General features: G+C 27.6%; 1 protein-coding gene across 1 annotated transcript; it reads left to right on the top strand.

Moving 5' to 3' along the window:
- Positions 1-11,198: 11,198 nt before the first annotated feature.
- Positions 11,199-121,639, top strand: LOC123296902 (BMP-binding endothelial regulator protein). Its single transcript, XM_044878601.1, has 9 exons — positions 11,199-11,311; positions 25,610-25,723; positions 71,765-71,853; positions 110,200-110,296; positions 110,573-110,749; positions 118,574-119,022; positions 119,555-119,717; positions 120,021-121,282; positions 121,544-121,639. The coding sequence occupies exons 2-8, from the start codon at positions 25,657-25,659 to the stop codon at positions 121,187-121,189; spliced, it is 2,211 nt and encodes a 736-aa protein (XP_044734536.1). The 5' UTR covers positions 11,199-11,311; positions 25,610-25,656; the 3' UTR covers positions 121,190-121,282; positions 121,544-121,639.
- Positions 121,640-131,533: the final 9,894 nt, after the last annotated feature.

The raw sequence follows: 131,533 nt of genomic DNA, 5'->3' as shown, positions 1-131,533 counted from the left end.
TGTACTACTATCTCTTGAGCAGGCCTTCGACTTTCGGCCTGGCTGAAATCTTCGGCAGTGGAGCTCTTGTCGAGGCGCTTTCATATACTTCTAATAAATACTTATTAACAATATCTGAATAACAATAAATAATACGTCAATACTATTCAAATACCTGTTCACTATTCTAGATAAATATGGTGGGAGCGCAAATAAATATATAAGTATATTGTAAGGTAATATAAATGCATTGTTTATATGCGTTTCCACCATTTATTGCTTTTAATAGTTTGTCTTAAATTTAATTATGATTTATTTAATGAAAAACTGATGTTATTAACTAAATTAGTTTATAAATTATATATTATCTGAAACGCTGCACAGAGGATATTCAAAAGTATTATAAATGTTTATTATAGTATTAATATATTTATGTAAATGCATTATTTTAATCATTTGTGAACACATGAAATATTTCTTATTTAATAATTCTTATGTAAGTTTGTTTATAATCAGAGTATTGTTTATTTTTAATTGAGAGTCACCTACACCTTATCAAGTCTCTTATATATTATTTCCCTTGCCTGTTTTTCCATTTCCACGTGATATATTCCTTATTCCTTTATCAAATTCCATGATTTATCCCTCTTTTTCAAGCTTATCGGAACTCACAAAGTACAAAGTACACTCACGGTCTAATAATGTATCGCTTAGGAAAAAAAAAGAGACTAAAGAAATAATATTTGGAATTAATTTTGTTCATTATGCAATTTGTAAATCATATCTGTAATAAAATTGCCTATAAATATAACGAAAGTAAATTACTTACTTTTGTATATTATTTATCTAGCCTGTTATTAGCCACCAATACCGCTCTGTGGAATTCCTCACGGTTCGAGCTAGTATAGAATACTCTTTGTAAATTTCCTGAAATATAAATGTAGCTTAATTAAAATAAAAAAGACGTCATACCGCTAGAGAATCAAAGCATTTTACTCTGGACTGTATAAAACAAAACATATTGGTTTAGTTTATACTTACAATATGTTGTGATAGTTTTTATTATATGTAATTTCATTGACGTCAATTTAATATAGAATAAATACACAAAATGATTATTTAAATAAAATACACATATAATTACGTTTATACAAACTTTACAAATCATTTCACAAAAGTTTTTTACTATATCTAACTAAATCTAGATTTTTAATTGCTACAATCCAAATTAATAAATAGGCAACTTGTATTACGTATTTGTTATACATATATATAAGAGTTTTATTATTATTTTACAAACAGCAGCCATGAAAAACAATTATACACATAGGGTGAACCATTTTAGTCTATTTTGGATAATAGTTCGTTTTGAAGTTAATCAATCAAAAAAGAACTTGAACAAAAGTTGTAGAGTTTGGTGGAGGACGTCATGTTCTCACATTAGATTAAACCAACAAGTAACAGTTAACAAATTTATGATATTTGACACCAAAGAAACACATTCCATCAGGTTTTAGCAAAAAATTGAGCGATTTTATTTAATTTTCCTTATTAAACCAATTTTTATTGCATCTTTTACTGTACAATTAATATACAATTATGTTTTTTTTATATTTCACCGGTGCAGGTGTTTAAACTTTAAAGACATATTTAAAGACGTCTATCTGTTTAAAGTCTATAGATAGGGCACTTAAAAAGATACCCTTAACTTTCAATATTACCCTTATTTATATATTTTAATTTAATTATGTTATTTGTAGACGACCCCCTATGTAGTAAAGAAATCTAGTGAATGACAATATAGGCGCCATCCATGCATTCAACAATATCCTGTAAGTAAAGTAAACTATGTATATAAGTTGTATTGATATATTTTCAATTTTATTTTACCGGTTATGATGTCAGTCCCAAAAAAAAAGCCATAACAGAGTAAAACTATTTTTATTTGCTTATTTGCATTGAAATGTATGAATGAAAAAAGTATATCTATTTTTGTCAAATAAATTTCTGAATAAAAAGGTTTAGTTTTGTTCTTTTTTATTTAAATAAATACTAAATAATAAACTTTTGTAACCAAGTTTTTCAAAGGGGTATGAAATAGTTAAAAAAATACCCTTAAAATAATTGCAAAAATATTTTTTTATCTCCAATTTCGATAAAACTCAGTATATAAGGTGAATTTGATCCAAAAAGTTCTAAAATCGGGTGCATTTGTCGACTGGTCGAATAGATTTTGACATAAGGACTAAAATCGATCCAAATATAGCGATATCTCAGAAACTATGCATCCAATCATTAAATTAACCGCATTTTTATAATTTTTTGATCAAAATTACCCCATCCACCGAGTTTTATCAAATTCTAAAGCAAATTTTTTTTCCCGTTTTTCTCGATTTTTTCAAAGGGGTACGTACCCCTTAAAAAAATTGCAAAAAATCGAAAAAATTATGTTATCGCCAATTTCGATAAAACTCAGTATATAAGGTAATTTTGACCCAAAAAGTTCAAAAATCGGGTGCATTTGTTAACTGGTCGAATAGGTTTTGACGTACGGATTAAAATCGATCCAAATTTTGCGATATCTCAGAAACTATGTATCCAATCATTAAATTAACCCGATTTTTATAATTTTTGGATCTAAATTACCCTATCCACCGAGTTTTATCAAATTCTGAAGCAAAATTTTTTTTTCCGATTTTCTCGATTTTTTCTACAGCTTCCATTCTTATATATATACATTTAGACGTAAAAATAGCTTACTCTTAGAAAATGTGTAATTTCGACACTATCTTAGGATACATACTTAGTTGAATGAATATAAAAATAAACTATTGTGTAAATCACTTAAAGTATTTTGTATTTTTGTATGTTATTTGTAGGTATTTTGACTTCTAGAAAAAGTCTCTCTCTACTCAATAAATTCAAAAAAATATATAATAATAATATAATCTAATATATCATTTGTATTTTTTTTTGTGTACAATCATAAAAAAATGTGAAATATTTATGTGCTATTTACTGTAAAAGACGATTTATTTAATTAGAAGTAAAAGACATTATACCGACCACTTAAATACAACAATGATTCGAAGAAAAGGTAAATAAAGAAATGTCATTTTGGTTTGTTCCTTAATCTAGTCACACTAGTGTCTCATTTACTCATTACTGTGATTATTGCTTCTACTTGGAAAGTGTACTAAAAATGCTACATATGTATACAGTAGAGTTTAAAGGTAGACGACGACTCTAAATGATTCATAAATGCAAATTATTTATTGTATTACGCCAGTAAAATCTTATTTACAAAAAATAAAACATCTAAAATCGCAAAACACTTTTTTGGTGTGTTACTTGGACTCCTTAGAGGAGTATGAGACTACATTTTGCAAGCAAAGAAAGTAATAACTCTTCAAAACTTTCTAAAAGATGTTGAAAGATATTAGGTCTTTAAAAACGTTGATTTGAAGGAAAAAATCACAATAAGATTTTTTGACGTAAAATCTCGGGTTAGCTTTATTAGGTTAAAAAAAGACACTTAACTGTTTCAGTGGAGTAGGAGGGATATACAAAAATTGGACCAATTTGATTTCTGACAACATCCGGAATATTAATCTAGAAGCTTTTTTGAACAAGTATCAATTTGGAAATGGGACCCCTCGAATTTTGCACACTCAACCTTAGCTAGCGCCTGCTCTATGCGTTAATTTCTTCTACAAGTGATTTTCTCTAAATCTTTAGGCTCTCAAATTTCAAAAACTGTGGTAAATATGGAAAAACTTTACTCATAATTTCATTATCATCCTCAAAAATTTGAAACAAAGTCTCAAGTACCTATTCTCATACACTCAGTTTTTGTTTTTGTTTTTTGGGGACGTCCCAACCATAATTTAAAGTAACTGGCTCTTCAATATTTCAAAGTAACTAATAATCAAAAGTAAATAATATAATCTAATTAATTTTTGCAATTTAGTCTCTGTTAATTATACTAATAGACTTTAAACTTTCATCCCTCAGAATTAGGTAATTTACATCGAATAATGACAGCAATATGATAATTAATGAATGGTGGCAACCTGTCTGCAATGCAGGGTCACGCATTATCTTTTTGCGTTATCGATAACATTACATTAATTGAATTACTTCTCTAATTAATGCGTAAAAAATCAATTAATTATTATTTATATTATTAAAAAAAAAATGTTATCAATACTTAATATGTTTATTAATCAATTCATGTACAATGTGTTTATTATAAAGTAGAGGAACGATCGAAAAACATCCATACATTATTTTTCCGATATAAGGCAACATCTCCCCTAATTCTTACAGGGAATGTAACGGGATGTAGTGTGTAGAAACTAACATTTATTTAGGTACATTTTACTGAATGAAAATTTTGTTGAGAAACTTTCGATGTAACAATTAATAATAAGCTAACCTCAACTAACATTTGTTCCACATTTGCGCTTCAATTTTGAAGCAATATTTGTCAAATTGTTTAAGAATTTAGAACTGATCAAAAGATTATTTATTTATTTTTGAGATTAATATGAATGACGAATAAAAATTGATTCAATACTTAAATGTAACCGCATGCAGGGCCGGATTTAAATTTCTGCCGCCCTGGGGCACTTTAGAAAATGCCGCCCTATGACTGAAATTTTATTTTAATAGTTTTGATACCTTATTTTTTAAAAATTAGAATAACTAATTAATTGCAGAAAATTTATTATGTATTACATATTATTATTACTGTTCTTTTAAATTAAAATAATTAGTATTATTTGATAATTCTCCAATTTTAGGAAAATTCATTGATCAATTAAAGTTTCTGTTATCAAAAAGACATACATAATTTGAAAATATTTTTAATTCTTCAAAAAAACTCTATTAATTTATCAATTCCAGAAAATAAAAATATCAAATTTTATTTTTGCATACTTTTATGGAAATAAATTAATTAAACTATTTTAATAGTTTTCACTTAAATTTCCTATATTATAATATACAAAATTTTGATTTGATACATAATGCATAAATTATATTTCTTGAAAAATAAAATGTTTATTTAAAAGAATTAGTTAATTATATATTGTATAGAAAATATTTTCTCACATTCCAAATTTTGCCGCCCTAGAAAATTTGCCGCCCTGGGCACTAGCCCCGACTGCCCCTAGTGTAAATCCACCACTGACCGCATGATGATTAAACATTCATTTGTCATTCAAAAAATTGTAATGAAACATGAAAATTTATTATGCGATGGTCTGATGGCAGCTATTCTAACGAATTTTAAATTAATAAGAATACAGTAAATGAGTTCCCAAGAATAGGCCAATTAAGAAAATTAAATAAACCGCTCTCTTTTTGCTAAAACCGTGGTGGAATGTGTTTTCTAGGTGTCAAATATCATCCTAAAAATATGAGTTAGTACGCCAACGAATAATATAATTGAAGATTATAACGCAATAACTTCTGTATTTAAAATTGAAAGCCAACGAAGCGGGTGGTTAACTGCTAGTATTATATATGAAGAATATACAAATGAACAATTCAGTGGTTTACCTTACCGACCAATAAACTACTAACAAACTGTATGAAACAAAACAAAACAAAATAAAATAAACAAACAAACAAACAAACATTGATTGTTTGTTTAAGTATATAATATTATATTAAATTATATACTTTAATGATCTTGTTCGTAAATAAGTTGGCACTATGCCATTTATTGTTTTTATACAGAAATTCCCATACGAATATGTGACACATTCAAATATTACTTCCATTAGAATATGAAGTCTATAAACTTCGTAAGAAGAAGTATATCTACGCTTATTATATATCGTAAATTGAAGCTAGATTAGAGTGCCTTATTTTTTCGCTTTAACATCGGAAGGGATTGAAAACTATATCAGTATTAATTGAAACGAAACGAAATTTATAAGAGTAACTAATGCTTCACTAAAGATCGGTTCTCTTTGGAGATCACGTCCTTATTTCGACACCTTGGCCGCTTGCTTATTGTTTTCCGACACAAATGATTGTTATACCCTTTATATATGAAAAACATACCTATCAAGATTTTCTAATTTTAATCTCAAATTATTAAACGCTTAGAAATATTGATGATACGAACAAAAGTTTGGCATAGGTTCTCATACAATAAGCAAATTAGCCCATTTCCGCCTGTATGTCTATCCATCTATCTGCCTGCCTGTCAATAAAATAACATCAAAACTAAAAGAAATATCATGCTGAAAAAGAAACGAGAAACAGAGACATCATCAATGTCTTACCATAGAAATTTGATCTGGGGTGAGCGAGAAAAATCAAACCGAACACGAATATATAACGCAAAACAAACGTCAATGTATGCGGCAAACCGGACAGACATACGTACCCCAACTCGGAAGACAGGTGGATCCTCAGACGTCGTTTAGATTGATGGACGTAGTAACTATACACAACCGCTACTTAGAGAACTTCTTAAAAGAACGTAAAGCTGCCTTTTCGACTCTGGGGAGCAAATTTTATGACTACAATCTTTCATCTTGACTTTGTCAATTAAACTTAATATTTTTTTCTCAGTAATGAAATATTCTTTCTCTTTTTGCACGTCTTCCCGAAATAAATATTCCGTTTACGCAACAGTTGATGCGAGTGCTGGTGTTTTAAATACATAGAAAATTTTTAATGGTTTCATTTCCCTCAGTCGGAGTGTTTTTGTTATTTATTCTAAGGTATATCAGATCCATGGAAGTTAAAGACTGCTAATCTAGTTAGTAGGTACCTGTACACATTTATATAATTTTAATATACATAAAATGACAAAATAACCTTTTAGTGTTTAGTTTTAGTATTTTACAATGATTTGCTCTGTTCTCATGAATCGTTTTACTTTACTAAAGAGTGAATTATGTTGTTATGTTCTTATATTGTTCATTTTTTATATAATTATGTAAAAAAGAAAATGGACAATGAACTTCAAACCACCTTTGTGTGAAAAATTGCTACACCACTCTGAAAAGAGGCAAATGCTTTATACTTTTCATGATAAGGAACTGGAAGTACTCTTATCATAAGCTACTTCTCATCATTACATGCTAGAGCAGGTTAAGTGGACTTTCATCATTTAACTTCATAACGAGATAACTTCTCTAAATTGAATACAACTCTTTCTGAGTTAATTATTGAAAAACCCTGAATAGAAACTTTTTTTTTTGAGAATCTTTCACAAAACCAGTGCAGCAACAAAAAATTATTTGCTGGGTGTATTGACTTGCAGTTATTTACATTGGCTTTGCAAGGCTATATGGTTCAAAGCGGAAAGCGCCATTGGAGCGAATGGAATTTAAATCGTAAAGTAAATCAGATAGAATAATGTAACTTTTAAAAGATTTTAAGGATAATCAAAATGCTAAAATAATCCGAAATTTAAGATATTTTTATTAACTTTAACTTTTAAGTTTTCATGTATCTCTTAACCTCAGTGTCCGATATTAGAGGGTTTTCCGATTAGAGGGAAATTGTACAATTTTTATAATAATATCGTGTTTGCAATAAAATGTGTGAGTGAATAAATGACATAATCATACAAATTCCCATGACGTGTGTGTTTTTATAGTAAATTATATTTAGTCGTTATATTAACAACGTTATTACCATTTGATTTAACGATATATACCTATTTACATTATTATGAATTTGAATGTGCGTTCAAGTAGTTTTAGTACAAAGTTATATAGATATACTATATCTCTATATACTATATTTCCCTTCGAAAAAATTGTTTGCACATTGTATTGACTTGCGGTTTTTATACCATGTATATATGAAATATACATAGTATATTAAGTTTCGTCCCAAGTTTGTAACGCTTAAAAATATTGATGCTACGAACAAAATTTTGGTATAGGTGTTCATAGAATCACCTAATTAATCCATTTCCGGTTGTCCGTCCGTCCGTCCGTCCGTCCGTCCGTCCGTCTGTGGTCACGATAACTCAAAAACGAAAAAAAATATCGATCTGAAATTTTTACAGCGTACTCAGGACGTTAAAAGTCAGGTCAAGTTCGTAAATGAGCATCATAGGTCAATTGGGTCTTGGGTCCGTAGGACCCATCTTGTAAACCGTTAGAGATAGAACAAAAGTTTAAATGTAAAAAATGTTGCTTATAAAAAAATAAAAAACTTTTGTTTGAAACATTTTTTTGTAAACATCACTGTTTACCCACGAGGGCGTTAATTAGGTGCAAATTTTATAGTATGTATTAATATAAGAATATCAAAGTGAATATCTTTTGGTATTTACGTGACGTCAAAAAAACAAACGATTGCGCATCAACACTTGCGCATTATATGAGAATATCAGTTAAATATGTCAGATATGTATGTATGTGAAATGTGACAGAGTTATCAACACTGCCTATACATGGTATTTCAACAATTAACTCAGTCAATTGTTTGTTTTCACTTGTTTATATTGACTTCAGAAAATTATCCAAAAAAAAGTCTATATGGTTTAAAGCGGAGCTTTTTAGTTTTAACCCATGTGCTATTAAAAACCCACGCGACTCCAACAACCTTCTTATACGTCATTTAAAGTTCAAACTTTATGAAAAATTTCATTTTGAGATTCTTCCAGACCCCTTAGTTAAAATGTGATAAAATAACAGGCTAAAACGCTACGGTACTTTGTTAAGGAAAGTTTGAAGAAAGGCATAATAATCAATCTTATATTTTATTGAGGAAAATTGTTTTAAAGTTTTACGATCAATTTAATGATCGTAAGCCACACAGAGAATCGATTTGAAATTTATATAGATGGCATATAAAATATTCATCAATTGACGCTCGATTTTCAGCTTTTTTGGCTTTGGTATCAAAACGCCTTAAGGGAATGTTTTGTTTTGAAAGATGGAGATGCATGTAATTGTGTATAGGAAACGTATTTTTCCCAACACCCTAAATGATGTATTCATTTATAAATTATGTGCTTAAAGAAATTGAAGTGAATAATTAATTAAATGAAAATCATTTTAAAATTGACGTATGCGTGATAGTTAGCGAGTCTCTATGGAAACTAGCCCATGTTTCTTTGTCGTTTTGGTTTATATTTATTAACAACCACCATAAAAACTATGAATATAAAATTGGTTTATCATAAAATGGCGTGCAAATATTATTCTTTTGCGTTGTCAACTTTAATAAAAATTGACTGAGTGAAAACAAACAATTGACTGAGATAATTGTTGAGTTATCCTGTGTAGATAGTGTTAAATGTAAGTGCTTGCATAATTTTTTGGAAAATCAAGAGTTTAAAACACCAACAAGATTATGGCGAGCTTTCGACCGCCATTAATTTGGTTTTCGCAAATTTCGCTAATTTTCGAAAGTATTTTCTATAATTTTTTGTCAAGAAAGTTTCACGAGACCACTAGTTGAAGCTACCTGCAAATTTTCAACTACTTTACACACCCACATTTTTTATAAGAAACATTTTTTACAGTTAAACTTGAATTCTATCTCTAACAGCTTAAGAGATGGGCCTTACGGTCGCAAGACCCAATTGACCTACGTTGATCATTTATAAACTCAAACTCCCTTTGTACGTTCCAATCACGCTTTACAAATTTCAGCTTGATATCTCTATTTGTTTTTGAGTTATCGTATCAACATACAGACGATGGTCAATCGAAAATGGACTCTTGGTGGTTTTATAATCACCTATATACAAATTTTTAATCGTAGCATCAATATTTTTAAGCGTTACAAATTTGGTACTGAACTTTGTTTACCTTGATATATATTACATATATACAGGGTATAACAAGCGTACGTTCGTAGGATCACTCGTGTTCGTTCGTAATATAGTACACCATAGTGAGCTTTGTTATCGGTGGCGTGCCCAAAGTATTGAGTCGCGTGCAATTGGTTCACCATCCCTGAAGTATACCTCACCTTTTGAAACAAATATGATTCAATATGTCAAGTTGACAGTTATGGAACGTTGCTAAAGCGTAGTGTAAGTTGCCAAATGCTGTACTTCAAACTTTAGTCACATAATGTGTCAGCAACTTTACATATAAGTTAGTTAGTTACTCTCACAATCAGTTAATTATTTTGCGTCCAGTATTGCTAGTATAGTAAGTAGTAGTAGTAGTTACTCATTCTACTCAACGTACTTAATACATCTTTAGAGCGCTGCGACTACATAACATAACTAAGTATTAAGTATTAAGTACGATGAGAGAGATTATTACGCCGTGCCGCGTACGTACACACACTCACACAGTTTAACAGTACTCTCTCTTCATCATCAAAGACAAGGAGTACATTTTTATTATATTTTTATACCATGCATATATGTAATATGCAAGGTATACTAAGTTTAGTCCCAAGTTTGTAACGCTTAAAAATATTTATGCTACCAACAAAATTTTGGTATAGGTGTTCATAAAATCACCTAATTAGTCCATTTCCGGTTGTCCGTCCGTCCGTCTGTGGGTACGATAACTCAAAAACGAAAGAAGATATCAAGCTGATTTTTACAGCGTACTCAGGACGTAAAAAGTGAGGTCGAGATCGTAAATGAGCAACATAGGTCAACTGGGTCCGTAGGACCCTTCTTGTAAACCGTTAGAGATAGAACAAAAGTTTAAAAGTACAAAATGTTCCTTAAATGTTCAAAAAATAAACAACTTTTGTTTGAAACATTTTTTCGTAAACATCACTGTAATAGTATGTATTATATAAATTGTATATGTATGTGCAATGTGATAAGAGTAATCAACACTATTTATGCATGGTATTTCAACAATTAAATCAGTCAATTGTTGGTTTTCACTTGTTTTGTATGATTTGAATGTATGTATTTTATAATATATATTGCTGATATTACTTTTCCACTAACTAGTAGCGAACATAAGTTGCACCGAGCAGAGCAGTTTGAGTTTAATATTATATTTATATAAGTGTTGTTTTTAGTATCATCTCAACTGCGAAACAGTGTATACAGTACTTCTGTTGTGTGTTCTTTCTCTGTCACTCTATGTCACTACTGGTTTGAGTACTTTTCAATAATTTTCTCAAAAAGAAAACTACAAAAATCGCTCCAGCGCTCTAAATAAAAAAAAGAAACTAATCGTGTTTTTTTTTGTTTGTTTTAAAAGTGTCCTTCGTTTGTTATGTTTTTATTTCATGTGTCGTGTTGTTGTATTTGTTGTGATTACAGTGTTTTGTTTTGGTTTTTTAATTGTTAAATAAAACTATTGGATTGATTTTGGTCATCAAACTAACCGCATCAAAACCCGTTCATCATTAAAATTAGGTTTGTTGTATATTTTTTTATTAAGAAAGTTTTTTTTCCCTCATTCAAGTGAAAGTTGATGTTATTATGTTTATTTTTATAAATAAATTATTTGTAATAATTTGAGCAATTATTTCTCCTATTTATTTGATATTTTAATAATTCTTGTAGTATATTCACATGTACTTTATTTATATATATATACAATTGACACTTTTAATTGCGGTTATTAAAATGATATTTAATATTTTATTTATTTTTGTTATTAATATAAATATTATGTATTTTTATTTTTAGTTAATTATTATAATTTTTCATTAATTTTAATTTATGGCAAAAAAAAATTATTATTTGAATGAACACTAGTTTAATTATTTTATGAAATCGAAAACAGGAATTTTTTTGGTCGTATTTTGTAAAATTTTTCTTTCTAAATTATTATAATACAAACTTTTTGGCGCTCTATTTGAAATGGTTCTCTCATAAAGTTTAATTTTAATAATTTCAACCATTTTGTGTGTTTTGAAGGAAAATTACTTAGCCGGCGGCCTTTTCTGAAAAGTATTTATATAATTTATGTTTAGTTTTCGTTCGAAAAACTACGAAAATAAAAAAAACTGCATATGTATTTAATAATTCTTCATGTAAACGCTGCGTTTTGTGAATCTTTTATTAAATTTTCAGATTATCATCTTATTCTTTTAATTTTAGGAAAAGATTTTACTTTTTCTATTGTTTTTATAATTGTTTTTATAATTTCTTATTTCAAGTTAAATTTCACAAATTTTACGCTAAAAAAAGCGTCGGAAAAAATAAAATAATATGTATTAAATCAAATTTTCTTTCTATGAATTTATCTGATTTATCTAATCTATAAATTTTATTTCCCCGCTATTTTCAGCAAAACTATAAAATACTTGAAAAACAAATATTTAGCGCGTCAAGTAATCAAATTTTCACCCTCTCAAGTCAGGGAATAAATATGAAACAAATTTTAAAAAACATTTAGAAAATTTATGTTGATATCGGGAGTCGAGAGAGAGTCGACATGGTTTTGGAAGTCTCTCGATCAAATTTGAGTTGACAACACTCTAGATTTTGATGATCGAGCATCAATTCATCAGATTAATTGAGTGATGATTGTTCTACACTCATTCAAAACTTCTAAAAAGAAAACTTTATCTACAGTGCAAAACTTCTTAAAAGAAAAAAATTTTAATTTTCATTAATTATAGGTGGAAAGAAATGAATTCTTTGAAATCTTTTATTTGTCCAAGCTAATGAAATTTAAGGGCAAAACTTTTTCATTCGCTTCAATTTTGAACAAATAAAAATAAAATGACTGGAAAAATACACTTCGACATAGGAATATGGTGGAAGCGCCTGGAAGAATATGTTAAGATTGAAAACTAAAAATAGTACTAAAAAAAAAAAAAATTAAAACTAACTATCTACGAACTAAAGTAGCATGAACTGCCTATAAACTAAATTTTAAATTAAAAGTTAATTTTCCCTCTGAGTCACATATATCACTAAAAATAAAAAATTTCAGTTGCTCTGAATGAGGAGTACAGAAATGGGTTCTATCTTTTAACAAAGTTGAACACTTGAAGCTAAATTATAAGAATACTACTAATAAATATGATTCAGAGAAAAAAAATTATATTTTCTAATTTTTGTTAGAAGCTGTTTCATTCAAGTTTCCCTTTGAGACTATTATGATAAATGAGTGCTGGCCTTTAAATAGTCTGCTTTACCAAAATAATTTTTTGTCATATATGTGACTCAGAGGAAAAATTAACTTTTTGTTTTAAGTTAATTTAAAATTTAGTTCATTGGTAATCCGTCCATGCCATAATAAATATACATGGTGTTTTCTTTAACATGGCATATACTAGAAACTCTCAAAATAAGTTTTCTGCTACAGTTTAAGCAAAAACGGACTAAAAAGTCTTACCCAAAAATGTATTTTCGTATGCCTTCTGAATCTAGACACTCTTTGAAATAAATTTTCCAATAAAAGTAGTTTGTTTGTCTACAAAGACTATTTTTGTTCAAATTGAATGAAGAAACACGCAAAAAGAGCTATATGTATAGTTTCTTATACGGTCTTATAGGATATTTTTGGTATCACTTACTGTCAAAACTATTCGGTCTACATAAAAATGTTTCAAACAAAGAGTGTTTGCGCTTTTATAAAGACCAACTTTCGAACTTAAACAGTTCGTCTAATGTTTGCTAGTTATGAATTCAAGATTAAAAAATTATTATGGATTCCAAAGTTTGAGAAAACATTTTTTTACACTTATTTGACATTTTCATGAACTTTAAAAAAGGAATTTAACATTAACGAAAGATTTAAAAAAAAGAAAAGATAAAATAAATAAATTTAAAATTTAAATTTGAATGAATAATTAACAAATAAAATATTATTTTATTTCATTTTTTCACCTCTATATACTAATTATGGCATACTATGTGTGTTTGTTTATGTGTGTTGATCCGCAATAAAGCACCTTTTTTTTTAAATGATGAATACATACTTGAAACTTCAATGAAATGAGCATGATAAGGTTATTGTTAAGTTATCGGTCTTAAAAAACGGAAGAAGGCATTTGTCGGACACTGTGCTAATTCAATTCGTTCATGTTTTCCCATGGGAGACTCAGGGCCGCCACAAACAACTTCCACCGTACACGGTTCTGTGCCATTTGCTTCGTTTCACTTTAGCTCTTGCCTTCTTCCTCGATTTCCTCGTTTTTATTGCGGTTTTAGTAAAATTTTAAATTTAAGAGAAAGCAGGTTATTAAGCGGCTACCATCTACGATCTCAGACTACCGGTTTTTCTGTCTGGATACTCTCTCGTAGCGTTTAAGTTCTCTAAGAGATCTTGACTCTTTTGTCTATCCTTCACCGTTGAAGCATTTGCTTTCTTCTGCTGTCAGAACCATTGGCAAGTTTTCTCCTGTAACCCTAGGTCGGGGGCCCTAACTGGATGATACCATCCAAAGCCAGATGAACCCTTGTGTTTTAGCGAAGGCTTTCCACCAGCGGACACTATGCCCACCTGATAACATTAAAATCATCAAGCATAAAATATTTTGGATTTCAAAATCGTGTATTTTAAAAGAAACTTTAGATATTAATAATACAGGACCCAAGATAGGAACTTCAAAACCATTTTAAAGATATAAAAATATACTCTCAAATGCTATTTTTGAGTACAATTAGTTAGAATCAATAAATTACTTATAAAATTTAAAATAATTGTAATTTTTTCGATTTTATAAATATTGAAATTTGAATAAAGACTTAACATTTACGATTAATTAAGATACTGCAAGTTAAAAGTACTGCAGTTTTGGCACCATATTAAAGTATTTTTACTATCCAAAACAGTTTTTTTTTCCCATTCTGGTAAACTTTTTCATGGAATCACCCATATTTAGTTATTTTATTACATAATTATTCTGCATACAGAGGTTGCATGATGACTCTCATTAATATTTTATTTTGGTAGTGTTGAAAGAATTTAAAGTTGGTATATTATTAAATGATTCTTACATGAAATTTTGAACACCTGTAGTAACATAGTAATTAGTAAATTATTACTTTTAACTTTTGCCGAAAAAAAAAAATTATTATCACATTTTTATGAATATTATATGTTATTTGCATTCATTATTTGTGTGAAAACCTTTTTTTTATATTTATTCTTAATTAAAAATTATTTTTTTATTTACTTACCTTATAAATGCACTCAGTGTATTTACAGGTATGATATTTTAAGTAAATATGTATGTACACTGGCATTCATAAAAACTGACCGCATGTATACGTAACGTAAGATAAGTAAAAAAGTCTCAAAATAAGACAAGCCTTCGCCAGTTACGATTATAAGAGACGTATCTCCTGTTCAAAAAGATGACACTTTAATATGAATTAGTATACTACATATATGTCGCATTTTTACCCGACTGCGTGCCTCAAAGGTGTGGTAATGGGTTTATCAGTTTATATATGTATGTGCGATTCTTTCTGACACATGAGAACAAAACGCGTGGGCCGGTCTTGGTGATTCTAGCGTCAATCGATTTGTTTTAATCTTTCGAGTGTTACTGAAGATATGGCAGTAATAGAAATTCAATATGGCTACTACCAAACGCCATATTGAAAAAAGAAAAAAATGAAAATCGCTAGGCCATGTAAATTAGCCTGGCGAAACTACTAAGTTGTTTTAAATATTTTAAATAAACTTAAATTTCCTAATAATAATTAATTGATTTTTGTCGAAGTAACTTAACAAACACTATACTAATACCGTACACATTTTTTTTGTCGAAAATTCCAAAATTATCAAAAGTTAAAAATACTGATTGACTCTTTCTAAAAACTCCTTTTTATGGCAAGTAAATCGTTTTAAGTGTAATTAAATATTAAATTCGTAGAAAAAAAATTAGGTAAACTACCTTGTCAAGTAGGGCATAAGTATCTTTTCTGATATATTTTGTAAAAAGGCGTTTTAATAATCTTGTCTATTTTTAATCCCTTTTAATTACTTTTAATAGAATGACTTTACCCTTTTTACTTTTCATAAAATTGATAATTGATATTGTAAAAGGTAGAATTGTTTAAAACATTTATTTATTTATATTTTGTATGAATTTATTTATGTAAGAGTATTACGAATCCTAAAAACTATTATACTTGAGGAATAAAACCAGCTAGTTGAATCTAATAGCTAACGAGTTAGTGGCTAGTATAAAATACGATACACGATGAGAAATATACAGCAACAACTCGACCCCAAGTCATCCCACAATGAGAAATATACAGCAACAACATAATATCACAAAAAATCAATAAATTTTGTTAACATCTCGATTTTTTGAACTAAAAAAATTCCTCAAATGGGGTGATTCCATGAAAAAGTGTATACTATGAATGGAAAAAAGAATTACTATGATCATAAAAAGTATGGTAAATTTTAGCCTGTTACATAGCCTCAATTTTGTGAAAAACGAGTTTTTCTGAATCATTGGATTTTTACTGTAGATATATATTGTCCTAAAACCGCGTAGAAAAGGTCGTGTAGAACGTTCCGGAACATCCTATTCTATGTTTTTTACAGCGAAGGAAACCTATTTTAAAAAAAGTTTACCTTCTCCCAAAATTTTCCGAACTGAATATCAAAATCCCGTAGATTTATACCTCTAAAATATTGCCAATTTTTTCCAAGACTGTCACAAAAAATTTATTTTAATTTGTTGGCTATTCATTCGGAGTTTTCTTCGTTCGTTCTTCATATATATAAGCTCTTGCTACGGTGTTTAATTAATTGCTACTAAATACTATTGGAATGATTTGACATTAATGTATAACACGTGTTTGAATCACGTCAAGGGAATAAAGCAAGTATTTACGACGTGTACTAGTGCTTTCAAAAGTGATAGGTATATTTTAAAAAAAATTTAAAGTTGATTAATGCCAACTAATTTCGTTTCTCGAGAAAAAGCCACAAATAATTAAAAATTATCCATAACTTTTATTTGGAATATTTCTTCTAAAAAAAATCAACTCGTTTCGGTGAAAATTGTGTGTGTAGTTTTAAAAAAATGTGTACGACTTTTGATCGCGATAGTATTTTATAATAAATAGTAAATGTATGCTATATTATAAGAAGCCAGGTCAGTGCTCTTTACGATAGTCAGATATAATGAGTTATACATCACAATAACTTAATACTGATTAATATACAATATGTTTATTGAACAATAAACCAGCTTACGTATTGGAAAAACTGCCAAAAATATCTCAAGAGAAATGTTATTTTAATATAAGGTAGTGGAACCAATGATAGCTCAATTCCAATGGCTAGTAGTTTCCGTAACCTGTGGCCAAAAATAACAAACAAATTGGACATTATATGGTGGCAGTACCTTATTTCATACGGTATCGTTTTTAAGATAAGTACAATAGGCCCGCAATATTTTTGATACCAAACTCAGTAATTTTTGAGTGCTTATTTTTGAATATTTCAATTTTATAACATAACGTAGGAAATAATAGCAGGTACAGAAACAAAATTAATCTCTTTTATCATTAAGCTCAAATATTATTTGCATTTTGTAACAATTGTGAAGTGACCTAATAAAATAATCAGGTCATAGAAATGATGGTACCTACACAGACCTAGACATTTGAAATACCTATTTAGTTTTACCTGAATGGACAATTTTAAATCTGTGCAAACCTGTGTAACCGAGCAAAAATCTAACTAAAATCGAATAAATTGTTTTATTATTATTCCATATCTACGGAAGCCTGAATGGCTCACAATCAATTTATGAGAAAGTGGCGCTACACTAGCTTATTTTTTAAATGTGTACTACCCACAAGTATAAAACCAACTTTTAAAAAAGTCACTAGTCCACTTTCAACAAGTGTTCTTGTGACTTGTGGCATTATGGAAACGAACCTTTTTGAAGATGTCAGTCGGTGATGATTATCCTTTAATTAGACACTACAGAAACTGTCTGATATTATTTATAATTATATGTCCGGATTTAATAATAATATAATGTTTATAATTTGCCTTATTTAGTTAGTCCAAAGTTTTCTAACCTTTTCTACCACATTTCTAATTTCTAACCTTTAAAAGTATTATTAAATGTTTATTATGACGTTATAATTAGAAATCTGCACATGACAAAATATCGACATCTTCAAAAAGATTCGTATCCATAATACCACAAGTCGCAAGTGCACTTGTTGAAAGTGAACTAGTAGTGGCTTTTTAAAAGTTGGTTTTATACTTGTGGATAGTACACATTTAAAAAATAAGTTAATGTAGCGCCACTTCCTCAGAAATTGATTGTGAGCCATTCAGGCTTCCGTACATATCGACTCAATTATTTGGTTGATTTGATACTAAGCTATTCATGTTATTAAATATAAGTATGTTCAAAGTACGCTTAATGTATTGATGTTTAAAAAAATTTTTAAATCAACACTATCTAAGAGCGTGTTATAGTTAGTTGACTCTTAAATATTTTTGAAATTCTCAAAGTAGTTTTGTTGTTTTTATATAAAATAAACAATAATAATAATAAAATATACAGAGTGTGTACTCTTTGAACAATTTTTAATCGAAAGTATCTTTTAAACACTGAAAAAAAAAATTAAAATAATGACAACCTCATCCCGAAGTTGGCCGTTTCATATTGAAATAAAGTAAAAAAACTTTCAAACAATTTTCTAATGATTAGAACAATTACAGCTAAATATTTGTATTTACAATTGAATGGATATGAATTTAAAATGTAAATTCATTGATACAAAATCACTGAAGTTAAATAAACAAAATCATTACTTACTATGAAAGAAATTGATTTTAGTTTAAAGTCATGCATTTTATTGACGGAAAATATAATTGTACTTATTTGGAATATATAATCGTATAAATAAAGCGAATCGATGACTTAAAAAGAAAATTTCTTTGCGTTTGCTTTAAATAAATGATTTGTTTACTATAATCACATATCTATCATGTCTAGTCTATATGTGATTGGGTCAACTACATGAAGATTGTTGATACTAACTTACAGAAAGTTTGAAATAAACTTATTGATTATTTTTGTAATTTTCCCAAGTTCTAACAGAATCTACCCTCAAATTTTGTAAAGTCCCAAATAAGTTGTGCTTGTGCTTGTGATGTATGTTGTGTGTTTTCAACAGGTTTCATTAAGTTAGTAAAATAATCTTTTAATCTGCTTCTCTTTTTAAAGTTTGATAAATTAAATTGTTGTTTAAAATAATTTATTTATATTTAAACAAAAAAAAAAATTGAAATAAATAAATTTGATAAAATAAATATATAAGTAATTTTTATAATACTAATTATTTTTTTTAAATGTGTAATTTTATATTAATTATTGAAAATTAGGTTGAAAAATAATACATATTTTAATATTTTTATTTAACACTTTTTGTTTGTAAAATTTTATATATTAATAAACATTTTTAATTATTATTTTTCTGCTTAAGTCAAAGTGGAATATGATTAATTACAACTGAAAATAACACGCAAATCAATCTTGTTTAATTAATTTGTTATCTTTTATCACTGTTTCTTCCTTTAAACTTTTTTTTTAAACACATACTTCAATAGTATGGACGGTTTTACATTTCATCTTGTTTGACATGAACTGGTTTTGTAAATCGTTTCGATAATTGGGTGATTCCGAATGTGACTGACACTACATTTGATCCTAATACTAATGGTTTTAGTTTGAGTATAGTTTCATAGTTAATTCTACATTTATCTTTCTGTAGTAAAACGTGACTGACACTACCGCCACTTTCAATTGCAAAATAGGATCTAAAAGAGACTTCAAAACCTTTTTATACCATGTATATGAAATATATCAAGGTATACTCAAATTAGTCCTAAGTTAATAACGCTTAAAAATATTGATACTGCGAACAAAATTTTGGTATAGGTGTTCATAAAATCACCTAATTAGTTCATTTAAGAATCCTCCAATTAATACAGAACACAAAAAAAGATCTAGATATTTTATTTTTTATTGATGCAATGTGATATTATTAAATCTAAATAATTAATAATGATTTGTCATCTTGATAATTAAATAAATTGTCAATCAATTAATTAGTTGAGAATAAAAACTTCAATCCGTTTCATAAATATTTTGTAATCAAATTTCTTGTCCATGTCTTATTTTAAGTATCTGAACTGATACGCATCTTAAATCACCGTTTTATATATAGACAATGTAATAATCTGATACTTTTATCTGAAAAGTGATCCGATAATATTTCGATATGTCGATATACGAATTCTTTATGTTCAAAGTTGTAATAAATCGGTATATAAGGTAGATTTTGAGATATGGACTAAAATCGATCCAAATATTGCGATATCTCAGGAACTCTGCATCCAATCATTAAATTACCCCTTAAAAAAATTGCAAAAAATTAGAAAAAATTTTGTTATCTCCAATTTCGATAAAACTCAGTATATAAGGTAATTTTGACCCAAAAAGTTCAAAAATCGGGTGCTTTTGTTGATTGGTCGAATAGTTTTGGAGATACGGGCTGAAATCGGTCAAAATATAGCGATATCTCAGAAACTATACCCACCCGTTTCGCTGGGCAATTGCAATTTTAATTATAAAGACTATTTCGTTATAAACTTCACTTGTTTTGCCATCACTTATTTCTGACTCTTTATTAGAACTTAGAAGAGTAATGATGTATATTCTATATATGTATGTATTGATCTATATATAGGTAATAATAAAATCAATAAAATACAAATACAGGTACATTAATAAAATAGACAAGGATACAACTATTTTTAAAATCAGATAACAGTAATTCTATCTTTATTTAACCCTTATAGAATTATCTTAAGTACATAAATGAATTTATATTTCATATAACAATTTACGCCCCTTAAAATAAAAATCACCAATTAGAATTTAAGTTTGGTTTTATTATATGACTGGTCTTTTATATCTATCCCCACCATTATTTCTTAAGCCACAGTTTTAGTTTTTCAAAATTTTTTTCCCAAAAAAGAATTATGTTAAAACAACTTCAGTTGACAGTGACCATCGTGTATATGAATATACAGTGCGTTCAATGGAAATTAAGTCGATTTCATTTAAGAAATAAGACGAAAATTTTAAAATTTGTATTTGTGAATATTTAATAAACTGTTTGTGAAGTGCTCTTGTTTGAACCATTAGCCAGAAAACTTTTGTGGAATTTTTTAGAGGTATTGTTTTGGAAAATTCATTTGATTATCAATATGCTTAAATTCATCGTTAAAAGTTAATATGAGACCCAAACTTAGAATATTTTGTTTCCCAATCCTGAGAAATTCATTGCAATCTTACAATTAAGTTTGATGAAAAATGTATTTCTGATTTTCCATTTTCCCGACGCCAAATTTCTAGCTCAGGTAATTTATGAATGACCCAATAGTGAAGCTCTAAATCATACTGCCGAGAAGCAAAAAATTTGGTCATGTAGAAGAATATAATAACGATAGTGTTCCCAATCTTCCCGTTCATACAGAACTGTGTTCATTTTCTCGGGGATTATCCGAGAGATCCGGGGATTATAATGAAATCGTAACTTGCCATTCGATAGGTTTTTTTATTGTCTATACCACTTTTTTTTGGTTTAAACTCGGAGATTAATAAATATTGAATTTGATTTTATCAGAATTATAAATAATTTGTTGTTTGATAATTAAAGGATTCATGAATATTAAGACGTCGTTGTACATAACATGATTACAACATAATTATGATTAATTAATTCATTTCAAAATAAGAATGAATTATTTCAAATAGTTCTATTTTAATCTTTACTTTTTATGTTTATTTTATAAATAAACTTATATATTTGTTATTAATAAAAATATTGAATTTAGAAGAAAAAAAAATTAATAACTTTTATGTATCTATAAATGTGAGCTACATGTATTTATTATTTATTTTTAAGGATTGTTTTATCTGCTCTTTGATAGTTACTTTCGTAGATATTTCAAAAAGGAAACTTATTTTAAATCATTCAATTTCAAATTTATATGAAAACAAATGCACGTGGATACTCATTATATCCGTTGTTTGCTTTCTAGTTAGTAAACTTTGTTCTCATATATTACCTCATAGAACCCTTCACCTAGAAAAGTTTACGGCGCAGATACGAGAGTTTATGCGAGATTTTTTAGGCAACTTTTAGAACGCCAAAATGAAGCTATATATGAGAATTCAGCTTTATCCCATTTCGAAGTTAATCTCTAATTAGACTGGGCTAAGATAGGAAAATTTATTATACGAATTTATAAGTAAATCTTGTAGGAAATGTAGCGCCAAATAATGTAAAACTTTTTGAAGCTAAGAGATAGCTTCTCCTAACAACAGCTCAGAATTAATTACACATATCATTGTAATCGTTGGTTAAACAAACCTCTTGACTAGGTTAAAACAAACCCAATGAATAAAAACATATAATATGAATGTATGTAGCATGAATTGGTTGGTATTTAGCACAAATATTGTATACATGGTATTTTAACTACATTTATCAATGATCTTTATATATATGATACGGTTAAAATCATAAATCGTTACAGATCCCCTAGAATCGTATCCTTTATACAAGCAATTTTTCTGAAACTCCCTCTTCATATACGCTATTCAACATAAAAAATTAAAACAAATCTATCCCACGGGAACCATACATTTTACCGATATAGTGACATTCCAGACTATAAACTATCTCTGTGGCAAATTTCATCCAAATCCGTTGAGCTGTTCTGGCATGATTGAGTAACAAACATCCATCGATCCAAATTTTCACGATTATAATATGTACATATCAGACTATCTTGCTACCCGACCGTTTAGCTGGGTTTAAAAGTAAAGTTTGGTAAAGACCACCGCGTTGAATTTTTTTTCTGTGTTTTCTGTAGAGATTTTGTAAAAAAACATAATCAATTATTGATATTAACCGTAACATATACATTTGTAATGCATACATAATATTGTAAATTGTATTTATAATGAATGCTTATTAATAAAAACTAAATAAAATACAAAACTAAAGCCATGTTCGATTAGTTACCTCTATTGAATATAATCAACAGTCATAGCTTAGTTAAAGTATATTTGTATTATTATTGTACTTAAATATTCTCTAAAATTACGCAATTATTTTTTATTATTACGAAATTTTTATTACTACTAATTAATTTTAAAGAAATATTAATATTATATTCTTTATATGCAAACGTCATATCATTTTAGAAGCCTTAAATTCAATTTATTTATGTTGGAAAAATTATATTATCGAATTAAATAATTTTATATATCGTTTCACATTAACAGTTTTCAGTTAGAAATTACTTTGAGAATGATAGTTTGAATTTGAATTTCTTATTATGGTTTAAGTCGGAGTTAAAAAAAGCAAAACCGCGTACAATAAGGTTTTATTAAGAATTTTATCTTGCCAGTAAAGTTTTATCTTGTTTTATCATGAATCTCAGAGGTCGGAGTTTGAAAAAAGCTAAATATTTTCCTATAACGAAAATTAAATCAAGTTGCATTCGCTTTTCCATAAAATACATTTGAAGTGATGAAATGAATGGCATTTGTGGGTTATTTCTTCTATAAGTGATTTTCCCTAAATTTGTACGCACCAATATTTTAAAAACTCTGTTATACATCGATAAATTTTATTATTAATTTTCGTCTAATTTTCTCAAGTTCTAACAGAATACATTATCAAAAGTTGAAACGCAAGTCTTCGTAAGTTGAAATACTTTCATACACGCATTTTTTTTGTTTTTTGGGAATGTTCTTAAGCGTTCAATAAAAATCTCATATAAGAAAAAGTCAGTGTTTCATAAAACTTCATTAAACTCAAATAACTAATTTTAAGACCAATATTTTTTTAAGATAATGAAATTAGTGATTTGTTGATAAAATAATTTAATGATTATAAAATGAATTAAAATATAAATTTGTTTTTAAAATAATATGCAAATAAGATTTTTTTTATTTTTTGTAGGTACACATAATTTCAATGTTGTATTTACGATAGTATCATACTTGTGTAGTAGTTATAGTAGTATTATTGTAGTAGACAACATTATACGGCCTCGAACGGCCTCCAAAATCATTAAATTACATACCTTTTAAATCTTACACACTACATAATGTATTTACGTGAAACTGTTATATGCTTGCTATACATTTCATATACATAATACAGTGTGTCAATTTAATTAATCGCTCCGTGCATGAGTGCTATTTTATGGAGCTTCCATAGTAACGCAACGACACACTACTTTTTTTTATAAGGAAATGGAGCTATTGATTTTGTACTGATGATGGCGTTTTGAAAAAATTTCTTCAAATGTTCACTGATCTTTGATGTGTCTATATCCTTTCTACCGGTCGCAATTTAAGGTCGATTTGAATTAAATTTGGTATCAAGCAAGATTTTGGTATTTGAAAGGTTAATTTCGTTAATGAGAAGAATCGATCTATAAGCAAGAGATGGGAATGTACGCAAAGTAGAAAATTTTTAATTTAAAAAAAATACTTTTGTATTTTTGATTAGTTTTAAGCAAAAAAGTACTATTGTGATTTTTTCTCCTGACGTTTAGTTTTCGAAATAATAATTACTGAATATTAAAAATTGCATTATTCGATATTAAGAAAAATATGTTATTTTTCTAATCTCTGAGGGAATCTCGGAAAAGGCTCCAACGATTTTCATGAAAATTAACTTTTCGTGGGTTTTTCTGGCAAAAAATCAATCTAGCTAGGTTTCATTTTTAGAAAATTTCATTTTATCCGCGCTTTTAGCAAAAACTGAAACAAACTGCAAAATACGACTCTTCCTGACATCTATTGGTCTTTATCGTAGTTATCGAACTGAAGTACATTAGCGGGACATTCAAATTGCTCGGTCATCCAGGTACTGATGCTTTTAATTGATAGATGAGGTTAGAATTTGAGAATTCTCTTGTATTGATTCCATAATAACAAGTTGTACATTGACACCATGGTGTATTTTGACTCATATATTGTAATAAGTGCGTGCCAAATGAAACCTGTTGTAACCCAGAGTCAGCCGCATTACCTTATTATAATATTCTCACTGAGAGCTGAGAGCTGAGAAAGATGATATTCTCTGCACTCTACAATACAGTGTTTTATAATAATTTTTAAATTCAAAAATTAAATATTATTTTTATAACTTTATGTAGGTATTAAAAACCTAACTATGACAATATACCTTTAAGCTACATTACAGTCAATTTCTCTGTGTTCTTGTACCTATAAGTATTTATTTATATTTTACTTACTATCTTACTTAGGTCAAAATACGTTTTTTTTATATCCATACATAGGTATGATTTATGTAATATTTAGGCACTGTTTTTGGTGTACACTGTAAAGTTTAAATACTAATCCGATGTAAAATTTAATTTTCTACAAATAGTTTGATAAAAAATTTCTTATAAGTTTGCTTCGTTTACGAGACATTTGGTAAAAAACAAAAGAGGTTTTTTCTCACCACTATATTCAATTTCCAAACCCCTCATTTAATAGAACTCTGCGGTTTTTTCTTCTAAAATAACCCATTGATTGATTCCTGCAATAAAAACCCGTTAATTAACGTAAATTAAGTATTGAGGATATGAATTATGGAATGCAAAAAAAATTTGTATAATTTCTAGATTTTTAATTTGTTTTTTTCTTTATCTTGCAGGACTTACGACGGTGTTACGGCAACCAATTGTTGACCGTGTTGCCATAATGCTGCTCTACGTAATTTTAATTATCAGCAGTGTCAGCATTATGCCACACGCAGGAAGTGTTATCAGTAAGTGATTTTTTTTATAAATTATGACTAATTTTAAGTCTTTCAGTATATGGTATTTCTTAGTAGAAAAATTTTGTAGAAGAAATTTTTTTTAAATACCTGTACGTATTTCAAGAAATGCAGAATAAATAATTAAAAATATCCAATATTAATATTTTTTATAAATTTATTTTTATTGTTTATGTTATTAAATTCTAAGGAATTTCATATTTATTCATTTCAATTTTAAAATAGAATCAATCGATCAAAAACAATAAAATTGGGAAGGGTAAACATTGAATTAAATTTTATGTCATATTTTATACGAAGGGGTGTGTTATAAGCTCGTTAATAATATAGCTAGCGTGATTACTTTCGATTAAATGCAATATTGCCATATTATTTAAGTTGCGTTTCCTCTGAAAGCTTATGATTTTTGAAAAAATGTTAGTTTGTTTTATATGAGGATCAACTTTGTAATTCAAAATTATTTTTGATAAATTAAATTGATGGCAATTATTTTTCATTCACACATAAGTAGGTAGTTATTAGTCACAAAAATTATTAGTCACGTAGACATGAGCGAGTCAGCGAGCATTCACTGTGAGTTGTGACTGTATTAGTGATGATCAACGATCAGATAGATCATTGAGTAAATCTGTACTATACCATTGTATTAGAGAGGCGATTATCTACACACATTGCACGTATGAGTAATAAAAAAAAATGAAATAACTTGACGAAAGATTTCTTTAAATTATTCGCAATGTGAGGTCTTATTAATAAAATGTTTGTCGACAAAATATCTTTCATTCTTATATACACCAAAATTTTAATGAATTTCTAATTTCATTTTTTAAACTTTTTTTGGACACATAAAATAACGAAGAAAAATGGTCAATGTCATTGCAGATATTTTTTTTTTAGAATAATGTAGATCTAGCCAAATTTGTTCATTGGCCTCTAATAAAAGTTTTGACTGGTTCGGAGTACCAAATTCTTGTAGTATATGGAGAGCATTGGATACTTACGTTTTGTAGAAACTCATTCAGTTTTAGAAAAATTGGTCAAGAAAAAGATGGCAGGGTAAGCATAAATATTTCCAAAAGCTTATTTTCTTGACAACTACTCTCGATTCTCTGTGGGCTCTTCTTATTGGTAATAATGAGTTATTGTTCATAAAAATTGGCCCTTATATACGCTAAAATTTGTAAAAATATCGAAAGAATATCATATGGTACTACAAAGACGTAACCAAAGTTGCCTACTTAATAAAAAATGAAAAAAAAAAATATTGAAAATCATTACACAACATACAGTAATATTTTGGTATTTCTCTATCAAATTTTCCTGATTTCTAAGCGATAAATTGTCTATTTTTAGCCATTAGCTAGCACGATAAGCTTTAAAATGACGAATAAATAATAGAATTTGCCGTGGATACTTTTACGCAGGATTACACACATTATACAGACACGAGAATTGAAACTGGTATCAAGAAGAAAGATAATTTAATTACGAAAATAATGGTATAAAATGCAAAAAACCATTAAATTCATTAAAATTCTTTGAACAGTTTTCGATAGAAAAACTATGATATGAGCGTTTATGAATCAATAAAATTTTGAAAAAAATGTCTCATCTGGTTATAAAATGGATTAAGATCGATCTTATACCGTTTTTTTAACACTAATAAACTTGAAACACAGCAAGAAAATATCAATATTAGATGAAGTCTTTATATGTTTATTAAATTAGATACGGAATTAATGCAAAATGTTAAATCGTATATGTTTGAATAGGTGGTGGTGGTCGGTCGCATCATAAATATGTCAACAATCATTTAACTACTTAAGTTAATCAAAATATTTTTAAAATAATATTTACATTTAAAAAACATTTTAACAAAAGAGGTAAAATAAATCTTTTAAGAAATATACAAAATGAAATATATAAGTTACGAATAATTAATAATCAAATTTTTCAAAAAACTTTTGCTTTATTTATATTCTAAAAACTTTGTTCACCAAAACTCAAGCAAACGCGGTTTAAAGCTCTCCAAACATTATTCTTAATGTTCAAATTTTTCACAAAACTTTTGCTTTATTTATATTCTAAAAACTTTGCACACCAAAAGTCAAGCAAACGCGGTTTGATTTTACGTTTCATGTTACAAAGGTACGATTTATAGCTCTCCAAACATTATTCAATATCATTCAAGTAATTCATATCTTTACACAAAAATAAAATTAAGAATTTAGGAATGTAAAATCTTAGTAGGTACTTCGGAATTTGGAAAAGAAATCGTAATTTTTCAAAATAAGTTTTCTGTTCGATATACGAATGAATATATATTTCGATATACAAATATAAAAACATTTGTTTCTGTGTGTGTGTGCGTTTGATTATTTTATATCGCATCTAAAACGTGTTGATACTAGAACACAGAAATATAATTTGCTTATTTCTATAATGAAGAAATCTAATGATTGATAGAATCAATCAATAAAATCAATAATTTTGATCTTAAAACGTTTATAATATAAATTTTTTTAACTAATTAAGTTCTATCAACATTAAATAGTTTGTACTCTACGGATAAAAAAAACATGAACAATCATAGATTCATGAAAAATGGTTGAAAATCCTTCTTTTTTATTTCATTTTTTTTTTCTAGATAAAAAAGTAAACAAAAAGATTCGTTCAAGGGCGTTCCCCAAAAATATGTGTGTATGCAAATATTTGAGACTAACGTTTCAAATTTTGAGGGTGGATTCTGTTAAAAGTTGGTTAGTTTTTGAAATATTGATGACTAAAGATTTAGAATAAAATCACTTACAGAAGTAGTAATACACAAATGCCATTCATTTCGTCACTTGAAATGTCTTTAATGGAAAAAACGAGTGTCAATTGCTATAATTTTCCTTACAGAAAAATATTTGTCATGCTTTTAACTAATGAATATTAATTAATTATTCCAAATTAATCTTTTTAAAACTAGTCTTATAACATTTTACATAATAAAATATAGCTTTAAAAACGTAAACTTTAACACAGATTTTATGGAAACATCCTTACGCTTAAGTACTAAATTATTGTGATTGAAATTTTATTCAGTTATTTAAAACAATTAAAACTGTCTTTGAATGACATGACAGTGCATTAATTTTTATCTACGGACCCCAAAAACAAAATTCATTAAACAATAATATGGACGATGAGAATTTCAGAAGAAAAAAAAGGTTGAAACAAGAAAACATATATAATGATTTAAAATACAAACAAAAGGTATAATTATGGGTCTAACAATTCATTATTCCACCTGTGCTATGCTGTGTGTGTGTGTGTGGTGTGTGTGTGTGTGTGTGTGTGTGTGTGTGTGTGTGTGTGTGTGTGTACCTATAATGATTATGGTAGTTCAAGTCATTTTACCTACCACAAAGACCGTGAAAAACATTATGAGAGAATCCACCATCGTTCATCGTTCATGGTCCATCCGTCCGTCCGTTCGTCTATCAGTCTTACTTTAACAACTCGACTTCATATAGTTTATGCATATATATAGGTTTACAAATACCTATATTATCAATTTAGTGAGAGTTCACATGAAAATATTTATTCTTCGAAACCACATCAAATGTAATTACATCATTATTTTAAAAGTATTTGATAAGCTTTATGATAAGGCAGATTATATCGCGTTAGAGACTGACTTATATTTGATATGGTCTTCAAAATTTGAATGGGGTAATTTACATGAGACAATAGTAATCGGGAACAAAAAAAGCCCCGGAAAAAAGAGTCTCTAAAAAAATGGCGACGGATAACTGTAAATTATGAGTTGGTTGGGTTGAGCTTTTCGACAATAGAGGAGTTGATTGGTTTCTCAAGTTTTTAGCACTTGCATTCAAAACTGGTAGCTCTGGAAGAAAATCTGGGTTTTATTGCACAATAATAATACGATAACCTTTACGAAGAAGACACAAAGGATCTTTTGACGTGAAATGACCTAAATTGGTTGAAAAGATTGACATTTGACTGTTTCTGTGAAGAGGGAAGTATATACAAAAATTGAAGCAATAGGGTTTCTAGCAACACCCGGAATATTAATCTATAAGCTTTTCTTTGATAATTAAATGTGACGATAAAGACAGCAAATTGTTTATGTTTTTATTTTGAGATTTTATATAAATTACCAATGGAATGGATGGTTTTTTTTTTCATTCGTCTTGATAAGGACACCCGGTATATGTATATCAAATTGACGAAGGATTTTGTTTCATCGTGTTTTTTTTTAGTAAAAGATTACCAACACGAAACGAAAACTTAAATCATTTTTTTTACCACCCAAAGGAAAAAAGATAATGTATTTATGTATGTTTAAACAAGACATCAAAAATCCTTTAACTTCTGATACGTAGATAAAAAAAACAGATTTTTGTACGTGCTTGTTAAAAATAGCTATATTTTCTTTTTATACTGTTAAAAATTTGTATGAATAACTGATGGACTGCATATATATATGTAATTCGATTCCTAGAGAAAGTTACAAGTTAAAAGCTTCAAAATATAAATATTAGGCTTTGTGATTTTAATTTTTTTCGACTAGACACGGTTAAAGTGATTTCATAAAGAAATTGCCGGTAGAAGAATTTTAATTTTTTGTTCTTAAAACAAGCCCATGAAGAATTGCAATGGAAATAAGGGATAACCCATAAAAATGTAAAACTAGACTTGAATATCATGACAAAATTTGAAAGTGAAATTAAAATTAAATAACAAACTATCAAAGTTATAAGCAATAAAAACAAAACAAAATTTTATATGTAATCTCTATGGCGATATCCATGTATAACGTCACCAGCGGATATTCTTCTTTGTTTAATTTGGGATTTTAAACGATCATACCTTGCATATTACTGAAGATTTTTAAAAACCAACTTCAATTTGCTATTCGTGAAGTGAGAATTCTTCATCTGAAGCGATAAAACAATTAAGTCCGATCACCTTTTCGTATTTTGTAAAATTTACCGTATTGAAATCTCCGGCTTCATGTGTATACAACATCTTTTATGGTATGGTTAATAATATAAACAAACACTTAATTTTCATATATGAGTAACTCTTTTATGATGATAAAAAAAGAACATCTTCTGAAGAAGATGATTTCAAAACCGATAAAAGAAGTTATTGAAACTAACTGTTTATCTTCTTTGTTTGTTTGTAACTTAACTTTTTCATTTCAGTTGATATTTGATATCATTTTTTTAATGTTTTCTTTTCTCATAAAGTCCTTTTGCATTCCAGCAAGTTCAAATAAACAGCTTAACAATTTAATCTCATACCAAAATAAAAATAAAAGAATTATTATGATCGCGTAAAATATGGGTAAACATGTCAAATTAAGACAAGTGAGAAAAAAAATCATGAAAGTTCGCTTTTATTGGTGAGCTTTTTGACAGTTTTCTTAATTTACATTGTGTACCATTTTAATCTTTTATGGCCAATTGCTCGTTTTGTAGTTAACCAATCCAAAAAATTTAAATAAAAGCTCCATTCTGATCAGTCAGAACATGATGTCCCCTATAAAACCCTGTAACTTATGTTTAAGTTATTTTTACAAAACGAAATATTTAAGTGTATAGATTAAAATGGTATATTAAAACAATAAAAATATCTAGACATCGAATCTAAAATTTGAAAGAAACATCCCCGATTACTCTTCTCAATACAATAAAAAAGGAAACAAAAAAAAAGAGTAGAAGTAAACAAAGATTGATGTTAAATATTGTTTAAGAATCACTGATTTCAAAATACGATTATGCTAATATTATTGTATACACGCTTCATCTTATATCATGATACCTACAAACAAACAAAAACAAAAACGATACAATTTATATAAATAAATTCCTTTGAGACAGAGGCCACCTGGGCCTGGGAATCAACTATACAGCTTTAGCTAACTATACCTAGGTACATATCAACCTGAGAGCAGTGGCAATTAGCATCAAAAAAAAATAAAGAAAACGAATCAGATATCATATAATTCTCTAACTCTGTTTGAAGATGACCACACCATAACTATTTTAAAACTTTTTTTTGTTGGATCTTATTATACCCCTTTAAGGCATTTGTTGCTGATAACAAGGGATGTTTAAACAGGGAATATTAACGTATTTTTTTATACTTTTAATTTATTTTTTACACCGTTATTATATAGTAAAAAATATAAATACTGTTTAAAAATGTTGTAAACGCAGTCCTTAAAGAGCGTCCAGACGTATTAAAATATGAGCTGTCACTTGGTGGCAGCTCAATGTACTATTTACTACAGATGTAATACCCACGTATGTAGTAGTTATAGTATATATCCATGGTAATACCATACAAAATATAAGTAATTAATACCATACAGTATGTCAACAAGTCTGACATCACTATGAGCTACATACTATGACATCACGTCCGTTTTAGAAATGTGTAATTTTAAGTAATTTCTATTGTGTAAAGGAGGCTTAAGGGTTATTATAAGATAACGGAAAGAATTTAACGTATATAGCTGTCATCATCTCTCTTATACGCCTACCTTTTCTGCCTTTTTCTACCTTTCTGACTGTGGTCAAGAATTCTCTGATTTTGTTACCTATGTCTATACAGCTCCATAGTATTATCTCTATGATTTTTTTCAAAGAGATTTAGGAATGTGATTTCCGAAATGGCTTATTATATATTGCGAAATGAATATATATTTTGTTCAACCCTATTTCAAAATTTAAAAATACTGAATGAATTTAAAAGTAACTGATAGTTATAGGAGGTATAGGTTACCTCTGTAACTAGGTTACACTATATATATATATATACTAAAATATTTTTTTTATAGGCTCATAATCTAGGTATATGACAAGCAAATAGAATAAACAGCAAAAAATAAAAAATATAGAAAGATACAATCAGTTTTGAAAATTAGTTTCAACTACTTTTTGTTAAAATAATAAAGATATCATATAATGGTTTTAATGGCTTTATCATGTCAAATTATTTTTATTCTTTTTTGTGTGTTGTCCATATATAAAGGTTATTATTAAAACCCTTTTTTTTTTGTTGTTAAGTTTTAAAATGAATTTTTTGTCTTACAGATATCTTTTGAATGTATATAATTTGTTTAAAACTTTTTTTTTTTATTAATTCTGTGTTAATTTGTTAAAAATTTAGAATTATAACTAACCTTTCATTACGGAAGAGATTGTTCTCTTTTCACTCTTCTATCATTCAGCAAATCCTTGAAGAAAGACTTAATGTTTCATCAAACATAAACTAAGAAAATGTGAATTATTTTTCAAATAAAAGTAATTTGTGCTTAATACATATTGGATTTGAAGGACAATAGTTTGTCTCAATTTTCGAGAGTAAAATCAATGACTAAATTTATGCCCATGAATCTTCAAATCACCAAGAAATCCTATATACGATTCAAATGTTTTGAGTTAGAAAGTATAGTCATTTATATTTTTAAAATATAATTTATTTAGATTTTACATAATATAATAAAATTGTAACAATTTATCATTTTAAAATTAAGTTTAAATAATAGTTTCAGTGAATAATAATAATAAATAAAATAAATAAATATAAATATAATAAAATCTAATAAATCATTTCATGTGTTTATATTTATGTATTCATTATAATATTCTTCTTTTTATGTTTATGCGAATTGCACTTTGTATGCAAATTATTACAATTATTATATTTATACCGATATAAATATTACATATATTTATTATATTCTATGCAAAATATAATTACATAACGGGAGTCGATTGGAAAGACTGAACCCATAAAGGTAAATTTGATGACTTTGAACTATTTGAACGATGTGGAGCTGCAATCAGAGGGTGGCGTTTCGTCCTTATCTTGATCGATCTTGAAGAGGTTGTGATTCTTTGGTAGGCCCAACCGTTCAATATTTGTTGCCTTTTAGTATACCTACAATTTATGTTATAAATCTTTGCTAATAGGGAATCAATATTTACCACTCTATAATTTCGATTTTGCTTTATAAAGAAACATTCCTAACATACGGCTTGTGAGAAGAATAATTATAATTGTATTTTCTAAATATTATAAACCGCATGAAGTTAAGAAAATTTTAGTTCCATTGACATTAAGCGTGCATTGATACATATTTGTCCATAAAATTTTTTATATGGGGCTCATACCTACGGAATGTACAAAAAAAATTTCATGAAAGTCGGTTAAATCGTTTCGGAGGAGTTTAAACACAAACACCGTGACACGAGATCTGTATAGGTATATATTAGATTTTTTTTATTTATTTAAAAAAGTAGGTATGTGAAAAATATTTATATAATCAAAACAATTAATTTGAATATGGTAAAATCGTTTCCATGACACCCAGATAAAAAAATTTGTAAGCGATTTTAATAAAATTATTTTATACTTTTCTTAGCAAGTGTAGAAGAAATACTTCTGATATTTGTCCACAACAGCTGCTTTACTATTAACAAATAAAATATGTAGAAATTATTGTTATCTCTGTAGAAATTATTTGTTTCTTGAACACATTTTGATCGTATTTCATAATTTGTGAAGTACATGAATTAAAAAAAAAACTTGTGGAATGTGCGGTGTCTAGTATTTAATCTTAAAAAAAATTATTTTTTTTTTAAATATGGGTCAAAATTATCTCATAATAAATATCATAATAAATTAATTTTAATGAATAAACAAAATTAAATTAATAACATCTTTTAAATAGGTATATTTTTACTCATGCGGGAAATTTTCCATGTTAAAAAATTTACTTTTAATGTGTTTCTTAGGTGTCAAATATCCTTTTTATTTGTTAATAAAAAATAAATTGTTAATTCAATTAAGCTGTCCATATAAAGTTGCCTTAAAAAATTAATAGATAGGCAACTTGTATTACGTATACGTTATACACACAAAAATACTATTCGAATTAAATATATGATTTTATTAAAGTTAAATTATTTTTATTTTAAATAGGTCAACATCGTATTTTATTTGTTTTCAAAAGGTTCAATTTAATAATAATTTACTTACATTACACTCTGGGTCAAGTTAATTCATTTCATTTCAAATTTAGTTTTGATTCATTTGAACATATTCATTAACAGTTTCTGTTTTTATTATTTAACTAACTTTTGTTGGTCAAAATAACACAACTGGTGTTCATTATGATGCAAGTTTAAACTCTTTATAACGTTGAACATTGAATATTGGATTGGCAATTGAGCTTCAAAAAGCATCAACTTAAATAAACTGTCAAATAGTGACAGGAAAACAATTTTTTAAAGTCTGCCAATGATAGGGGACTTATATACACAAAAATGTATAAAATTACATATGTATAACGTATTAATATTTGTTTGTAATAAAAAGAGAAAAATTTTTACAGTCTGCCATACTTTTAAATCAAAGGCAAGGCTGTTCAATTCACCAAAAATTTATTGGCAGACGGTTTTGTCGTGTACAAACTCAATATTAGCAAAAAAAAATATAATGCGATTCTTACAGCTTCTACAACTTTCAGGTCTGTATCTCATCAAACGAATAATAATGAAGCATATATTCAACGTTAAAATATTTGAATAGTACCGATATAAATTAATAATAATATAATATATAGTTGTTAAGTTCATATGTGCATTGCAATAATTCTTTTGATTTTATTATTTTGTTCAATAATTTTTTTGACAGTTCAAATTATTTGATCTTTAATTTAAATAAAATTTATTTCAACGCAAATTTAATTCATAAATGCTTTGCTATTATTTAATGAAACAATTTATTGAATTTGTATAATTATTATCAAAGATAATTTATGAGAAGAACTCTATTTGAAATAAAATCGGGTCGAATTTGAAATTTTCAAAGCCATTTATTGTTATTTATTTCAAAATAACTATCAAGTAAAATATCTAAAATCTCATTATATCATTTTTAAACTTGTACCTACTTTCTTGCTTTGGTATCTATTGCCCAAAAATTTTTATCACCTCCAGTCGCTTACTAAAATAGGGATAATATTTCTCACCCTTTCAACACTAAAAAGTAGTAAGTTTTCAAGTGAGTTTGTACGGTTTCAAATTCGATAAGTTTTAGCAGAGATATAGCTAGAAAATGAAGTAAAACTTTGTTTTTTTTTTTATAATTTTCCTTTAATACCTACCGATAGGATTAGACAAACTGAATACCTACCTTGTATGGCCACCTATTATGTGACATTACTCATTTATTTGTAAAAATCTATTATTTTTTATTAGTGGTATGAATAAAAATTACTTAATTATTAAAAGCTCTTACAAATTAAAAAGGATATTTTCAAATTACCAAAATGCTTACGTTACCTTATTTTTATAAAACCTTCTACATAATCACCTCTATATTTTTTTTTGTGTTCAAATTATTATAAAATTATACGTTAGAGTTGGTATTACTAAAATGTTAAAATTATAGGGTTTTTTTTTTCTACATCCAATCCACTTTGTGACATGAGTAAGGTATTTTTATTTTATTTAAACTCATTAAGATGTAATTATTAACGTTGACACATTCTCACGATGTAATTTATGTGTTTGTTGACTGAACGATTTGGTGCTGATAACGACCGATGATGTCTTTATGTTTAAAAAGTGAGCCACTTAAAACATTGCATCATCATCGTTGTCAGATGGAGATAGAAAAACTATATTTTACTATATGGATTAAATTTTATTCAATCATTTAGTTTTTTTAGTGCCACGACATTAAAAAACCCTTCTTATTAAACTATAATTATATTTAAACCAATTTATTATTCCTAATTAAATATATATATTTGATAATTACTTTTTAATTTCCTTTATTTTGATACCCTACTCGATAGATTTTTTAAATTTTTTAAAATAACTTAATACTATTTCGCGTCAAAAATCCGCCATCTTATTAATTTTTTTCAAACACCTATCTAAGGTTATTTGGGTTTTAATGACGAATTAAAAGCATTCACATTAAAAGTAATTTCTGGGAGGTAATGTACGTTGCATAAAATGTAAAATAATGTGTCTGTACACAAAAAAAAAGTTACCAGGAGAAACGACAATTGTTTTTTCTGTGAGGTTTAAAATATTTATTTTTTATTAGCAATCATTATTTTCACTAAATTGAACGCATACCCATTTTTAGAGAAGCAGTTATTATTAAATTACTAAAAAACAATCAAAGAAACAAGTGATTTCCGGTACTTAAGTACCTACCAAACATTCCATTCCATTTATTGTTCAATAATAATAATAATAATTTTAAGGATTAACTATTATTTACTTAAAACTAGACAGTCACAAAAGATTAACAAGGATAGCTCAAGTTAGACAGGTATGAGGTATACCTGTACCTTTTCTTAACAAGTTCTGTGTTTTGTAACAAATGTAAAAATCATGTTTTGATTTTAAAAGTTTTTAAGTAGTTGTTAAGTTAAACAACACTACTTTATGTTCAAGCGATTAGACCGCACACATAATTATGTTTCTTTTAGGTTGGTTTGTTGAGACCGAAGCAAAAATGAGATGAAATGAAATGATGAAATTTATGAGAAATGTGCCCTTGTTGGGTAGAAATATTGACTTTGATAGCTAATTCTAGATAATCGATATGAATTTTTTACAAAAGACGTATAAAAGGGATGGTAAATTGATAAATAAAATTTTAAATTTTTTGGATAATTTTCAAAAATACAATAAAAAAAACTAACCGACTTCAAAAAACAATTAAATTACACATGAAAATCTTTGGTTAAAAAATATTTCTCCATATAAAATCACAGTGTTGTGAGTAATAAAATAAAAAAAAACTAATAAAACTACATTTGAATGAGCAAAAATGGTTAATATAATGGCGAATTACATAGAAAAAGCTATAAAAAAGACAAATAAACATCCACTAAAAACCATAATTTTGCAATTAAAATTTTACTATACACTCTGTAAAAAATATATACTTAGTTCAGTGCAATTATTATGGCAATTATTTAATCTTCCATTGTGTAAAATATTTTGAGATAACACAGAAATTTTCAGAACCAAGCGGATGGGAATCACCTTCAAAATCGGAAAAGTTCGTTTACAGGAAAAGCTAATCAAAAGAACCATGATAGCCATGACGCTAAAGCAGCTTACGGTAGAGAAACTGTTAGTCTTGGTTAAAATCATAGATGAACATTTTTAATTTCATGATTCCAGTGACGTTTTCTAGTTTTTAAAGTGGTTACCCTTAATTTTAACGTAGAAAATTATTCCATTACCAAAAAAGAATAATTGCTTTATGCACAAAAAATTTAAGATACATTTTTTCGAAATTTTTGTTCGATATATCAAATAACTTAATCTCTTTTTCTGATCCAGAATATTACAGATATTTAAAATTTTCTTTGTAAGACAGTCTCTTGGTAGTCAAAATCGAGCCCGTTTCGAAAAAAAATGAGAATGGATGAAAATACTTTTCTTATGGGTAATTTTATGCGTCGATCCCGAATTTTTGGGTCATTCTGCTCCCCGAAGAGAGAAGAAAATATATGGCCATTTTTAAGCCCGAAATTTGAATTAGAAACATAGAAATTTTGCTTTTTTGAGTATAGCTTTGAACAGAGGGGTCATACAAAAAAAGTTTTCATACAAAAGTTGAAGCTAGAGTACATACGCACAATTTTCCGGTTACTATAGGTCATGGGACCTAGATAGGCCCATTTTTACCGATTTTTTTTCGTTGGAGGTTGACTGTAAAAATAAAATATGTGGGAAAGATAGTGGTTTATATGCTATTTCGCCTCGTTTTTTACTTTTTTAAATAATTTTTGTTTGTTTCCAAATGATAATTCGACAAATGGATTCCGATCAATAAAGTTATACAATAACATTCAGGATTTTTTACAAAATAAAATATAAAATGCATTGTACTAACATATAAGATATAAACTCATTAACACAAACAAATAAATAACCTTGATCATAGTTTTTAAAACCTAAGGTAACCTTCTTCTTCTTCTACTGTTGTTGCTATAAAATACACATAGAGCACTAATTAAACAAATAAATAACATCAAATAATCAAATTAAATGTACCTATCTATCTATATTTTATACTTGACTCTACTCTACCAACAGCAAAAAAATATTAATTCTTTTTTTTGTGCTTTAAAACCATCAACTAAGTAATTTCATATCACATAAACTGTCTACGATTTTACCTTCCAGGCAAATATTATTTTAATGGTGTGTACGCGATGCGATCATGTTGGACAGAAATTTCATTAGAATTTAATATTTACTGTAAAAATTATGCACATCTGTTACTCTAAAAGAACTTTATACGGATAATGAAAATTTATTTTTATTTATGAATCTATAACCACTTCAAGTGTTGATGAATAATTTATTTAATATAAATAATAATAACATTTATAAATTTTATATTATTACACATCTAGGGAGCAAAAGTAAAGAATGTGTCAGATCTCATATTCTCCCCGACGGAGGCGGAAAGCGGCATCTTCGTTTTGCACAGTGGGTAGAACTTGACAATCGTTATGCCTCCTCCACATGCTCGCGAAGTAGCACAAAGTCGAGTGAGAAATGAGAATTTTGAGGTGACACATCGCGGGTTTTTATACACGAGACACCTTGACTTCTCTTGTAATTACTTCTGAAGTTCACGTATTGTGGCGTATATCAAACATTGGTAAGTTTTAGGCTAGGTTAGAGAGACTGTCCTGGGATGGGACACACTTGGACCATAGGGTCCGTTGTGACACCGAAAAAAGGTTGGTCCATCCCCGGCCACTACTCCATCAACCATTTGGAGCTGTTTAGGAACAGCAGGAGTGGTTTGACATCAACGTACTTCAGGTCGGAGAGATCGTCAAAGAAAGGTCGACTCAAGTGAGTTCACCTCTTCGTGGGAAGAGCTGGGTAGTGACAGCGAAGATGAGATATCGTTTCTTCCTCCTTCTCACTGTGGCAGCTCCTGCAGTAATCACGATACACTGTCAGGCCTATTTTATCTATCATATAAACAATAAATGAATCGGTAAAGATGTAACATTTTCAAATAGTTTTGAATGTTGAACCATCTCCGTCAATCTGACAGTCATACTATCATCGATCAATGTTAGCCACATCAATCACAGTATAGGTAAAGGTAAATAATTGATATTTTAATTGATTAATTAGTGTTTGCCTGATATTTTAGTATTTTACTTGAAGATTGTTGTTATAAAACTGTATAAGGTAGAGTCAAGTCAAGTTGACAGTTAGTTAGTTTACAAACAAGTTCTTGAAAAATAAAAACAATTATTTTTAAACATCGCATCGAGAACAGAACAAAGACGGGAAATCATCAATTATTATTATTATTCAATAACTTTTTTTTATATTTTTATCAAAGTTAAGAAATGAGCGTACATTTGATGTAATAAGTGCAGCCTATCAGCTTCATAATTTGTTTGTTGTTATTTTTTATTAAGCCTTTTGTAATATACAGAAACGGGCAGCCTGTTGAAAATTGAACAATTATTGTTGGTTCAACCTTTCTTATTTGAGCTTATCATATCACATGCGATTTTAATAAATATCACTTCTAATTCTGGCTGTCAAAAAGTAACGACAGGATATTTTCTGTGCAAATTTCATTTTATTTAGGTGCATACCTTGGGCAAAATGATTGTCGCCATTGGGAATTGAACAAAGGACATTATCCATTACTTCTGACAGTTTCCAGTTGTATTTTATTTGTACAAGTAATTATTAATTATTACATAGAAATAAAAGTTAATCACACTTGTTTTCAATCCTGAAAGCTTATTAATTGCATTTAATAAAACATCAAAGGCTTCCTTTGTAAATGACGTTCTGCATTTCTGGAAGTTTATATCAATTGTCGTTAAAAAACTATTTTTAATTAAATTTTTTTAATAACAATAATCACCGCATTAAAAAAAAAATTAACTACAGAGAAATGTGAAGGACTTCCGATTAATAAATATTGGATAGCTAACGAACTGAAATGTGTTAAAATTTAAAGTTCCCTCGAAGTATATCAGTGTAATAAGTATTTAGAATATTTTTTAGTTTAATTTCAATTTGTTTTGGGCTATTGTTTTAAAATTGATAGTACATCAAATATGATAATATACAGGTAAACCTTTTATACCATGTATATATGAAATATACATAGTATATTAAGTTTAGTCCCAAGTTTGTAACGATTAAAAATAATGATGCTAGGAAAAAAATTTTGTCATAGGTGTTCGTAAAATCACCTAATTAGTCCATTTCCGGTTGTCCGTCCGTCCGTCCGTCTGTGGACACGATAACTCAAAAACGAAAAAAGATATCGAGCTGAAATTTTTACAGCGTACTCAGGACGTAAAAAGTGAGGTCAAGTTCGTAAATGAGCATCATAGGTCAATTGGGTCTTGGGTCCGTAGGACCCATCTTGTAAACCGTTAGAGATAGAACAAAAGTTTAAATGTAAAAAATGTTCCTTATTAAAAATGAAACAACTTTTGTTTGAAACATTTTTTCGTAAACATCACTGTTAACCCGTGAGGGCGTCAACTAGGCGGAAATTTTATAATATGTACTATACTTGATTATCAGTTATGTATGTGTCACATGTATGTATGTGTAATGTGATAGAGTAATCAACACTGACTATACATGGTATTTCAACAATTAACTCAGTCAACTGTTTGTTTTCACTTGTTTAGTTTAATTTCAATTTGTTTTGGGCTATTGTTTTAAAATTGATAGGACATCAAATATGATAATTTACAGAGTGAACCATTTTAATCTATTTTGGATAATTGTTCGCTAAACATAAAATAACTTAACAAAGTATGATGGGAGGTCATCATGTTCTGACATCCGATTGGAACTAGTTCTTCGGGTTGCTTTATATAAAAACTAACATTTTTTAGGCCCGCGTTAGAATTTGTATTCACGAAAATGATTTGTATTCAGTAATTAGATTTGTATTTTAAACCAAGGATGAAAACACAAGGTTAAAATCGTTACTAAACTCTTGATAAATCTAAAAGAGAATTAACCATAGCTATAGTAAGTAGTATAAGTAAGAATCATTCATAATAATATAACTTGGTACACTTGTATTGTATAAAGTTGTTTGTTATGCACGTTTAGATTCGAACTCAGCAGGTATAGTAAGTTAAAGTATAAGTATTAGTATTAGTATTGTATTATTTACTTAGCGGCTTCAACATAACGCTTACTTACCTATATGTCAATATAATATTTATATTATTTAAATATTAACTAAACAATATTACATTAAAATATTATAAATATGTATATGTATAATGTAGATGTAGACCTCTATATTACCTACCTTTTTATTATTTAAACAACGCAGTAGTTTATTTTACAAACTACAAGCATAGACGGACGTTGTTTTTGGGATAAGGGAAGACAAAACAATATAATTTGTGGGCTCGATGGGGGTATATAAGACATTTTTTGTCTACCAATTTCATAAATTCAGTATAGTAGTTGGGCATATACCTACACATACTTAAGGCATGAAAGCACTTGTCGATATATTTGAGTACTTTTTTTCACAGACTCTCCGAATAATGTTAGCTGAGAGATCCCGAAATTGTTGAAGTTGCAAAGTTCGCGATTTCCATGGTCAAAGCTATTTTCTTACGATATTGAAAAGTTATCTCGATAGAATTGATGAATCGAGATATTAATTATGACGTAAATTGATCCAAATTGGGTACTTAGGCATTAATTTTCTTGTGTTTTAAACGGTCAAAATTTCTAAATTTTCGAATTTAATAATTATATTCCCTATTCTTAGTATGTGAACAAAAATTTGTTAAATTCTGTCGAAAAGTTGGTTTTACCATAGTTTTAGCATATTTTCATTCTTACAAGCGTTTAGGCAAGAAGGCTATCGAGTAAATCACGCTCTTTAAATAACCCTCTAAATATTGAGAATTTTAAGTTTCTCTATTAACTCTAATTCAGAGTTCAGGAGCTTTTAGAAGCCTTTATTTCCTTTTGCAATTTTATATTTTCATCTTGCTTTGAGTTTTTAACTTCGGCACTTAAAACACGTCCACCTTTCTAAAATAATTTAATAGTTCGTAAAGAACAGCTTAAAAATTAGTTAAAATAAGTATGACTATATTTATTTTAAATATTTATCTTAGGTACATAATATTATAAATTAACAAATATTTCTATCTTTATAGTAATTTAAAAAAAAAAATGTTTTTTTGGTTCCAAAACGTAACGAATTTTAAATATCGGAGGCATTAAGAAAGCGATTAGTCACAAAAAATGTAAAAGTTTTTTTTTTTTTGTATTGATTCGTTTAAAAAAACATTTTTACAAGCATTAATTGTGTTGTATTGTTATTTAAATAGAAACATACAAAAAATTCGTCGTTGGTGTTCTAAACGATTACTAAATACTTCCTTATTATTCACATATAATGTCGAATATTGAAGAAAAAAAAACGATTTGAAGCAGGTTATTTCCGAGACTGGCAATAATTAAAGAAGCTGTAAGATTAAGGTAGTTCTTTTAATAAAATTTCTTTAAATCTCTGAGGGAATTCGCTTAGATCACGTAGCTCCTACGCTACGAATTGTTTATACCTATGGTGGAACAAGAAATAATTTACTAAAAAAAAAATTCTATGTCTTCTATTCTATGTCTTGAAGATCAATGAAATTTACCATCGAAGATGTTCTTTTTTGAACTTCTCAACTTCAGTTCACTTTTCTATTAGTGAATTTTTAAAATAAACGGATACAATAAATTTTTATAAAAAATATTGTTGTTAGAGTCGCTATACTTGATTTACTAATAAATATCTTAATTATAAATCAACTTGAAACGTATATTTTTATGTATTTTATATACATAATAATTTAAATAAATTATTAAAAAATGTTTTGAAGAATTAAAAAAAAATATATATATATTCAAAAAAAACTTTCACTTTTGTTGCAGAATAAAAAAAATACTAAACAAATAATAATTTAATGAATAATAACAATTCTCGATGGGAATATAAATAAATTATTTTATATTTAATTTCATGTGTGCCAAGATTCTTATCATACAAAATTATTTTCAAAATATTAATTACTGCTAACTATCAATTAAAAATAACTTCTTAATAAGGCAAAGGCGGATTATTTTAGTTTTACTGATACAGTTATTTGTATTTTCAAATAATTTTTATCTTGTTGTAATTTTTTATTTTTTTGGAATTGTATTTTTTTATAGCAAATTGATTACAAGTCACATTGAATATTTAAAAAAATAGACAGAAGAAAAAAAGCTTCAAATTGAATATGTGCATAATCATTCATTTAAACCAGTAAAAAAATAAGCGAGCTCTACATTTATAATATACGAAGATACGATAGGAACATAGTTCCAATTGGGTGTCCCACGACACCTCAATAAAACATGTATATATACTAAACAGACAAAAAATCAATTCCAAAAATATAAGTTAGAGTTTAAAAATTTAAATTATTTAATGGTTTTAAGATATTTTCTATTTGAATTAGTTGATAATATAAAAGGCTGAACTAAATTATTATTAAATTGTTATGTTAAATATTGTGGACCAAAAAAAAACCCAACCCAAAACAGCTGGTGCATGTTGTTTATATTTTATAAAATACTAGACCACATAAGATGATCTATAAATTATAATTTGAATCGATAAATTAATTTTTTATTTTAGTTTTTTTTTTTTTTTTTTAAATTATATATACTTTAAAACAACTATCATATGAGATAAAAATGTCAATAAATACACTTCTAAATAAATAACTACTCATTTTAATTTTGAAATTTTTATAAATTACTGTATTTTTTGAAAATTTATATATTTTACAGAAAGTTAAATAGTTTCAATTTTATGATATGATCACCTGAGAATTGAAACAACATCTTTACGTCTTAACAAATGACACCTCTACAGTTTGAAGCGTGTTGGATTTCCATAACTCTTCCTAAAAATATCGGTTTTGTAAAAATTAATATTTAAATTATTTTGTTTTTATAATCTATGAAAAAATATTTTGTTTCTCTCAATTGACTTAGGGTATTTCCAAACCAAAAAAATGAAATGATCCAAAAATAATTAATTTTATTAATAGTTGTAATGGGCTGGTGTAGTGCATGATTAATGCATAAAGGAGGTGCATTCTGCCTCTGAAATTGAGGAGCTGATAAATGACATTATCAGCGGAAAGGCGGTAAAACACTTATTTGGTATCAAAATTTGGGCTCTAAAGCTTAAGTGTGTTAAGCCTAACCTAACATATCACCTAACCTATGTGTGCAATCGTATTAAATTTGATGGTAGTGCTCATATAACCTTAACACAATGTTACTCTTTACTATAAGTAATTAAATATTACTCTTAAAAGGATGTGACACATAAAATAACAGAATATATATATTTTTAAATGGACCTTGGCGTAAATTCGAATACACCCTAAAGGATCCATTTGACCTGGAGATTTCTCAGTGAGTATAGTATTGATAAATTAAATACTGTGTATGTTAAACTAATATATCTAACCTGTTATAAAAATGTAATAAACTTGTCAACAGAAATCATTTTTAAAATATATGACTTTGCTTATAAACAAAATTACTTGAGTCTATTTTTATTGCGTAATGCTTTAATTTTAGTTGTGTGTAGAAAAAAATGAAAGTATGAGGTAAATTAATTTTTAAAGGTAATAATAATGATAGATGTTTAACTTTGATAACAAATTCAATAACTTTTTTAAATTATGTACAGATGTAGAGTGTTTCAGGGCCGATGGTTAATATTTAAAGACAGATAAGCCCATGAAACAGTCTTTCCGAAGTCATTCTTTATGCCTTAATGTGCTTGTTTGAAAAGTCCAAAATTATCTCAAAGTCTCAAAAATGTGAGGCAGTGATATCCGCAGTTCAGCATTGTTAGAAGGAGCATGAAAACTAAACTGAGTTTTATTCAGTCTCGATATTTTAAACAAATTTTAAAATGGATCTGAAAAAAAGTTATTTAAATTTTCAGCTTTGACGTTGAAGAAAAAGAAAGAAATCACATTATTTTCAAGAGATAATAATAGAAAAATGTGAAACGATTTTATATTGCACGAGTTTTTGTTTACTCTAACCTTTCTTCCTTCTAACATGATTACCATTCCTCTTGAAACATTCTGTATAATATGTATCACTTGTTATTAATATTAATATTTTAATTAAAAACTTTTATTATCGGTGTTATTAATCAAAATTGTTTATTCAAAAAAAATTAGGGCATCATTTTCACTTCAACTTAACAACTGTCCCTAAAATTGGTTATTTTTTAAATTATGCAAATTTGAGTAATTTAATTTTTTGATGTCAACGTATGACTGCTTCACTTCGGTTAACTTTGGCGAGGATACTTCAGGTATAAAATATCGTATAAAATAGAGAAATATCACACTCATAAACATTCAGAGAAAAAATTCAAAAATTGTGTTTCTTTAAAGAAAAAATTAAAAAAAAAATGTTTTTATTTGAATTAGTTGAATGTTGAATGTTATTATATATAAATAGTTTATGTTATTATATATAACTCTTGTATAAGTTTGATTAACAACAAATGACCTTCAGAAATCTACACATATACCAGGAAGTGATATTTTCGCTTAAATTTGACGAGATATATTAAAATTCTTACTTAAAAATCATTATTTTCAATTCAGAGAATTATTTTTAGATGTACGAAAATATTTATAGAAAAAGAAAACGATTTGTTAATAAAATTATTATTATTATTATTTTTAATGATTTCTGAAATTTAAACAATATATTTTTTCAAAAATAGTCTAACTATACACAAATTAAGTATCCTATTTCTTCATTTCTTCCAAAATGTCTTTATGGAAGTAATATTAAATATTTATTACAAAAATAATAAGACAAAAAAAAACTTGATTGCAAAAATAAAGAAAATATTTTATTAGAAATATCTTAGATATATTTATTATATACATATCTATAATAATTTCAATTAAATTATTATTAAAACGCGACAAAAATATTGAATTAAGTTAAGTGTAGCGTGTAGGTCTGTTTTATACTTATTACAAGAATTTTTTTTTCTTTTGGAAAATGAAGCTTTTGTTTATACCATAAATAAAAGTAAAGTAAAGCTTATTATTCATACTCTGATCAATCGGGATGTTAGAGCTGTATTCTCGATGAGCCCCTCTGATTGTTTTCTCGAACATTGCCACGACACTAACTGGCCCTTGAGAATACTATTTATATTTTAAGATAATATTGTTAAAGCCAATATAGTATTATTAATATTATCCTCGTGATCGTGGTCAGGATACTAGGATATAGTTATTAAGTTATTGTATTGTCATGGGACAGTCGGACGACCAGATAAGTTGAGGAAAATTACGTCGAAAGATTTCGTTACAAACATATAGGTCAAGCTAAAAAAAGTGTGTTAAAAAAATATTTTTAACTAGATAAAAAATACACTATAATACTTAATAATAAATTTTCGATTCCAAAAATTTTATAATCGTCAAATGACAAAAATAAAAGTTCTTTGTATTTAAATTCGTAAAATTAGTGAATAAAAAAGATAAAACAAACTTCCATTTATAAAATGTGTTGTATTATTTTTATGATAATCATAATTTTTTCTCCTCTAATATGCATCACGTACTAGACACGTGATTACATTTTTATATCATATTATCTATATACAACATTTAATATACAGGGTGTCCTATGAGTAAATGGAAATAGCTTAAGAGCGTATTCTTTGGACAATTTTAAGTCAAGAGTGTTTTATATACTTTTGTCCAAAACCCAAAACTTAAGGAGTTATGGACACTTTTAAATTTAACCAATAGAATCAAGACATTTAAGTCGTTGTCCCTTGTCTTCTTGTGGCAGTCACTCGAAGCTGCGAGACCCTAGGTTGTCGGCGAAACGGATGTGCATTCTGACCCACGTGGATGTCGTAATATTGTCTCTTCGTTAATTTGTATACATTATTAGGGACTTAAATGTCATTGGACTTGATTGCCATACTGATCACTTGTAAAATCACATACACAACTTATAGGAACTATTTTCGACCATGTTAAGAATAACTTCTTCGTCGGAACGTTCTTGCTTGCTTGACATAAATACATTTCTTCATAATATAAAGTGAATATCGAAAACAATTATCTGGCGTACCAGATTAATTTACTGTTAAGTCTACTCTTCTTGACTATTATCTTTGGGGCCGTAATAGTGCACATAACTCTTGGGGCTTGGACATTCAGCTATGTCCTTAGAATTAGAGGACACTCTATATCCATAATATATATCTATCATGAAAAGTTAATTTGATTATTGAATATTAAATATTATTTTGAATATGCGTTTTTTTAGAAAGACATCGAAAATATCATTTATTTTGTAGTTAACTATCTAATTAACAATTTACCAAAGTTATCAACAAAAACATTGACTAACACAATATAAAACAGTGTTAAATTAATGAATTTAATTTAAAATAAATAAACCAATACTAATTGGAAGTATTTAGAATTGATAACAATTTAATAATTATAATAATAATAATAACAATATTATTATTATTATTATTATTATTATTAATAAAATTAACATAAAGTATAATATATATTATATTATATTATATTAATGATTATTATTTTAAAAATAAATATATAAATATATTAAATTATTATTAATACATGTTTTGTTTTATTAATTAATTAAATGAATAAATAATATCATATACATTTATATATATATATATATATATATATATATATATATATATATATATATATATATATATATATATATATATATATATATTATGTACAATTACAATTACATTACATTACATACACTACATAATAATTGTAATATTTTTTTAATGGAATTATAATCATTTTGAAATTCAAACAAGTTCATCAACAAAATACATCAAATCACATCCATTATTTACACTGTTCAAAAATTCCGTATAGTATTTGAAATCCATAAGAAGTTCTGAGGTATGTGAGTTATATTTCAAGAAGCTACCATAATAACGCCAGACTACTTTATTAATATAATTGAATGGATGGACATATAAGTCTATGTTATACATTGAAATGATTTTCGCCCAAAGTTGGACTTTCTCGGCCCAGATGTGACGGGAATCATCGTGCAAAATTCAATAATCTTGTTTAAAAAATCGAGCAATAGTTATGATAGAAATTTTTCATTTTGTTGACAAAGAAACATGTAAAATTTGAGAAAATATTGCTATGATTCAAAAATCGATCTAAAATCTTCAGATAAATCAATCTGTATATTCGAGCGTTGACTCTGTTATGACGTAAACCTTTATTTCCGCAGTTCTTAGTCGTATTCATCGCAGATATCGCTCATAAACTCTTCATGAAATATATTTCGCAGCATCAGGCAGTTCGGTGCCTCGCCAAGATCCATGTTTTCTGTTTGAAAAAGTACTCGGCTAAAGGCAAAGTCAAAGAATGCACCGAGCTCAAATTATGCATGGATATCTGATTCGTCAGTGGTCAATGCGTTAATAAATGGGTGTATACAGGACTATATTGTTAATTCCAATTTATGTGGGCAGTTTCTTAATGTAGGAGTTTTGACCACCAAAACCCATTCCGTGCGCACGGACCTGCTGCGGTCGATTTATCTGTTCCCTCCTTCTACTATCGAATCTAACCTACTATCTACCTCCGATTGTCATCGAATATATTTCCTAAATTCAAAATATATTTACGAAAATTTGAAATAAATTAATGGAAGTTACGTAATTGAGTAGCTTTTATGCAGCCAACAGTCAACTAAGTAATAAATTCTTGAATATATTTTAATATTCCAATTCCATTTTTGTAATATTTTATCATTTATATCCATTATTAATTTATACAAATTATAACACTATAAATATTAATCTGCCTTATCCAAACTTATATGCAACTTAACTGATATTTAATTAAAATTATCTATAAAAAAAAATTGATTATGTTACATGTATTGCAGCCATTAAAATAGTAAAATTATATTTCTATTCTAAATATGGTATTGTCTCTTATGTGGGGAGCGCTCGTATAACTTCATAGTCATAACATGAAATGAAAAATTATTTATAATGAAAAATGTGAAGGCCAATCGGATATTTTAAACATTTTCATGTATAAATTCAATGCAATTAAGGATAATTTTTCATTTCATTATATTAGCTATACAAAACCTCCCTTGGCGCCAGTTAACGGAAAGTAGATTTATATCTTGTTTAGATGCCATGAAAAGAAAATTAAACAATACGATTGAATGCAGAGTTTCTGAGATATCGCAATATTTGGATCGATTTTAGCCCGTATCTCAAAAATTATTCGACCAGTCAACAATTGCACCCGATTTTTGTATTTTGTTTCGGTCAAAATTATCTTATATACTGAGTTTTATCGAAATTGAAGACAAACAATATTTTTCGATATTTTGCAATTTTTTTAAGGGGTACCCCTTTGAAAAAATCGAGAAAATCGGAAAAAAAATTTTTGTTTTGGAATTTGATGAAACTCAGTGGATGGGGTAATTTTGATCCAAAAAGTATAAAAATCAGGTTTATTTAATGATTGGACCGATAGAAATTTACAATGTCAGCGAGTATCATGGGCAAAAAAAAAGTTCCCCACCGAAAAATTAAACTCTATAAAATTGTGAACAAAATGGAGGATAAGTGAGGGCTATAACGTGAAAGTCTTTTAAAAAGCATAACTTTCTTATCGCTACGACAATAGTTATTTACGATTTTGTTTGTAATTTTACCTAGCTTTCAAATAAGCCTATGATAACAGTACTAACTTAGGGAATTTATTTGGCGAAAACTGTAGTCGCAAATATGTTGAAATTTCACGAGTACATTATAAAAATGTTCATTTTTATCATATATATTTGTTTTCCATTTTCTTATCGTAAAAAAAAGCCTTTCTTTCTTAATTGCTACATTAATTGATTTTTATACAGTTGTTCATTATATTTTTAACTTTTAGCTTCTTGATTAAACAGTTGTAGATTATAAACATGTACCTATCATAAGGTTTATATTACACATACAAGAAGCAAGCTACATAAGTTAGAGATAGGTACCTAGTTTTTAATCGAACCATCACATCGCGATTGTATCGTCTTGGTCGTGTATGTAATGGAATTAAATAACATTTACATCCACGACCACGACGACCAATACATAAGGTAGATAATGATTGCATACCTAGGTACTCGACGACATTTAAACAGCTACTGGGCTTTATTTTTATATTATCATCACAGCTTAGCATCATCATCAACAGTACCATCTTCTTGTGTTCAAGTCGTTGCTGACTTCAGCCAGCAACTTATGCGTGTAATATAATGAATGTTTGGTTCATGTAACACCAATTATAATTTAACATCTCACGCATTAAACACTCTTTTTTTTCGTATGTTTCTTTTTAATACATCCATCGACAAATACTTACATTACCACTTAAAGAATGAGTGCTTAAATATATAATGGTTTTGATCGAAACATAAAAATTATTTTATTTTAAATAAATTTTGATTTTATTGGACTCGTGGCTAAAAAAACGCAAGAGAAATAATATATAAGTGATCATTTACTATTTTTTTTATTTATAGACAATTTTACTACAGATTTGATATGCAAATTACATAATGAACAGAATTAAATCTTAATATTATTTCTCTACATTTTTAGCCCGTGAGTCAATCATGGCTTCTTTAATATAGAATATTTACAATATTCAAAAAATAATCAGTCTTCTCCCAAGCGGGATATATATTTAAAATTGCAATTGCCCAGCGAAGCGGGTGGGTAGAGTTTCTGAGATATCGCAATATTTGCATCGATTTTGGTCCGTATCTCAAAAACTATTCGACCAGTCAGCAAATACACCCGATTTTTGTATTTTTTGGATCAAAATTACCTTATATACTGAGTTTTATCGAAATTGGAGATCATATAAATTTTTCGATTTTTTGCAATTTTTTTAAGGGGTACGTACCCCTTTGAAAAAATCGAGAAAAACGCAAAAAAAATTTTGTTTCGGAATATGATGAAACTCTGTGGATGGGGTAATTTTGATCCAAAAAGTATAAAAATCCGATTAATTTAATGATTGGATGTATAGTTTCTGAGATACCGCAATATTTGGATCGATTTTGGTCCGTATCTCAAAAACGTTTCGACTAGTCATGAAATGCACCCGATTTTTGTACTTTTTGGGTCAAAATTATCTTATATACTGAGTTTTTTCGAAATTGTAAATGACAAAGATTTTTCGATTTTTTGCAATTTTTTTAAGAGATCTGGTAAAATTTTGGACTGATACGATGGTTCGAATACATAAGTGGTATAGTGTGTTGAGGTAGCAAAAGCTATTAAAAATATCCTGTATAAGGAACTTTGACTTATTATATAAAGTACAAAAATTGATATAAATGTAAAAATTTTGTTTCATAATAAAAATATTCAATAATTATATTTTATAAATAAAATAAAATAAAAAAGTAAATATATTGATTATATTATATTCAGTTATAGTTATAATTATAATATCTAACTCATATAACTTAACTACTAACTAGGTGGTCTATTAAATATGTTATATATATTATATTATATATTATATTATATTATTGTTAATGTAAGTTATATATCGGATATATAAGTTTACTAAAACCAATATTATTAATATTATTTTGTTATGTTCTTCAAATGCTAACGCACTTAATGTTTTAATGCTTGATTCGATAATGCTATCGAATTACAAAATACAATAGCAATAACAATACAATACAAAACGATATAATACATTACGACGGCGTATTTATTATAAATTGCTATAAATGATTTGTTTCAATTAATAACCGTAATAAAAACTAATGTTTTATTTATAAGAATATTTAAGAAATTGAACTTATCACAATTAAAACTTACAGTTTCTTTATCGCCAAACTTGGGTCTTATCAATCCTCAAAGATGCAGAAAAAAATATTCATGGTTATTCACTTTATTATGGGCTCACGGTCAAATTCCTTCACACCCCCTCTTTGCTTTATACATAAGAACGTCCATAAAAACTCTTCTTATTTCACATATTTTAAATTTTTATTTTTTAATTTTATTACAGATATGAGATACAAATTAAATAATAAACAAAATTAAATCTTAATATTATTTATCTAGTCTGGTTTTTCTTAAGCGATACATTCTTAGACTTTGAGTCTATTTGTCGTCATTAGCCATCAAGATAAGCTTTAAAATGTGGATATTCATTTATGAACTTTACTATTTTACGGAACCCTTAAAAGGTTTTATTACGATATATTACTAAACAGTGGAACCAAAATTCGTTGAAAATCATCGTGTGTTAAAAAAGTTACTAATATTTTTTAAAATTTTGTATCTTCTAATGCCAGTTTCTAAATATTAGTGTTGTAAAATTGTTTATTAAAATATATTAATTATTAATTAATTTTTTCTCTTTGTTTTAGGTAAGTTTCATCAAATTAATTTTTCAAAACCAAAGGTGTTTTGTAGTACAGTTGATTGATTGTAAGTCAAGTTAAAACTAAGTCAAATAGAAATGTTAGTTAAATAAATAAATTACGTAAATACGGTAAATTACGAAGTCATTTTCTGAGCGCAGTCTGTAGCTTGCAAAACTACAATATCCATTTATTTGAATTTTAAAAAAAAACCCTTGTCGAGCTTAAAATCGGGACGTCCGGGTATTTGCGTGATGCTTTCCATTATTTCAAATTCTAAATTAAATTTTTCATCGCAAACAGGTATTTTTCTTGCTTTTTTTGAAAATTTAAAAATAAAGAATACAGCTGTATAATAAATTTAATTTAATAGACTTTTATTTAAAAAAAAAAATTAAAATTAAAAATATAGCCATGAAATTAGTACCAACATATACATACATAATGACCATACATCATACATCCGCACACCACAAAAACAGGTAATTCAGTAGCTGCTGAAATATTCAATAAATATTTAAAGAAAGTATAAAAAAAATTTTTTTGTCAAGAATATACAAAAAAAATTATTTTATTTAAGCAGAATTTGCAAATTAATTATATTTTAATTTAATAAAGATTTAATCTTAAATTTTTTTTTAATGATTATCAAATTAAAAACTTTACTTATTCGTAGACAACTTTTTCACCACATTTTAAGGATGTTTCCAAAAAATCACGTTTTCCTAGGATCATCTTTAAATTGTGTATATGCACTCTTAATAATGCGTTTTATAAGTAGGTTTTTTATATCACTAACTTTACTTTAAAGGTATGGTTTATTATGTGTAACAAGGCTAATTTTCTTACGATTAATTTGGAAAACTAATATTAAATAGTTTAAAGCATGAAAAATATTTTCCTATAAAGAAAATTATAACAAGTAGCACTCGTTTTTCCATAAAATACATTTAAAGTGATGAAATGAATGGCATTTGTGTGTTTATTCTATAAGTGATTTTCTCTAAATTTTTAGGCATCAATATTTCAAAAACTTTGGTAGATATCGAAAAGTTTTTCGGTTAATTTTCGTCAAATTTTCCCAAGTTCTAATAAAATACACCCTTGAAATGTAATTAGCAAGATTGACATTTCGTCATTCACGCAAAATTCCATAAAATGTGAAAACGGACCTAGTTTTTTTTGAAGTTAAACAATGTAATAGCAGATGATAATACCTATAAATATATTTATTTCTTGCTTAACTGCATTCCTTTCTTCTCTTTTACTCTTAATCAAAAATGATTCCATCTTTTTTTAAGTATATTTACGATGATATCGGATGATACTCTCTTCTTCTTGAAGTTATCTTCTACAAGTTCGAACATTGTGCATTCATGATATACACCAGGTGAATCATTTTCAAGTTTTATAATATTTATTAAAATCAATTGTTTTTTATTATTAAAATATTAATAAAACTGTTTTCTGTTACTTTAATTTAGCTTGAAACAAAATTATTTACTGCACATGAACTTTAGCTACACAGAGAGCAAAGAGTAAAGAGTTTATGGTAGGAAGTAGAAAGAGAATACTTTCGGATCTTCAGGTTGTTTTTGCCTCAACGTATCCACCTTCACGTTCCATTCATGTAATTGTTATTTTACAAAATTCTTTAAATAAACTATTACATATCTCGGGAGTGTTTTCTTTTTAAAATTTCCTTTTTTATCTGTTCAAAATAGTGTACATTTCTAAAAGCCCAAAACATTCCTTCGCCCAAAAGTGAATAGTTTAATGTTAAAATTTTTAAAAGCAGAGATTTTTATAAACAAATTAGATACAAAATCATTGAAAATTTTTTCAAAATTTCTTCTATATATTTTTTGCAAATGTCAAGTTAAAAAAGACATCCTGTACCTATATAATGAACGTGACAATCAAGTCATTATTATAATCCATTCGAAATTGATGTTGTTCCATTGTTAGAACGTCATACGTCATAACACAATATAAACGTAGACATCCAGAACCACACACAACAAAACTAAAACCCTTTTTAAATGGATAATTAACTTTGTATTTCATATTAAAGACTAATAGAATCAACAAACTGTGATTTATTTAAATTTTATTGTTCTATAATCTCAAAACAAATTTAATATACTTCAAGGTGATTCGATATCAAAACGAAAATGCCCAATTATTTAAAACAACCCTTTTTACACGTATTTGGAAAAGTTGTAATAAATATTGATTTCTTAGTCAATAAGTGCTTTTGAAAATGTTACTATTTATATAAAAAAAACTTTTATCAATATTTCTCAACTTTTAAGCTTTAAAATCATAGCAAAATTAATCCTGACTTCGATATTTAATTCCTCATAAACCGTACAGAGAACCATTATGAACTTTTAACAAAAGACGTATAATTAGAGCAGCAAATGTTAATTTAGATTAATAATTGCTGATCAAATATTATAATAAAATAAAAGTTAATTATAGATGAAACGAAGTTCATGGGATCTGCTAGAAAATAAAACTATCTTAAGTAGTTACACTCTACTATAACATTAAAATATCTAGCACCCCAGCCTGAAGCATCACTATATTATATCGTTTACAACACAAATCACTGTCACTTTCTTGGTAAACAAAAACAAAAGAATTTTAAGTTCGCACAAACAGTAAGATGTTGATCATTAATAATAAATATTTGAATGATTATTAAATATTTGAAAGACATCAAAACATGAATTTTAATTAATTGATTGTAAGTAATAATAATAAAAAAACAAGACTACATACATACTCATACATGCATGCATGGTGTAGGCGTCACCGCTATCCTATTGCTATCATAAATACAATTTATTTGTATAATATTATAATACATTTAAATATTATAGTATGTGGTAAATGCATTAATTTAAATAAATTGTTTTAAAAATGATTCAAGGTTCTTCTTATTACATATGTAAGTGCTATTGTTACATAATTACAATAACAGAAGAAATTTGGTTGCAATTTAGTTCTGGTTATAACAAGTTTCATGAACGGGAACGCACTTACGAGAATTTCTGTATAGGAAAAAGTTGTAAGGCTTAGCATACTTAAAATATAACGGTTCTTCTCTGTTTTAAAAACTAATTTACGCAAATTTTTCTTTTAGTGTTATATAAGATAACATATTGAAATAAAACTGTTAAGTAATTTGTCAATGATCGCCTTTTCTATTGGAATATGGTAAGTCCTATCAAAACTTATTTTGAAGTCTATGGATCTACTAATATCCGTTCAAATATTTACTTTCAATAACATGATTTTTTTAAATACCTATGTATTCAAAAAAAAAAAGTGAAATAAAACATAAACGTAAGATAAAATAACGGTTTAAAAAAAATAAAAATAAAATAAAATATATCTTTATTAAATTTATTTTTATATTTTAAATTTTTAATAACAATATCTTCTTTTTTTAATCTTTATTTTTTTTAATTGATTATATAATTATTTTTAATTATTATTTTTATTATCAATAATATTTTAAACTATCATTTTTATTAAATTTTAATATTATTGTAAGTATGTACTCAACATTATTTATTCACATCGGGAAATACCAAGGTGAGGTTTAACATAAATACCTAAAAATCTTAATAATCTTTACGAAGGAGACCATTCACTTCTTATGATGATGAATTGATGATTTTAATCAAATAAAAATTTAAATTTAAATCAATAACAAGTTTATTAAAACTAATAAATTAATAATAATTTAATTAATTTTATTTGAATGTAAAATTATTACAATAAAAGTATAGTATCTTTGAAATTTAGTTATTTGGTTGTAACAACTTCGTACCGAAAAATCCACTACTTAAAGGTGGAAAGGTGGTTAAGAGACATATAAGTGAAAGGTGGAAGATATTCTAATTTGAATTTTAAACTGGATGGCCCGGTGAAATTCGTTTCACATACAATTTATTTAATAAACTTAAACTTTATTTAAACTATTGATAAGCGATTATGAACTATAAGTCCATTAAGCCCACTGTCAAGCCTACCATCCGCTTAGCCCACCCGCTAAACACAAATTTTGCTACTCTCTTTTGGACAAGCCATCGGCCTTCGGCCTGGTTGTAGTCTTGGGCAGTGGAGTTCTCATATAGCTCTAATCAATGTCTATTCACAATACCGGAAGAATAATAAATAATACCTCAATTCTATTCAAATACCTGTTTGCAATAGATAAATATAGATGGGCGATATATATACTAGATAAATATGGTGGGAGCGCAAATAAATATATAAGTACATTGTAAGGTGATATAATGCATTTATTTATATGCGTTTCCACCATTTATTATTATACCATGTATATATGAAATAAATCAAGGTATACTAAATTTAGTTCCAAGTTTGTAACGCTTAAAAATATTAATGCTTCCAACAAAATTTTGTCTGCCTTAGAAACGAAAAAAGATATAGAGCGGCAATTTTCATAACGTCGTTAATACGTACAAGTGAAGTCAAGTTACGTAAGGTAGGTGAACTGGGTCTCGATTTTAAGCAATTTTCTTAAGAAATACCCCTTAGACAAAATCGGGAAAAAGTTTTTGTTTCCAATTTCGATAAAACTCGGTATATAAGGTAATTTTGACCCAAAAAATACAAAAATTAGGTTTATGGATCGATTGGATGCATAATTTCTGAGAAAATCGCTATTTGGGTCCAATTTTGGATTATATCTCAAAAGCGATTAATCCAATCAAAAACAAACCCGATTTTTGGACTTTTTGGGTCAAAATTATCTTAAATAATGAGTTTTATCGATATCGAAGCCATAAAAAAATTTTCGATTTTTTGAATTTTTTTTCCCCCTTAGAAAAAATTGAGAAAAAATTATTTTCTCCGATTTCGATAAAACTCTGTAAGTAAGGTAATTTTGACCCAAAAAAAAACGCGTTTATGGATCGATTAGATGCATAGTTTCTGAAAAAATCGAAAATCGCCAACGATTCCATAATCAACATTGTCTTTACATGGTATTTCAACAATAAACTCAGTCAATTGTTTGTTGTCACTTGTTTTTAATAGTTTGTCTTAAAAAATCTAAATTTCTGCGCTATTTTCTCCATTTTGTTTTTTAAATGTAAGAACGTTCTAAATAGTATTAGAAAACATTTAAAAAAAAAGACATTAGAAAAGCCGTTCTCAAGTTATAGCGTCAAATTATCAAATCAATTAATAATATGTGTATTCGACAAACAAAAACCCCACTCTCTTCTACATGCACAAAGCAGAAGAACCATCGTACAACTGAAAGGGAATCAAAACTACAGCAAACTTTTGCAAGAAAATATATAGTTCTTTCATATAACACCTATAACATCTCTTTCTTTTATGCATTTCTTAACGCATGTACTCTGTCATACTCGTAGGAGATGCCTTTGCCAAGATGTAAATTAAGCACATGGTATATTCTTAGCCAGGTGTACAATAGTTTAAAGTATGTTTATAGTTAAGAACCTCAGCATCACATATCATCATAAGATATCTATACTAAAAATTCTATGTATACGGTACGAAGGCACGTAAGACCTATAAGAGTGCTATCTATCTATGTAAGATCTGCGTACACTAAGAAGACACTGTTTTATTTGTAGATGAATGGTGTATTCAAGGTCATTTAATAACGTGTACACAAATCTTTGTCTTCATGATGAAGAATATATAAATACAAGAACAACAACAAACATTAAACATTGAAGCAAACTGAACGCAAACGCACAGGTGTGTCTATAGAAGAAAATTATTGTAAAACAATTATAGATTTATCATCTTTCATCGATAATATAGACTCTATATTAGGGCGTGTATGCTAACTAGGCTTCCTTCAAAAAACGGCTCTTCTTCAGATGGTCTACTATGCCGCACGTATGACAATTTTGCCAGCACATTTATATTAATCATAGACGTCGATTGTTTATTTCTGTCTTGCGTTGCACTTGCAATTAATTAATGACGTAAATGACCATTATCTACGCAAAAATCATGTTGATCCTTTGCTCTATGAACAATTAAAACACATCTATCCCACGGGAAGCAAACATTTTACCATTTACCATAATAAACCATACGTTTTTGCATGAAAGAGTAACAAACATTCATCCATCCATCCATCAAAACTTTTACGATTGTAATATAAATCAGATATCAGATTTTGGCGTTTTCTACATGGTACTTTGATTGACATAGAATCTTATATAATTGCAATCTTTTACGGTTTAAAAGAAACCTACTACTGCCACCGAATTGACGTATGTGGGTCGTTTATGAACGTCACTTTTTACGTTCTAAATAAACTATAAATATTTCTCTCTCGATATCTCTTTTTTGTTTTTGGTGAAATTATGAATACCTATATACAAATTTAATTTCAATAATTCCAAACGTTATAAACTTGTGACTAAACTTAATATACTCTGATTTATTTAACAAATATTCAAGGTATAAAAACCAATTAGTGTATGAAAAATAAGTCGCGTAATAAAATAATGCGCAATCAATAAAAGCTAAGCTAAGCTATAAGCTATATCTAACGACTATAATGTCTTTTTTTATGTTTATGTTGTCTTCTAAAATGATAATTATTGGTAGAATTATTATTATGTTGTATTATGTAGTTTTTTTAATGTATTTATGTAATTATATTCATTATGATAATCGAACGATTGTAATCATTATTGAAGGTTCTTTTTGTTGTTTTAATTTTGTATTTAAATACAGTTCAAATATTATACCATGGACAAATAACTCCTAAGCAAAGTCTTGTCTGTTAGTCCGGTATCTGTTGAGTCTTTCAAACGAATGAACAGATTCATAAAATACTTTTTAATTTTTCAGGTGAAGAGAACCACCATGAATCATGTTGAAAAGATGTTCCTATATGTAAAACTAAAATTACGCACCATGGCGTAAGTTTGGCGCGGATAATCCGGATTTATTTCTGTGCGGCATTTATCGCTTCGAATACTTATGCAAAGTTAGTATCCAGCAACGCCGTACATATTTGCTGGTGCAGAGGTGTGGCATTCAATTCTCACGTGTTCTCACTCTGTATCGCGCAAAACTGACACCATGGTGGAGCATCTTTTTCAACATATTTCTTTTTTCAACATGTTTCACTCGAAAAATTTCAGCATGGAATTTTGGTCTCTTTAAGTAGCTTTGGATGATTGTCTTAGTTATTATGCATGATGTGTAAGCCTTTATTTTTTTCCTCAGTCTAAGTTAATGTTGATTGGTTTCGGTTAGACGCCATTTAATTGCAGTACCTCGACTCTCTACAGGTATATCTATATTACAAGTAGTATAATTAAAATTTTTACTTACAGTCAAGTCTCTTGTTGTATTTCTGTATTTTTTTATACCATGTATATATGAAATATACATAGTATATTAAGTTTAGTCCCAAGTTTGTAACGCTTAAAAATAATGATGCTAGGAAAAAAATTTTGTCACAGCTGTTCATAAAATCACCTAATTAGTCCATTTCCGGTTGTCCATCCGTCCGTCCGTCCGTCCGTTCGTCTGTGGTCACGATAACTCAAAAACGAAAAAAGATATCGAGCTGAAATTTTTATAGCGTACTCAGGACATAAAAAGTGAGGTCAAGCTCGTAAATGAGCATCATAGGTCAATTGGGTCTTGGGTCCGTAGGACCCATCTTGTAAACCGTTAGAGATAAAACAAAAGTTTAAATGTAAAAAATGTTCCTTATCAAAAATAACACAACTTTTGTTTGAAACATTTTTTCGTAAACATCACTGTTTACCCGTGAGGGCGCCAATTAGGCGAAAATTTTATAATATGTACTATACTTGATTATCAGTTATGTATGTGTCACATGTTTGTATGTGTAATGTGATAAAGAAATCAACACTGACTATGCATGGTATTTCAACAATTAACTCAGTCAATTGTTTGTATTCATTTGTTTTAAACTTTAAAATAATTAATTCCTAAAATATAAGTTTTGTTTTAAGTAAATTGCAACTATTTTTTATTTTTTTACAGATATTTTTTTTAATAACACATGAAAATTCGCTAATGTTTAGCTCTAATTGGATAGAACATTGTGTTCTTGTGAGATTTTTAAATCCTAAAACAATTTTTATTTGGAAAAATTCTGGGAATTTAGTACGCTTTTATTTTCGAGGAACTCTTGTCTACCCCCGACAAGGTTACAATGATCGCACAACCTTAAATGAATATATATGTATATGATTAAATTCCAATCGAATACTTTTTACCTACAATATTTATTTTTATTTGTTTAAACTTAAAAGAGACAAATTTAAATTGCGATTGTCTTCTTCTGAATTGAATTGGAAACAAAACATTCTTATTTATATTCGAACATAATGAGATTCAATTGTGTCTTGTTCTTTTAGTTTTGTATTTGTTTTATTCTTATTTTGACAATTTTTGTTGTTATCTTCCTCATAACAAGTACGATGACCGTTTCGATAATTAATATAATAGCAATGCAGGTAAATGAAAAAAATATACCCTCAAATAACGTCCGATGACATAGTTGGTGGTGCAGTAATACAGACGCGAACTAAAAACCGCAATTTTGTAACTAGCTGAACTAAAAAATAGAAAATTATTTCTATGAGTTAAAAATACAAAAAATAGAATGATTAGGAAAAACAGCATTTTATCGTAAAAAAGCGTGGGGTGCTAGAATTCAATTGTTGTATATATTTCATTGACAGATATATTGGTATAAGTAAAGTCATTATGAAATACGTTATACCTTAAACTCTTAAAGCATTCTACGCTTTCTTTTTGATCTTATAGAAATTATTTTCTACTTTTTAGTTTAGCTAGTAACAAAAGCTTGTTTTTCATTTTTTAAACTATTAATTATTAATATTAAGGAAAGTTATCTGCGTTTCCACCATCAAAGTTTTTTAGTTATCCATTAATCCTGAAGATCCTAATCAAGATTATCGGGAAGTTTCAATTCAATTCGAATTTCAACGTTTTGAAGTTGGTGGAAATCACGTTCAAAGCTCCATTATATACAAAAATATAGACCAAGCTAGTAAAAGCGTGTTAAAATAGGATTTCTTGGCGTAAGAAAGTTTTTCTTGTATCAAGAATTTGTTCGGGTGAGAAAAAATTTGCTTCTTTAAAAAAAAAATTGTTTGGCGCATGAACTTTTTTTTAATCTCAAGAAAATTTTTATTTTTCTTTTAATATTCTTGATCCAAGAAAATCGTTTTTTCTGTATTAAAATTTCGTTTATAAACGAAAGGGGTGGTTCAAAATTTTAGTAGATCTTTGTTTTGGTCTTTTTTCCGATTTTTCTTTCGTTATTTTCCGATAGTTGCCAATATATATGAATGTTAGTAGTATTTTTACTTATATTACAAATATATCGAACGTACCTATAATATTCACATTGCATCGAATTGATCGCATCTACAACATTCCAATCCAGTCTTTTAAACACCTGGCTGATAAAAATAAAAACAAAACTTCTTCATAATGTTTTATTATAGATATATATTTACAAAACAAACGAATATTAATATACCAACCAACCAACCAGTTGATTGTCCAAATTTGGAATCATGACATTAAAAATCACAACAAATATCTTTATACAAGGTGTCTAAGTAACTCGATACGAAGACTAAATCATTCGAAATTGGTATCAAAAAGACATACTATTGTAATATTCGTTTCAAAATGACATACTTCTGATTTAGTAGTCAAGTCAAGTACATTTGGTTTGATCAGGATATTTATTATGACTTGACATACAATTTCCTTTTTCTTACTTTTAATTATCTTTATTATCTTAAACTTCTGATAACTCACTTTCACAACTGATTTTTTTTAATGAAGAAATATATAATTTTGACAAAAAAATACAAATTATAAAAAAATGTTTGCATATTCTTATATAATAATAATAGGGGTTAAACTTCGTTTTTCTGAGCGCATTCCTAATCACAGAGACCACCCACATAATTATTTGTTAATCTTTATTTGTTAATCAATTACATTTTTGATGTGGGTGGAGTCGGTTACTTCGTTCTTATCCAAGCGACGACAATATGATCATTTCTGCACTCCCATTAATTATAAATTGTTCACACTGCCGCTGCATGGATTCGAACCCGCAACCTAAGTCTAAATAGCCCAACATTCTTAAACTAGCGCCTTAGACCGCTCGGCCATTTTGGCTCTATATTATTATATAATAAAGTTTTAGTTTCGTAACTGACAATGGTCAGTTTTTCGTGTTTTTGATTATAAATCTGATATTTTAAGGCAATCCATTTTAAGTAAAGATTTTGACAACCCTTTTGTTATAAAAAGAAACAAATAAAAAAAAAGATAATTCGAACAATAGAAGTCTCAATACTCAGTGGTTTTAACAGTTGAAACAAAACTATTTAAGTTTGATTACAGAAAGTATTTGAATTCTATTTTCATTTTTAAATCGATTAAATTCCCAGGATTCCTGTTATATCCACGACACATCTGTTTCAATACAAATTTAAGGGAGTCCGAATACTATACAGATAATGTAAATCTTTTATAAAACTAGGATAACGACTAAATTGTTTTTAATCACTTCAGCTGAGAAGAATTCTCACTGCAGGAAACAGAAAAGTGAAATTGGTTTTTGAAAATCTTTATAAGCTCGAAAAATATGAAGTTTATAATTTCTAATTAAAAAAAGAGGAAGATATAGGTTATAGTAAAGTCATTGATGAGTATCACAATGGAGATTACGAAGACGGGCAAAAATCTTTGAATGCTTATAACTTCGAATTTTGTGTATCAAGGCTACTATTACATTTTATGATTAATGTGGCAAATTCAATACCAGTCATCAAAGAAACCTTTTTTTAACAGCTTATTTGTCTCTACCAAATGCATTTTGTTATTTGCGCGACTGTGGAAAGGTTAACACATAATACTGTTACACCAACAAAGTACCATATTCGTTCTGCCTTAAGTTTGGTGTTTGTTGTTGGTATGTTTACATATCGTTACCTTTAAAACAAAAACGTATCCATTTCACTTCACCACGGGCATTACATGATGATGATGCATCATGCAGCATACTTGGTGCTCGTTGCATGATACCATGCTAGTAGATCAGCATGTGGCCATTGCAGATACCAGATACCAGATACCCGATATACATTTTAAAAAGATCATATCGCTTTGTATTATGTAGATATGTTTTAATCATACATATAATTTTCTTAAATATCCACTGACCTTACTTATATTAAACATCCCAAAAAAAACCCGAAAAGATTATAAATTGTAAAAGTTATTAACCCGTCAACACTCTTTAGCACCGTGATGAGAGATATGCTCACGCGCTCTGCACATGCGGCAAATATTACTGAGTACGAATTCGAAAACCCTTCTTGTAAACTTGACTGAAGACCCACTTGTTCTATATTGCTCATTTAGTAACTCACTTTTTACGTCCTGAGGTAAGCTATAAAAATGTATACAAAAACAACATCTATACAAAAAAGGTTGTTTGTAGCATCAATTATATTCATAAGCCTTACAAACTCGGGACATAATTTAATATACCTCTAAATATATTTCATAAACAGGGTATAAAAAATTCCAAATCAATTAACAAATGGAATTTTTGATATTTTGATCACAAAGGTATTCTAAGAATTTATGTATTTATTATATGTACAATATTTAAATTATTAATAAATAGAAAAAAAAATCAGAATAAATAAATGCTTAAAAAAAAGAAGTTTTTTTTTTATTGCAAAATATGAACGCCAGTAAATAAATCAAATTTTGATAGGTGACTGACAAATGAAGTATTAAATAAACATTAGATACTCAATAGAAAAATATTTTAAACTTACCTTATGATTATTTATAATAAATAAATAAAAAAAATTAATATACTTGTATTGGTTGCTTCTGTCTACACGGAGAATATTATCTACGGATATTAAATAGGCATAAAATAATTACTATTGATAAATAGTAAGTTACTTGAAACTATTGAAAACGGCTCTATTTTATTTAGGAGGAATTATCAGCGCAAGGTGGCGGGGTTACAACTCCCAGTTATCTAATTTGAATTAAAATATTTTTTTAAATCGTAATTGCAAGTATTGCCATCTGGTAGTCTAAATTAGAACTACTAAAATGAGTCGAATTCCTGTTTTAATTAGTACGAATTGTTATCGCCAGTTGATGTGGTTGCAACTCACGGTTATTAATAATAAATGTTGTTTTGTAATCTTCGACATGTTATATGGATCTTTTTTTATACAAGGGTCTTTATCTAAGATAAAGTTAATATTCTCATCTATAAATTTAATCGTAATATTTGCTCCATCGATCAGTATGATCCATCAGTATAAAATATAGAAAAGGATGGCGCTAGAATATAGGCTTGTCAATCGTATTGAAGTTTATAGTACTGTATTTCGGGTCTTTGATCAAAATACTATTCACTGGGTAGTATTCGAAAATTCGAGATTGTAAATTTAAATATCGTGAGCATAGGATATTTTAGTCTAAGAGCTCGTGGCACATTTAGAGCATGGATAGTTAACCAACTTTAATTTTAGTGGGTTCATTAAACTTGGGTTACCTACTAAATAAATAATGTTAGTATAGAACTCTAAATAAAAAATACGTGGGGTGTCGTGGGCCATACGGTGGGAACTATGTTCTTTTCGTACCTTCGTAAATTATAAATGCAGCGATCTTTTTTTTTATTTACAAGATATTTTTCTGAAAACTTAACGTATTAATTTTAGAAGTCAAATACCTACTTAGTACAACGATAACGTGTGCAATAAGGAACACAGTTGCAAAAATATTTGCTACAATTTATGGATTCCATGCAAAAAAAATGTCTTAAAATTTATTTTAAATAGTTTATGATACTAATAAAATAATATGAAATAGGTTATGTAACGAAATTTTTGTATCCATATATGACCTTCAAATACTGTTTGACGTTGGATGCTATCAATAAATTTTATTTGTCTTTAAGAAAAATAAAAAAAAAATGGCACACCTTAAATTTTTTACCATACATAACACATAACACATACCATGTTTGGGGATTTTAAATAATACTAAAAATAAATTTGTCTAAATTATTTGTACATTGTACTTTAGCTTATTCATAGCTCCTAGGCCAAGAGCTTATGGCGTATCAGTTGTTCAAAATAAAGAAATCGTATTTTCCGTATATATAGTATTAGACTTTTATTAAGTTTTGGTAAATTTTTTTTCGTAACGGAATGAAAAAGTGAGCGGTTTATTTGCATTGTTCTTTATTAGCTGGTTTTTGTAACATCTTTTACTGTACTGTTAGCCTAATGCTTCCGGACACTCTGGTTGGAACGGTAATGAGAGAGCAGACAAGCTGGCCAAACTGGGAACCACCATGACTCCCACTCAAGAAAAGCTTGCGAAGATGCCATACCAAGAAGGTCTTAACAGATTAGTAGATAATCTGAAAAACCAACAATTAAAGGCATGGACCAGCTACGAGGGAGGGCGAATCGCCAAAAGCCTGTTGGGTGAAGAAAACTTGCTCGGTAACAGAGCTGAGTAGATCTTGAAACTAAACAGAGCTGATATTAGAGTCATCGTAGAGTTACTCACAGGGCATGATAACCTGAACAAGTTCCAACATCAGATTGGAAAAAGACAATTTCCCGCGTGTGACAGATGCGGAGAAAATTCAGAAGAAAAATCGATCCACTTTCTCTGTTACTGCCCGGCGCTCATACAGCAGCGAAGGAAATGGTTTGGTCCGGCCATAGTCGAACCAGAAGAAATTAGGAAACTCAGCGCTAGGCAGTTCCTGGGTTTCAGTACATCAGTTGGTTATAATAGCAACTGAAAAGCGTAGCGGGGATAGAGTACAAGGATCTATTTGACTAGGTTCTCTGAATCATTGCTTCGAGGCCCGATGCTCGAGCATGCCTCCATACCCATACCCATACCCATAGCCTAATGCTCTCAAATTGCATGTTTTTATTTGAAAAAAAATAGTTGTTATTCAATTATAATTGAAAAAAGCTACGAATGGACTCCTTTACGTTTGTTTCTTTGTATATTTTTGATACAGAAATGTCATAGAATTACTTTCCATTTCCGAAAAAGTTATCAATTTTCTGTCAATAAAACAGCGGTTAATTTATTCATATGTATACAAATAAGCATAAAATTGAAAAGAATAATACTTTAAATATTTTTTTTTGAATTAAACGCTTTTTTAAAACGAAATCACTGTTAGATTTGTTTAAAATGAATATTAGTGAACGTGTGCCGTTCTCTCCTGGACTACATTGAAATGCGATCTCGTTTTTTTTTCAATACTGGTAATAATTATAAAAGCTATTGTGCGAGTTATTTATTAATTGCAAATTAACAAAAGTTTTTGGTAGGTGTTGAATTATTTAATTATTCTTTAAAGATATTTCATAATAAAAATAATTTAAAGTAAGAACAAGGAAATTTTATGTTATGACATACTAAATATCCTGATCAAACCAAATTTAGGTAATGTACGTACATATTGGGTTGACTAGTTAATCAGAAGTATGTCTTTTTTAAACTATATTACAATTAATTCATATAAGTATAGAGTTAAAGTAGCTTTAATACTTAATTCTTTAAAGAATAAAACGATCATACGATTTCTAAAATACGTGCTACATGTATAATGTATAAAGGTACGAAAGAAACATAGTTCTTACCGGGTCTCCTATGGCACCTCTCGTTCTGTTTCGTCTCGAAAACCTTAAATGTATGTATATTTATATTGATCCGCTTTCTCTGCCGTTCAGTATATACAAGAAATTCTAAAAACAGTTGTTAACCTGAATATAGAAGCATCTTCAAAATCATGTCATATATAAATATTATTGAATTTGATTGACAATTTTAAACACTAATTAAATTCGAATATAATTATTACTAAATAAATCCTAATACTTTACAATATTGATTGAAAAACGTTCTCTATAATTTATGCATTCAATTTTATAAAAAGATGATGAATTGGTTTAGATAAAATATTATTTTCAATCAGATAAAATATTTATGTATTTTAATTAATTAAACGGAAAACAATTATCTATAGATATTTATGTAATTTTCTTGATCATCCACCGTTCAAGAACCTAAACAAAATGAAAGATATAGACCTGTTTTTGTTTAGAAGTAATAGGTATGTCTATCTAGTAACTTTATTATAACCTATTTAGAAATCTTGAATAACTGAATCACTGTCTATATAGGGTATTTGAGCAATTAATTCAGTTAATTGTTTATTTTAACTTGTTTTTCTTTTTTTCTAAATATAATCGTTAATTTTTATGATATAGTTTTTTTTTTTTAAATCTAAATCTTATCTGATTGAAACAAAAAAAAACAATAATAACTGCATTAGATTTGCAATCAACAAAGCCTATTATTTTATAAATAAACAAAGTCTTGATTTGTAACCTTGAACAATCAATATACACAATTAATTCACAATTATTTATTTATTTATAAATGTAAATAAATATATATAATTATATAAAAAAAATTATAAGCTGATTACCAGAAACTGTTTAAGCTGTTGGTGGTAAATTATTAAAATATTAATTAAAAGACAATTTGTTTTAAGTAGTTCTAAAAATAAATCTATAATATTAAATATAATATTTTTAAACAAGTGAAAATAATAATAAAAAACTTACTGAGTTGTTGAAATACTCTATATATAGAGACAGTCCTTGTATTATTAGAATTTTGTTTCGCATTTTGGAATCTACATGCTTTGAAACGAATTTTTAAATATAAAAATGTTCCCGAAAATTAACCCAATGAGTGATGAATTGACCCTTTTATAGTTTTTGGGAAAATGGAAGCTTAAGTTTTGCCCTTATTTGGACTATCAAAGAAAAACTATGTCTCCCTGTTTCAACCGAAAATTTTGAAATAAAAATTTGATACAATTTATAATACTTCATCCTGTTTTAAAATTCTTTATAAATTTCAATTATCAAACTTCCAATGATTTATGAAGCAATCAAATTAATTATTACTGATAAAAATTCCTCTTTATTTCAAGTAAAAATTCCAACAAATATAATAATAAAATTACAATTTAAAATAGAGGTAGATGAAATAAATACATATACCGATGGTTGGGTATTGTACCTTGAATCATAATTCACATTCATGTATATATTTCTTTAAGCCATTTTACCTTTTTTCGTACCTTTGTGATTCACAGCGCAGGACCACAATGAAAATCGAACAGAACTTAATGAAAATCTATATGATCTTCGGTAAGAAATGAATGTGCCATAGATCAAACTCCGATTTTCTCTGTTATGATTCCAGGGGTTTGTGGTATCGTATTTGGCCTTATTACCTGAGCGCCTACTAATACTTTCGACTACAGGGTATATTAAATTTAGTTCGAAGTTTGTACCGCTTAGAAATATTGATGATGCGAACAAAATTTATTTAGAGATGTTCATAAAATCATCTAATTAATCCATTTCCTTTTGATTGTACATGTGTTTGCTTGGATACTCGATAACTCAAAATCGAAAAGAGGTATCGAGCTGGAATTTTTATAACGTGGGCAGTCAAATGTTACAGTGGGGAACCTGTCACAGGGATATCCCTGCTTTCTTAAATTTTGTAGTCATGGAAGAAACTGAAAGATGATGATCCAAGGTACATTATACTTCAGATACAACACGTTACCCTTTGTATATACAATGATCGTAAAAATATATTTAAAAAAAAATATTTATATTCATATCAGATAAAATCATATTAAAAATAATAAAATAAATATATAAATAAATTACAAACAATTTACATATTCTTTTCGTTTTTTCAAATAATGTTTTTTTTTTGTGTGTATTAAAATATTTGTTGCTTTTTCTCAAATAAATAATTGCATAAATTTTTTGAATTACAATAAAGATGTAAAAACTGACATACAATAGTACAAAAATATTATGAAATATTTTAGTAAAAAATGTGTGTGTTTAAATGATTCAATTTACATTAATATTTATTTTATTTAATATTTATTTTATTTAATATTTATTTTATATTTACGAGTACTTCTTGATTTTACAAAACAATATCACTGCATAAAAATCTTGTTGACCAAGTGTTATCGAAGAAAATTTTGAAATGTGAATTACGAATGAGTTAATAATTATTACAGTGCTATTTGAACGAAATGTTTTAGGAAATAAAATACGAAACTATTTAAAAAAAATTATTATTATTATTATTTCGTACTAATTTTATTAATCTTTTATTATAAATTTAATTAATATTTATTATTAAATATATATTCTAAAAATTAATTAAATTTTTAATTTGCAATAAAATTATGTTATTATTATTTTTTATTTAAATAATATAAATAAATGTAGGTATAGAAGGTATCTACCCGCATATTATCAATTTTTTCTTTCTCAAAACAATCATTTTTATTATGCTTTTGCTATTTACACGTTAATGTCGAAACAATGATTTATAATAAGAATGTAAATACATATTTATATTTACCAGCTTTCAACTGTCCCGTTGTCTGTCTGTAATCAAACCTTCTAAATCAAATTTAATCCACTTCCCAGTTTTCAATTTAGCTGAAATTTTGCATGTACATTTAGTTTGTATGACAATACAATGGTTGTGGCGTCCTGATTTTTCCATCGCTTCCACCATATTTGATATTTATACATTTTTTAATCTTAGGCTGAGTTTAAAGTTTTGATTTCGATTAAGTCTCTTAAAAAAATGTTACCCATTACTATTTATGACGGTGCAAAATTTTAAATCGATAATCCTATAAAAAAACGAGAATATGAGGGTGTCTTCATCTTAAATGCGACACAATATATATCTTTGTTTCACTCGCCAGAAATTTTAGGTCGTATCTTATTGAAGATGTATGAATACTCGCTGTGCGCTTCGGCGTAACGATCGAGGAATTTTGTTTAAACGCAAAAATAAGTTTAAATAGTTGAAAAAATATGCTTCAATATAATTTATCTGTTACTTATATGTAATATTGTTAAAACGTTACCGTGTTAATAGACACACTCGATTACTTTTAACTGTTTGCTGTGTGTGTGTGTGCGCATTCGTTGCGCATAATTTTTTATTGCCCTTTATTTTGTAATTTTTTTTTATTGTTCTTGTATTCCAAACTACTTGCAACAAAGTTTCATATATGTATAAACGAGTAAAAATAGTATGAGAGTATAGAATGAACCCTATTATAATTTATTTTTAAATTTTATTTTTTTGTTTTCAGTTGGTCGTCGTGAGACATGCAGCAATGAAGGCGAAGAGGTCAAAGTTGACAATATCAAAGATAGCAGTTGTTTCCATTGTTTATGCAAGGTATGTGTTGCAGTACAGAATATGCTAACTCTTATACAAATTCAAAATATCTATCTATATGTAATAAAATATTGGTACATTATGGAAGCGAATATATATTTTCTATGGAACCAAGAACTGACCATCAAATTTGGAACATTATAATTATTTTGGAACTCCTTAGCATACGTTATCGTTCTGATTTGTTTGTTGATTGTGAGGTAAAACCAAAAAAATATAACAAGAAAAACTTGACTATTTCACCTAAGTCACCTTGGCAACTAAAACTTTTTCAATCGATTCAGGTTGTTTGAATTTTGAAAAAATTCAAAAATATTTTCATAATTTGTCAACTTGTATTTTTTGTAAAAATTTTTGGTTTTTTCATTAAAAACAAGTGAAAACAAACAATTGACTGAGTTAATTGTTGAAATACCATGCATAGTCAGTGTTGATTTCTTTATCACATTACACATACAAACATGTGACACATACATAACTGATAATCAAGTATAATACATATTATAAAATTTTCGCCTAATTGGCGGCCTCACGGGTAAACAGTGATGTTTACGAAAAAATGTTTGAAGCAAAAGTTGTTTATTTTTTTATAAGGAACATTTTTTAAATTTAAACTTTTGTTCTATCTCTAACGGTTTACAAGATGGGTCCTACGGACCCAAGACCCAATTGACCTATGATGCTCATTTACGAACTTGACCTCATTTTTTACGTCCTGAGTACGCTGTAAAAATTTCAGCTCGATATCTTTTTTTCGTTTTTGAGTTATCGTGTCCACAGACGGACGGACGAACAACCGGAAATGGACTAATTAGGTGATTTTATGAATACCTATGACAAAATTTTTTTCCTAGTATCATTATTTTTAAGCGTTACAAACTTGGGACTAAACTTAATATACTCTGTATATTTCATATATACATGGTATAAAAATGAGTTGTGAATGTGATTTATCAGAAGTTAAAGATAATAGAGATAATTTAAAGTAAGTACCAGAGAATTTTATGTTATGTCATGATAGATCTTGATCAAATCAAATATAGGTAATGAACATACATATTGGGTTGACTACTAAATCAGAAGTATAACTTTTTTAAACTAATATTAGAATTAATTAATACATTAAAAAGTAAAAGTATAGCTATAAAATTAAATTTTTTAAGGAATAAAACAAGTATTTGACTTCTAAAATTAATTTCCACCTATTTATGCTCCCTGCCAATATTCAGCCAAATAAATAAATAAGTATTTAGATTGTTTAAAAATTACTTTTCATTCATGATATTAATTATAATAATATATTATTATTAATAAATTTAAATATATTTAAACAAATGTCAACCCGTAGGCATTATAAATATTGCAAATAACAAACAAATCATAGATTATATATTATATTTATAATTCGAATCCATAGGTATCAATAGTTAAATCAATCCAAATTAAAGGCAACCATATTTATTTATGATGAACATTTAAATTGCATATTTAGTATAATTTGGACTTGTTCATTCAATAGATCGGTTATTATTAAAATATTTAAATTATTTTGTGACCTAAAAACGAGAATCAAATTTTTTGATTATGGGCGAGAAATCATTGATAACTTTACTGAAGAAATAAATGATGCTGTAACTTATCATTCCTGTAAATTCATAAGAGAAATTCTTCTTTTGTACACCATTGGTTCAAAGTCCCGAGACTAGTAAGGGCACAATTAAGGTCGTTACAAAAAAAATTAGTTTATGAAAATATTTGAGACTTACGTTTCAAATTTTGAGGATCAATTCTGTTAATATTTGGAAAAATTATTAGTAAAATTTTTCGATTTATACCATTAATTTTGAAATACAGATGCCTAAAGATTTAAAGAAAATTTCTTAACAAGAGGGTATTAAGAGGGAAAATTAACAATAGGGTATTATCGTTAGTCAAAGATAATTCATGAAATTTGAAAAAAGTTAAAATTTATGTAAAAAAAAATACTTAAATATTCTGATTTCGAGTCATAAAAGCACATTTTTTTTATAATATTTTATAAAAGGGTTGGATTGGGTTAAAATTAAGTTTAAGTTTTTGGCAAGAAAGCGTGTGTATTTTTCCGAAATAAATTTTTAGTGGCTTTTTATTAGCAAAATCAACATTTTGAAGTACTTTTTCAAAAAATAGTGGAATACCCTATTCCAAAAAATTATACTTTATGTATTTTGAAATCCATTGTATACAATGACGTCAATTTACTAAATAAATGTTTATTTGAAATATTATAATATTTTTTTTTAATCAATTTTTTTTTTAAATTAATTTCTTTGTAAATATCATAAAATTTTTATTAATTAATAACAATAATTAATAATAATGTAATAATATTAAAAATATAAAAGATAATTATTTATAGAAGAGTAAATAAATACATAGCGATAACTAAATTATTTGATTCGGTATATTTATAAGTATTTTAGTACAATATTCTTAAATAATGATTGTAGAGTATTTATTTAAAATATGGATAATTTTTTTAGAAAAATTAAAAACTATGACAAAAACTAAAAGATTGCTAAAAATATGAGATTAAAGAACAAGTGAAAACAAATAATTGACTGAGACATATTATACACTTTTCATATAATACATACTATAAAATTTGCGCCCTACCGGGCAAACAGTGATGTTTACGAAAAAATGTTTCGAACAAAAGTTTTTAATTTTTTTATAGGGAACATTTTTTATATTTAATCTTTTGTTCTATCTTTAACGGTTTACAAGATGAATCCTACGAACTCAAGCCCCAATTGACCTATGAATTGCTTAATAACGAACTCGTCCTCACTTTTGACGTCCTGAGCACGCAAATTTCAACTTGATATCTTTTTTCGTATTTGAGTTATCGTGTTGTCAAACAAACGGACGGACAGACAGATAATGGAGAAAATGGACTAATTATGTGATGTTTTGAGCACCTATATCAAAATTTTGTTCGTAGCATCAATATTTTTATCCGTTACAAACTTGAGACTAAACTTAGTATACCTTGATATATATTTCATATACAGGGCGTTCTGTTATTACTGCAGATCGTTGGCCTACAGAATAAGCTCATAAAAACGATAAAAAAAGCTCTTTACCAAATTTCGATCTGATACCAGATTCGGGACATGTGCCTATGGGAAAATAGAAAGCTTTATGAATTCACAAACCTATCAAATTCATTAAATTAGTAGGTGTCACTAAGAGGAGACTATCATAAAACAATAATTGATTTAATTGGGTAGTGAATACTAAAAAAAGTTTTTTTGTAATAATTTTGCATTTAGAGAAGCCTTCCACTATGATAAAACACATCCTCTCTTAAGTAGTGTTTTATTGGTTTCATTCCAAATGTTATTGAACTGTGATTCGCTAAAGATATATTAATTTATTTTGTTAATTATCTCGCAAAGTAGGCCTCATATCCAAAAGTGGAAAATAACTTTTTCCTTCGTTTTTATGAGCTTATTCTGCAGGATAACGATCTACAGTCAACAACAGAACGCCCTGTATACAGGGTATTAAAATAAGGAAGCATAAACAAATGAAATGTAATTAAATAAAAGTTTTATATTAATAATCATATTTCATATTTGAATTAGATACTCTCCGGTGCGATGTAATTACTGTAAGTACAATAATCTATATTTATAATAATGTATCTATAGATAGATCTGTATATAACAGACATTATTTATTTTTATAGTTACTCAGTTCAGTCAGGTCTGGTATTAGTTAGTGTTAGTTTAGTATAGTTATAGGTAGTAATATGTTAATATTAAACAGGTGTATGTATATGTTCTGACCTCTATAGTAATATAATATTACAACAATTTATACAACAACAAAGATGTCCTTGTTCCCGTAAACTCTTATTTATTTATAATGAATATCTATCAGCTATCTATCTATATCTATATCTCATTTAACAGATTCTTTTTCATAGGCTTGTTTCTTTATTTTAAATATTTATTAACTACCTTTCAAATAATTGCAATTAGTCCGAGAAACAAACAAAAATTAACATTCAAAAACTATTGAAGTTTGGATAGAATAGTCGAGGACAATTCATAATCTGGAGATTGTGTTTTTGGAGGTAATTCTAACTATTAACGCATTCTGATTCAACGATTTATTATAATTTTACTTCCGAAAAAACATATTTGACGTAATTTTTCATATTTTTTGAACTCAACTAAACTCATTAAAAATTTTTTCATAGTCATATCATAATAATATTATTTTGCAATAAATTCACATAATCCCTATATACGCTTTCTCGTAAAAACTACTAAATGTATTTTAATGAAACTTAACAATAATATAGCTTATAGAATAACACATCCTATATATTATAAATATTAAAGTAAGGACCTTATTATAAATGTGAAAGTAAGGATGTTTGCTTGTTTGTTTGTTTGTAACGCTTTGACGCAAAAATTAATGAATTGATTTGACCAGTCGTCACTCAATGCATCCGATTTTTGTACTTTTTGGGTTAAAATTACCTTATATACTAAGTTCTATCGAAATTGAAGATGACAAACATTTTTCGATTTTTTGCAATTTTTTTAAGGGGTACCCCTTTAAAAAAAATCGGGAAAAACGCAAAAAAAATTTTGGTTTGGAATTTGATGTTACTCGGTGGATGGAGTAATTTTGATCCAAAAAGTATAAAAATCAGATTAATGTAGTGATTTCATGCAGAGTTTCTGAGATATCGCAATATTTGGATTGATTTTAGTCCGTATCATCAATCTCTGATACAGCTCTAACGATTTTCATGAAAATTAGTATGCAGGCGATTTTTGGGCGGAAGATCGATCTAGCTAAGTTTCGTTTTTAGAAAATATGGTTTTATATGTATTTTCAGGAAATATTGAAACATTGATTTCATAATAACACATCTATTGGCGACGAAATAAAGTGCATTAGCGGGAGATTCAAATTTGTGTGGAGACATTTTAAATGGTTCTTATATTAATAGGTTCGTATCAAAATTATTGTCTCATACACTTTGATACAAAAGAAAAGAATAATCTAATTGAATTTTTAATGAGTCCCATTTAATTTTCTGAATAGGTAATAATAAAATAATAATATTAATAATAATAATAATAATAATGAAAACATGAATTTTTAATATAATGTGATTTTTTAAAGATTTAATTTAAACCTTGCGGCCAATAATTGGTTTTGTTGTAATAGAGCAAAATGCAACAAGTTATAAATAATAATTATAATAATATTGAAATAAATATATTTTGCCACAAGGTGTATTTGTCGATGTATGGCGCCTAAGATTGCAGCCTTTCAAATATATACAACTATATGTTAGCTACACTACACTACATTCGATGACTTTGACTTACTATGTATTTTATTGCAAGAACCATGACATATCTTTTCTCTGTGCACAATCTAGAGACCGGATTATATTTTATTCTGTTCAAATATTTATTATTCGGGCACACCTATGTTAATCATATGCAATCTGATGAACTGTGGTGCCTGATATAGACACACATTTACTAAATAACAAGAAATATCTGATACAGTTTATTTGTAGACTGTCGAGTGACTACCATCAGTGTTATCAGTGTGGTAAAGGTCAGCAGAAAAGATCAAAAAGAACGAATGGTGTCGAGGAACATACGATAGGAACTATGTTTCTTTCGTTTCTTCTTACATCATAAATGTAGCGCTTACTTTTTTATTTACAAGATATTTTTCAAGTAAATCCAATATGTGCGTACTATACATTTGGTTTGATCAGGATATTTATTATGACATAACATAAAATTTCCTTATACTTACTTTAATTATCTCTATTATCTTTAACTCCTGACAACTCACTTTCACAACTCATTTTTTTAAATGAAAAAACATAAAATTTTGACAAAAAATACAAATTAACAAATCATAAAAATATTTTTGCATATTCTCAAAATTCATGGCAAGCTGAATCGCTTGGAAAAGTTTTAATTTCCAAGATGACCTACATGAAAATAGTTGGCTTTTTTGTATCAATTTTTTTTTTGGTTTTACCTCCCAACTCGCAAACAAATCAGAACGATAACGTGCTCTAAAGAACATTGTTCAAACATCCGATATTTTCAAACTCTGCTTGTTATGGAATTTGATTAGCTTTTTTTTTGATTTGGACATTATTTTCGGCTCAATTTTACAAAAATAAATATAATAATCTCATAAAAATTCATCATGACATGATAATAAAGATAACATCGACGAAAACATTGAATATAGCAAAAGCTAATATGTGTGTAAGTAATCATAAAATCGGATCTTGATGAATTCACATGATAATTTGATGTTTTTGATTTCCCATCCTCAAGTAAAAAATGGATAATTTCACAAAATAAGGTGTTTTTATGTTGACTTGAATGACTGTTATTATATTCTTTGAACATTTCTATACAAGTAATATTATATATCTTGAGTTGCTCGCTTTGATCGTTATAATTTTAAAGTATCTGCAATCTTACAACAGTCAACCAAACTCAACTCAACTCAACTCAAACACTATTTATATTCATTTTGAGAATTATTTAATTAATAACTATAACTCTTTGGCAAGCACAATATTGTAATTTTTTAAATAATATTATTACTGTCTGTTTGAAATTATAAATTACATATTTATATGTAATCAACGTAGTATAAAGACGATGCTTAATTTTATCCCATTTCATTTTGTGCTGTAATAGTCCAGGCAACAAAATACTGGTCGTAAATATGATAGTTCGTTAGATTCGAAATGATGTCTAGAAAAATATATTAGAAGCGTTTTTCAGCATATAAAAAATTGCAAAACTTATAAACAACAGCTGTGATGGCAGTTTTTCGCTAGCTATTACTTATTTGCTTAATTCCGGGAACAAGAACACCACATTCTTGAACCCTATTAGAGCTAGGCTTATTTTGATCACAAAGAAAAGTATGGCCCAAATTTATTAGGATTACATACTTGTTTTATCAAAATTGGATAAAATTTAGATGTGACAGAAAATCAATTTTTTGGGATTCCGATGACGTGATAAAGTTAAAATTTTTTTGTTGATAACAGAGGCAAATTTGATCCGATCTCATTGGAATTTTCTTTGAAACCCACTAATTTGGGATCATTCTTTTCAGCTGTGATGTCAGTTTCTTGCTAACTATCATACATGTGCTTAAATCCGGGACCAGAACTCCACCGTTTTGAAACCTATTAAAACTGGAATAATTTTCATCACAAATTTGAAAAGTACGACCCAAATTTAGTAGGATTGCATACTTGGTTTAACAAAATTGGATTAAATTTGAATGTGATAGAGCAAAATTAAATTTTTTGGATTTTGATGACGTAATAAAGTTAAAAAATTTGATTTTTTTGATAACACAGACAAATTTGATCCGATCTTATTTTAACTTTTTTTTGAAACAGACTTATTTGATATCATTCTTTTCAGCAATTTAAATAAAGTAAAATTGTCACATATTGAAATCACAGTTTATGCTCGTGTAACCGCGGCTTTTAGCAGACGTATTAAAAAACCAGTGATATAGGTTTTATTATTTATAAATAATAATATTTCTTTAAAATAATAATTAATCTAAGTATAGAAAATTCTGAGAAATTGTTTTCCTAATTATGTTTTAATATATTTCCTAGTATATAATTTAATATAAAATAATTAATAAAATGAAAAAAAAAATTATTTTATGTATATAATATAAAAAATACGAAATGAAAAGAGAAACAAGAATAATTATACAAAATGATTTAATTTTTTTTTATTTATTTACTAAAATTAATTTCAAATAATAAGAATGAAAGAATTAATTTAATATTTTTAATAAACAATAAGAGAAAGAAATTTATTTTACATTTTTTTGATTTGTATGATTGGTGACCATCATCTCTTTGTAAATTATTGTCTGCACAACCAACATACTAAATACTCTAAATACACTGTAGGTATGCTCTATTTATTTGTACTGAGCTTACGGACCGAGTTTCCTTTTTTTTTTTTATCTTTGCTTGCAACGAAAATTTGGCTATAGTTTCGAAATGTTTCAAAAAGTTTCAGGCCAAATTTATACTATGATTTTTCCTGAGAAATTTAATAAAATGGCAAATAACAATTCTGAAAATCTAAAAATTTGTTGTTTTTGCATGCGAGTGCGCAGTGTCAGGCTTTAAAAGAGTCGTTGGAAAGTCAACTGTGGTGTAATTATTGATAAATAAATTTTATTAGACAAAATTGAATGAAATTTATTGAAAGAGTTTTTATCAAAAATACTTTGAACTGTTATTTCTATAAGGTTATCAGCTTCAATAAAATGTAGGTATATCGTGATCTATTAGGTTCAATCTTATGTATAGGTACCAGGTCTTTGTCCATTTATCACTCGAATTGATTTTCAATATATTTTGTCAGTAGTCGTCGTTTTTTGAATAAGGGCTCACTTTTTGACTTGTGCAATTTAGCAAATGTGAATAAAAATTATACAAAGTGTTTTGTTAACCAATTCTAATACAGCATTCATGAGTATGAAAAAGTACATATACATTTAGTAGTGTGTATAAGAAAGATACTATTAGATAGACATTCATTCTTGTGAACAGTTACAGTAAAGCCGAGATCTAATAGTATCTTTCTTATACACATTGTTTAATGTATATGTAGTCTCTTATACTCATTTATGCTGTATTAGAAATGATTTACGAAACACACAGCTAAGTTTCGCTATCCAAAACGATGTTCCTCATTTAGTTCGTACCTATCTAAAACTGTTTGATTCTCTCCTTCGATCACTCTTTACTTATGTTCATCGTTGTTGTTCAAGTAAAATTAATTTTTGTAAATCATTCATAAAATGTTATAATTTTATAATTTGTTATTTTTTAAACTTATTTTTGTTTTTTTATGTTGATAAAAGTTCAATCACGTGAAATGTTTATTCAAGACACAAAATTAAACTAAAAAATTTTTGGAATTTCAAAAATTCAATCACAACCCACGAAGGTCATCCTTATACTCTTTGACTATATACATCTAATAATCATTTAAAAAAAAAAACTATATTTTAATTATGATATTTTTATATTTACAAAGTGGTTCGTAAAGGTTTTATAACAGCCTACAAAATTAACCAATATGGAACAAGTGTTCTGTTTACTTACTTTTATAAGTATCGGTATAAATGGTGTCCTATGATTTGATGGGCATAGCCTAAGGACGTATTCTTTAGACAATACATACTAAAGAATACGCCTGGTAAAAAAAATTTACTGGGCAAAAAGAGCCACATAATCAAAAAGCTTTGAGTTTGATAAATTTTATGAAAAAAAGTTACCTTTTTTAACAGCAAATATGAATCACAAATATTTAATTTTATTAATATAAACATGAACATTAAATACTAATAAATAAAGCACAAACCTTCGTCTTAAATTAAAAAAAATCCTTACTTAATTGCACTAACAAACATAGTCAACGTAAATTGAATGACACGGTAAATCGAGACCAATAACAGTTATAACACGCATCCGTAAAAACAGGTAGATTGCGGCTTACAAAACAGACTAGGTGAGATAATTCAGGTGACTTGTTTGCGATGGAGTGGTATCTAATTACATCAAAAAATTTCAATTTCAAACAAAAGAATTGAGTTTTCTGACTTTTGTCCGGAAATTTGGTATAAATAGTCCACTGTGAAACGTATAAAACTTATTGTGTACCACTTAGTTTATCAATCTGTGTACATGTATCTCTCTATATCTATTTCTAGTATTTAAATGATCAAACCAGATACCAGATAGAACAGATCATTGAACTAGAAAAACAAAAAATTATATCAAGATCGATTATACAATAAAATCTGTCAAAAATTTGTCATTTTCAGCAATAAACTATGAATTGTTATGTGCCATAACCATTTAAACCTGTTTTTATTTTTTTTTTTATTAATTTGATTTATTAGTTAAACTTATTTTTCTATAAATATTATTTAAATTTTAAACATGAAATGTTCTTCAACCAAATGGAAAAGACACGTAGTACAAATTTAAAAAACACATTTTTTTTTCATTTTTAATTTCTGTTTTTATAAATATCGAACGTCACATATCCAAAATAGCCGGGAAAATATCTGGAACAAAGTTTGTAAGTGTCAGCAAAGACCTATTTTATCCAATGTACTATAAATTTTATCCGTCATGCTATTTCATACATGCCGGTTCTGATATTCTTCATGAATTAATTCAGAATTTACTTAGTTTAATTAAAAACCTGTGTAATATTGTGATATTGATATCCCCTTTCACTTAATTTTCCATTCTAAAATTTTTCTAGTCCTGAAATCACTAATATCATTTTTTAAACAATGTTGATTCAGTTATAAGAAATTAAAATAATATAAAAGTCAACATTAAATAACATTATTTTTTCATTTTAATTGAGAGAACCCCTGAAGTTATAAAAATAAGACAGGAAATGTTTACAACTAATCAGACATATTTCCGGAAATATGTTTGTTGATAAATAATAATGTTTTATATTTATTTATTTTTTTACGCAGAATTCTTTATTTTGAATTCATTGTCAAGCTTATTATATTATTTTATAAGTATTGTGAGATATCGAGACCTTGTAAATTTTTATGAAAGCGATGACCACAACTAATCGACTGAAATATCTCTACAAACTCTTCTAGAAACTCGAATTAGTCGATTTCAGTTTGTATGATTTTTACGTACATAATATCTATAAAACGAGTAGTTTAATTATTTCCTAGAACAAATTTTAAACTGTGAAACTTGCAAAAACTGGTCATAAGATTTTTGTGACCCTCAAAAATAATTTAGGTACTAATATAATTAGTTAGTTTATAAAGACGGATGTGATTCGAACTTACATAATCAAATGAATACCATTAAGATATTATCACTTTCTTCAAAACATATAAACACCAGATGACAATCTCAAAGGTGATAAAAATATGTTTTATATATTTTAAGAAATTCTACAGCAAAGAATCTTCATTTTAATATTATTTATTTATTTCAATTATATTATATTTTTAAAGTTCTGCTTACATTGAATGGTGTTTTCGCTTTCATAAAACTTTTATTCATAACGTTTTTGAAAATACTATTTTTTCCTACAAGAAGAACCTTGATGAGAAGTGTTATATTGCTATTTGACACAAAAATTTTTACAATAAGTGATAGATTAATCTGCGGTAAGATTGAATCACCTTAAATCGTTTCAATATCGTAAAGATGAAAATGATTAATCACCCTTTTATACGTCTTTTCTACGAAAAATTCATATCGATTCTCTGTACGGTTTATAAAACACATTTTTCATAATCCGTACAGAGAATCGATTTGAATTTTTCATAAAAGTATAAAAGATAGTTAGTTGATAAAGCAAAAGGCACTTGTTTTACTATTCTAAGTATAACATTATATGTGAATCACATGTAACGTTATAGTAATAACACTTAGAATGGTTTAAGTTTTGCGTTTATTTTTGGATGAGTATATATCGGCTTTTCATTTTTATTCACTTTTATTTATTATTATAAATAAAAGTGAATTATAGTTTATAATTAGTAATTTCTCGTTAACCGTACAGAAAATTGACTTTAAATTTATACAGAAGACGTATTAAATACTGATAAATTGACACACAGTATGTCGCGTTGTTGCGACGCGACATACAATCATTGTAAAGTAAAATCAATCAATTCATATAACAAATAATATTATATTACAGTAATAAATAACAAATTTTATTAAACCATAAATTAAAATAAATCTTATCATAATTATTACTATTTTTTTAATAATAATTAACATATACATCAGATCAAAGTATGTCCTTGACATTCATTTCAATGACCTTGTATTCAATGGTAGTACCACTTAAGCGACAAATATATTAATTTGATTTGATTACAAAATAACCTGATCACCTAATTTATTTCATATTATAAGACCTTATCGTTAATTATCGTTTACATTTTTGAGAATTACTCAATTGATAATATTAGAAAAATTCAAATTTAAATAATTATAAAGATTCAAATTCACTTCAATTAATTATATTAATTTTAAAACTAAAATCCCCAATTTAAAATAAATCGAAAAATTACTTTTTTCTTTTAAAAGTTTGAAACTTCTAGACTTTCATTTCATACTTTCCGAAACTTCAAAGTAATTAAATTGCTGACTTGAAATAAGGAATAATGTACATATTTTGCTCATCAAGTCGAACGAAAAAATTCGTTACACAATTTTGATCTGATGCCTACTTACCGAGATATTGTTAATTAAAAAAAAATCAATAAATTCATCCAATCACAGAACAATTAGGATCAAGATTCCTAAGTAGGCAGATAAGTAGTCGCGATTCGCACTTCATTAATATATCTAATTTTAGAATAATTTATTGTTTAAGCTCTTGTGTCTCGGCAATAAGTTATTTTCGAACATATATTTATATAAACTTTTTTGCTTATTTTGACCTAGAGAACACGCTCCTATAAAATAGTGCCGCACAATTTTGAAGCATCCTGTATATAATATTACATTAATGTGAAATGAAATAAATTTTTAATTTCCAAAAACAAGTTTTAAAAAATGTTGGAAACAGATGAATTGCAATTAAAAATTTGAAATTATTAATTTATCAACAATAAATAAATAATATTCAGTAATAAAAAAACAAAATTCTCGGAATTTCAAGGCAATAAAGCAAAAAATAAGAAATAGTTTTAGAATTGCTATGATATTGTATAATTTTTTGATTTATTTAGTTTTTTAACTTTAAAGTTCAAGATGATCCTGGACCAATAAAATTAAATTACAATTGCTTTTTCGATTACTGTTGTTTGTAAAAAGGCTATAAATTAGGAGAGAAAAGATATAGAATATAGCATCTCAATAATATATCTGATCTTCAATTTACTTTCTTTCAATTCATAGGCAATTTTATTAAAGATATGATATACAAATTACATAATGTACAAAGTTAAATTTTAATATTATTTTTCGCCTGTGTTTTTTCCCTTAGCAGTACATTATTAGATCGCGAGTCACTAGCTAGCACAATAAGCTTTCAATTGAGGAGTAAATCATGAAATTTGATAGAGAAATAAGGAAGATATCGCGTACCCAGCAAAAAACAGGTTAGACTAATGTTATATAAGATTGAATCTAAACACAACAGAGATCAGCTAATAAAAATTTATACATTCTTTTAAATATTAAAAAACCTTAGTTTTGCTTTGCTTAGCGAAGTCAACAAAATTTTATTGAGTTTGAGATTTAAAGTTATGTATATAAATTTAAATAAAACATTTGTATAACATTTTTATTAACACCAAAAAATTAAGTAATAAAAAAATTGTGAAAACAATCTTTTATATTTACATAAATTCATATTTTTATTACATTTGTTTTACATACTTTATTGATTCCATGTAATTCACATTACATTCCTCCATACCAGCATCATTAGCTCTTATAATTCAAAGAAATATGACTTGTGCTTGTAATGCAAATGTATCTACGTCATCAAAAAATTCAAAACTTGTTGTTTACATGCAAAATTATATGTATGAGGGTATATCAAGTGTATTCTAAAATGTGTAACGCTTAGATTTAATAGATGAAATTAAATGAAAATAAATAGATTAAATACTTAGATGAAAAAAAATAAATTAATTTTTTTAATTAAAATAAAAAATAAATTTAGTGTATTTTTTTTCAAACTCTGAGGGAATTCGCTTATTTAACGCAGCTCCGGCGCTACGAATTTTTTTGCTTGAAAACAAAAGCATATGGGCAAGAATTCCCTAGATTGCTTCTGGGATACGTCGAGATATGTTGCTAATATATTTTAAGAAACCATGACTGGTGATCCAAGGTACAGGACTTTACACTTATTGTAAGATTATGAAAGATAAAAATATGCGTATTTAAAAAATGAAAGCCACGATGTTTGATGAATTATGTATTTGAACAATTCAAAGTAATCAAGTAGTGCTATAAATAACCTTTCTAAATTAATTAGTAATATTTTTATATATTATTTATTACTTAAAAATATAGTTTATAATTTATAATTTATAATTTAATTTATTATTAATATTTAATATTAATCAATTCTAAAAATAATGTATTTCTCAACATAGTTTAAGAGCATTTTTTTTAACCGACTTCATATGAAATCAAGCGAGAGCTATTCTCAATTCAGTTCTGTGTTTTAAGCTTCAAAGTTTTGAGAAATCTGAAATTTTTGTTTTACCAGAATTACCATGATAATTTTAAATATTTCGCGTCAAACTGTTAAGTTGTTCCTAAACTTAGAATTGATAAGATGTTAGAAAATTGTATAATCTATTAGTTCTGCCAGCTCACTTCATATCGGAAAAAAACTTCCGACAGGAAAGAATCAAATTTCAAAATGCCTCATGTGGTTCTTTAACAATAAAATTTCGCAGATCGAAAATTTCGATGAGTATCCTTCATCCTGGTCTTCGTTTTATATTCAAAAATTATAAAACCAGTTGTCCATCATCTCCTACTATCAATCAAATTCCTAAAACGTCACGTGTTTATGAAATATTTAAATTTTAAACGCAGTTTCATTGACAATTACTTTTGCGGGTTTTTCTTTCAAGTCGTTTAATTTTTTTATGTCAAAAAGTTTTAATGTGCATAAATTTAACATAAATTTGTTTGCCGTACATATTTAATACTTTTGCCGACTATCACTTACTTATTATGTTATGTGTTTATTGATATATATGTTACCTAGTTCTTTTGATAATAGAAAGCTCTGCCGCATATGGCGCCACTGTCTGTACTTCAGTTCAGTTTAGCAGCTATTTAGCTATTATTTTTCTTTCATCCACTTCTAAATGTCAACTATATGTATAAGATGTATCTAAGTAAGTAACATCCGTTTTATAAACATGACACAAACACTCTACTTCTGTTTTACTGATTCTATCAACATTTAACTTGTGTCTTAAATAAATAATAACCTGTTGTTTTACTATTTATTTTGTTCAATAATTTTCTTTATTTATTTATGTTGTAATTACTTTGAAACTCGTTGAAAAATTAATGTTCGAATCTTACCGTCTTAAATTGTACAGCTAAAATTATTATCCATTTATTGCATAATAATAAACAGATACTCAAAAAGTATATGATAATACTCTATATCAGGCATGGGCGAGTTATTTTAAGTCGAAGTCACCATTGTTATAACTTTATTGTACCTATGTCTCTTAATCCAAATCCGCTGGTTCAGTACAGTATATCAGATCGATAATATCTCCTATTTTTCGAATGAGGTTATTACGGAACACACTATTGTCGAAACTTTCTTTATACAATGATAACGAAATTTCTTTTAGCGAAGAAGGCATATCTGTATATATAAAAATAAATTGCTGTGCGTTAGTCTCGCTAAAAATTCAAAAACGGCTGGACCGATTTCAAAATTTTTTGTTTGTTTTGTTCGCTATAGTTCCGGGATGGTTTAGAAAAAAATCCTTTTCATTTTAAAAATTGATTACCTTTTGTTTCGGACAGTTTCTTAAAAAACTAATGTAATAAAATGAATAACAAATATCTTGGGTCTTTGTCCAACTTATTACTGTGTGTCCGAAACAGTAATGAATCGTAATTGAAATGAAAAGGACAATTTCGGAATAATTAGATTCAATGCGGAATAATTTCAGAGACTGAACGGAATGAAAATGTTGGCTCTACAGTCAGATTCATAAAATATCTCGAAAATTACTCATTTAATGGTCAAATAAACACGATTTTTGTAATTTTCGGGTCAAAATTACCTTATAAACTTAGTTTTATCGAAATCGGAAACAAAAACTTTTTTTACACTTTTTGCAATTTGTAAAAATCGAAAAAATCATAAAAAAATTCAGGCAAATTAGGCTGGGTTTGGTTGGGTTGGGTTGGGTTAGGTTGGGTTAGGTTGGGTTTGGTTGGGTTGGGTTGGGTTGGGTTGGGTTGGGTTGAGTGTGGGTGTGGGTGTGGGTGTTTTTTTTTTGTTTTTTTTTTTTAATATATAGCGAAGGAAATTCCTTTACGAATCTCTGGCTTAGATGTTTTGCCTGGTATGTCGGACTCGGACATTAACTTAAGATGACGTGTTAATGCTAATACCGACTAAAACCTCCGCTATCCTCTGAACTCTGGTCCCCCACGGTATCCGCCGTTAGGCATTACTTCGTGGGGGGAGGATTTAGCTACTGCTTTTTCTTCTGCTAGCTAAGATGTTATTACTTCTTTCTTCTAGCTGTTGTCATGTGCCCTTCTTCTTTCGATGGAACGCAAGCCTATGAGGACTTCTGTTGCAAATGTGCTGATGGCAACATAGCTTCTACTAGTGTCTCTGGTTGAATACTCTGGTGTAAGATACTTTCGAGTTGATCACGCAGTGTAGAAAATCGTGGACACTCGAAGAAAACATGCTTCGCATTTTCAAGTACTCCCGGGCAGGACGGGCACTCCGGAGAATTATCGTGCTTGAAGCGGTGTAAATACTCTCGAAAGCAGCCATGTTCTGATAGCATCTGTGTAAGATAGTAGTTGACCTCACCGTGATTACGATTCAGCCAAACATCAATCCGTGGTATGAGGTGGTGAGTCCACCTGCCTTTCTCTGCAGCGTGGGTGTGGGTGTGGGTTGAGTTGAGTTGGGTTTTTTTTTTCAATTTTATTGATCTGTATATATAAAAATAAATTGCTATATATATATTGTAAAAAAAAAAGTTGCAGGTGATACGAAGTTCACCGGGTCAGCTAGTATTAAATATATTTAAAATACGATTGGCCAGGCCAGATGTTTATTGTGCACAAATAGAAAAGAAAAATCTTAAAAGTTGTGTTATAAAATTTTATATAAATATTTATAAAACACTTGAAAGAAAGGAAACATTGCAAGACAAATCTTTAATACTTACAAATGTTAAATACTGCGTATTTTACATAAATATGATGATCAAACTGATCATCAAATCATCATTTATTTATTGATTTTTGGATAAATAATTATCAGCAAGTCACTACTCACTACGTACATCGTACAATATTGTTTATGTCTAGTTTTTGTTTATTTAATACTTTTATAATACTTACCTATCTATACAAACGTAAAATTAACAATTACGAGTATGTTCAGAGTCCAAATACTGGTTCAATAGGTTAGTAATTGTAGTCCGTCAGCACTCGCGTCGAATCATTCGATAATATTTAGTCGCGTGATGAGAGTTTTGCTCACATGCGTCTAATATTTCTTACGTTTAATATTCTTTAACTTTGTAAATCATAACTTCTACATAATTTTATATAAATTTATTTTTTAATACACTAACTAATTAAAAATTGTTTGATTACGTGATTATTGAATGATGTTTGAGACTAAAAATATTAAAGCAAAGAAATAATCTAAATAATTACATTTATTTTAACCAATTTCAGCATATTTCTATCACAAGTACTTTTTAATTTACTGATTATCTGCGCGATGAGAGAAATTCTCACAATTTATGAAATCCAAGATAGATTAGGGTACTATGGATATCTTTTTGAAATTACTTTTTAAACTACACATATTTTGAAGTAGTATTCAAACTTTGATTATTTATTACTTATTGGATTAATGATTTAACTTGGATTTAGGCGAATTTAACTTTCCCCTGGAATAAAAAATTTGTCACACGAGCTTTGTACTACTGCGAACAATGAAACTTGAACGATGTACAATTCGCTGTTTGATGATTTTGTTGAGGGCAAATTAGTGTTTTTATAAAAGATACGGATTGTTCCGGGTCTAAAGACTTAGTCTGAAGTTTAAGGACATTCTTAGAACGTTGATTGAACTATTTCGCACTCAAAATTATCTTTTTGATCAAAACACAATTGATTTGTTCCAGAAAAATACTTTGTTTTAAACACAAATTTTTCTTGAACATTTCCTGCCAGTAGTTCGGATAAGAGTAGTAGAATATCTGAGTCAAATTTTGGTTAATACCTTACTTAGTATAGATGTTAAAATCTACAAAACTTTAAATATTCAAAAGTCATCAATATTCCTTTTTTTAAGTACTTTACAGTAAAAAATATGCAAAATACTTTCATCGCGGAAAGTTCTCTTGAAATAAAACAAGAATAATACGTAAAAATAACATAATGAATAGTTGGTTAATAAAATTTAAAAAAAAATTTATTAATTTATACAAATTGTACTTAAAGTTGAGATTAATTAATTTTAAATATGATTAATTTATAATAAATACTTAACAAAAAATTATGAAAATATTAATTAATAACATATTTTTATTGTAAAAAAATTTTTTAAATTGAAAAGAAAATTTTGTCTCTTAATGGTAAATTTTTTTAACCGACTTCAAACAAAAACGGAGGAGGTTATCAATTCGACTGTATTTTTTTTTTACTGAGTGAACCGATTTTGATGATTCTTTATCTGTTTGAAAGCTGGTGCTTCCCGTTTAGTCCCATTTCATTTTGGTACAGTTCTGACAACGGTATCCATGAAAAAACCATAAAAGTCTTAAATTTGCATTAAGTATGCACGACAAGAGGACGAATAACTCAATATCACTTCGATGATTTTTTTTTTTGGTAACAAGTTAGTGAGTGTACTTCAGATTCACTAAAAATCACAAAATAAATAAAACTTTTATCAAAAAGAAAACCGACTTCAAAAGGAAAACTTTTCCAAAATATATTAAAATGCACTTAAAAGTAAAAAATAACGATAATATAATGTAGTTAAAATTAGTGTTATTTTTGCAGTCGGTGTCCGGCAAGGAAACAACTCTGACAGAACAGTTTGCTACATTAGCTTTGGCTGGCACCGACTCCAAAAATAACAATAATTTTAATTGCATTATATTATCGTTATTTTTTTACTTTTTAGTGCATTTTAATATATTTTGGAAAAGTTTTCCTTTTGAAGTCAGTTTTCTTTTTGTTAAAAGTTTTTTTTATGTTTTTTTAAATCCGATGTCCCCGTAAGTAACTTTATTTGTTTTGTTAAACTATGTTTCGTTTTAATTATGCAGTTATTTCAAATAATTAATACATTTAAATAAAAACTTTTTTATTTTTAATTATGATATTTTTTTTGCATGTTTCAAGTGAGAAGTGTAATGTCATGTTTTATTTGGCTCCAGTGTTGTTGGAGCCAATAGAAGAACCACTCGCTGCGCAATCATCTTTCATGCATAATAAATATATGTATATGTATATTATTACTTAATATGTTTAATGACAATAATAATAATAATAAAATTGTATATTGTTGTTGTTGTTGTTGTTGTAATACAGTGGCCGACTACGATTCCACTATACAGGCCACAAGTCCTTGCCGGGAGGTACTTATGTTGACCACACTGGCGTCAGTCACAATTTATTTACTATATTGTAAAAAAATAATTATCATATTATGTACAAATGAAAAATAGTCATTTTTTTATCCGTATTTTCTTGAGATAATTTAAAATCGTTTATTTATTTTTAATATTTTATTAAATTCGTCCGATTTTTTACGTAATAAGAAACTATTTAAGACGCAAAAATTTGCAAATAGCTAGATCGATTTTTCCGAAACCCCCTGTATACTAAATTCCATGAAAATCGTTGGAGGTTCTTCCTCAAAGGGATGCCAAGTTGATTTACGAAGACTAAACAATCCAATTTTTATGGAGCCTTACCATTTTCACATCGCCTAGGAGCTCCAGGACAATTCCTAGGGACCCCGACGTAAGTTTAGCCGGTACTAATCTTTACTCAGCTGTTTTAAGATTGTTTTAAGTGTTTTTGATTAGGAAATAGTTTCCCATTTTGGTAAAACTGGTTTCCTATTTTCATATTTTATAATCAGAACAACATTTCGAATTATAAAATATTTATGTTAATTAAAAAATCGCGTGATATGCCAATTTTTTATAAAATAATCAAAATTTTTTGCGTTTTTAAAAATCGTGTATTAGAAATGAAATATATTTAAAAAAAAAACTAATTTTATTTCCATGGTAACACTGGAAATACTTTACAAATTTATGACAGAAAATTAACATGTCAAAAGATAAAATAATACGATGGGCATCGATTATTACGGTGTTTTAAGATTAACGCGAACATGTACCGATTTGGATATAAAACTGGCATATCGCCGTTTTGCTATACAATTCCATCCAAAACGTTTAAAATCAAAAGATGCAACACAAACATTTGAGTTAATAAGTGAAGCATATGAAGTATTAGTAGATCCGTTAAAGCGGGCAATTTTCGATCAATATGGTGAAGAAGGTTTAAAAAGTGGTGTTGTCACTCCAGATGGATATTTTGAACCTTATGTTTATCATGGAAATCCTTTACAAACGTTACGAGAATTCTTTGGAACAGATTCACCTTATGCGGACCTTTTAAGTGTTATCTATAATCCTTTACCAATGTACGATTTACCCGAAGGGAGAGGGATAAAAACGAAAGGTAATATTAGATACTGTTATGATATTTTACCTATTTGATCTAAAAGAGCTTTTTGAAATATTAAGGTAAACCTGTAATACATCCACTGCAACTTACTTTAGAGGAATTGTACCATGGTGGTATTAAAAAAATGAAAATTCAGCGATTAGTCTTTAAAGATGAATCAGAAACTGTGACTGTATTAAAAGAAAAAATTTTAACAATACCAATTAAACCTGGTCTACCACCAAATACAGAATTCATATTCCATGAAGAAGGCGATCAAGGCCCCACGAAAATTCCAGCTGATGTAATATTTGTTACACAAGATAAACCACATCCGATTTACGAGCGTGTTGGTGATGATTTAGTTATGGTCGTCAATATTAATTTACTGGAAGCTTTAACAGGGTTAGTCATAATAATAGCAGAAAATAATTTTAGTCGAATTGAATATTTGGTTAAATACTTGAATTACTCAGAACATTTTATTTATAGTCCAATAAAATGAACTTTTAAACTACCATTCAAACTGGAAGCCTGCATTGTTGAAAATAAGTTAGTTTTGTAAAAATTAAGGGGGTAGAAAAAAGTTAAAAACTACCCCCAAAAATCACTTTTTTGAAAATATCTAGAAAACCTACAAAGATATTATAAAAAAAGTTTTCATTAAAAAATGTAAATATCAAAATTTTCTATAAAATGTACCAAATTCATCTCAGTGAAATAAATTTTTTTTTAAAATTATTTCTCGCTTTAATTGTAAGGGGATACCCTCATTTATTGTAAATATTTCGGTTCCTTTTGCAAATACGTCAAAAGTGATCAGATATGATTTTATAGGAAATTTTGATATCTATTAAAACCTTTAATAACTATATTAAACCGATTTAGGTATACTGTGCTAATAAAAACATTAGACGATCGTACATTTCGTGTTCCAATCACTGATGTCATTCATCCAACGTATGAGAAAGTGGTAGATGGTGAAGGAATGCCAATTGTTGGTACAGAAGACAAGGGTAATCTAATAATACGTTTTAATATTGAATATCCACAATATTTCCCATTGAATTGTAAAACAATGCTTGTAAAAGCTTTTAATTGTGCTAATGTATCCGGTGGTATCACATCACCAGAATTAATCAATAAAATGGTTTTACATGATAAGATGAATCGAATTGATAAGGCTGATCAAAAATTACCATGATTATTATCTTTTTTAATTAATATTTTTGTATCTGTTTTTATTTTTTAATAAATTTTGTTTTGATTTTTAAAATTTAAGTTATTTTTACTTTTGTATAGCCTCGTGGTATAATTTTGACAGTCAAAGCTATTTTGAAAAGTAAAAGCTTTTTTTAATTCTAATTAGGCTTATAGTCAGTCACAAGACTTCAAAATCGGAAGTGATCATTCATTTCCGTCAGATTAGGTTTTGGAAAGAGTCAGCATGACAGCTTAAAATAAATTTATTAAGGGTTGATTATTAAAATAAAGTATGACAATATTTTTTAATTAATGTATTAATAAGTGTTGGTACACGTGACCTTCAATAATTTATTAGTTTTTTTATTCCATTGCATTTTGTTATGAATCAAGAAATAATCGATCGACCATGTACCAAAAATCAAATGGGAAAATGGTTCAGTTTGATATGTTAGTGATATTGAAAACTTACTTGCCCCATTAGAGAAAAAATAAACCCTACCGTGGAAATTTTCGGATATCAATGGAAACGATAATTTGGCCTATTGGTCATTTGGAGCAATATCAAATCAAAGACAATATTTGGTTAATAAATTGTATTTATTAAACTAAATTTTTCAATAGATTTTTCTTTCTAAAAAAATGCATAGCGCAGGAGTTACGTTCGCTAAGCGAATTCCCTCAAAGATTGAAAAAAATAAAATATTGCAATAAATAAGTATTGTATTTTTAACTTTCCAAGAATTTTTATTTCGAAAACTAAGCGTCTAGAGAAAAAATCACAAAAGTACTTTTTTGCTTTTTTGCTTCTGATTGGATTGAATACGGAATCCTAAAAATAATGATTGATACCCAATAAACAATCATTAAATATGCGGAAATGTTAATTATTTATAAAAAAATGTTGATATCTTTAAGATTAAGACGATGTCGATGCAATGTTTTTAATGTGATCTGTTGTCTTGTTAACAACAATATTAAACTTCTAAGTATATTAACAAAAAAAAAAAAACAACATATTTTTTTCCTCTTTAAATAATAAATTCATGATTGCCTACGCTTATAAGTAATGAAACCATTTATTTGTGTATATTTATTTATTATTAATTAATTGACATTTTGTTTATGATTAATTATATATTTGAAATAGTTTAACACATTGTTTGCTAATTTTTAAAGGTTAGTCAATAACAATTTTTGTTTATAATGGTCCAATGTCGTCTACACGGAGAATCATTTTTAAGGATCTATATTACACGTTTCATTTATATTTCAATAATAGTCACGAATATTCAATTATGAAATTAGTTTTGGCGTGTAACTTTGTGTAAACTTAGAGCCTAAATGGACGAGCGGTCAAAGGCGTTTGCATTTGATCCAGGCAGCGGCAGTGTGAACAATTTATAATTAATGGGAGTGCAGAATTGATCACATTGTCGTTGCTTGAATAAGAACGAAGTAACCGACTCCACCCACATCAAAATGTATTGTAAATATGTTTGTAATTAAAAATAAATAAAGATTAACAAATAATGATGTGGGTGGCCTCTGTTATAGGCGTATATGTCAGAGAAACGGAGGTTAAACCCCATTATTATTATTATTATTAAGTACGTTTCCAAAAAAAAAAATAGTGTATACAAATATATGAGACTTATGTTTCAAATTTTTAGGATGGATTCTGTTAGAACTTGATGAGACAAAAATTGAGAGTTAAATTTTTGATATATACCATATAGGTTTTTGAAGAAATAACACACAAATGTTATTCATTTCATCACTTTAAATGAATTTTATGGAAAAACGACTGCCGTCTTTATAAGTTTCTTTATGGAAAGTATTTGTCCATGAATATTAGTTTTGGATTTCTCAAAGTTAAGCATTTAGTCAAAAGAAGTCATAGAAAAGAAATTTTACTATGATTTTTTTAATAAATTGTGCCGTGTACTAATTGTTTTTTTAAACTCTTGAAATAAATGTAAACAAATAATTAGATAGATAATTACATGATGAATTTTTTATTATTGTAAATTTTATTTCATGTTTCAACTTGAACAATTGAAATAATTAATTATATGTCTCTTATTTGGTTTTAAGTTTTGTCAATGTAAAAAGGTATAAATACAGCTTTTTAATTATGTGTCAAACGAATTTGAGGAAATGCTATTCGTTTGTATCTACTGTTCATAAAATTAAAATGTATACTAATTAAAAGATGTATTTTCGTTTTTTGAATGGAAAGAAAAAGAATAATTCACGTCTGGCATCCTAACTAGTAAAAAGCACACGGTACGATATACTCATATTGTTTATAACATATTATATGTAGCTTCTTTTTTAACTCCCGATGTAAAAAGGAGGTTGTTATATTAAGTTTAAACGCTGTATTTGTCTGTGTTTCTGGGTGTTTATTTCAAAAAAGGTAGCTGAAAATTTACGTTGAAACGTGAAATTTACTGAAACTGAACTCTCTATTAAGTTAACTTTCAAACAAATAAAAAATCAAAATCGGCTCATCTGTTTAGAAGCTACGATACCACAGACAGATTCATAGATGTACAGATACTTATAACACTCCTCTTTTTAGTCGGGGGTTAAAAGCAATTCAGGAAATGAAACTCTCTATTGAATAATTTCATAGCTTAGAATGATGTTAGTTTGTATGCTTGGTAACTTTCATATTATCTAATTACGCCCTTTCCTTTGATACCTAACACGGTATCATTAAATTGAAATGCGTTTTTAGTTCATGACTCTATATCCTCTAGAGGGCGCTATATTCAATTCAAAGTGATGGCTCATATTCTATAACCAGCGGACGATCAAGACGCAATGGCATAAATAGATACATACCACGCAAACACATAACTTTCTACCCTGTCGAGGTAAAAATAATAGACCTTGATGAACTTTTTGAACTTATGAACTTTTGTTAACCAATAATAACCCTAACAACCTCATATTTCAATTTTCAGGTTTCTTCTACCTCCAATTCGCATGTCTACCTTTTGTTAAATAATTTGTGCTCTAGGTTGAGCCAGTCTCCCCTATTTATGTTGTTATATAATAATAATGTATACATGATTTTAGAATGTAAAATGAAGAATAAATAAAATAAAATTGAAGTTGTTAATTTTAATTAGATAGTCATTAAAATCAGTAAAACATTTAATTTATTTTATTTACATTCACAAAGTATATTATTAAGACTACAAAGTATAGCACTTAATTAATTTTACAGGGCTGGCCCTTCTTTCTATATTCTTCTATCTTCCTATTAATAAGATTTTTTGTATTCCCATGTTTTTTATTCCAAATGAAAATTATCAAAAACTTTCAAAATATTTCGTTTTTTTTACAAAGTTCGAAAGATTCGATGTAAGTTAAACTAACATGAGTAAAAATCATTTTAAAATTCAAAAACAAATTATCTATATCTAAAGTTTAAGAATTACTTCCTGTAAATATTGTACCTAAGAATAAACAAGTGATATTTGCGTCAACTTTTGTTTATGATAAGTAGCCGCAAAAAGATTTGAATTATTTTAAATATGAAATATTTGTTTCGCTTAAAAATAGTAATAAGTTAAAAATTAAAAAAAACTATAAAATCGTCATGGAATTTAAAAAAAAAAAAAAAAAAAACTAACGAACGTGGAATGCGTTATTGTCTCTTTCTATTTAAAAAAAAAAAACACTCTATCTTAAAAATTTTTTGATTTATTAATTCATAATATAAAATAATAAATCGATAAAATATTATGAAATTTATTATCAAGGCCACAAAATACTAGTATTTTTGTTATGTTTGTATATTATATAAGTGCTTGTAAAACTTTTACTTCAGATTACAGAGAATTTTTTTCTGCATTAAATTACAGGAGTTATTTTATTATTTAAATAAGTTCAGTATCACTAAATGTAAATGCACAAAATCCTTTCAAAAATAGGCGAGGGAAGTGCCTCCATTGTAAGGAAAACCATTTAAGGTTATACCTTCATAAGCGTGCATGTTAGACCAAAAATGGTAATTACTTTTAACCGTTATGTTTTTTACGACTATGACGATTGACTTATTGACTATTTGACCAATATGTTTTCTAATATTTGTTTAAACAAGAAAATGATAATAACTTAACTTTTAAATCTACAAATTTTCTAAAACTTTTACTTGAAACTTTTTTTTCTAAAAATTTATGAAGTTCTAACGCGTTTGAGACGCGTCAGCTCTGAACTAAATGTTAAATAAAAAAACTTGTCAAGGAATTTTTGATAACTGCTGATGTTCAATATTCCTACATAATAAGATAAAACTAGAAATATTTATAATGGAAAAAAGAAGTTGGAATTATTAATTGACAAATATACTTAAAACAAATTTTATTTATGTATTTATCTAATTCTAGATTAACAAAGTATCATTTTCAAAAATGTCTGATACTAAGTCTGATTGTAATTCTGACCTTTTACGAATATAAATACACACACAAAAAAAACATAATTGTAAATTATTCATAATATTATTACAACGAATTATTAAAATGAAATAATCAAATATGATTAATTAATTATGATTAATTATTATCCGCAAAGTACCCATATGCTAGAATTTGGCATTTATTTTGTCACGCGTCAATCGGTGCTATGAAATAGAACTATGCTAAAAAGCTTGTACTGGGTTTCTGCAGGCGTTGAATAAATAGATGGATATACATGCCTTATGAGGCGTGCCATACTAAATATGGACGATTTTAGGTTGCAAACTTTGAATGCGTGTGGTTTGTTTGAGATATGACTTTTTTTACAACTTTTTTGATACTTTGATTAATTTTTCTTTGACGCCGAGCTTCATTTAGTTTTGATTGCGTTACCATTCAAATAAAAGGACTAAAAAACCGGCTTGTGGTCTTACAAATAATTATTTTTAATTAAAATTAAATTTATTCTAGTTTATAAAACATGCGTTTTACAAACACCTTACTGTTAGTTATTTTTATTTATATAATTTAACGTTTTGAATTTATAGTTTTGAGAGTAAATCGTGATTCGCTTGAAGGTAATTTTATTTATCTCAACTGATTCTATGTAACAGAATTTTATTTAATATTAAGCATGAAATTATTTGAGACTTTCATTTGAATTTTCAGAGTGAATTCTGTTAGAATTTGAGAAAATTAGGCGAAAATTAAGAGTAAAGTGTCATCTCTTCTTCATATTATTATAAAATATTAACTTTATTTTGTAGTAAATTATGGTTTAGTAAATAAATTTTGTATAAAAAATCCATACTGATTAATGAGTGTCAAAGTATTTACTTTCTACTTTACTACTTAAGTTATTTGGTGGTTGACGTTAATTAAGTAATGAAATTCTTTTTATCAAATAAAGATGTCTGTTTTGTTTTTATGTTGAATCATTCAAAATAATTTTAATAAAAAAACTATTCAAGGACTCTTCAAAATTTCATTTTTGACACTCAAAATAACAGAAGAATTTTTTGAAAATGTAATTAGACTTAATCTCTCGTATTTCAAGACTCTCAAGAAATTTTCTAGTTACTCATATTTAATATTTAATTTTAAATAATAAATGGTTGGAATTATAATGGATCTATCCTTTTTAGTAGAATATGAGTTAGGGAAAACTTTTTGCTGGTGTTTAATATTTAGTGCTTTACCGAGAATACGAAGTAACTCATCCTGACCTGAATCGAGAATGTTTCACAAAGCTCACTATTTTAAGCTATCTGCAACTCACTATCTTTTATAGTTTTGGAGAAATGGTCACCAATTTTTGTCCTTTTTTTGCGTTTACATGGATTAACAGTGTCTCTCAACCAGACTTTTTACGTTCTAAGTTTGCTAAAATTTCAGCTTGACATTTCTTTTCGTTTTTTGAGTTATCATGTCGACGGAAAGAGGGATAACCGGAAATGAACTAATTAGGTGACACCTATACCAAAATTTTGTATGTAGCATCAATATTTTTAAGATTTACAAACTTGGGACTAAACTTGATACATATACAGGGTATAATAAGCAGACTCAAGTATACACAGAGTATTCAAACAATAAACTATGAAAGTGGTTATCACAAATTGATGAAAAGTAATGAAGAGTGAAGATAAATTTTTGTAAGTATGTACACATGAAATGAAGAATAAATAGAATAATTTATCAAATTGTTATAAGAAGTTACATGTTACATAATTTATGTTTTGAAAACTTGGAAATGTTGGAATGGAATGGAAGATTGATGCGTGCAAATCATGTGTGAATATGTATCGTAGCGTACTACAGATACAGATACAGATTACATTAACTGTACTAGATCTTTTCTGTATAATATTATAAATTGTTCCTGTATTTATAGGAGATATTTATCTATATTGCTATCCTTTCTTAAATTCTTTTACTTGTTCTTTGGTATAGTTTTATGATAAATATGTTTCAAACTTGTGTTTGCAACTCAGTTTTTTATTCTCTTCGAAAGATTTTTTCTCCGTATATTTAATGAAAAACATTTTAACGAGCTTGCTTTCTTAATTACATTTAAATTATTTTTTAAGCGTTAGACAGAGAACTCTGTTGAACAATTCTGAGGTATCTGGTTCAGTAAATACAACAAGGTTCGGAAAGATAAAGATAAATTATTGCTCCCAAAAACAAAGGCAAATTATTTTTTCTGAGGGAAAAATATTCTATTTTTCGGAAATTAAGTTTATATAATCTTATTTTTCGAGAAGTACTGAAATTTATTCAACTGATGTTGTCTATATATTTCTAAGAAATTAAAGTTTTGAGTCTAAATATATGATAGAAGTGATCTAAAAACATTTTTTAATACATATCAAAAATTGGTGGAAGCGACGATAAATATTTAACTTTGTTTTTATGGGGAAGTGCTTTGAAATTTGATGTATTAAAGCATTGGAAATATTCGTGACTAATGTCAAAAGTGTTCTTCTGTATGGATGTCAAACCTGGAAAGTCTCGCAAAGCATCTCCAGACAACTGCAAGTCTTTATCAACAGTTGTCTCAGACACATTCTCAACATTTATTGGCCCAACACGATTTCCAATGAAAACCTGCTGGACACCTGTCACCAAACTCCAGTAGCACACACCATCAAGCAACGCAAATATGATTGGATTGGTCACACACTCAGGCGAAACAACAGCATTGTCAAAGAAGCACTTGAGAGGAACCCCCAAGGAAAAAAAAGGGTGGGCCGACCTCGTCATACCTGGCGAAGAACCCTGGAGCAAGAAATTACAGAAGAAGGCAAATCCTGGGGAGAAGTCAAGTCCATGGCACAGAATCGTGTTCGTTGGCGAGCATTTGTTGAGGCCCTACGTCCCCCTCGGGATCATAGGACATAAATATATATAAAGCAGTGAATGATCGCCCATTCTGATATTTCGTTCACGAAGAAAATACAATTTTTGAAAACATCTATTGAAAAAATACCATGAAAAATTAATTGAATAGGTGAGAAAGAAAAAAAATTTAAATATATATCTTAAAGCATGCACCTGCACCAGTACAATTGAACGACCATTTTGAACATACTTTTGTATACGATAAAGTTGACATTTATAATAATATAAGTAAATAATTGTAAATACACACAATTTTGTGATTACGGTGATTGGCAGGTTATCATTGATTGAGTAATACATTTTAAAGTGGTCTGGTCTCTTTATATATTTTATATTGATCTTTTATAAATTGTACTTTACAAGACTATCAGTAATTATGATTTATGTTTCAAGTAAGTCAGTTTATCAGTTCATTTTACAGCAAAACAACATTTTAATATTTTACAGTATGTACAATTTTATAGTCGTCACTACACTGTGTACCACATTTATTAATCTATGCTGTCAAAACTATGCAGCCACAAACGTAGCGGAAGTTGCGGGTGACAAACATCGCAATTTCTCTATAGTTATTTAAAAAACTACTAATTAGATTGTTGGATCAGGCGTTCGCTTCGAAGAGTTAAACATTATTACCTGGGTTAAAACAAATAGCATGCCTTTTATCTCGATAATTTGAGCCGTGGGACAATTATTACTGATCTACTTTTGATACTTTATAATACTTAAGGATGTATGAGCACGGTAGTGGGGGCACAAATTTAAAAAATTGATATTTTCAATTTTGATGATAAATTATGTTATAACTTGACGATATAAGACGAAAAGTAAGAATAAAATTTTTCGATATCTGACGTAATTTTCAAAATATCGAAAATTGAAAATTTTGTTGAATTATTCAGCTTTTAATATTTCGAAAATCAAGGCACATATCGAAAAATTTTATTTTTATTTTTCTTCTACATTCATAAAGATATACTAAAATTCATCATCAAAGTTGAAAATAAGTTAAAAATAATTTCAACCCTAAATTTACCCTGCTCTTACATCCCTTATATGGGCGGAGACACTTGGTTTTTTACTTTTCTAATTCATTGCTAATATGTTTGCTTTCTATTTAAAAATTTGTTTTCATTCATTTCGAGTGAAAATTATCAAAATATGTCGTTTTTTGAGATTCCTCCATAAGAGCCAATGTATTTTATATCGATTTTCAATGATTTATTTCTTAAAAATTTGCACGGATACCTAAGCTGAAATTTTAACCACATATTCTTTGAGGAAAAGTCTACCTGTAAAAATATTTTGAGCCTTTAAATCAAACATTGTTGTCATGCTCATACATCCTTAACATCTACTTGTAATAATTCCACAATAGCTTAAAATTATTTAACCTATATAGAAAGTTACATTATCTGCAAGTATCATGGACTAAATTTTATTTTCAAAAAAATTAGAATTTCGCACCAAAAAATTAAAATCCAAGAAATTGTGAACAAAAAGGAAAATGGGTACGGTCAAGGAAAGTGAGGGCTATAACATGGTAATCTTTGGTTTTACAGTTGAAATTTCGCAGCAAAAGGGGCGAATATCTGCTAGTAAATTAAATAAATGCTCATATAGTATTCCTTTTTGTATCGTATATCATGCTGAATAGTGAATACAGTATGGAGTTAGAGTTAGTTTACTCTTAAATTAAATAAGTTGACTAACGAGCGATAGTTAAGTGAGTACATGTTGAAGGTAATAAGGTAAACTCATCGATAAACACAGACATCCCGCTCGCTCAGTTTGTATTGCATATCCAGTATCTACTGTTTTTAAATTTATGTGAACTTTTATTAACTTCAATAATTATCTGTAATGAAACATACATACATAAAAGCCAAGTGTACCAAATAAAATTATAGTTTGAATAGCCCTTATTAGAGTAAAAGAGTTGCAATGTTACTTATTATCTTTTTTTGTAATGTCTAAATATGCATAGATTTAATAACGCCCAAAGCATGAGAAAAATCGTTAAACAAATTATTTAAAAAATCAAAAAACCCGATCAAGTTAAATATAAACTGAGAAAAAAAAAGAAACCCAGCAGTTTACATAGCGACTTTAGCAGTCGGGACCCAAAATTTTAGCCGGTGTAGATTTTAATGAGACCCGACTGTAAAAGGTGCTATATAAACTGCTTGACTTGTGTTTTTTCTTTTCAGTTTTATATTTAATCCGGGTTTTTTGATTTTTTAAATAATTTTTTTATTTTACTGCCAAAAACCGAAAAATAATTCATTATCGATCTCTTTTTTATTACCACACTCATTTCCAAGAAATTAAACTGGCCAAATAACTGTCAAAATCTAAATAATAACAAGTTACTAATTTGCTGTAGTAACTTTTTTAATTTCCTGTTTATTTATATGTGTATGCACTGGTTGTGCAATTTTCGCATGCGTAAGTTAATACTGCTCTTATAAATTTTGAGTCTTGTTAAAACCTTCATAATTTGCAAGATAATTGGAAAACTATGATGGTATTCATAAAATATTCCTGTGCAATAAATGCATAGTAATTAAATTAAAATAAAACTTAAACTTTTAAAGATAACATTCCGTAATGAATCAAGAATATAATTGTACAATCACTTTAATTTGTTTTAAGTATCTAATATAAAATTATATACTTCTTGTATCTTTTTTTTTATTGATGAAAGTAACTTATCCAATCAGAATATGTTGTTACATATAAAATTAATTTATCAATTTCAATTACCAATAAATAAATGGGCATAGAATTTCTTTATAGATTATCATTATTTACTTCATTAATGTAACATGATTAGGTATACAGGGTGTCCAAGTTATGATAGCAAAACTGCATTAAATGAAGATTCTCCTAAAGAGATGCTTTCACTTGAAAATTTTTGTCATTCACAAAATTTTATGCAAAAGAACATTTGTTCACAACTGTGGCAGTTTTCCTCAGTTTAATCGGTTTAAAAAATGTATTTTTTGACTTGAAAAATTTACTTTTAACAAGGCATTTATCATTGACTTAAAACAAAATAAGTAACAGATTTACACTTAAAAAAATACATTGAACTTAAAATACAGATCGTCATTGACACTATATGATAAAGTTGATGACCATCGGTCATTGCTCTATTTTTATAATTCCCGCCGTATGTAATCTTCGTGTAAAATCTAATTTTACGTCATCAATTACTATATAATACTTCAAAGTGCGTAGAAATCTTTATTTAGAAAAAAAAACATGGAAGGTTTATTAAAATTGAAATTTACACATACATATACATACATAAAATCATGATTTCAACTACTCACGTTACCAGCATGTAATAAGCTTGTAAGAACGGTTTAAACTCACTAAAATATCAGGATTCAGATCGCGTCCTCGAACTAGCAACAAGTAATATAACAGCTATAAGATTGATCACGATTAGCTAATTCATATAATTCATTCTTTAATAACGTAGAAAAATTGGATGGATTCCAAAGTTCACCAAAGCGAAAATGGACAAAAATTTTCTTTTTGCCTTCTTTGGCGGTTTTTCAAAAGTTTATTCTTCATTAACAGTTATCCGCCAGCTTCGGTGATCCAAATCGTCTAGCTTCCGTTGGCCTAGAAATTAACCGGCCCCTTATCTATAACACTCGAAATGTATACTACTTTTTATTATAAAACCAAATTATTTTGCTTTTAAAATTGAAATCGTTCAGCGAAGCGAGCGTGTAACTGCTAGTATCTTTATAAATTGGAGCATGTGTGTTATTCTTATTATGAGCTATATTATTGTAAAGTTCCATTAAAATCCTTTCAGCGTGAAAGAGTAATAATCATCCAGACATTCATCCTCAAAAACTTGAAGATAGATCGTTGTTTATTCCTTAAAATGGGGTGGCACCATTGACGCCAATGCTATCATTTGTTGAGATTTCTCTCTGTCGAATTTAAACTATCGAAAAATAGTTTCCAAACGACTAAATACTGGTTCATTAAAAAAAAATGAAACGAATAACTAACAAAAATGCCATAAATTATGGAAAACGTAAAAACTTCACACCATGTTAAATATTACATGACAGTTAGAAATAATGATGGAAGATTTATTAAAATTAAACACATTTAAAAAAATCTTTAATAGCCGCCAGACATTTTGCATGAATTAATCTTACATATTTGTTAATACTTGACCTAACGCACTCTTCAATAAAGTAAACATTTTACAAGCAAATCAATTTTTTTATTTTTTCATTTTGGTGAAATCTTATTAAATATATTTTGCGCACACCATCGCACAACATCACACGCCAAGCAACCAAGCTATTTAAGCTATAAATTATATAATTTTTGAAAAAAAAAATGTTTATATTGGTTGTTACTCAATATTTGATTTTATGATGTTGAAAATTGATTTAATACCTTTTTGTTATTTGTTTCGTTAAGTTCGTGTTTTATTTGAAAGTATGACTTTGTAATAAAGTGTTATAACGTTTTATAAAAGGTTTTTCGTATAAAATGATTGAACTTACTTACAGAAACTTCTTAAACACATTAGACGTTTTTTGGTAGAGTTAAATCATATGGATTCCCATCAGCAATGCTACGTGATCATTATTGTCATCATCAGCAACATGCTAACGATGTTGCTGATTTTTCAATCGAAAAACGACACCTATGTTATAATAATTAAAGCTGTACAATTAACTATTAACTAAGTGATTCTGATCTTTGGTAACTTTTGATTACTGTTCATAGATGGCGTTTGATATAAAATTTAATTTAAAAAAAACCACAGTTATTCCAAAGTTTTAAGTTGACAGTCCCCATGATTGACTATATTTTTTTTTATTTGAAAAATAGAACAGACAAATATAAGCCGTAACTTTTCTCCGCAATGGAACTCCCGTAGCTTTTCTCTCGCAACATTACCAAAATGAGAATTTAGTTTTACCAAATGGAGAATTTAGTTTTTGCTTTACTTACGGTTTTCCACATGATTTATGATGACTTACATCGTCAATATGTAACTTTTTATCTTATGGTAAGAAATTATAACATAATCGATTCAGTAAATACTCAAACAATATGCGCATCTCGTAGCAACTTAAGGTTTGATCAATTATCCTTAAAAATAAGCACGTTTTACAATTGACTGATACCATATATCACACGTTACCGTAAAATAATCTTAAATAAAGATTTCATAATAAAAAAATTATCATTTTAGACGGGAAACCGTTTACATGGGATAGACGCATTCACACGCGTGTACTTCTCAATATTTATATCGTTTTGTGATGATTGAAATGTTATTTGCAGTTAGTTTAATATTGGTTGCTGAAAAAATTACAATTACAATATAAAATTGTTTCCAGATGTGTTTTAGTTTGGTTCGAGCAAAAATACTTAATATTATACGTAAAATAGGCTTACTTAACTGCTCAGCATATTAAATCCGGCAGTAAGGTTATTTAGGTGAGGACAGTGGGCTTCCATTTTGGATCCGACTCCCCGTCAGCATGGTGTGTAGAACGGTACGTGTAGCAAACTTGTCTACAGTAGGAATTTATACTACTATAGTATAACCGGCTAGTATCCAAGTTTGTTAAGGCGTCTTAACTTGCTTTGACTACTGGATGAAATCCCTAATTTGGATTCATAGTTTTTAATCAAAAATCGACAGTTATTATATTGGCTGTTAAACTCATTAGGTAGTATTTCTGTAAGCAGTCATACTGTTTGCTTGAAAATACCAATTAATGATTTTACAAGGTGTTAAAAAAACAACGATTCGTTTAATAAATTATTAGTTTTTTGTTCATTTTACAATAATATAAGCAGTTAATTATAAAATAGTGTAATAAATTACAAAATGGTTATTTATTTAACAATAATGTAAACTGCTGAACATTAACTAACTATATAATGTAATGTACAAGTAAGTATAAGTATATTTAAGTTAACGAACTGACTTAACTAGCTATATAGTTAGCTTAACTTAAGTACCTATACATTATTTATAAAATAATTTGACCTTAAATAAATCACAAATGTATAACAGTAAATGTCACCTGTTTCTATTACAAAATATCTTTAAGTTCTTCAATTTATTTTATATATAGTTAAGCAAATACCATTCTATACAATTGCTTACAAATATTATACAAATGCTAAAGCCTAATGATATATACATATATATATTCTAAAGTATTCGACTCGACAAACTATTTAAATCGACCAATTAAATTCGTTCGGTCATTATTATTAGGAACTTAGTAGAAATCGTTATTGATGCAAAATTTGATAAATACCAAAGAATGAGAATGTCTTCACACCCAAAACTCAAAAAGTAAATAAATGTACTTTTATTTATTCCTGCATTTAACAGAAACTCTCTTGATAATGCTATTTGACATATCAAATTTAGTTCTTTTCCGAAAAACTAACTGCAGCCGGAGATTCACCTTTTCCACTTTCGGTTACTTTTGTTTAGGTTTGTCTCCTATCCTTTATAGAGACTTTAATTAAAATTTTTACACAACCGTCATTTCTTATCTATGGCCTAAAAAAACTACGTTAAGTTATTACATTTTCTGGCATTCGATCAAACTGAAATTTTTCTTCTGAATGCAATTTATCTAAAATACAACTGCGAACTTTGAAAGCGAGCTAATGACGACACTTGTTAGAACAAAAAATCCTTCCGGAGTGTTCGCAATAGTGTTCGTATAGCAAGAGACAAGCACAGCTATTTTCCTCTAGCGAATAGCATCACCGTCCTTTCGACTTATTGACACCTAAATTTTGGTTTATTTGTATAAAGTTTCTCATTTTTATCGAAAATGCAGGTCGAAAAAAAGTGGAATTCCAAAATAAAACCGAAAAAATTCCCCCAAAAAATGTAATCTTTTGTCTTATGAAACCGGTCAAAAGTGTTAATGGCTTCAAAACAGAGAATACATAAAACTTTGAACGCTAATAACTTTTTCATTTTTTAATTAATTTTAATTTAACTTTCAAATTTTGTTATTGTATCAAATCTACTTTTACATTTTTATGGATAATGTCAAAAATTTGATATCAGTCAAATTTGTCGGGATGTTCAACCATTAACAAAGTTTATACTTCTGGACAGTTATAGTTATTGTCCACTTCAATTGATGAGTTCCATAAAAGATTTGTAAAGGACTATGCATTTAGATTTAACATAATCAAAATAAAATATTCTTTTAATCAAGACTTTTAATGGTAGGAAATAGAAAAAGGCTATCACAAGAACTGTAGGGACTATAATGTTTAATTTCTTAAAGAGGTACTATAATAAAAAAGATTTTATTGAACAAACTAATCTTATAAAATTTTTAAAGCAAATAGATTCAAATATACTTTAATAATAAATTCTAAATACATAATACACAGATACTCAAATAGTAAGTAAAATAACATTTTATATGACTTTGTAAACATTATTTTGATGTAATTTTTTACAATGAATTTAAACAAGACTTAAATACTTATATAATTATATACATAGACATACCTATCTATCTATGTATCTATAATACTTACTTATTCTCATCATAGATATATTTAATGTAAATATACTTAAGTCATTACTTAAGTTGTTCATCGTTTGTTGGTTAATTCACCTGTTCAACTATTTACTTAACTTTACAGTCAGTATATATGTATATGTAAATTGGTCGTGCATTCAAAAATGTACAATCTTTTATTTTGAAGCTTACTCAACATTTGTGAACTAATTAAATAATTATCATCTATTTTTATTGTCTAGGTTTTTGTCTGAAGTTATTGCCGTATCAATTGTTATGTATCAGTTATTATTAGATTATGTTGTTAGATTCAAGGTACAAGCTTTTGAGTATTTTTAAACCATGTATATATGAAATATACATAGTATATTAAGTTTAGTCCCAAGTTTGTAACGCTTAAAAATAATGATGCTAGGAAAAAAATTTTGTCATAGTTAATCATAAAATCACCTAATTAGTCCATTTCCGGTTGTCCGTCCGTCTATGGACACGATAACTCAAAAACGAAAAAAGATATAGAGCTGAAATTTTTACAGCGTACTCAGGACGTAAAAAGTGAGGTCAAATTCGTAAATGAGCATCATAGGTCAATTGGGTCTTGGGTCCTTAGGACCCATCTTGTAAACCGTTAGAGATAGAACAAAAGTTTAAATGTAAAAAATATTCCTTATCTAAAATTAAACAACTTTTGTTTGAAACATTTTTTCGTGAACATCACTGTTTACCCGTGAGGGCGCCAATTAGGCGGAAATTTTATAATATGTACTATACTTGATTAACATGTATGTGTTATGTGATAAAGAAATCAACACTGACTATGCATGGTATTTCAACAATTAACTCAGTCAATTGTTTGTTTTCACTTGTTGAACAAAATGTTCACCAATAAGTACACTGAAAAAAAAAATTCTTAATCTCAACCGATATGGGGTTGTATAATCCTCATTCCGATATCAAATGAGACAAATGGGGCCACGAATGTGATACAACTACCGTACAGGGTTGAGTAGTGAAGTTGACACAAACGCATGAGAGTTGTTTGTATGAATGTAATATACTGTCTAACAAATTTCGAATATTGTTGTTCTGAAATCCAATATAGTTTTAAACAACTCTATTTCAAAATACTGATGTGATTGTCACAGCCACATGAGCAGGTTTACTAGGTTTATTTAAAAAAAAATAGATTTCTTCGAATCGTATTAGAACTAGGGACATAATATTCACGTTATAATATTCTATCTATACCTGTATTTACTAATATGAAGATAAATTTAAATAACCATATTTTTATTGATGAATTCTTACAAATAATGTTTAGTGTGTTGTGTGTTGATGATATGTTTTTCTAAGTCACCAATAGAGAGCCTATTTATGTTACTTACAGTAAATCTTATAGGTATGAAGTAGTGAATGGTTTTTAAAGAGTCTATGTTTAATTACGTTTTGTAAATAAAATACCTTGGATACCTAACACTAATAAAATCTTCCCAAGATTATTACTATAAAAATGGCCTTTTTCAGCGGACCCAATCGACACATACAAATTAACAAATTCCTAAGTTTGTCTGATAAATAATGTTTTTTATTTTTTTTGTTTCAGAATGGATTTGTTGAGTGTCTGCAAGGATGTCCTTCAATTGATGGGTGCTTTCAATTAATTGAGAAACCAAAAAATGGTTGCTGCATGAAATGTAAAGGTTAGTCATACTTTCAATTATTTATTAGAAGCTTTTGCCCTTTTAACCAGGACTTTGCTCGAATTAATGTAGCTTCAAAGATTTATATTGACGCTCTGAAACTTTCTTTTGAAGTTTTCATTATAAAAATTATGGTAATTTTTTACTCTACCTATGTGTAGAGGTCGTGTGAGTGTTTGACACCAAACATTTATAGTCTTATTGCAATAATCAATTAATAATTGAACTTGTTTTGTAAATAATGTTTTATGATATTGATATTACATTATTGAATAGGTTGCGTGTATAATGGCACTGAATATGCAAGTGACACTGAATGGACAGACCCACAGGACCCATGTCGTGTATTCCGCTGTGAAGCTGGTGTTATAACTAAATCTATATTGGAATGTTACACACCCTGTGATAATCCATTACCACCTCAACCAGGACAATGTTGTAAAACATGTTTAGGTAAGTTTAACATCTACAATTATATTTCAATTTATCCTTAGTTATAGATACAAACAGTTAACAGAAAACGTTAAAAATTAAAAATCAATTTATTAGAATTAGAAGGAATATAAAATTTCTAAAGTTTTCCCAAACAGTAGCCTTATTTTGTATCTTCAGTTCGTTTTTGTTTCAAAGTATCCATCTTAGCATTTAATACATGTTATTGTTCTTTTACAAAATTGTTTAAATTCACTACTACATATCTTGGGAGTGATTTCTTGAACCGTTTCCCTTATTATCTGTTTCCTATCGAACTTTTCCAATTTAAGGACATCCTGAATATTCAATGTCAAGAGTAAATAACTGAATGTTAATATTTTAGAAAGCAGATCTTTTTATAAAGAATAACTTTTTTTCGTAAAACTTAGCTAGACACCCTGTATACAAGCCATAGACCCATAAAATTATATTAATAAAGTAGTATGTCGTTACTATGATAACTTCTGAAATAAAACTCATGCACGATGCGAATACAGATATCTATCACTATTTTCAATATTTTTCAGATTAATATTTATTATGGTTATTATTTCAAATGATCCATATTATAGACCTAAATAATAGACACTTATTATTATAGATTTTTAAATTAAAATATTATTATAATCAATATCAATCTATCTGTATCTGTATACAAACACAGTCTTCAGTCTTATCTCTCTTTATAATATTCATTAATAACAGTTATTTTATGTTCAACTTGCTACAAACATCTGTATGGAGAAATATCCAACAGGGTTCAATTATCCAACAGATGGACACCGTGAAATGATTTAAATATTTTAGGTTTCTTTTTCTTAAGGTGTTTTGATACTAAAACGAAAGTGTTACCAAAGAACTTACAGAAGTATTTTATCAACATTCCTCAATATAAATATTATCGAAGATAATAAATGAGAACTCTAGGATATGTCGAAATAAATTTCGATTTTTGCCCCAATTCCTAGATCAGTTTTTTGTATTTTTAAAATACGTATTTTCGACTACCAAGTAGTCATCATCAGTAAGAATTAGCTAGTGAATGTTACTCTTTGCTAATTTGGTGGCGGATTGCACACTGTTACTTTCGTGTTTTTACAATTTATACTGTTCACAGTATCTGTCAAATTGTAGTGTCAGTGGCGCTAGCCAATCAACTGCCATCAGTTGACTAGTCTGGCCAATGAGCATGATACATACTTGTGCGCAAGCCCATTCAAGTATTTTTTTTTTTTTTTTTTTTTTGACGTTTAAAATAATAAATTACAAATCAAACCTAAATTAAAAAACTATAAATAAATCATAAAAATAAATAATCCTTTATTTTTATAACGTATTGACAATTTCTCAGAAATTCAACTCTGACTTTGCAATTTTTATTAAATCCGAATTTGGAATAGGTCCTTTGTCCAAGTTCATTGCTTCATTACCCATCTTTTGAATGAAGATGCTTTCATAAGCGTCTAATTCGCAAGGATTGGGTACTGCTTTTAGGAGCTTAAGGTTTGATATGTCGATTTTGTGGTCGTTTTCGATAACGTGAGCGGCTACACATGATTTTTCAATTCTTCCATATTTTAAATGGCCCATATGTTCTTTGAATCTTGTGATAATTTGTCTTCTACTTTGACCTACATACTTCTTCGAACAATTTTGACATCCAATGCAATATATTCCCGATTGTTGTTCCATGTTGATTTTATCTTTGGGATTTCCAAGTAATTGTTTTAATTTTGTTCGACTAATGGGTGCTATTTTTAGGTTATGTTCTCCAAGTTCTTTTGTTAATTTGTTGACGTATGGTTGAAAATATGTAAGTTTGCACCATTTCTTTTTATCGATGCTGTTTTGTTCTGGTTTCAAAGTTGTTGAATTGTTCCTTTGGATTCTTAATTTTGTTTTTCGGATCATATTCTTGATTATTTGTGGATCAAACCCGTTGTATATTGCAACTTGGTGGATGTGTTTTAATTCTTTGAAATAGTTTCTGGTTGATAATGGTATTTTAATTAATCGGTTCACTAGGAAGTTGAAAATGGCTAGTTTGTGTTGTGGTGGGCTGTTTGAATCTGCTGTGATGTACCTTTCAGTGTGTGTTGGTTTCCTGTATATGTAAAAATCTAGTTTCTTAGAATTTGTGTTTTTGGAAATTCTTATGTCAAGGAACGGAATCGAACCGTCCTTTTCGATTTCTGTTGTGAAATCAATTGAAGGGTACATGTTGTTCAGCTTATTAAGAAAATCTTGTGGATTTTCTTTTTCTGTGTCAAAAATTGTGAAGATGTCATCAACATACCTGTACCAGACAGCGGGAAAATAACTGAATTGTTGTTTGGCTTGTTCTTCGAGGTCTGACATGAAGATGTTGCTCAAGAACGGAGATAACGGATTGCCCATAGACGTCCCAAATGTTTGTTTGTAGTATTTACCTTCGAAGGTAAACACATTTTGTCTCATGCATAGACGTGTTAATTTTACCAATTCTGTTACTTCATCCATGTGTAAACCTTGATTTTTAAGCCATTTTTCCAACGCCTTTATTCCTCAAGTTTCAAGCTTTAAAATCATATCAAAATTAAGAAGTGCATAAAAATGAAAAACTTCTTTTGGTAAAACACTGACTTAATTTTTCACAAAATTTGGTTAAGGCCTAACCAATTCCGTTCACGGTATGCCTAGGTTCGATTCCCGCCATCACAACAAAAATTAATTGAATTGATTTTTGCGATGGACTGTCGTAGTGCATGATGTATCCATGAAGGAAGTGCACTCAGCCTCTGAAACTATTTGAGGAGATGATAAATGTATATGTACTTTCGTTAATCTACATGCCAACAACTAGATCTGTTACCCTAAAACATTGTATTTAATTTAGTTCTGTGAAGAAGAAAAGACCTTACTCGCACACACCTGGGTCATCATTTTATTTTATTTTTTTTGATTTTAATAACATAATTAAAAATAAAACAAAATTACCTGAATTTTTTAATATACCAATACCAACAACTAGTTTTTTAAAAGTATTTATTTTATAGTTTTTAATATGTTCTCAAATACACACAACAACGTTGTGTTTCTGTGTTGATGATGAACTATTATTTAGTTCTTAAATAAAAAATAAAAATAAAATTAGATATTATTTAAATATTAATATCAAAGGTATTATTATGTACAGTGTACACGGAGCATGCAGCTTTTTATTTTTAATTAGAATTGTTTAACAATCGAGGAATGCTTGTATTTTCATTTCTTACCAAAATATGAAAATACCGTAAGAGATGATAAAATGTGAAATTAAAATTAAAATCTGCCAAGAAATATAGATGATAGAAGCATTTTTTAACTACTATCAATGGCAGATAATAGACAGAGAAATTCGACAGATACTGTGACGTGCTACCAAAGATACTCCATGCTAAATTCTGTTTTACTAGAAAGAGTACAATATGATGATATGATATGATGATTACTCGGTCCTCCTAAAATTTTCCACGGTTGATAGTTGCATTACACTCGCGGAGGCATAAGCGAGAGTTATATAGAAATATGTTACCATCTTTCAGTTCATTATGAAGCAGGAGAATTTCTTCGAAATGGATAAAAGCCAAAATTTGGCATACAAACTTTTATAATCAGTGTAGGTTTATTTAGCCTATATTGCAAAATTAAAATTTTTTACTAACAAACAAAGCTTCTCTTAAATTAGTTTTTTTATATTCCTGAATGGCTATACAACAAAATACAAAACACTAAATATAAATTGAAACAAGTGAAAACAAACAATTGACTGAGTTAATTGTTGAAATACCATGTATAGGCAGTGTTGATAACTCTGTCACATTTCACATACATACATATCTGACATATTTAACTGATATTCTCATATAATGCGCAAGTGTTCATGCGCAGTCGTTTGTTTTTTTGACGTCACGTAAATAACAAAAGATATTCACTTTGATATTCCTATATTAATACATACTAAATTTGCCCTCGTGGGTAAACAGTGATGTTTACAAAAAAATGTTTCAAACAAAAGTTTTTTATTTTTTTATAAGGAACATTTTTTACATTTAAACTTTTGTTCTATCTCTAACGGTTTACAAGATGGGTCCTACGGACCCAAGACCCAATTGACCTATGATGCTCATTTACGAACTTGACCTGTCCTTTTACGTCCTGAGTACGCTGTAAAAATTTCAGCTCGATATCTTTTTTCGTTTTTGAGTTATCGTGTCCACAGACGGACGGACGGACGGACGGACAACCGGAAATGGATTAATTAGGTGATTCTATGAACACCTATACCAAAATTTTGTTCGTAGCATCAATATTTTTAAGCGTTACAAACTTGGGACGAAACTTAATATACTATGTATATTTCATATATACATGGTATAATAAGACTATTATTTAATACAAAAAAAATAATAATACCTTTACTATCTTCTTTTTGTAAAAGGTAAATTAAAACCACTAACAAAAACAAAAATAATAAACAGTCGGCGGTCAGCGGTCACCATTGATGACAAAACTTCATTCAGAGTATTTGACAGTCAAGTATAACTAACTTTTTGAAAACAAAAAAATTTGTTTTCGTCCGATAGTCATAATAACAAACATAATAAAAAGAAAAGGTAAACCACTATTCATCAATGGTAGAAGGTATTTTTTGTGTAATGTACCTTCTAAGGTTGCCCGATTAAACTCTTTTCACAAAAATTATTATGCTAGTAAAGAACTCAAAAACGGTGACTTTTATAAAAAAATGTGATGAGACAAAAATGGTTATAATACTCCAAAGTATAAGGTCCAACAACTATTTTCTCGAATTGCATTATTTTTCAACAGAATTAGCTTGACTGAACTTCTAAGCGCGTGCGTATAGTAATAGCACACTTTCTGATCAATATGACTTTGTTCTACACACTCATACGAACATTTTGAGCTGAGTCCCATAAAAAGTCATATTGTTCCATAGAATTGCAACCTTATTACCTCTTTCCGACTTTATTTTTAACAGTAAATGGCAACCCTAGTAAATGTTTGTTATAGAATATATTAAATAAATATTTAAGAATATAAATATAAATATAATGGCTAGCTAATATGATTGCTTAATTCCAATAGATGTTTGTGTGTGGTCATATTATGATGTAGTTAAATTTGAACAACAAAACATGTTAACAATGTCGGCAGCTTACTTATATATTATATATTATATTATATATTATATAGAATATTATATACCTAGTATAATATAAGGTACCTACAACAAACAATTCCGATGGATTGATGCAAACGATTATCATTGGACTGACTTGAGAGACTTGACTCTCTGTAGGTATAGAAGAGCTAAGAATCGAACCCCCCATTGTGTTGTGTAAACTATCCAGCAACGTTTGTCTCAACTCTCTTAAGCTTTAACCACAAATCAATTTGAAACATTATTATAATATAAATATAAATACCTATAATATAAGAATGCTCTTGTTGTAAACATCTTTTTAAAATAAGGTTCAATAGAAGAATGATTTATTATAATGCACTATGTCGATACATCAATTATTTTCAAATTAATATTATGCTTAATGAGATCAACAACTAATTTTTGGTTTATAATCCCAGTTTCTTTTAAAAGCTATCAAAACAAAATGATTTTGTTTGTAATGAAGAACATGATCGAGGTTTCCGCGGGGTTAAGAGACCGGCATAATCCGTTTTCCATTTTTCCGCAATCCGCCATATTTATTGAATGAATTATACAATAGCAGCATAAAAAAGCTATAGGCATAAGATTGAAGTTATGGAAAGAATACTACCAGATTTGAAAATCTATTCATTTCATTTAAGAAATTTCTAACAACATGAGATTAATAGTACCGATCTGTTAACAAATCGAAATTGATACGAGAAGAAAGATTTAAATTAAAACAAAACTCACAAAACGCCTTTAATATAATTCTGTTCGAATATTAAGTAATGTAAATTTACATTTTTTGACCACCCAATAAGTTTGCTGAGACGGTTAAGTATACATGTGTCCATCCATTACTCAATTATATAACCGTATTATTTAAAATATTATCCATTCATAGAAAGAGTCAAATAGGAGCGTATTTTTGACCTTCCGCAATTCCGAAATTCCGAAATTCGATGATTTCTCGTAGAAATAAATCTGTTTGAAATTATGGTAAAATTTTGTGTTAAAAAAAATTTTCCTTTAATACTTTAGTTGTGTATATAATACAGACTTTTCCTGGCGGACACTGTGTTTACATATAGTTTTACGTTTTTAATCGTTTAAAGTTTAATAACAATTTTTATTTTTTGTATATTTATTTAAAAATAAAATTATATAATTTGTACAACAGAAATTAAAAAAAATTATTTGGAAAAAACCGGAACATTTTTTCATGTTGGTGATTGATTTAATTTTAAATTGTTTATTTTCAATAAAATTTTATTTCGGATATATTTACAATACTACTATGTCTGATCGATTTATAATTTAATTTATTACATTTATAATTTAATTTATTTGTATGTCTTAAGTGTTTTTAAATAATCATGTAACGAAAATTAAACTTTTATTTTAAATGTAAAACAATTTTTAAAATTTTGATACGATTCTAAACTTCATACAAAATTTGGTGATAACATTTCTCAGCTTTTCCACTCTCCGTGCAGAGCGGCAAGGGTTGATAAAAATTTTTGAGCAATATATTCCAAAACTATATATTCCAAAATCGATGATTTTTCGCAAAGATACAGCTTTTTAAAATTTTTGTATAATTTTGTGTTAAAAAAATTTTCCTTTAATACTTTGACTCAGTATATTTGTTAATAATAAGTTGCACTTTAAACAAATAAACAAACTTTACCTAAAGTTACGTTGTAATCAAAATGAGCCATCTTAATAATAAATTATTTTTAAAATTGTATAATTGAGATTAAAATTATATTTATTGCATATTTTAATTTAAACAATTTTCATTTTCATCACACATCGTGTTTTTCTGTCTATATCAAAACGCCCTCGCACACGTATAACTTTTCTTAGGAAAAATATATAGGGCATAATAATGTTATTGATTATATGATTTTAATCACGTACGCCAATTTTTATGAATTAATTTTTTTTGTTGAGAAAAACAGTTTTTTTTCGATTTTATGTCTAAAGATATAATAAATTAAAGAAAATTTCTATTTGTTATTAAATAATAAATTGTTAAATTAATAAAACGGTGAATGTGAATGTGGACTTAAAAATTACAAAGGCAACTTGTATTACGCATATGTTATACATGTATAAGAGTTTTTCAATTATTTGACAAACACTCAGCAATGAAAAACTCACCTAGGATATAAACAATCTTGTACATTTATAACATACACGCAATACAAGTTGCCTTTTTTTAATTTTTGAAGTAAAACTTCCTTTTGTTTGAGCAAAAATTATGGAACTCACGTCATCGTCACCGTCGCGAGTTCTTCATCGCGTGTGTTTGTAATTGAACACTTCCTAAACGCATGGACCAATTTTGATGAAATTTTTTGTGTGTGTTCAAGTGGACGCGAGGATGGTTTAGATTCACAATTCGGTCTACCACAAAATGTTTTGTGGGTTCCGCACCAAAAAATTCAAACCCATGAAATAAATGGTGGAAACGCATATAAATAATTTATCTCATTACATCTTACTATTCAAAAGTTCTATTTGCGATTGTTGTTACATCTTTTACTGTACTATAAGCACTTTTTGTTAAATTAAAAAGTTTTTAATTAATGTATTTAAAATTGTAGGATGCCGAATAAATGGTCAACGTGTAACAGATGAACGTGACGTCACAATACCAGAAGATCCATGTTTAAAATGTCATTGTGAATTAGGACGAATGACATGTACAAAACGAGCGTGTCCTGTTTTACAATGTCCAGTACAACATCAGTATCACCCAGTTGGCGAATGTTGTCCACAATGTAAAGGTACCCGTACTTTATTACCGAGTGCATCTGGTTGTATTTTGGGTAGAAATTATTTATCACATGGTCAACATTTTAAAATGGATCCACAAAATTGTACAACATGTAAATGTATTGGAAATGGTACATCGGTGTGTCAACGTTCAACATGCCCTGTTCTATTATGTGCACCAGAGGATCAAAAAACTGCTCCAGGTGCGTGTTGTCCACATTGTCCACCTGTCGAGGAAATCCGAACAACGTGTTTACACAAGGGAAAATTATATCAGGTGAGTTTTTATTTGAAAAATAAAAGTTATTCATGTTTTAAATCAATCATGAGCACAATGCCCATAATTCAAGTGCTGACGGGTTAACATTGTTTACTTGATTTGAAGATCATGCTAAAAATGCATTAATTTTGCTCTATGAAGGATTGAATTTGTTTTTTTTTAAATTTATACTTTTCTCTCAAGAAAATGGAAAGTTTTTGCTTGATAACACCCTTTCTTCTAGAAAGGTAAGCCAGACATACGCTTTGAACAAAAAAAATTGTTTAAAAGAAAATGATCATTTATTTCCACACAATTTGACAGTCAATTCATATTTTTCCCTTTTCAAATATGCAAATAACTAACATGTACAAAATATATGATTTGCTAAAAGCTTTTATGAGTTGAAGAAACGTATCAAAGAAAAAATATGAATACAAAATAAAAAAATTTCAATGATTTATGAACATTTTTTATGTGGGTTGTCTCGCCGTGATTGCCTTCAGGCCCAAAAATTTTAATGAATGTTTTTTCTCTGTTAATTATATAGGATGGTGAATCGTGGCAATTAGATCCGTGCAAATCTTGCATGTGTCAAGATGGAGAAATACATTGTGCTATGGAAAAATGTCCACATCATAATAATGTTCCATGTCCGCCCAATCATAAATTAATTCATCCATCAGGTCAATGCTGTCCAAAATGTGTTGAAAGTAAGTATAACATTTTTCGCCCTTAAAATTTGTCATTGAATTTATTTTGAAATACTTTGTTATTGTTGTTTATGTTGTTTATATACAGGCTTTTTTAGAATAATCTAAACAAGGCCAACGAAAAACCTTCTTTAACAAATTTTGGTCTGAGGACTAATTTTCGAGATATTGTTATTGTTATTGACGAGACACAAAAAATAACTTTTCTCGATAAAAATTCCTCATCCAAAAAATACGCCCTGTATATGATTGTAACTCCCTGTAATACACCCTGGATATTAATTTTTATGTTTGTTTTCATAGGTGATGGAGTTTGTACAGTTTTTGGTGATCCCCACTACAAAACATTTGATGGACGATTTTACAGCTTTCAAGGATCTTGTAAATATCAATTAGTGGCTGATTGTGTAGATCATTCGTTCTCCATTCGTGTAACTAACGATAATCGTAAAACTAAAGTATCTTCATGGACAAAAACAATATCAATTAAAATAAAAGATATTAAAATAAACTTAGGTCAGAAAAAACGTATTAAGGTCAATGGAAAGCGAATTAATATACCGTATTCATCATCAAACTATCGAGGACCCGAAGATGATGGTTATGAAAAACGTGAAAATCGTGAAATCCGTATTGATAAATCCGATGAGTATATTCTCGTTTCGACATATATTGGCGTTCAAATATTATGGGATGGTAATAGTTTTCTGGAAGTATCCGTTCCAACACGATACAAAGGAAAATTATGTGGATTATGTGGGAATTATAATTCAATTGTACGCGATGATCTGGTAACACGAAAAGGTAAACAATTAAACGAAACAGAAATATGGAAATTTGCACAATCATGGCGAGTGGGTGGGAAAAAAGCATGTGCACGACATAACGAACATAATAGTAACGAAGAATTGGCGGGATATCGTGGCGAAACAATACAACATATGCGTGGTGGTAGTCACACATGTAATAATCCACGCTACGCGAAATGGACACAACATTTTTGTCTGCCATTGATTCGTGATAATAAATTTGGAAATTGTGCGAAAAAATTGAATCCAGCAAAATATTACACAGCATGTATACAGGACATGTGCGAATGTCCTAATGGAAAATGCTTTTGTGAATCGTTTATTGCGTACGCACGTGAATGTAAGCGATTAGGTGTACAATTGAATGATTGGCGTGCGCAGACCAATTGTTATGGAAATATTACACTGAATAATTATCATTATAATAATTTTTCAATGAAACCAAGCAATTCGTTAGCGTTGGCACAATACTCACAAACAGCTTCGAGTAGCAGTTTTAACAGTCGAGACTTAATGCAACGAGATAAAGCTGTTAAAGATCAACGACAAATCAATCAAAATAAACAAAGGTTTAATAACAATAAGAACAAAAATAAATTACAACCACCAAAACGACCAAAAATACTACGAACACGAGGTCCACCTCCGCCATTATTAAAGTAAAAATAAAATTATTTTTATTTTGTTTTTAATTTAATTTTTCGCTACAATTTTTTCACATACGTAGCAATTTACTAGTCAACGCTTGTATAGATGGTAAGTTGTTTTCATTTTCTTTCACATAATATTATGAGATTTTAAACGCTAAGATATCAGCGCCACTAGTATTCAAATTGGAAACCATATTTCTTTTACTCAGCTGATTTTTTCATTGAATGAAAAGACAAAAGATGTATTCTATTAAGTACAAATAATTTATGTTACTTTGAATGACTTTCTTAGCATTAAGCTCCATAATTAAATTACCTTAATTTAATTTTTTATTTAATTATAAGTTTTTCTCCATTTTTTTTTCAGTGTTTCAACAAAAGAAAAAAAAAACTCCAATCCTTACACGTTTGGAAACTAAAGTTCCCATAACAGTATTTATATATTTAAAATAAATATACAATTATTTAGTTAGAAAGAGAAAAAAACATTAAAAAAAAAAATAGAAAAAACAGCAAAGAGATTTATGGAAAAATTGTTGAGTAATTACGACTGATATAAATATTAGAAAGTGTAGATGTTCTCAAAATAATGTGTTTTTATTTTTATGTAATTTATTTTTATTTTTTGACTACGTGTAAAAATATTATTGTTTAAATGAAAAACTGTTAATAATTATATTTATAATTTATGAATTATTAAAATGGCTGACTGTCATGTCATCTGCAATGTCTCTGATTTTAGTTTTTAATTAATTAAATAAATGTAATATTATTAATTAATCATAATACATGTATAAATTATTTAGTTTAAAAGAAAACTTATTTAATATTTGTTGTAAATATTGTATGATGTTAATTAATAATTGAATAATTACATAAATCACCTCATTGTTTTACATAAGTCACATTCAATCACGGATACAGTGAATAAAGGTCGAGAAGGAAATCCCGTTGAAGGCGATTCCACTGCCTTTGCGTCTTGTAAATTAGAATATTTTCTTTTTAAATCCATCATCAACATTGGGGAATTAGTTTAGGACTATATTAAAAAAAAAAGTGTAAAATTTTTCCTGGATCCGCATTCGGATCCTTTTTTTTATGCTAGCAGTTTGTATTTTATAATAAGTGTTTATTTGGTTCATACCATTTTAAATAAAAACTTTTAATTACTATTCTGTTGCAATTTCTTCATTTTATTCAGAACGATTTGTTTTCATTTAATTACTATCAAAAATTTGCTTCATGATGCTTTTTATTGAATATTTAATAGACACCCAAAATGAACGAAGTTCATTTTGGATGTCCTACAACACATAATGCCCTTTTTTGTTTCTTAAACAAAACTTCAGACAGTACCACGAGATGGGAATTCGATCTCCTGAAACTAGATCTGGATTTAATCCATCTAAGACAGTCTGTATTATACCAATTAATAAGACGCATTAGTTTTGTGTCAAAATTACGTCGTAGGTTTAATTTCTGAGAAAAAGATTTTATTACTCTAAAATATTTTAAAGGAGTTCATGAGTCAATCTAAAAATAACGCGATAAACTATAATTTTTTCACAGTGTTTTCGATTACAATTTGAATCTAGCGATTTGTAGTCTTGTTTGATATAAGAATTTGTCGAACCAAGTCTGAGCTTTAGTCATCCACTAGATGCCACTGTTATTGCTTTAGTCATAAGGTATCTACATGTAAGTCTTGACATATTTTTTTACCACTTAAGGTAAAAGAAAGAGTTTCTTTAGAATCTTACAAATCTTTATCATTCGAATATGTAGTCAATATAAACATCTTGTTCGTTACACTTTTCGTCCAATCATATGTAAAGTGACTTGCCTTGGAAAAACTTTTATGTTTATATATAGGGGCTTAAAATTTTATTATTTGCGGATCATATTCCCCTACGAATGGGATTTCTATCCATATTATCTCTATTCTTTGGTTATAAATGAGTTTAACAACCAAGAATCACTAAATCTTGCACTCGATAGATTTAATTTTGTTTTAACATTTCATTCGTTTTATAAATTTTTGCATTTTTTTGTATTTAAATAGTATTATTTTGATTGTGGCTTATGTAAAATTTTATTTAAATCAATTACAAACTTTAGCTGTACTAGATACTTAAAATCATTTGGGATGTGAAATTCTAGTTTTTCTGCTAAACGTTTAATAATCTATACTGAGACTTTTTAAGGAAACTATATAAAACAACATTACACAATTTATATATGAGGTTTTAACGCTAAGCTTTCAGTGCTAAGAGCAAAAAAATGTTTACCATAATTGTTAGACTCGACTGATTTTTCAAAAATTATTACATATTTTATGTATGTATGCTATGTTATGTACAACATTGTAAACAACATTTCTGTTAAATATTATATATCTATGGTGAGCTAAGGTATATAGGTATTTTTTTTATCGCTAGATAGAGTGTTTCTTTGCATTAAAGTACCATAGTTGCTGAAGAAGTCTCAATAAAGTTAATGAAATGTTTAATAAAAAAATCAATTTTTGATTGAATGTCCCTGATAACATTAAATAACTATCTGTCAAAATTAATGATTTTAATTATGTATCTTGTAAAGATAAGGGAAAAGTATTAATATATAAAACTCTAAACAATTATGAAAAAAATTAATTATTATTCGATGAAAGAAATATAATTCTCTGAAAAATTTTTAAAACTTTATTTGATTTAGTCATTGTCTTCTAGATTTTATTCAGTCATACCTGAATTCAGGAAAATAATGGAAACTATGTGTAATTATTTATTTCGAAAAGCTAAATGAACAATATTTTAAGAAAATAAAATGATGATATATTTAAATGTGAGTTGTAAGTTTAATAAAAAAAAATGCAATTTAGTTATTTATATTTAAGAATTAATCAAATATTGAAAGATCTCTTTTTTATCCAATGCATTTAAATAAAAAAATTTAGAAAAATGAATAAAATAATCTCGTTACAAAATAAGTAAATAAAATATATGTATAATATAAATAAATGTATATTTCATTTTGTAAAATTAGTTGTTCCTATTTTAATTTTAACAAAAATTATTATATTTAAATAAATAATTTTTATTTATAATTAGTTTAATAAAATTTATTTTAATTCCACTGTTTATAGTCTACAATACAGTAGTCTCACATAACTTGACGTGAGTGGCTTCATTTCAGTGTAACCTACAACATTTTTATTTACGAAAAATTCGGAAATTGGGGCGTTAGCATAATAAAACATATAGTCGTTAAACTGACGTAGGTCTGAGAAAACGGCTCATGAAATATTTAGTCCATTATGTACATTTAATTTTACTTATATTTATTAAAAAAATTAGCCCGTTGTTCATAAATTTTTACATCCTCGTTTTTCCGGCATGTTGGGGGGTGGAGGTCACACCAAACGGCCCAATATTTTTGTAGGCCACTATTATTCTCTCTTATTATATTCAAAAAAAATAAAAAATAAATGTGCATACTGGTCTACATATTTCATGAGCCGTTTCCTCAGACCTACGGCTTAAACATGTCTGTTTAAGGGCTATATGGTAGAGTGTGTTAGTCACGAAGTCATACCCCCCTCTGTACTGCAGACTATACAACATAATTCACTCTCAAAATTGAAGAAATATATAATTTTTATTTGTTTACCTGAAATTTCATGATCATTCACGCTCATACATCCTTGAACCTAACTTTTATTGATGGAGTGATAATCTCAATAATTATCTTATTTTTAAATCCCGAATTACACTTTCTTGTAATATCAAGAGAATGCATAACGTTTGGTCCATGATTTCAGTTGCATAATAATTGTAAAATTCTCACAATCTATTAATTATTCTTTTAAACAGTTTTACTATGTAAAACTATTATTATTATTATTATTAATTATTAATTATTAATTATTATTGTAAAATGATTGTTTTTATTTTTTGTAATGATTTATTTAAAAAAACAAAAAAACAAACTTAATTTTAAATAAAAATAGCACCTCTATGTTTACATCATGTTATTGGACGAAGAAACGAAGGAATAAAGATTCATCAGAGCGTCAGAAAATTTTGTGACCTAGTCTGATTTATGAGAAATTACAAATATGCAATTAGCATAATTAATATGCATTCTAAATCGTTAATATTAAAGTCACAATTCGGTTAATATTGATGAAAATGGTTTCAAATTTGTTACACGGAGGTTTTTGGGGTCGCTGAACACAAATATCGTGACAGAATTGGTCTCAGAGGTACCTGGTGCAACGGTATCTCCGTGGTCTTCTGGAGTTTTCGTGAAATTCGTCATTTAATCAATTTTTTGTGCTTCGTTTCTTCGTACATATGTCCTGTGCTGTAGAGGTGGATACACAAATGAATTGTATGTAATACAATTATGATATTATGTTTGTATATTATACTTATATTTTCACAGAATAATTATATCGAATACTAACTGATAATTATATACTTTCATGATTCAAATAAACAAACAAATTATACTTGTTTATTCAAATATCATTTTGTGTTTTGTTTCTATTACCTATAAGTGTTATCCTTTGTCCGTTTCAATCGTTCCAGACCACCAGGCGCAATATTGTGAAAATGTGTCTTTCCGTAGGCCACTAGAGACCAAATGCGTGGAGCGATTTTCATGATTCTGGCGTCAATCGATTTGTCTGAACCTTGCAAGTACTACTGAAGATATGGTAGTAATAAAAATACAACACGGCGATCACCAGACGCAATATTGTGAAAATGCGTCTTCCTATATGGCACACTAGGGACTAAACGCGTGGGCCGATTTTGATGATTCAGACGTCAATCGATATATCCTAAAACGGTTTTCCTTCAATTGGAGGCACTTTTTTTTTGCAAAGATTTTGTGCATTTACATTCAGTACGTGAGACTGAACCTATTTAAATAATAAAATAAGTCCTCTAATTTAGTACATTATGGACAAGAGTAACTATATAATCTGTTTTAAGAAAAGGCCTGGTATTTGCGTAAGTTTGGAATTTAAGGAGAAACTAAATAAGCTTATAAACACTGAAAATTCTTTAATACATTTATTTTTTTTTAAATAGCATTCACAAATGACAGGAAAAATCTTTTTTTTTTTTACAATTATACATTTTCTTTATTAGTAATTTTCGTAAAGTTTTATAACCAAAAGAAAAACATTTTCTTTTTAAATTAAACGAAATACTGTATTTATTTAATAAATTCTTTTATTTGAGGGAGAAATATCAGAATAGACGGAAAAAATCTTTTTAAATCTATTCCGATTTTGTTAACAATATTTGGTAGGTTATTTATTTTCATAATCCTAGGAGGATTTTTTCGTTTAGTGTTTAATAAATTCTGTTAATTAAGCCTATATTTTTGTCATTATTAGCCAGTTAAAAACGACAAAACATATTTTCTTTTATCTCAAAATAATAAATATCATTTAACAATGATATTTGAAATGCATAATTAAAATATTAAAATTAATATGGCTTATAATCATTTCAGGTATGTAGTTTTAATAATTAACATCACTTATTAAACACTTTCTGAAAAAAATCCACCAATTTTTATAACTAGAATAAATTAACTAAAATATTTTGTCCTTTTTTTGTGTCTTGTTTACCCGGTAAATCCTTAATTAATTAAAATGAATTATATTTATTAATAAATTAATTTAATTAATACATTTTTATTAAAATTATGTATTGTGCTTTTAAATTTAACAGTGTATTTTAAATATCACATTATTTAATAGGTAATTAATAATTAATTTAATTAATTAATATTTTATTTTTTTAAATGTTTTTGGGTTTTTTTTTTTTTAATTTACTATATATTTTTTTTGTTAATTCGAATATTTTTCTGTATTTTGAATAATAATTAATGATAATTAATTTGCAAATATGGTAAGGTTTTTTTCATAACAAAATATATTTAAGTAATTTAACTATAATTTACTAATTTACTAAAATTGTGTGTAGAATCATGCTCGTGAATATTCGATGAATTTAAGTTTTTTCGAAAATCTTCGGGACATTCAATTATTTTATTTGGGAAAAACATGTGGTTTTGGACGGTTCCGATTAACTCAAAAAAGGGTATTAATTAAGGTATAGGTACGCCACAAAAAATGCGAATTCTATCAGCGGGCGTTACGCTAAGAAATGGTTTTCGCAGTTAATTATGTAGTTTTAATAATATCTGCCCTAGTTTATTTTTTTCTGTCTTTGTAGTGGCTTCCTTCTTCTTATTATTTTTCAAAAATAAAAAAAATAAAGTTCTCAAACTGAGCTGCAAAATAGAATGAAAATCTTGAATAGAAATATATTAAAGCATTCATGGTTAGCTATATTTTAACCCGTAAGCATCTGTGTCAACCGTTTGGTAATCTTTAGTCGCGTGATGAGAGATTATCTCACGCGTTCTGCACATGCGTAAAATATTTCACGCTTTAAATATTCTTCAACTTTGTAAATCATAACGTCTACATAATTCTATATAAATTTATTTTTTAAGGCATTAGCTAATAAAGAATACTTAATTAAAATATTAGAGCAGAGAAATAAACTAAATAATTAAATTCATTTTAACTAATTTCACCATATTTTTAACACAAATTTTTTTAATTTACTAAATAAGACTTATAATCATCTAACGAAAGTACACGAACAGGCCCGAAAATTTTCGAAGCTGGCTTTTTGTTAGTTTTCAGTGTTAACTTAAGCTTCTCAAGTAAGATTTCTCAAATTTTGATTTAATCTCTTATACGATAGCTATTTCGATTTGCACATTCTATAATATGTCGCGTTTCACGAGAATGTGTATCAATCTTGCTGAGATCGATAGTGATTAAATTTTACCTTTCTTTGAAAATTTTAGAATATTCACGATCATTTTGTTTGTTATAAGGTAAGAATTAATACTATTTTATAGATTTGTATTTATTGTAAGGCTCCTACCTTCAAAAAAAGAGCGTATGTTTCAAAATAAATAAAAAAGAATTCAAGAAAAAAGCCATATCAAAAAGTTTACATATTGTACAGTTTGGTTTAAATCCAAATAAATAATAATTTTTTACGTCTACGTCAAGAACAGGATTGATTTTTTGATCATCTACGATGATGGCATTTTGAAATTTATCAATTCTAAAAATGTAGTTATATTTTTTGGTTTTAAGGGGGATACACAAATATAAATATATTAATTTGAGGTGAAATTTTGTAAATGGTACAACAAAAAATTTTAAATATTTTTGAGAAGTTATTGGAAACATTTCATTATAATTTGGGATATTTAAACTGGATATTTTGAGTAATACTCATATTATAGCCCAATCATTTTTGAGCGATGCGTTCAATTATGATCTAACATTGGATGCTGGTTATAAGACCAATTCACTTGTATAAATTTTTTTTCTAACTACAAAATAATGCCAGTCCACTTAGCGTTTACCTACTTAACCCATGAGCACTTGCGTCAACTGCTCGGTACTTGGAAAAAAAAGAATTTTTAAAAACTGTCATTAGGTTGAAAAAATCTGAAAAACTTTTACTGTTTGAAAAATATTAGTTATTTATGTTTTAAATCGATCGTCATTTTGTCAACCAACAACAGTTTTGACTTATTTTGCAGACATTTAGCACATTGATACGCATCCATTTTTAACTGACGAGGAAATGTTTATGGTATAAATTATTAATAAATTACCATATTTACTGATTTTATCGCTTTTGGTCCGTTAAATTTAAATATAATCCGAGTATCGTCTCGATTGAAAATAAATTCTTCCTTTTAAAAAAATTTGTTGGGCAACCTAAAGACTAATGAAATGTTTTACAATAACTTCTTGGATAACTTCTTCTCGGCAATAATGACAATTTATTTTTCGGTTTTTATTAAGCTATATGTCATTTTTGTTTTTAAATTGTAAGTACAACAATATTTTTGGTATAAATAAATGGATCGAGAGAGAGAGAGTAATAACAGTTATTTATATAGGAATATGTTTATGTATAAGAGATAGAACATTCAAAGATATTTTTTTTTTCGTTTTTTTTTTAGTAATTATAATAGCATTTTTTTACTTTTTTGTGGTTTTAAAATTTTTAGGTTATATATAAGTTCTAAGAATTGCACATGTATACTAAGATATAATAAATTTACTTTTTTTTAAATTTATAAAACTCAAACAATTCAAATAATTAATTAAAAATAATTAAACCGATTTGAAAATCATTTTTTGATCATACTTCGTCTTAGGCTAGTTACAGTTTTTGATATCAACGAAACACATACGTAATAATAATTAAAGCTGTACAATTAATTGATTCTAATCTTTGGTAACTTTTGATTATTGTTCATAGATGGCGTTTAATATAAATAATATAAAATTGATTTCTTGATATTTTTATGATATTAATTAATGAAAAATGTCTATTTTCATTACTTGAAACTACATTTTTATGGTGTAAATTTGTGGCAAAGTAATCCGGACAATAAACTAAAACCTAAAAAAAAGAAATGAAAAAAATACGCATGTACCGGCATTCGAACACGGGTCTCTTGGATTCAAGCCAATCGTCTTAGCCATGGAGAGTTTCTTAAATATTTTTAATTTTTGTTTATTTGTCTAACTTATTTATTTATTTTTTAAATAACAAAAAAAATTAATTATTCTTAAAGAGAACAATTAATAAATTATTAAATTTTATTAATTTCTCTTTCAAAATCAATTTCAAACAGAACTTCTTTAACATTTTACACCCTGTACAGCGTGCGTCAAAAGAAATTGAATTTTCAAGAGTCGAATCTGTCAAAATTTGATCGTGATCACATTATTATCACGTTATTCTAAACAGCAGTCATGATGCCAGGTTATAGAATTTGTTTAGACTGGATTTTAATCGCTGACAAAATTCTAGCCTGGAAAATTATTGAATATCAAGAGCGCTGTTTAAAATAACGCGAACAATGACACTTTGAAGATACCAGAAGTTTTTGAATCGATCAAACTTCTTGAAACGAAAAGATAAAATAATAAAGCAACTTTTTACGGTCTCCAACTCTTTTGTAAAGAGTAAGTGCGATCAAAATTTGGTAGAATATAGGAAAGTAAGCTAGTCTTAACCTGCAGCGTAAACTATCAATTTTATAATTATGTAATGTTTAACGGCTACTGATTTTTTCTACCCAAATCGGTTCAATTGTTTTTGCTTAACAGTTTACAAACGATTTCTTATTTAACTTAAATATTAAAACAGCTAATTTATTTTTTGACTATACATATAAATTATTGTTGTTTATAAATTTTTTTAAAATCTAATTATTTATAATTTTTAAAGTACAAAATCAAAAAATACAAAACAATTATAGTACTAAAAAACATTTGGTCCTCAATTTATTTTAAGGATCAAATTAATATACCCGTATTAACATGGGCCTTATTTAAAATACATGTATAAATATTCTTTGCTATATAAAATATGCAAAATCTACGTTTTTTTTTTCTCATTAATAGGCATTAATTTATAATTTACTTAAAATTAATCATCGTCCATGAATAAAAATGATTTACTATACTTTTTGGACAAATACACAGATAACTAAAAAAATCAAAGTTCATGTGTTTAGAACACGTTTATTTATTTACAAACAATAAAAATTAAATTAAGATTTTTTTAATACTGATTTTGTAATAAATTATTTGCTAAATTATAAATTTCTTTTTGCTAAGCGAAAATCATAAAGATGAACTTAAAGAAAAATATTTCTGATCTATGAATCATTGTAAAAATTGGGATTATTTTTTTTTTTGAAAATTAGTTCATGCAAAAGATATGGTATTTATAGATTTTATTTAAAATTTATATTAAAACCAAATGTTTTATAACTACAGGTATTTTGTAACCGCATAATTTAGCTGAATCGTCAACAAACGAAAAGTTTTGTGTTTCTTAGATGTCAAATATCATTCGTAAACCATGAGTTAGTCGCACAAATGTTTCTGTTTGTTTATAAATACTAAATGAAATGGTCCATCTAAAAGTTGACTTTAAAAATTAATAAATAAACAACTTGTATTACCTATATGTTTATCCGATAATCTAAAAACTATTATACATATGTATAGCATATGCGTAATACAAACTGCCTATTTAATAATTTCTAAAGTCAACTTTTACATGGACCATTTCATTTAATTAACAATTTATTGTTTATTAAAAAATAGAAAACATTTGCGCAGCTAACTTATGGTTTATTTGACTCTGATTTGTTCCTTAATCTATTATTATTTCGCAAATAAAATGTTCCACTGTCAGTAATTTCTTGTGAAAAA

Source organism: Chrysoperla carnea, chromosome 3, assembly GCF_905475395.1.
Source record: "Chrysoperla carnea chromosome 3, inChrCarn1.1, whole genome shotgun sequence".
NCBI lineage: Eukaryota > Metazoa > Arthropoda > Insecta > Neuroptera > Chrysopidae > Chrysoperla > Chrysoperla carnea.
This window is presented reverse-complemented; position numbering and strand designations above follow the sequence as displayed.

Bases quoted from the DNA above. Each gene is read 5' to 3' on its own strand.
- LOC123296902 (XM_044878601.1), top strand. From the start codon at position 25,657: ATGCTGCTCTACGTAATTTTAATTATCAGCAGTGTCAGCATTATGCCA. The intron at 110,297-110,572 runs GTTAGTCATACT...ATTATTGAATAG, and splicing joins TTGCTGCATGAAATGTAAAG to GTTGCGTGTATAATGGCACT. The intron at 119,718-120,020 runs GTAAGTATAACA...TTGTTTTCATAG, and splicing joins CTGTCCAAAATGTGTTGAAA to GTGATGGAGTTTGTACAGTT.